The following is a 141,146-nucleotide window of genomic DNA, read 5'->3' as shown; positions in this document are numbered from 1 at the left end:
GTTCTCTCCTTTAAAAGTCTGAACTCAGCTTGGAGATGAAATCTGCTCAAGATGATAAATGGATACCATGCAAAGCTTGTCTTACACACGTCTTTAAATATTTTACTTACTGCTCATCAATCTTCCCCATCTATGCAGCATTCTTAACTACTTTGCAGTGAGAAATCCGAGCCCTCCGGGGATTTTGGGAAGCAAAATACATTCCCAATCTCCTCAATGCTCTGATGACAGGAAATATGGAAATGTTAAATGGAGAGTGGTGCTAAAGCAGAGAGATGCTCCAGACAACTTTGCTATTGCCAGACTGAGGCGTGGGGCAAAGCTGGACCCAGGGGTCAGGGGCAAATCCACACAGTGCATTTTGGACCTTGTGGGTCCCAATATTCCCAATTTCACTGGCAACAACTCAGAACCACAAATCAAGTCTGAAACACTGCACAGGGCAGGCTCCACAGCTGAGCAGGTGAATAACATCACTGGTCATGAACAGCACAAAAGGACTCTTCCCATTAGCACAGAGAAAAACCAGAAGTTTGGCAAGTGACAACACCTGAGGTGTGTTTTTATTCAGAGTTATTTCAAAACACAAATACTTCAATCAATAATCACTCACCTCCCATTCAATACCCCAGTAATCCCCTTTTGTCCAGCATAATGCCTAGACACAATTTTATTGACCCAGCAGTATTCTCCCAGGACACACCATTCTTTGACTGCTAATGACCAGGTGGGTACATTTCTCCCTGCAGCCAAGTATTTATCAGGCAAAAGGAAAATATGGGATTCATCGATGCATAAAACATTGCAGATAAATAATAATGAAAGACCTATGCATCATTATTGTCAATGTGCTGAGATTTGCTGAATGCACAGAGGCTGGGGGGGAAAGAAAAAAAAAATCAAAAGTCTTCATCTGTGAAACCAAATATTGGGGCAAAAGCTCACTCAGGGGCTAAAGGGACTCTTCCACCAAGACCAGACTGTTAGCACTGGAAGATAGACAGCCTGATCTTGTGTCCAAAAATGCAACATCACCACATGCCCCAAAAGAAATGCTCTAAACCATCTCACAATGGATATAAAATGTATATTGAGTTGGGGGAAAAATGATGGGATTTAATAAATTAAAGAATTTTTTTTAGTATTTCACAAGCTGAATGAGTAGAAGAGAACTGGATACGTTAATTCATATCAATTATTTTCCATATGAAATATTAATATGCTGGACAGCAATCAAAAGTCATGAACTAAACAAAATAAAAGCCTGCAATGAAATGAACTGGAACACTGTGAAAAACAGGAAAAATAAGCAGGGAGGAAACAGTTGTCGTTCTCAAATCACTCAAATATAGATCTTATTTATAAAGAATAATGGTGCATCCAGAATGGTTATTTCCTTAAAATAACCTATATAAAGTACTAAAGGAGAGGCACATAATACATGGCACTGTTGCAGCTCTGTCAGGTCACCATTCCCTTTTTAAGGTGTTATACTGCTTGAGCTTCTGCTGGGAATTCTCCCTAATAAATTTCCTTTATATGTCACTTTTCAGGGCTGACATTTGAGGGATGCTATGGAAAGAGCTGGAAATCCTGTGGAACAGCTCCATGGAGCTGTAACCCTCAGCAGTCAGGAGCAGCTCCCAGGGAGATCCCCACTCACAGAGCAGTGGTTTTGGTGCTGGATAGGAGTCAGGGAGACTCAGGAGCCATTGGGACACGAATGAGCTCCAGGTTCAGATGCTCCTGAGCTCTGGGAAACCACTCTTGGAGCAGGGAGGTTCTAGCACAATCTGCATGCAGCATCTCCACCCCACTCGTGGGAGGACAGAGGGGGAAAAGCCACCCTGTGAAACACCAGGCCAAGCCCCTGTGAGCCAGTGCTGTGCTGAGTAAACTGGAAGAAGTGCTCTCAAATCCAGCCTTGCACAGCTCACAGAGCAGCCTGGTCCAGCCCAGCAGCACATTCTGCATTTTACCATTTTACCCAGCTCCTGTTGCTCAAACTCAGGGAAAACTAACATCTGCCTGTGAATTCATTCCTCTGGCAGAGCCTGCTAAGTGCCCAGATGCCCTTCTCCATTTCCCTCACCCTTGCAGGAGACAAACTCCATTCAAGGCAAGTAACAAAGAAAGCTCATTTCCTTTGAACTTATTTACAAGTTTTACCATTAAACTTGCCCACATTATGCAGGCAGCTTGCAATCTTGCCTAATTCTCTGACTTTAATTATATAATTGAACAACCTAAAAACTCATTTTTTCCAGGAAACATTAAACATTACCATCTTAATGAAATTCTTAATGAAAGCGTCCTCCCTGCATGCAAATGACTGGCACTAGATTTGCTTATCACACTGATAGACAAAAGGACAAATGCCCTTCCTTTTGTCAATCATCAGGAGTGACAGCCTTTCCCAAGGACACTCCTCCTCCACGGATGGATAAGGCTGACACAATCACAGGCAGGAGGAAGGCATCATCACAGGGAAGGGTGAGGAAGCAGCCAGGGAAGGTCAGTAAGAGGGAATAAACCAACAACAGATACAAAGTCAAGCAAACTTTTTTCCTTAAGCTCAGCTGAGTTCTGAGGTATCAAATTCACAGGCAATCCCTGACAAGGGGAGAGAATGATGAGGAGGACTGCATCTTAGAAGGCTAATGAATTACTTTATTATACTATATTAATCTATATTATATTACATTATATTACATTAAATATAAACTGAATCTGCCAAGCACTCAACTCTGCACACACAGCACAGAATCTCCTGACTGTCCCAACAGTCCTGACACACACACACAACTGGCCCTGACAGGCCAAGGAAACAAAACACCATCACTTTGGGTTAACAATCTCCAGATTGCATTCTACTTTTGCACAGACACAGGCACAGCAATGGGATAAGAATATTCTTGGGAAGAATTGTGCCTTGCTTTTCTCTGTGGGGAGAAATGTGGCGACACAGAGGGGCTCTGCACCAGCTGAGCTGTGACACACAGGGGCAAAGAGCTGGAGAGGTGGGTCAGGGGTCTCAGCAGGGTCCTGTTGCAGCCATGTACTGCCCAGAAGGAAAAAACTGTGGGGCATTTTAGACACCTGACTGTTACAACCTGTTTCAAGAGACCTGGCTCAGCCTTGCCCACCTCAAACACCCTCCTTGTGTTGCCTTTGCTTCAGGGAGACTCTTGGCTCCAGCTCCACAGCTGCAGACATGGTACACTCACCAAAACCCAAGAAACAGCCTGGGAAGGAGTCCTGTCAGTGTCATGGCTGTGCTGGGCACTCCTGTCCTTCCCCCTGCAGCTGGACATGCCCATCATGTCCCAGCACAGATGGGTGCTGCTGGATCAAGCAGCAGCTGTACTGCAAGGACCCAAGATATCTGCAGGGGTGAAACCTCCAGGAAAAGCTGCAAGAGAGCAGGGGAAAATAGAAACCAGCACTGAACTCCCATTGCCTCTCACCTCACCCACCAACTTGCCAGTCCTTGGTACCAAACCAGCTGCAGAGAGGAGCATCTGTCCCCCACCAAGGGTGTCCAGGTACCTTTTTGGAACCAGGTCCTGTTTTAGTCCCTGGCTGCTCTCCACAGCAGACTTTTGAGGCACTGGCCCAACCATCACAAATGTGATTTACAGGCTGCAGCACTGTTTTCCCAAAGCAGACCCATTCTGCTCCCACCCAGCCTTTTCTTGCAGGGTATTTTTACACAGCCAAGTTCCTGTGCAGCACCAAGCTCTACCCAGCTGAAGAAATTTTTGTCATGAATATTTCGCATGCATCCTCTCCTTCACTGTCACTTTGTGACCTCCAGCTCTTGTTTTTGATACCAGTTCAAAGACACCACAAATGTCTTTCATTTTTATTCCCATCAAAAACACGTGTAGTTCAAAGACACGACCTTGGTGTCTGCTTCTGCAAACAACACTGGCCTCAGTGCTACACCAAAATCCATGTACCTGAATCAGCTTGCTCCTGCCTCTCCTAAATCTAATTCTTTCTAAATCTAATTCTCATAGATAAAGAGCAGAATACTTTTATTCAATAAGCATTAATTAGTTCTTTTTTTCTCCTCTCCCCTGCTTCACTGCACTTACAGCGTCCTCCCCCTTTGGCCTACAGGTACACCTCACCCTGCTGCAGCTCCCAGATTGTCCTGATGATTTATTGATAGTAAAACTCAAGCCCCAGGTGCCTTTCCCAATTTACACTCAGATCTGCAATTATGTGGTAGGTGGTCATAGCAAACTTCAAAATAAACAGAGATAGATGTGATGAGTAATTGAGAGGGAAAGAAGGAAAGAGCAAAGAGGTGTCAGTGTCCTGGCACTACCCTAACCAGAAGGTCTGGGAGGGAATATTGCAAGAGTTAAAGATCCAGCAGAGCTTTGGAGATGGGGATCTGAGCCTGACCCCTGTGTGGCCTCCACTAAGGGCATTCTGCTGCTGTCAGCTGAATGTCTGACAGTTTTAAAGACATTAGGGCAAAATGGTCTTTTCCATTTCAAGTCTAAAATATAGAAATATTTTTGAGTCAGCTACAAATATCTGACAAGTAAATTGCTTGGTATGATTAGGAGATTAAAGAATTAATTTTACTTGGGTCATGCATCTAATCCAGGTGAATTTCTTATGCTGGTTTGAAGAAAATGGTTAGGGAGCCTTGATTTGACAAGCTCCCATCACCAGTCTTGATTTTCCAGCTAAAAAAAAAATCTGCCAAGTTCTCCCCAAAGTAGGAAAGAAATTCTGTTTTCTAGCTCTCTATCCTTCCTTAAAGTGCTACAGCCCTGCCAGCACGAGAACATTATCTGTGTCCAGAGCAGAAATGCTTTTTCAAGCTCTGATAGACAAAGAGGTTCCTGATTCAATGACAGCTCATGATCCTAAAGAACAACAGGAACAACCTAAACCACAATTAACAGTCTTGGTGCTCAAACTGAAAGCAACTGATATATTTGTCCAGTAGAGTAAGAAAACATCCAGAAAGCACAGGTGATTAAAACATGGCCACTGAGGCCCAAATCAACTCATTAAAAAAAATAAATGGGAGCAATTCCATTGGTCTCAGTGGGAATTCAACCCAGTGTACAGCTTATAAAGCACTTTCACCAAGTGCCCTTCTTTCAAGGCTCTTTACAGCAGAGGTGCATCATTATTTGCTATGCCCTGGTCTGGTTTGTTTTTCACTCTGTGATTCATTCCAGTCTCTGAGAGTATTCCCTAGCTGTGCATTTTTGTCCCTGGCATTGTTTTCTGCCCTTAGCATCCTAAGTTCTATAAATAATTGGTGAGGAATACAGAAGGGACTCATCCAGCCCCAGATCCATGCCCCCAGCCTTATGTCAGTGTAGCTCCAGCTGTTTGTCTCCCAGGAATTCCATCACCTTTCTGCTCACAGGCCCAACCTTCCTGACAGCCCATCCTCTCTGCAGGAGCTGAGCTCCATGCTCCCACATGGAAGCATGGAAGATTTCCATTTAGCCTCCACAACAGCCATTTGCACATGGCAGCATGAATTCTAAAACAGGGGTCCCCAAAAATCTACCTTTTCAGGCTATCAAATCTAGAACAACATTGAAATCCTATCTTACTCTGATATAAAATCTGGCTCTTTATTCATCCCAATAGAAAGCCCTCTTGGTTTTTCACTACCTGTGTCATGGTAGCATTTGTGATGACAAAAAGCAACTCAACATGCTCAAATCACACATGCTTGGACATATGAGCCCAAAACCAGAACTCTAGCCCATTTGCTACACAGACTTCTGTCTGACTCGCTTTTCTCTGTCACCTTTTGTCTTTCCTCCCTATTCTTCTCCACATTTTCCCTTTCCTTTCCTCCCTATTCTCTCTATTTGTTAAAGAAGAAACAATTTTTGCCTTTTCAAGCAGGAAATCTGCAGTGACAGGGTGGGAAGGGACCCCTCAGCAGTGGGAAGGGGCAGACAGCCAAGTGCCTTGGAGATGCACCAGAAGTGCTGACTCTGCTCCTGAACAACAGGAGCAGCCTCCTGGTCCTGCTCCATGGCTCAGCCCAGCAAGGATGCCCTTTCCAAAGGAGGGATATTGATTGCAAGGAACCATCCCACCACCACCTCCTGGGCAGGAGGTCACTACAAAACTTCCCCTCCTCTCGCTCACATCCATCTTGTTGACTCTTGTGGAGATTCTGCAGATTACAGCAGAGCAACTGAATTATTCCAGCTAATGAGAACGTAATGTTTCATCACCAGCTTCCACAGTCACTTAAATCTATCCTTATCCAATTAATTTTGCAAAACAAAAAGCAACTAGGCAAATAAACTCCACAATGTGACAGCTGTAGTTTCATGAGTTACTCTCTTGGTCTGTTTGCTGACCGAACAGTAAGGGGGCCAAAGAGAAAAGGATGAAGAAATTGCCCTATAAATTATTTACTTTAAACCAGTGCAAAATTTGAGGGCAAAAAACCCCACAAGTAGAATCACTTTAGCTCTGTAAAAGTGTCACCACTGCCATCCTGCTATTGGAAGGCACAGAGGCTTGTGAGTGGCCAATGAAACAGAGCTGAGACAGCCAGAGCCCATCTCAGAAAAGCAAAATTAAACAACATTAGCAATGACCCATTTCCTCACTCAGCAGGGGCCAGCTGAGCTAATCTGGCACTGGAGGAAACATGCTGAGGGTTTTCCCACACAGAGATTGCTCTCTGCCAACACTTCCACTAATCCACCTTGCCCCAAAATGGTTGACCATTTCTGTTTAAAGAAATAAGTGGGGATTAAGAGGAGGAAGCCTGAAATCCAACTGTATTGAAATTAAATTGGCAGGGAAGGAGAACTGCTGAGAAAGAGGGATTTGCTCTGGAAAGAGACACAGAGCTGCTGTGGGATGGGGGGGTGTACAGAGGGTGTAGCTGTCACACCCCACTGATGCCCTCACTAGCACAGGGGGGATGTTCATTTCTGGGGGTTTACAGTTGGTTTTTTCCTTTTTTTAAACACAAAAATGAATTCTCTGCCTGTTGACCTCCAAGGAAACAAGCTCAAACAACTTCAGCCACGCAGACAGACCTTTCACTTGTGCTGCAGGTAAATGCTTTCACTTGTGCTGCAGGTAAATGCTTTCACTTAAACTGCAGTGACAGCAATGTGGGACTCTATGACCTTAAAGGTCTTTTCCAACCTAAACGATTTTATGATTCTGTGACAGCTGCTTCAAGTGTCTGCTCCCATCTTCTCCCCCTCCCCACACTTTCACTTACTTTGCCTATATCTACAGGCATTTGTATCCTCTCTGATACCAGTTCCATTTGCCCACTTTTTCCCCCTTAAAATAAAAAAAAGAAGGCAGCCCCATCAGCTGATGCCTCTGGCAGAGATCTTTGACTGCAATCAGAGCAATCCTCATTTATTCCAGCTGAGGATCTGACCCCAGGACTTCCAGTGCTCGAGCTGTAATAGAAGTAGAATCAGACCAGGCCATTACACGTTTGGGAGAAGTCCAAGACACTTTCAGGTGCTGCAGAAAGCAGTGCCAGCAATTCTGCAATTTGTAAGGATTTTTTCCCCCCCCTCTGAATCAGAGATGATCAGTGTGATGGGTAGGGCACACAGAGATCTCATCCAGGCACTCTTTTGATTATCAAGCATGCCAAGATCTGCCACAAGGTTTAGTTGTAGGTTGAGGAGTCCAGGAACATGCACCACCACATTTGACAATTCAAGGCTTACTTACATTCCTGTTTTTTATTTTCAGCCCAAAAAGCAAGAGAGACCCCATAAGGCAGACAGTCTGGTATGATATTGCTGCAAGGGCCATGATCCTCAATATGTGCCACTTCTGGCAAACAGAGCCATCTTCACATCCAAATTAGGACCATTTATTTAAATTTGAGAGGATGCTCAAGCTACACAAAAACCCAATCAAAGCAGACAACTGACACAAGAGATTGGTCACATTTTACACCCAAGCATGCAAAGAGAAATGGATTTTTATTCTCCCTTTCTTCCTTCAGATTGAACACTTTTTTTGTGGTTTTTCCTACATCTCCACAGGAAAGACAGCCCAAGATGAGACAAAGGACAGACACCAGACACTACCAGGTCATATCTCGAACCACCACATTTTCAACAAGAATGTGTAGCAGTTACATTCAAGACCCTAAAGGGATGCCTTCCTCAGTACACATGGTCCACTCCACAGATTGTACAAATCTTTGGGGATAATAATGGGATAATAATTCCCCAGATCTTCTCCAGTTATGCCTGGATAAGGGACAGGGCACATTCTGCTAAACCCGGAATACTAAAACAGAACTACCAGTTCCTCTCTACCTAACCACTCTCACTAAACAGGCCACTACTATTTGCTTAATAAAGTGTTTTTCAAGACAAGCCAAGAGCACCACAGGGTGAAGGCGACACAAAACCCACCCTCAGCCCAAGAGCAGCATCAATATGTCACTGCACACATGGAGCAGCAAAGAGCCTGACCCTGCACACACCAACAGCAGCTCCTCCTTGCAGGAGGAGAGCTCATCCAAAGCCTGGCAAATACAATTAACAGGTGAGGAAAGACACATCCAAGAACAAACATGTTTGTTTGTACAGCTATTTTTGCACTAGGATGAGGCACTCTGGCACCATTTGCCATGCCCTCCATTTCTGTCTCTCTAGCACTCTGCCAGTCTCCCAGGAAGGCCAAGATTAAGAATATGGCTCTTTTTCTAAGCAATCTCATTCATTTCTTGGTTTGTCTTTCTCTACTAATGTCTTGAGTTAACTAATTGAATTCAAGTGGCTTAATTGAAACATCTTGGGTTAACTAATTGAATTCAAGTTGAGACATGTTAAGTGCAGTGCCTGCTTCTGATGCAGCAGGAAGGGGAAAAACCCCAAATAGTGAGTGTCAAAGCCCTCTGCATTTGCTGGCAGCATTTTTTTTTAACTTTGACATGGATTAGCATCATCAGAACAGTATTATGGAGCCTATTCCAATTTCTAGGCAAGAACAAGCAAGAAGATATTCCTTTTGTACAACAACATTTCTGTAAATTTTGTTTAGCTTGCGTGGGATACAGTTAATTACAGTAATCTATCAAACTGGCACAAGGTAGTATTCACATATAAAGTTTTTCCTGCAGTCAGAATCCTTAGTTTTATATGAGACTGGTTTGTGCTAATTGAATTTTCACTTGGGTAGATAAAATCTTTAACAACTCTGGAATAACTAAGTGCTCTTTGTTCAATGATGTGGATCAGAATGATTTACAGCACCTTTCACATAATCATGCTAATTTTGCTTTCATATGATTAATTAAAACAATACGTTCTTTCTTTGTAAAATAGAATTAGTGCACCCAAGGAGACAGGTTTTATTGCAAACTTCTTTTTCTGGTAATAAAAGCAATTTTCACACATCACCTTTTTGGCAAAGCTAAATAAACACGCTTAAGTGGGCAAGGAAACTGCAGCTGAGGCCAGATCCCTCAGTGGGGAGGGATTTGCAGATTGTACCAGGCATGGTCCAGCCCCAGAGCTTGGCCAACAGGAAGATTTTGGGACCTCCAGGCCAAAGCCCCTTGCCACTGCCAGCTTCCTGTAGCCCATCTCTGTCTCATCTAGAGCCAAACTGAAGGACACTCCAGAAACTCAATGGATGATGTTGGTGGTGGAGCTCTGGATCCAGCACATCCCTCTGGACCAGGAGGGTCCAGGCTGAGTCTGCCCCAAGGGGGAGGTGGGAGGGAATTACACAGGGCATTGCTCTGTGTGCTGGGTGCCAGCTCCACGCTGTCCCCTCCTGTGCCTTGGCAGGATTGTTTAGCTCTCCTTGAGGTAGATCCTGATGAGATACCCCAGATAATGAGAACTGTTAGAGGAAAATGGTGAAGTGGATCCCATGGGGGGCTCTGGAGGGGAGGCAGGTGCTCTGGCTGGTGGCAAAAAGTGAAGAGGGAACCTCAAGAGCTGTTCTGATGGCACCAAAGGGGCAATTGTGCAAGCTGAGCCATGAAAATGTAGATTCACAGACATCATTACAATTGATAGCAACCATGTGGATGGCTAAAATCCCCACCCAGAGCACTCAGTATTTACCCCCAAGGGCTCCCTCCTGCCTTATTTCACTACAAGTCTGGATCAAAGCTGGACCAGAAAGGTTACACAACCCAAAGTTTCAAACACACCAAGGTATCACAGCTCTGGCTACATGCCTGGGTCTGAGTGTTCTTTACTGCATGAAACACTGAAGGAAATCATATGGTGCTGGGTTTCATAAACCAATTTAAAAAATTCACAAGTTTATTTTCATCTGTCAATCCAAAATCTCAAGTCACTTTGCCTGAAGCATCCACATGTACCAGCAAAGAGAAACCCCTCAACTGTCAAATGTCACATTGCAAGTGGTTAACCCACCAACCAGTGAAACCTGCAGAGGCATAAATACAAGGAGAGTGAAGATCAGTCAAGGTAATCATTTGTGTGGGGAAAAAAAAAAAAATCAACACTGGACAGATCAAAATAGAATATAACCAGTACTTGAATCTAATCCCAATGCTAAAACATGCTGGGCAGAAAACAGAATATCTTTAGGAAAGCAACTGTGAAAAATTTAAGCACCAAATAGAGACAGCCCATCAGCAGGTAAAGGAACTCTAGAAATCAATCAAGTTCAGGACAAGCTGAGTGTAGATAAACAAGCACATCCACTGGTGCAAGGAAAAATGAGCACACCCAGAGCCCAGAAAAACCAGCCTGTCAGAAAGAGCAGCTGATATGGACACTGAAATGGAGATTCTTAACCCCAGCCCTGACTCCTGGAAAAGACTGATGCAGAACAAGCCAGGAAAAAGAAATAAAAGGAAAAGTTTTTGCATCCATGTTTTTCTGTCCCTATCAAAGAGTTTCCAAGGGCTGTCTGATTAAAGGGCCTTCACTATCTCCACATCTCAGGTTGCTTTCTGCAGCAGGGTGAATGGTTATTGGGAAAATTCCTGCTGCTGCAAACAACTCCTCGTGCACACAAACATCTGCAGGGCAGGGGACGAGCAAAGCAGCAAACTGCATGTGACAGGCCACTTACTGCCCTTCATGGCCATGCTCAGGATGCAGTTTGACTACAGCCCTGCCAGGCTCTAATTTAGATGTCATGACTACTTCTCCTCAGTGCCTGGTGCACAAAGAGGAGCCCTGGCTCGTTCCTGGTCTCCACCTCTCTGTGCTCCCTGCAGCTTGTGGACACAGCAGCTGTGGCAGCCAAGGGAGCTGCCCTGTGCTCATGTACCTCCAGTGCCGCTGTACAAAATAAAAATTCCATCTGGAAAGGCAAGGAGGGAACAGACTGATGGGCTGCTCCTGGCTCTGGACACCCCCAGTGGACAGACAGCATGGTCAGTCTGTCCATCCTCTCTCTGCATCCATCAGTCCTGTTGGAGCCCGGGCAGCTGCACTTTGCTGCCACCTCCCCTGGTGATTGGCATTTCCTGCTTCTGGAAAATTAATTTGATGACTGAATTAAAGTAATAATTGTTTCAGTTACAAATATGGTCTCTGAGTGCATTTGACTTTGGGCACGTTTCTCTTGGGAGGTGCCAGGGAGATCCAGTTGCATTACTCATGGAATCTGGGCTAATTTAATTACTTTTTGATGGAAAGTGCATGATTTTGCAGACAGTGGCTGTCTGCAGGGCCACACACAGTTGCTGATATCTTTTCACTTTCCTCTGTGATGCAAGAGATGATAAAAGGCCCAATTAATAAAGTCACCTTGAGAAGGAGACCTTCTGTTAATGGGAGAGTCAGAAGTGATTCAGCATTTGGGAAAATTCTGATTTCCCTATTTCCATCCTATCAAACACTCACAATATGCCTCTTGAAAACAACTGAAAGCTAAGGGAGTCCATATGTCCACACTTTTCCAAAGCCTTCCAAAGCAAGGTAACAATTAGAAGCCTACTTATAAATGGCATCCTGAATTTGTGCCCTTTCCCTCTCTCACCTCCAGTTCCATGTGCTCCCCCTGGACCCTGCCAGCCCCACACAGGGGTTCTCATCCCATGTCAAAAATTTGGGGACTTGAGTGCTGACAATGCAGAAATAGCACCAGAGAAAATGTCAATAAGCAGTTGTTTCAAAAGTCTCCTGTGCTGTTTAGACAAATAAATCCCATTTTCCACTCATCCCCAGGCAAGGGAAGAGTCAGAGACCTCCACCCAAGAGCACCACTTGTGCTTCTTTTGCTGCCACCAGCATCCACAGCAGCCTCAAACTCCTTGCTGGGGCTTCTAGCAAGCTCCTAGGGAAGGCTGCTCCTCTCCACTCTCTGCCTTAAATTCCCCATGGAAAAGGGAAAATATTTTTATTTCTTGCCCTTCATCTTGGCTGCCCAGATCAATTCTCCCTACAGGTGCAACCAGTGCTCACTGTAAGTACACACAGAATCCAGTGCTGCAAAAGGAGCAGGGCTCTGATTTCACAGGGATTGAGATGTCAGCATGAAACCAGCAAAATGAAACTGAGCCAGTCAGCATTTCATGGTAAGTGCCCTGTCAGCAGGCAGAAGAGAGGGGGAGAGTATCAACTCATCCCCACAGCTCACAGGAAACCCTGACTGGCACCTCAGCCTGCAGAGCATGAAACACAATCCTGGAGCTGCACCTTGGAATTTGAGATTTACTCTCAAGGGCAAAGTGTTTGAGTTCTGCTGAAGCATGCCCAGCCCTAAACAGCATGGAGAATAAGGAGCATCAGCTCAGCTGCTTTCTCCAGAAAAGATGCACAAGATCTAGGTCATCATCTGCCAGCAGTGAGCAGGAACCTTCCCCAGAGAACATTAGCCAGAGCAGGAGGAGGAAGCTCAGAAGTGAAGGTAGAATGGTTTTGCAAAAAATGAGGAGGTAAGAAAAAGCTCTCCAGAGCTCTGATCATCCTACAGATGAAGAAAATGGTGGATTTTAGTGGCACTGTGAGATGCTGAGTGGTCTTAACCCCACTCCTAAAGGTGGATCATTTTCTATCATAACTTACAAAACTATTATTTCCATTTAAATATCTATTCTACAGGGGACAAACCACAATTTGTAAGGTTTTATCCCTCAAACTCTCTCAAAGCACTGAAGAAAGGAGCAGACAGAAAGCAAATGGCACACACAGAACCATGCCCATGCCTTGGAAACTCAGGTGTCCTCTCCTGAGGCCCTGTGATCTGCCAAGGACTGCACACACATCAGCAGAGGGAGTTGAGGATATGTTTTCTGTTTTGCAAATCAAAGCAGATTTCCCTGAGAAATTGATCTTTTTTGAACAAATATTTCTTTTAGGATGGGGCACGTTGGAACTGCAGCTTGACTTTACAACACGGCTGTGGACTAAGCAGACTTTTACTGAAGAAAAGAAGTTATGGACATAGTTAGGAAAGAATTAAAAGATTATTATCAGAATAGTTAGGCATTAAAGAGAGAGATTGCCTGGCATGGAAAACGCTGTGGAGCTGCAGATTTCAGTGCATGGTGATGAGCACAGCCATGGGCAGAGACACAGACCCTGTTTAAAAGGTGAGTGTCCCTTTTCCCAGTGACTCAGTCTCCAGTCTCTTCTCTGCAGTGACAGCTGTGGTTTGCACCTCTGGCAGGTTGCAGCAAGGGCACATCCAGTTTAGTCCAACCTCTGGCTCCTGCTCCCTGAATTTCATCACACAGACCAACCACTTTCATGCCCTGTCATAGGGACCTCCAGCAGGTTCCATAGGTCCTGTGCACCACCCATTCTCAGCCCCATTGCTCCAAAAATGTGTACTTTGATCAAAGTCCTAGGGTTTGATGACAAAAGAAGGTTTGGCTTTTCTCCCAGCCTGATGCAGACAGGTCAGAGATTCATGCTACACCTATGCAGATGATGGTAAGGGTTTTGTACCTTTAAAAACAAATTAATCAGACATTTCCAGGAGCTGCAGTTCTTCAGAAAAGCATCAGGCAAGGACTTAAAATTAAAATGGCAGAAGCAGCAATGGTTATGTGCACCCAAAACACATCCACAATGGTGAGGAGGGATCTTCCTCACCCTCAGGCCTTGGGAAAAATCATCCAGTCCCTGCAGTTTTCCAAAGCAACAAGGTTTTATTTACCTAAAAGAGATGTATCCAGACTTTGATGAGCTCTTGCTGCTTTTTAATCTATCACTCAGGGAGCTGCTCTGGCAGGGAGCATTTGACACTGAGTGAGAGGCAGCAGTGCCTGGCACAGCCTGACTTGCCTGTGCTCACAGAGGCTGTGTTTGAGCATCCATCAGGTGTGCTGTGCACACAGCCCAGCCAGACTCTGCTCTCTGGCAAGTTTGGCAGACATCACAGCACTGTCTCTCACTCAGAGTGTTTTTTTCTTCTCTCACTACACAGATGAAGGAGGAACTCAAGGAGACAGTCATCCTTCCTTCTCACACCACTTTTGCACTTCACAGTAACAGCATTGCTGAGATCTACAAAGTCTCCATCTTTTTCTTGCTCTGAACGTGGTAGGATGCAGCAATTTCATTCCACCTTTAATAACACACTAACTGGCATTTAATTTTTAATGCTAGCTTAAAACCCAGGAGGTTGCTGGGCTTTACAGGTGAAATCAATCTCCTCTTGGGTCATTTAGAGAGTTCAGGAGTCCAACACCACTGCTGCCAACTAATCCCTTCCTCTCACAAACACCCTTTGAATTTTGCTGGGCTGAAGGCAGGGGTAAGGCCAGGCTCCTGGGGTACTGCAGGGGCCATAAACCAGCAGGAATTAAAGCAGGATATCCATGCCAGGTTGCTGAGCCCATTTCCTGGCCAGTGCACTTTGGTGGCCCACAACACATCTTGAACAGAGCTTGCTGCTGTCCCTTTCTTGGACTTTGCAGCCCTCAGGATGACCTGCAGTCTGGTTTGATCCTACCTGCAAAGGCTGTCTTGTCTAAGAAGGAAAAAAAAAAAAAATCTAATATAAAGGAATAGATAAGAACATATTCCTGCAGAGATGAGTCCCTGAGGTTTTAGTGTTTCTTGCTCTACCAGCAAGTTCAGCAGACTTGTGACATGGTCCATACCACCAGTGGTTTAAAACCTGCTGTAGAGAACAGACTGCTTTTTCTACTCTTTGGATTTTCTAAAGGGAAAGATCAAGAGACTAGAATGGAAGAGGGGAGGGGGGAAATGCCACAAATAGGATCAGTTCCAAGAATATCAGCTACTTGTCAGCTCTGCAAAATAGCTGTTAATTTATAGAGGAGAAGCGTGCAGGTTCTCTCAGAGCCATATGTCAAAGCTTTCTCACTATGATACCTGGCTTTATTTGGCCTTCATGGTTTGGACCAAAATGGATTTCTCTGGTTCTGGATAAACTGCACAAGGGTGATGAACACTCTGATTTATGGCTGCAAGTGCTTAAAACGCCTCCCACTAAATTTGTAGTGACCTTATCACACTATTAAAACCTGAAGCAAATAAGTGCACTGAGTAAAGGTTAACAACACCTCCAATAAAACAAACAGCAAACAGAGGGGATGGGAGATTCTCAATCCCATCAGCAGCAAAACCCAGAGAAAGAAATTGCTGGATGCCCTGGCAGCACCAGGGAAGGAGGCAGAGGATGCAGAGCCATGCAGAGATAAGGAATGTGGTTTAACACCTCAGCCCAGCAGCCCACTGAGCACACAGCTTTGCTGTGACAGGTTTTCACCTCAGGGGGCCCCTGGATCAGGATCATAATGAGCCCAGGCCGGGCAAACAGCAGCACAGAGGCTCCCAGGGCTCCCTCTGCGCACAGAGCCTGCGCGGAGCATCAAAGCACAAAAACCACTGGAGAGGACAGAGCAGGGACTGCTCAGCAATGGCTCTGCAGCCATAAGAAAATCATTCTGAGGGAAAAAAGAAAAAGCTTTATACTGTGGTCTGAACAGAGTCATCACCAAATCTATCTCACAGTCTTAATCAAGAGCTGAGTATTTTCCCTATAGTAATTGGTTTAGGTTTATTTTCTAAAAGACCATGCCCAGGTCATGCCTTCTATTGTCTCTGACAAAGATTTATTAGTTAGCAGGTACCTAAATAAAATTACTGTCAGGAAATAGAGGAGCACTTGAAGGTGAACAAATGCAGACACTGACCCAGAGAAAGAAAAAGAAACTTTTAAGCTGCTGAATTGAACAGATTCTTTACAGGTTTGTAGAGGGAGATAGTCTCATCTCCAGGTGCTTCTTGTTACAATGGTAACAATAAAGTTTTCTGCAACTCAGAGCATCAGAACACACCTTGCCCACATCAGAACTCTAATAAAAACAAAATTTATGGAGGGGAAAACCATTTTTCATTACAGATCCTTAAAAAAGGTGTTTAAAGCCCTCAAGACAAAAGAAGCCATGGGGGAAGAACCAATTTCTTAATGAAACCTGAAGCAGATTTTTTTCCATTTGGCTTCTGCAGTTAGAAATTGTTTTTTATTCCAAAATAAATACTCATTTCCCATTTCATGTAAGTGCAAAGTTCTGAAAGTTTCTTTCCATACATTAAACTGTTTGAATACAACATTTAGTACTCCCAACCTCATTTTCTCTCTGATACACCAGCAAAGGTGAGCCAGGTCATTAGAATCTCCTTCCATTTAATTCCAACAGCAGTTGTGATCATAAATTCATTATTTTCATAATTGCTCCATTATAATTTAGTAATAGATTCACATTAATTTCAAAAGTCCTACTATGAGGCATTATCCAAGCAAAATAAGAAACAATTAAAAATAAGTTTATCTAACCTCCTATTTAGAAGGCATTATCCAAACAAAACAAGTAATACATGGCATGAAATTTATCTAACACCCTATTAAAAATTATAACTTTGAGGCTAAAGAAAATATTGCACACAAAAGCACACAAGATAATTGACTTTTTCTGCTGTGCTCTTGAAGCAAGAGCTGATAGCCAGTCCTAGCTCCAGACCAGACATGCTGTGCAGCCACAGACTCACACCCCCAGCAGCCCACCCAAAACCCCCTCTCATCCAGGCTGTCTCACCCTCCCCAGTAATTTTCCTTTAGGTGGCATCATCTTATTGCAGGGGTTCCACACTCTTGTCTCTTTATCACAAAAGTTCCATACCTTTTTGGGGTTTCTCATGGGCATCTCCTCAGAGCACTGACTCCTTCTTCACAAAGCAGCAACTGGCCCCAACTCCCTTCCCAAGCAGCCACCCCACTCTTCTATAGCATCTTCTTCTCATTGCTTACACCTGTGGCCTGTTCCTAATCTTTGATAATTGGCCCAGCTGCAACCCCTTAGGGGGAAGATTACTTTCTACACTATCTTTATTTTCTCATGTTCTACCCTCCTACATTTAGGAATTCAGAGATTTATGACACCAGTAAGAAACTCACTTTTGCCAGGACTCCTTGGGAAGATTCCTCCTGCAGCCTTCAAGTCTCCAGGTTAAGAAATTCCTGCTCTGGAGCTGCGGGGAAGCTCCATGGGTGGTGTTTGCTCCTGCCAGCCCCAGTGGGTATCTACAGCCTCACCTGGGCAGCCCCACACCCCCAGAGTCCCCACCAACAGCTGTGGAGAGAAGCTCTGAGCACTCAACCACAAACCCTTTTCACCTGGTTTCACCTGGGTCACTCACTCAGGAGCAGAGTATTTCAAGAAGAAAATACTCTTAAAGCCACCTGATGCTCCTCCTGCTTTGTCCAGTGTTCCTGCACCCTCCTTGCAGAAAGCACAGATTATTGTTTGTCCCCTAAGGCTCCCAGATCTTTGTCTCACCACCTACTACCTTGAACCATAAACTGCTTTATTGTTTGCCACTTCAGGGAGCACCACATAGCTGAGCCCTGCCTTGGGCTGCTCTTTTCAATGTCCCTCCATTGGGTTGTAGCCACTTTTAATTTAAAACCCTCTTTTTTTTTTGTTTGTTTTTTGGTGTTTTGGTTTTTTTTTTGTTTTGTTTTGTTTTTAAGCATGTGTTGAGCTGTTCTTGCTGGAGAGATGCATTTTCTCAGCAGTAATGGAATTGTATTGTTGCAAAGCCTTCTGTGTAACACATGGTAACCTTAACATGTTTCTGTATGTCTCAATAACTAGGTCGTGTTCAGCATTAAGAAAAAATGCTGCAGATCAGATTGCTGCCTGCCATGCCCCACAAGAGGAGCTCACAGCATCATTTTATGTGATTAACTTGATCTCAGTGTCCAGTTTTGCATTTGAGGATCTATGTCTTTGGTCAGAAATATATTAGAGCAAACACTTAACTCCACCCATCAGTTATCTCCTGTCTCAGCCTTCCTGAAATGAGTCATTAGCTGCATTTCATCTCTTCAGTTCCAAAATCCTCAAATTCAGCTGCAGAAATGGAACCCCTTTGATCTTAGATTGCCACTAATTCATAATTGATAACCCAGTCTGGAAGGAAAGGAAAAATTCGTCCCCATTAGTTGTTCCACTTAATCTGTTCTGGTGCTTCAATTATGCAAAACCCAACTCTCAGGGCCTGACTGCTTTCCAAAATGTGAGTCAATGGAGGGAAGAGAAAAACCCAGATTGAATTATTCCAGCTGTAAATCTTTGTAATAGCATAGATGTCACGAGAGCAATACTCAACACTGAACAATTCTGTTTGTTTTCCAAGCTGCTCCTTTGTAGAATTCCCAAGGCATCCATAAATGGCTCCAGAGAGCTCAGTGGAGGACTCAGGACTTGCTTCTCCCTCACTTACATTTTTTTGGTCAGGCCATTAGGCTGTGAGCTGCAATGACCCTTTCTGGCCCAAGGCACTAAAAGCCTTGCAGTAATACATGAGCTGGTGAGTGAGTAAGCCAGGAAGAATAATTAACACAAGTCATTATGCTCTTTATTTTGTGGAAGAGAAGCTGTCACTTCTTTCTGAAGACCTTTGAATTAGAAATGTTCAGAATATGAGCACCGTGAAGAAAACAGCAGTTCAGACATCACTGGGCCAAAGTGTGTTTTTGTACTGGGAGACTGACAGAAGCAGGACTACACAGCAGGGAACTCAGCTGAAAAGGCACAGATGCCTGCAGCACCTCATGAATAACCAGAAATCAAAGACAGGGATGTGTCTGTACCTGTGTTCTGTCACCCAGCAGGTTGCTGGGCTTAAAGAAGAATCTCTGGGCTTGCATTTCTCTCAGACAAAACTGTACAACCATGCAGCAAACTCTCAGGAATCAGGAGAAATTAAAGCCTGCAATTGCACAGGTGCTGCTCAGGATCAGGAGGATCACCTGTTCAGGACATTTTGGTTCCAGAGTTCTCCAGAATTCACCCACATTAGCAAAAAAAAAGAAAAAAATTATTTTGGTTTTCTGCTGGCTTGTGTCAAGTGACTGATGGACCTCATGCTTTAGGAAGATGAGAACTCCAGGTGGGAGCTTTCCTGGAGTAGGGCCAGGATAAAATCTCTTTTCTGGAAGGCATCACAGCTTTTCTTTTTCAGGCACTTACAGGATCTCCCCTCTTCCTGACACTCATTTTCTATGAACTTCAATCCCTTCCACACTTGTCCTCAAACCTGGTGAGCAGCTCCTGACACTGCTGGGAAGCCTGGGAGATTTCAGGTATGAAGGCAAGAGCTTCTTTCCTGGAGTAAACTGTGCCAAAGAAAAACACAATTATTTTGCAGCAGAAATTCACATCTGTTCTTTTTTCTTATGCACAGTGAGTTTCCTACAGTGGCAGAGTAAAGTCAAAGGCTTAAGGCAAATGGAGGGAACATCTTCACATTGCATTTATTGCCAGAATGTGTCAAAGCCATCACATAAACCTCCTTGCATTTTCTGGTACATTTTAAGGGCTAAGCTATTAACCTCTTACAAGAATAAATCTATCGAGTTCTCCAGGCTTCCCTTGCTCTGTTATTACTTCCAAGTCTAAATCCTTTTGGTACTTGGAAATTGAGGGGTACCCTGTGCCTTTTACAAGCAGACAGATGCCACTTGTCCTCACAGAGCATCCCCTTCTCCCTCTTCCTTTGTCATGTGCTGCAGCACACCTGCTGTTACCCTTGCACTCCTGGTATTCTCATTGCCACCCAAATTGCCTCTTATTTCTCAAGAGAAATACATGCCTCAGCCTTACACAAGTCTGCAAGAGCAGGAGACTCTCAGCTGGCATCCTTGGGCAGTGCAGACCCTTCCCCAGCCCTGTCCTGCAGGGGACAGAGCTCTGGCTTTGCTGGGACACTCTGGGGACCCTGGCCAGCAGCACTGGGACCGTTGATCCAGGGCCACTTCTTGCCTTGCATTTTGCTTCTCCTGCTGCATGTTTTCCTGTTGTTTTTATTTTTCACAGACACCTGGCAAAAGAAAAACAACCCTGCACCTCGCAGACATTTTAATAATTCATATTCAACTTCAGTCACTGGAAGTTTAATAAACAGGTTCTTATTAGAATACAATCGCTTCTTCTAAAAGCAGGCAGTTTTTAGGAATGAAATCACAATAATTACCTGAAAGAATATGTATGAATAACAAACATTCAGTCCTCCTGTTTTCATTGTCTTGTTCATTTCCATGAAAGACTTCCCCACTCTGTTCCCCTTGCCTCTGTTTCAGCAAAGACTTTGCTTTTAATTGGACTGAATATTCAGCTGGGTTCAAGCCCAAATTTTTATGTAGAAAAGCTACTCATAGCAACCAGCTCATCCTGGAATCCATTAAAAATAACAAGAGGGATTGGAATGAGATTATTTCAAGAACTCTCTTGCATTCACAGGAAAACAGATTTATTGCTCTTGCAGAGAAGCTCTCCCAGGCAAGGGAGATGCAGGTGATAACACTGAGTCCTCTTGGTTTTTCCTCTTGTCCACAAAGCAAAACCATGAGGATTTCTGAGCTAATTTCACCCCTGAAAACCAGCTTGCCATGCCCTGAGAGCCTGTTATCAGCACTGCCTGTTCCTGCAGCCTCCTTCCTTCAGCCCTCCCTCAGGGTGCACTGCAGGTCCCTGTGAAATTCCACCTGGCACTGAATGGAATCAATGGAGAATATTGCACAAAACCCAAAATTAACCAGATACTGCCATAAAAAACGCCTGCAAGAGCCAGGAAAGCAGGTTGAAAAGCTGACTGACACCCTCAGAGCAGGGAAGGCCAGCAGCCTCAGCATTGTGCTGCAACAGGGGGTGAGCCCATCCTGACCACCCACCCTTGGCCCAGTCACCCTCTCACGGGGCTCCAGTGAAATTTGGGCTCACAAATAAATTTGGGCTCACAGCATGTTGCCCTAAGAGCAGAGCACAGTGCCAAATTGCAGCCTGCCACCTCAGCTGCCACCTCTCTGGGAGGATGCAGGCTGTGTTTTCATTCCAGGGGAGGTTTTTTTAATTTCTCTCAGTTAAAAAATAGCTATTTTCATAAAAAGCATCTTTCCTGCCCTCCCACTCACAGCAAGAAAATGAAAAGTGATCCAGAGACTTTAGGTTTCTCCTTCTAGCTCCTGACAGGAGAAATTTTCAGGAAGAAAAAGAAACCCTGCTTTAACAAGATAATTAATTGTTTGGGGGGACATGTGTTGTGGAACTCTTGAATGGAAGAGAACACGGGGGTAGGAAAATTTTGACTTTCTCAACGGGGAAAAATAATACCTTTGTAGATCAGACACACACACACCCTGAGGCTGTGGCTGAATTTTTGAAGGGCAAGTCCTCAACTAAGACTTTGCTCACTGGCTGCCCTGCAGTGACCTCATGCAGCAGCCCCTGCAGGAGCCTTGAAGTCACCATCTGCAAAGGCAGGGGCTTGGATGCACACTGAACTCCAGGGCTACAAACACAGGGCAGCTGAAGGAGCAGCATGTTCTCCCGTGTCAGGTAACACATGGCCTTTCATGCTGCTCTTCAAAGCAGAACATCTTCCTTTGGAGCACAGGCAGCTCCAGCTTAGGGCTCTGGGGAAAGGTTTGTGATGGAGGAGCCCTGATTAGAAGCCAAATGAAACAGGGTGAATTTGTGGAGGTTTTAAGAACAAGTTTTATTGACTGCCATTCACCCTAAAGTGCTGAAAGTCTGCTGATCCCAAAGGTCTGGGCTGCCAAACAAAAGTCACAGGAGCCAAGGAGGTTTTCTTTGAAGCCTTGCTTCCAGTTGCTCACAACTTGCATTCCTCAAATGAAATGAGCTGCAGTTTGGCTCTCTGTAGATAAAGGTCTCACATTTGCACCATTCCCAAAGAGCTCCCAGGGCTCAGACATTGCTCTGCACCATGCAGGTTCCTGCAGGAGTAATCCCTGCAAAGCACAGTGAAAGGTGAAGGTGAAAGGCACTAAGTCCCACACTTTCCTGCAGATCCCACATCTCAAGTCTGTTAGGATTTTTTCTCTAAGAGCAAACTAAAATGAACTGAACATTAGTGTGGCTTGGTTCTGTAGCAGATCTTTAGCTGATATAAATTAACAGAGCTTTGACCCATATTCCTAATTCACACTTCCCGCCAACCCAGGAACGGGGAGTGAAACACACTCAGGAGGAATGCAGTTAACAACAAGGTCAAGGACTCATCTTTCACCTTCCTTTTGATAACCCTCATGCCAAAACCAGAAGAGGAAAAAGGCATTTATTTCATTGTCCTGCAGTTCATTCACTCTGTGTTTTTTAAGAGCCTGTAACTTTGTGTTTTCTGCCAACTCATTTTCCCTGGTGCACTGGCAGAGAAGCACACTGAGCAAACACAAAAATCCCAAAAATACTGACCATGTTTGGATCTAACCTACTTTGGGAATCTGGGATGCAGAGGAAGTTGAACTGGCTACCCAGTTCCAGCTGTTTAAGAGTGCCCTGGCTTCTTTTAAAGCTTATTTATGTACAGATCAAACAAACAGACTTCCAAGCACTTTCATTTAACTTTGATGCCAAACTTTGATGTCTTCACCATTTACAGTAATCATTTTTATGTGCATTTAATATTATTTTTTTAGTCCAAAACACTACACATAAAAAGACCAACTTCATTTAAAATATGCAGCATTTTTGCTACTTGAAAACTCTGCATTTTTAATTTGTTTCTTATCAGCAGAGTACTTCTGGGGCAAGGAGAACATCAAGTTTTCAATGCCTTTCAGTTGATTTAAATTAATACTTTAAGTTTTTATTCAAAAGAGCTGACTGATAGAAGGGTGCTGACATTTTTTTCACACTCTTTCTCTGGCATGTGTTATGTGCAAAGTAATAGTTATTTCTTAAATGTTTGGTGCTTTATTCCATGATGAGTACCCAGAAGATAACATTTCCACACAGTTTAATGCACTTGGATCACTGCTCAAATGGCCAGGCTGGGTAGGAAAGGGTCCCAGTGTCTCAAGGTTAAGATTTGTATCTTAATATATCAAACATTTATTTTAGAGGCAAACACTACCTTTGTGTGCTTGGAAGCCCCATCCCCTCAAAACAACAAAGCAGGGAAGTGTTTCCCTCTTTGGTTCTGTGTCTTTGCTGAGCTCTTTTCCAAAAACATAGAAAGCCAGAAAGATAAGAGTGAAACTTTTAATCAAAAGGGGCCTGAATGATTTCTATTGCATTTAATAACCACTTCATCACTGTCTCTGCACAAAAGGGCTGTGTTGGATTCCATAGCTGACAGGAGTGGTGAGGCAGAGGACAGTCTTCAATTGGGAAGCTGCACCTCTCTCCTTTTAAAATCAGTGCAGGAGGAGTATCTGAAGTCACCTTTTCACTGCTGAGTGCTTCCCCTTTAGCCCAGGTAGCTCAGAGGCTGGAGAAATCTGGTACCTGCAGGATGGAGCTCAGACAGCAGTCACTGGGATGCAAACTCAGACTATTCCTGCTAGAGCTACCACAGTCACAGACAGGATCTAGAAATGCCTGGAAAATGGGGAGAACTTAGAGGAGGAACAGTAATCACACAGCCAAGTCCCACACAGCACAGGCTACTGCAGTATCAGCAGCACATTTTTACAGAATGAAAATATTATTGCCGTTATCCATGAGGGCAAAGTACAGGGCAGAAAGTTTTTCTCTCTAGGGCAGATGGAGGACGAGGAGAGCAGTGAGAAGAAATCATGAGTAAAATAATTGGCTGCCTGCATTGCACAGTTGCCACAAAATGTTTATGCTGTCAGTGCCATGAGGGTATTGACTTGCCAAAGTCACAGTTGTGCCAAGGAACTGTCAACCACAGGGGCTGCTGTTGCTTTTCACCTTGTGGGTGTATGAAGCACCCCTGGCTCATCACCCCCATTGCTCTGCTTTCCCAAGAACCATATCAGAAAGATTTATTATCAGCCTCCTCCTGAAACCTAGGATTTTGGCCCCTGTGATTGCTATCAGGAACAAACATAACATCTGAGAATATCTCTGAAAAATAAAGATAGGATGCTGTGTGATAAAGGATCTGAATTAAGTTTGTTGGAGGTTTTTTTTTTTTAAGTGAGTAATAAGTTGGAAGCTTCTGTGTCAGAGAACAAAAGACCTGTTGTTTTTCCCTACTGTAGATAGAAAGAAATGTTAATATCTTACATTCAGGCAAAATGATACTGAGTTAATTCCAGGAGTGTGCTGGAGTGGGGCAGAAATGTCACTTTATTAAAGCAGTATTTTGCTTTTCCACCTCATTTTCCAACTAACTTCAACAAAACACAACTTGAAGAAGGAATGATGCCTTTGTTTTTTATCAAAGCAGACAGATGTAAAAAAGAACTCCTAAGATACCCAGAAGTGGTTAACTGAGCACAGGGAATCATTGCAAAAATTCCATCAGGAAGCCTCCCTTATCAGCAAGAAATCACATTAAAGAAGGGCATGCTCTGGGAAGGAAAGCCATGCACCACACAGCAACTTACTCATACATTACATGTGTAAAGAAAGCTTCTGAGAGCACCATCCTGAGAGCAGCTGCAGCTCCCTGCAAGTCCCTGCTGCTCTGGGGTGGTGAGCACACTCAGCACACAGCAGGCTTCACCTCTCATGGCAATCTCAGCCCAAAGCCAAACTGTTCCATGAATAAAATCCCTGCATACTAGATCAGGACATGAGAAGATTGCCCGTGTTGCTGAGAGATTATCAAGTGAATAAATCTAGCATGTGATAGATAAAACAAATATCCATTAAAAATACAAATCTCTCAACACTACGAAGAGAAATGCATTCCCAGCACAGACTCTGAAAGCCTTCAAAAAGACAGGCATATCCAGCATCAGACCAGATGGAGAAGATGAACAATAATTGCTTTCCAAGCATCCATCCCCACAAAAGCAGTGAGTACAGGCCCCCTAAAGAGACAGATAATAAGAGCAAAAGAAAAATGAAGAATATCTGTGAAACACCTTGGACTTGATGAGAACAGCTGGGAATTTCTGCTATGAAGTGTGACATACAGAGACAAATGCAGACACCTCTGGATACTCAGCCAATAGTTGAGTTGGTATCGCCTTGATCTCAGAAATTTCCACTGACTTTTGGAGGTAAGAGAGGTGTAACTGCACCAGACTTCTGATTCTTGCTCTTGACTCCAGTCAGCCCCAAGTAAATCCCAGTTTCAAATTATTTTGCTCCTTTCCTTCGCTGACTTTGGAATCCACCTTCCCCTCCTAAGGGCACCTCAGTTCTGGTTGTTTCACACTCAAATTTCTCTAGCTACACCTTGGTCTAGAAAATGAAAATTGTCTTGCCACATTCACCTGTCAAGAGAGAGGGCAGCAGCACAAGCATAATTAAATAATTATTTAAATAATAATTATTAATTATTTAATCAGCCACTTGTGGGGGTTTCTGGGCTGGTGCCAGCTCTCCCTTCAGTTTTTGGACAAACACAGTGTGAGGGGAAGGACTCCTGTGCACTCTCCCAGGCTGTTCCATTACACCTGATTTATAGCATGGCACTACTTGTTCTAGCCCATAACCTTGAGCTTGTAAAATACACAGGGGAAAATTTACTAACTACTGAGTTCATCTTAATGCACTGTTGGGAATCTTAAGGGGGGGAAAAAGAAGGGAAGGGGTTGGGCATCTAGAGGAGCTGGTTTTGAACAGCAATCCTGTACTGGCCCAGTTCAGTGCATCTCACTCTGCTTCCATTTAAATAAAGTTTTAATTTACACAGCCAGCATCCAGTAAGGACCCATGTTTATCTTGCTCTGAAGGTGATAATCAATAGGAGAGTTGTAGACACATTTCCCAGCTTATTAGCTGTGCACATGGATGGAGTTTCCCACAACAGCATGTACAAATGCCTTTACTCCACTCTTAGCTGGCATCAGAGTTTGATTAATAACAGAAGACAGAAAACTGGTTTGCAACTTTTCTATTAGGATAGAAAATTGTCACCCACATAGCAGACAAATTCCTAGCAGTAAAGGAGTGTAAACAGCACAGCACTGGGAGCTGGATCATGGGTGCCACAGGTCCTTTACCACCCAGCCCCTGATGGCTGCACTGCTGTGCAATACACAAAGGCACCACCCACACATCCAGAAGTTATTCACATGCTCTGCCCCACATTTTGTCATTGTTTTCAAGTGTAGACTTTTAGGTTAATTTCCTCGGCTAATACTCCTGAGGTGAAAGTCTAATTTGCCCAAGAATGTCTAATTTCTCCTTGGCTCGTTCCCTTCAATGGCAGCCTGCCCTCTGTACTAATGTACAACTTCCTTGAGACAAGCAGAGAGTGTTGGTGTTACAGAGTAAATACAAAATGAGCTCTGCATTCACTGACTATTCCCAAGAGATATCTTGCTCCTTACTTCAGTCTAAGTACTCAAAAGTCAGTCCCTGAAACTTTCTCTTCAAGTTATTTTTACCATGTAAGGCTCCAGCAAACAGCAACTTGTGTGATTATTTCTGCCATTACAGTCTCTTACTTTGTTCAGCTTTTAATTATTTTAAATTACATGGCTGAAGTACTGCTGGATAGATGTCATTCAGCAATAAAGGCTTGTTCTTTGAAGAGCCTGAACTAGGGGCCTTTTCAGCAGGATTGTAGCTCATATGCTGGGGAATGTCACACTCAGCTTCTGTGGTTCACTGAGGACATTAGGAGTAACCTTATTTCTATTCAAAGCAGAATTGTGTTTGCAAATTACTTTTCAGCCTCCCAGCAGTGGATTCTCATAGGGACTGGCAGGAAGCAGTGACTCCTATTGCTCCTTCACTCCAGTGACTGAAGGATTTCCCAAGTGACAGCACAGGAGTGTCACACAGCTCCAGCTTGTGCCAACAGGGAATCACAGGATTTGTACTGCACAACCTTGGCCAAACCAAGTTCACAGCAGGTACAGCAACACAGCTGAAGCACTGGGCACAGCTGTCACCTGTGTCACTGAACACACCCGTGTCACTGAACACACCTGTGTCACTGAACACAGCTGTCACTGAACACACCTGTGTCACTGAACACACTTGTGTCACTGAACACACCTGTGTCACTGAATACACCTGTCACCTGTGTCACTGAACACACCTGTGTCACTGAACACACCTGTGTCACTGAACACAGCTGTCACCTGTGTCACTGAACACACCTGTGTCACTGAACACACCTGTGTCACTGAATACACCTGTCACCTGTGTCACTGAACACACCTGTGTCACTGAACACACCTGTCACCTGTGTCACTGAATACACCTGTCACCTGTGTCACTGAACTCACCTGTCACTGCCCAGGTACCAGCTGAGCCCTAATGCAACCCAGCTCACCACAGCAGCTCCCAGCACACACCTGGCCAGAACCAGCAGTGCCCAACTGTCCAGTCACTGACTCTCACACTCTCATTTATCTTCCATGTTTAAAAAGGATGATGATCATTTTATAACTACAATCATGAGCCTTTCTTACTCTACCTTTGATGAACCACCTCATTAACAACTGCCCAGAAGTCTTAAAAAGGAAAAAACAAACAACCACACACATCCATAAAGATATCAGGCTGCCTGACTAAAGTACTTCTACCTTCTCACTGGATACTTCAAAATGTTTATGAACAAGCCCAACAGCAGGTTTACAAGTTTCTCCTCAGTTAAATCTCACATTGCTCTCTTCAGATTTCCCTGAAGCCTCACACCTTCTCCTGTACTTGCTCCTTCTGCTGTTTCTGTACCAGCAGCACAAACACCCACCATGGTGAGTTTACAGTGCCCCCAGATGTTTCTCATGAAATCAGCACCAAGTTGAGGCCTCACTGCCTCCTCATCCCTTCTGGTGACAGTTCATTTTAAAACATTCCTTTATAATAAATGATCTGCTAAAGGCTTATTGCAGTTAGCATGGAATTTTGTGTCTGAATCTGTAGCAAACACCTAACTGAGGTGCAGATGTACTGTAATTACCATGAAAGCATAGTAGAATCAAACCTCTAAAATTTATAAATATACAATTATATGTAGTACTTGTCAGTATAAGGCTGTGTCACTACAACTTACTGAACTGGAAAAGGTTCAGTTCCCAGCATTCTGATGGATCTACCACAGAAACCACTCCAGACATTCTCAGCACCTACCAGGGAAAGGCAGGGACCAAGGCAGCTCCTCACCTCACCCCATCTCCCACCACTCCTGGCACAGACACAGCTGTGGAGCTTCCTTAGCCTGCACCATAAATATCAGCTCTGGGTTATGCATGTTTAAGACAGCAGAAAATGCTACCAAGGCACAGAAGAATACTAAAAACATGCCAAAAATGAGTTTTCCCACTTACTGTCTTGAGGAAGAACACAAGAAGCAACAACCTTGCTTTTTAACTGAAAAAATTTTAAAGCCCAGATCTGTTTGTTCAAAGGACTTTCAGGGCCACCAGAAAATCATAAAGGAGCTGGAAAATAAATCTTCTCACTTCTCTCTCTGTCTGTGGATTCATAACCAAAGTAATGATATCTCTAAGGATACAGCCTTCTCTGGAGGTCCAGAAAGGATCTGAAGCAAAACCTACAGCATGCAGAAGAAATAGGTACTGGAATAAAATACCTAGAAGCCAGGTTTTAGATATTTACATGTGTCTAGGTGTAATATATATGAATGCTTATTAAACTTGGATTATTTTGCAATTCTTTAGTCTTCTCCCAGATCAGTGATCCCCCAAAAGATTATAAAAAATTCAAATTTGCCACAACTTGTAAGAGATTCACTGTGACAGAGGAGTGTAAGGGCAGCTGGCAGAGCCCAGCACAGCTGTTTATCACAGTACAACAGAAACAGTTCTTCAAACACACATCAGGGACTGCAGAGATAGAGAGTTTTATCAGAACACACCTTTCAGGCAAGTTACTAAATCGTGGCTTTACAGCAAGAAATGTGTTTGAAAGAGCACTGCAGAGTTCCAGATTGCAAATAGGCCCCCATTAAAGGTACTGAGCTCTCAATGTGCTTCTAAACATCATGAAACCCTTTCTTTGGTAGCCAAAAGAAATCACTCTGTACCAGCCTTTGTCAAGACAATAAAAAAAATTGTTTCCTTACAGGAACTTTGCCTTTCCCATCAGCCAATACTGATCAAAGTAAACACATGTAAGAAAAGCTACCATGAGTTGTTGCAGTAAAAAGAGCCAAATGAGGTAAGCAAGCTATCTCCCACTCCAGTGTTACCAGAATGGAAAAGAAAGGTCTAAATATCAGACATTTACATGTACAAGCAGCTGCTCATTCTGTTTTTATGCTGATGGTCATCAATTGTGACCATCTTGATGTGAAAATTTGACTTGAGTGAAATGAGATTCCCCCTATCAATCTCAGTCCTCTTCTCTTCAAAGAAGTAATGATAAAAATGGGATTGTTATCAGAGATCTGAAAGCCTGATTTGTATATGCAACAAGCCATTCCATACAAAATCCATGGAGTGTTTCACTTTTCTCCATGTTACAAAAGCAATTTGTTTCCAGACAATGCAGAATTATGCACCAAAAAAAAGCTTTTCTCCATATTTTGCCTATTACCCACAATGAATTTCCAGAGAGAACAGCCTGAACTCCATGCCTGTATCAGATTATTAATGCCACGGGCAAAATCCAAAAGAGTTTGACCATTCTGGAAGTTTTCACTGCCACTTCCTCTCTGACAAACTAAATACTGCCACCTACTGACTGCCAGAGCCTGAACTTCCAAGGATTTTTTTATTTCCCTCTCCCAGACACAATTCCCAAGACACACAATGAAGGCTGTCACAGCCCAGATAAGCCAAAAATTAATGTCTGATATTCTGAGATATTATTGTTACTTAGTTTTGTCCACTGTTACTTGTTTACTTCCAATGTTGTAACTACTTTAAGATGTCAAATTTTAGTTTGAGGTTTGATCTTGCAGCATGACTGTCAAGCACACAGTTTTTCAGCAGAAGCCTCACCATACATAGCAGAGACACCAAGCTGTATAACAGCACCATATGTTTTAGATTTGACAGTCCAAAGTCGAGCTTGAATGCTGTGGTCCAAGTAACTGAGAACAAGTAACATCTGCTGCTCCAAGATTTTTCCATACCCTTACCTTGACAAATAAGGAAAAACCCATGATTTTTCTCACATCATCCAGCAGCACCAAAGATATAACTAAACCATGCCTTTAATTATTCCTTTACACAATTGCTCAACATGAGACACCTATACAGCCACTGAAGTGTGTCACAGTGTGTGAACCAGGGTTCTGTTTCTCAGCTGCTGCACGTATTCCTTTGCTTGGTCAAAGCCAGTCCTTGGTGGCTCTGGGGGAGGAGGAGGACCTTCCACCAGCTTCACAAAGTAGTGGCACCTGCTGATTTTCATCATGCCAAACATGCCCTTGCCGTGGCACCGCAGGCGCTTCACGTAACGGCCCCTGCCCGTCTGCGACTCCGCTGAGGAAACAGGACAGGGAGAGAAGATGGCTCAGTCGAGCACAAGCTGCTGCAGCTGCAATAAAACACCTCTCTTGCCAGGGGATTTCTCATGGCTGCTTCTAGGAAGTTAATTCTACTTGGGATTCTCCCCTCCATCTCTCTTCTGTTACATTTAGCAGATCGCTGCTACAGAGGAACCTGTGAGCTGCATTAACGCTCTTCAGGAGCACCAAAAAGGGGAATTTAGAAAGCAGGCACACAAAGATAAATATGTGCTGAAGGACAAGTCACACTGAGCACTTACTAGATTATACAGCTCTTCTGGAGGTGGTATTCATTTCACTGCCTTTCAGTAGTTTGTCTCATGAATTCCTGTGAAGTCTTACAGACTTCATTTTCCCTCCTTTCTGCCTTTATTGCATTCATCACAGGCATTTTCATTATCTGCACATCCAGTCCTGCACTACAGCTCAGCCTTCTTGTGGCAGAGGCCTGGAAGTCTCCAAAGAATTCTAATCAAATCTCTCTACAGTCCAGGTGACTTTAAGCTTATGAGGTCAGTTGAGTAAAATTTATCCCCTATGAGACAAATGGGAATTTTTTCTATGGGCCTCAAAACACCTAAGAGCAAACATTTCACTAACATTTTCTAGGCTAAAAAGCACTTTAGTTATTATCCTGCAAACATCTACATACAAGTCTTTTTATTAAGAAGTTTACTGTCATTACCCCTTTACTTTTATACTGTGTCTGGAAGTTTAACTTTGATTCTGCAAATCAAATTGTACCAGCCCCAGACAAAGCTTCCAGCATCTCTGACTGGCAACATTAAAAACTAGAAACTGCTTGCAGAAATTCCATTCTCAGATGGATATATCCATCTTAAAAATGCTGCAAACATGTGCCTTTCATGTTTTGGTAAAGTTAAGTTTAGCAGGAACTGTCCTCTATTCACTTCTGGTGATTTCAAGCATCAAAATCTTATTAAATATAACACAGTTTCACAGGGTAGGATAGAGTAGGATGACATTTTTCTAATGCACTAAATTAAAAAAAATGTACCTATGTGTAAGTTTGATTTGAATTCCACATTGTGCTTTCTTACTGCCATTTCCTGTGCTTCTAACAGAACCTGTAACAAAAGGTAAAGAAATTGAAATACTGAGGAATTTAAGCAATGCTATTTCTTATCTCTAGATAACATGAAAGAAAATGCAAGTTTAAGTCAGTTATAGAAAAAGTATTTTATAAAGATAAAAACTGCTAAAAGACAAGCATCTTTTACATAAGGATGTTCCTTGCATAGAATGAAAAAGCCTCAGGACAATTTTATTACATTTTTGGGGAGGAGAGGGAGTGGAAAAGATGGTTTCCACCAGCATTTGTCAGCCTTCCCTCCACAGACCTTTGTGTAATTAGACGTCTGGCTAGAAATAAATTCCAAGGTAGGCAAAATGAACTTGGTCCATTCAATCTTTTCAGCTAATACAGGACATTTCTTTGCCATAATTATACTAGAAGTCAACACTTTAGCCAAGAAAATGAGTAATTTGAGAACCCAAACTACCACAGTGTATTCAGAGCTTTTGTGCCTTTACAGAACTCAGTCCTCTCCTCAATAATGTCCCTCATCTCTTACAGTTTAAGAACCAGAGCACACAGATGTAGCAGCCATTAGTGACCAGGATTCTGCACCTTTCACCATGAACTTAACACCAAGCACTGCTGGAGAGCACACCCACATGGAATTTATCACCATGCCGAGTTAGAACAGCCAGCAAAAGTGACCCCAACATATTCATAAGTCACAACATTACATGACTGTAACAAAAATATGTTGTTAGAATGTGCTCCCAACAGGCTTACTTGAAACACAAAAACCCACAGAAGCAGAAATACCTCCAAACTTCTGGTGACAGGTATTGATTTTAAAGTTTTCTGGAAAGCATGAGTGTTAAAGAATACTGATATTTACCTCTTTGATCACCTTTGCTCCCTTTTTGTCACTGAATTCCAGCTGAGCAAGAGCCTGATCAATGGACATTCCTTTTATCTGCAATCAAAGTGTTCAAATTAACTTCTGCATTTACAAGTATTTCCTTTCTCTTATTCAGAAGACAACATTTAAATTATACTGCTATGATAAAAACAAAAATATTGTCATTTCCTTAATTACCATTTCTTCAATGTAATACCTTACAGCTAAACCAAACTAAAGGCATTCCTCTCCAGATCCATGCTCACCCCCAGGACTCTGCTATAAATATGCTGATTAAACTGTGATTAAATGAGGCTCTTAAGACAAATAGAGCAATTAAATTTTGCATTCTCTCAAGTACAGTACAAAGTACTCTTTGCTTACCAGTTTTGCCAGATACCACATCTTATCTTTGCTGTATTTTATTTCTCTCCGACAGTGATATATTTCCTAGGGGCAAAAAAAAAAAAAGAAGTTAAAGGATGAGTAATTTTGCTGTGAAAACAGGAATGGAGCATCCATGTCTGCTCCACAATCTATGTTCTTACTAGGAATAAAATAAGAATGTCTCTGCCTACTATGAGAAGAGCACATAGCTTTGACATTTGAAACTGAAAGCACTAAAAAAAGATGCTGGCACACAGGAAATTTAAATTTAATCTAATGACAGTTTATAAGCAGAAGGCCCTGAGAAGGATAATCAGAAGGTTTATCACCATCTTTTCCTCTCATTCTCCCCACTTTAGAAGCAAAGATTGACATGCCCATTCAGCCTTAAAAATATTACCCTGCTGTCAACTCCACTTACTGGGAGAGCAAATAAACAATATCACCAGAATGAACTTAATTAGCCCTGGAGAAGTGAAGAGGGTTTCAAGTTTGGCACAAAGAGCTGCCTCCACAGACCCATTTTACATTACTGCTAACAGGGACCAGCACCAGCTGGTAGAATCTAACATCAATACAAATTTGAAAGAGATGGAACTCTTGATAAACAGGGAAAACACTGATTTAATAAACAAGTCTGTCAATAGCTGCATTTTCACACACACTGCACCAGTCAGCACAGCCCACAGCAGGGATTTCTGTGTGCTAGGCCACAATGAAAAAGTGTTCACAAAAGCAATCAATAAATGCTCATGGCCCACAGAATACATGCCTAAAAAACCCCATTTCTTTTCAGATGTAAATACTTTTACTTTGCTGAGCTGGGTGTCTAACAGAAGCCACAATACATCAACTCCTAATGAAGAAAAATAAGAACAATGGAATTACAGAATATCAGCTCTTGACAGTATAACTTCTACCTCCTTGTAGTTCAGAAACTTCTACAAACAGAGGATGGGCCCCTTGCAGCTTGAACCACACACTGAGTAAGTGAGCAGCCCCCAGTAACTCAAGGCTCCAATATAATTTAGAGATGGAAAGAATTCCAAGTGATACCAACTTCTACAATACAGCCAAAAACTGAATAAAATCCTAAAAAATGAGCAAACAAGCTTTCAAACTAATGCCTTGTGCAGTCACCCTGTGCAGACAGTGACAACCTGTTCAGAAATTGCTAAACATTCTCAGGTTAGGACATGCTCAGGTGCATCCTTACAGCTGGTCTGCGAGGCTCTCCAGGCAGCTGGGGAGGGTAAACAATCCTGTTCTTCTTCTCCCACTTCCCAATCTTCTGCAGGGATGTGCTGGTGTGGATGCAGGACAGAGGAAAAAGGCTCCCAGATGGCAGCCACCTGCAAGACAAGACCTCAGCCTCAGCTGCTGAACACAAGAGTGCTTTGTCCTTGCCCAGTTTATCTGGAAAATTGTGAACTTGCTGTCTCAAAAAAGAGAACCAGCACATTTGTACACTCAAAAAACCAAACTATTGAATCCTTTGTAGTTTATGCTGAAAGGGCTTTTTAACTCAGCAAGACTCAAGCTTCTTAAAGCAAACCATGAATGTTGGCATGGGATTCCACATGAAGTGTCCTCAGACTGTCACACAAAGTCACAGCCACCTCTGTTCTGATGCTCTTGTGGGGTTCAGGACTCACACAAACCATTTGTACCTTTACCAAGGTACTTTCTATATTTATTTCTTTTACCAACAACACATTTAGCAGTGAAATTTTCTAGCTTTTCAAGGGGCTGAGTATCTCAGAGCATTAAAGGCTTATAAACATTGGGAAATTTGAAAAGAGAGGTGTTCTAAACCAGTCCCAAAACACAATCAAGTCAATCTAAAACCCAGACAGCTGACAGCAATAAAATCAATTTTCAGGCAGTTTGCTCAGCTCAGATTCTGAAAAACCAAGCTGGTTAAAGCAGCAGTGGGCAGCCACTGGTGACTACAAGAAACAGATAAGTTCAAGACCAAATACTGTGAGTTTCCCTGAGCCTTGAATGTCTTTGTGTGTGTGGCCAACCTGTGCAAAGCATCTTAAAAACAACAGCAAACAGCCAAAGAGGCATTGTACACCACTGCTCACAATAATATGTGAGCAGGAAATCAGCATAACACACATATTTCAATGCCATGGAATATTTTTGCAGGTATTTGCAGGGGCACAGCTGGCAGTTCCAGTGCTCCTACAGCACAACTGTGGGATTCCTCCAGAATGAGGGGAAACTTCAGCAAGTAAGGACAGCAGTGACTGGGGAGGGACACCTCTATCATGGCACAAGCTCTGAATACACAGAAAGACACCACAGGGGCAGAGAGTGAGCTGTGTCCACAGCTCCAGGGTGGGTGAGATGGCCAAGCCAGGGCAGCCCAGAGCCCAGCCCCAGGTGCCCAAGAGGGCAATGCCTGTCCCACTGCCCGGGGCAGGGGTGACAGGGCCAGACTCACCTCTCTGGCCGTGCCCAGCTGAGGAGACCCCGTGCCCAGGCAGCACCTGAAGGGAGGGGAAGGGAAAGTGAGGGAGGCATGAACAGAATGGTAAAATCACAGCATGGTTTGGGTTGGAAGGGACCCTCGCCATGGCCAGGACACCTTCCACTGTCCCAGGCTGCTCCTAGCCCCATCCAGCCCAGCCTTGGACACTTCCAGGGATCCAGGTGCAGTCACAGCTTCCCTGAGTAACTGTGCTAGGGCCTCACCACCCTCACAGGGAAGAATTTCTTCATAATACCTAATCTAAACATACTCGCTGCCAGTTTGAAGCCCCCTCATCCTGTCACTCGGCTTGCAAACACTCTCACTCCATCACTCCTGGACGCTCCCTTCCGACACTGGAAGGATACAACTTGTCACCCCGAGGCCTCTCTTCTCCAGGCTGACCAACCCCAATTCTCCCAGCCTTTCCTCACACGAGAGCTGCTCCGTCCCTGCGATTAACCCGGTGTCCTCCTCTCCAGCGAGCCCCTCCCAAAGCAGCGCCGCGTCCCCTCAGCCTCACCCGCGCTCAGCGCCCAGCGCGCCGCCATCTTCCCGGCCGCGCTTTGCGGCAGCGCCCCGGGCGGGCGCACGGGCAGGGGCGCGGTTTGCGACACTTTGCGGCGGAGTGCGCGGCGCTCGGCGGCAACGCCCGCAGCACGTGGGGCGGCGCGGGGGGACCCGGGGCGATGGCGGAGACGGGAGCGGCGATAGGGACAGGAACGGGGATGGGGGTGCGGGCGCTGCCCGCCTCCCCCAACTGGTACAGCAGCCGCTGCAGCGATGTCAGCAGTGACGGCCGCCTCTTCGGCTTCGCGGCGAGGCACCGCGTCTGCCTGCTGGATGTCGCCGCCGCCGCGCCCACGTTTTACGGTACCGGCACAGCCTTCCCTGTGCGGGGGCTGCGGGGTGGGACTGGCACAGCCTTCCCTGACCTCGCACCGTGCAGGGGCTGCGGGGTCTCCCCGCACCGGGAGCCCCGGCAGGGCACGGGGGTTGCGGGGGGCTCGGGGGCTCCGGGCGGTCCTGGGAGGGCTCGGGGGGCTCCGGGCGGCCCTGGGAGGGCTTGGGGGGTTCCGGGCGGTCCTGGGAGGGTTCGGGGGGCTCCGGGCGGTCCTGGCAGGGCTCGGGGGGCTCCGGGCGGCCCTGGGAGGGCTCGGGGGGCTCCGGGCGGTCCTGGCAGGGCTCGGGGGGCTCCGGGCTGCCGTGACGGTCGCTCGCTGTCGCGGCAGGGGAGCTGATCGGGCACACGGACCGGATCTCCGCGTTCGCCTTCTGCCACTGCCCCGGGCACGGCGGACTCTGCGCCAGCAGCTCGGATGATGGAAGCGTCAAAATCTGGGACAGCGGGACGCTGTCGCCGGTGCTGGAGTACAGCCTGCACCAGGTGGGACACGGGACAGGGACTCGCGGGTGTTTCAGGGCTCACACACAAAGCAGGCGAGGCTGCTTAGCCCAAAAGTGAATTTCAGACCCGTTGTGGTTAATCCTGTTTGTGCCCCCGGGCGCTCTTTGTGCGCAGCGCTGTTCGTCACCGTAATGAGCTGCTGCTTCACCCAGCTCGTCTAAAATGATCTCAGCAAATTGTTGTGGCCACAGGATAGAATAAATGTGTATTTAAAGAGTTAGTGCGGCTCAGGAGTGCCCATTAGCAGCTCCATCCATCTTTTAAAGCCTGAAAGAACTGGGGCACCCAAGGACAAACCACAGTGCTGCTCTCAGATGATTTCCTGCCTGTTACTCCGTGTTAGGTGGCAGTAAAACAGCTCTAAACCTCTCCAATGCTCTTTCTTCAGAATCCCATCTCAGCACTGCACTGGTCCCCTCTTGTGAAAGATCTGATTGTGACTGGTGATGAGAAAGGTGTCATTGTTTGTTACTGGCACAACAGAAATGACAGCCAGCAGTTCTTCCCAGAGCCCAGGACAGTGTTCTGCCTCACCTGTTCTCCTCATCATGAAAACCTGGTGGCCATTGGGTAAATGCTCATTATTTAATGTTTTGTTTTCCTTATGTTTTGTTTTCCACTCTTCTTCTGCAAGAATTTAATTGTGTGGTTTTGCTACATGGTTGAAACATAAATTCTGAGAGATCTTGGTGGCTGTTCTTTTAGTTTTGGAGTAAACAAATTAGAAATAACATTTAGATTTGATAAACCTGCAAAAGCAAAGAAATCTGTAAAAGTGTAATGGTCCAGCCTGGCTTCTCTGTAATAGGGTGATAGTAACCCTGGAAAGAGCTTGTAAATCACCTTGGATATTATTCCACAAGCATCCAAGAATCCCTTCATTAATTTAAATCTCTGCTTTCAGCTACAAGGATGGCATGGTGGTGATAATTGATATCAGCAGGAAGAGAGAAGTCGTGCACCGGCTGAGAGGCCACGAGGATGAAATCCATGGTCTGGCCTGGTGCCCTGTGCCTGGGGAGGAAAGGTTACCTGCTTGGCAGGATGAGCTCCAGGGTAGGTGAACATGATTAACAACTTGTGGAGTAATTTTTAGTTCATGTAAATGTCCTTCTAGAGGTCTGAATTTTTTACAGAAGGTTAGTAATTAGCTAAGCAACTGATAAGTTCAACAAAATCTGTTCTGATACAAATCAGTATAATTTTCAGCTCATTTTTTATGAAGCTTTGATTTTTAAAGCATAATAACATGACTTCAATGGTGTTCAGCAGCTCCTTCAGAAGAGGGCAAGGTTCCAAATGGGGAGCTGACACAGGACACAGCCACAAGGAAAGGTTGTTACCTGGCCTCTGGAAGCAAGGATCAAACCATACGAATATGGAGCTGTACCAGAGGCAGGAGTAAGTAAGAGATAAACAATAACAAGGTGTGGAATAACTCCTGAATTGCAGATTGCCTTTGTGTGCTGAAAGCATGGGGAATGTAATTAAAGCTGCAGAATCACAGGACTGCCCTGTTTGTCTAGGTTTGAAAAGACAGGTGTCCTCTAAGGAAGGCAGGAGCCTCGCTTGAAACAGAAAATGCAAAGCCCCTCCCTCCGAATTATAATTTTGAAATTATGGGGCTCTCAGGCAAAGATATGGGAGTAGGAATAACAGCTCTTTGATAGGAAAAAAATAAAAATGCAGTAATACCAAACAACACTGACAGGGTCAGAATAGGACCTGATACCCTGTGGGTCAGGGTGGTGGCACAGTCCCATTAAATGGTGGCTGCAGCCCTCCTGCAGTGACAGGTGTGATTCTTTTGGAGCAGTGATCCTGTACAAGGGGGGAGTTTTGTTCTGAAGGTCCAGGGGTGGTGGAGATGGGCCTGGTCTTCCTCGGAATCCTGTGGGAAAGGCAGGCAGTGATCTTCCAAACCTCAGATTCTGTCCAGGTAGGAATGCTTGGCTCCTCCCCCTGGGCAGAGCTCCTCCCAGTGGGATGATGGAATTTTATCAGCCATGCAGGGACACTCAGTGGCCCATTAACAGAAGATATTTCCCAGAGGGAGGATTGGGTGTGGAAGAGATAAAGAAAACTGCCCAGTTAACAGAGGATAACTGTCCCACCTCTAACAGATGGTGATAGAATACGCACTCAGCCACATGAGTGCATTTGATGCACAATTGATGCAGAGTGCACAATTCTTGCATTTCCACCCTAAGACACTGAGAATTTGCTTGGGTGAGGTGCAGTGATGGCTCCTGGTCCTGCAGGTGTGATGACTCTGAAGCTGCCACCCACCAAGAGGAGAGGAGGGGCCGTGGACCCGGCGGTCAAGGAGCGCATCTGGCTGACGGTGCACTGGCCTGCTGGCCACCCCTCAGACATCCTGTCCAGTGCCTTTGGGTAAGTGGGACACCCAGCAGCAGCTGCAGAGCCTTTTGTTCCTGCTGAAGGAAGTGCTGAGTAGAAAAGACCCCCCCCCTTCTTCCCTCCTTTCCAGTGTTACAGGAGAAAACAGGCCAAGAGTTAGAGTTCAGACTTTGAGAAAGTCACTGTTTGTCCCATAATTTGTCCAATAATCTGAGTATTGACTGCTAATAGCACTAATTGTGGTTTTGCCCATCTACTGGGACGAAATGGAAGTTTTCAGGTGGAGTTTGGGTGTGTGGCTTTTTACAGGTGTCTGCAGAATCTATTACTCCTGTAGACTTGCAGTATATTTGTCATATAGTCTGTATAGACCTGTGTTGTTTTTCTGAAGTGAAAAATTTAAATAAATTTCAATTTTGCAGAGGAGAACTGCTCCTTTGGAATTTGACCCAGCCTGGCAAACGCAAGTGGACTCTTCTGGGATCTTCAGAAGGACAAAACCACTCCCGAATTGTGTTCAATCTCAGCTCTGTGAAGCACCAAGACAGAGAGCTCCTTTTTTCCATTTCAATGGACAGAGATGTAAGAATCATTTAAAAATTAGCATAGGAATGCTTCTACAATGCACTTTGACTGAGTGAGACAAACCCTTCTGGGGCCACGGTTTTTCTCTTGAAATGGGTTTATTTTAGCATTTTATAGCATCACTTCCTACCATTTGTTCTGAGCACAGGTTTTGTTTGTTTCTGTTAGTTTATAAGCTCGGTCTCTTACCATGGTGGAGTGAATGCTTATGACATTCTGGACTTGAATAGTAAGCATTTAATGAAAGGTGTTTTCCTCTATATTTCACTTTTTAAAAGCCTGGTTTTCCTTCTTAAAATCATTTAATTGTAGAAACTAATGCATCTATTTTTTATAGGTCTTTTTTTCAATCTTTGGTCTTTTACAGGCAGCAGAGTGTCTCCTATATTGAAACTTGGAGAGAAACTTAGTAAAATATATTCATTATGTCCATTCCAGTCTTGCAGCTCCTGTAGCCCTGTCTGTGACATGGAATCCATGGGTGCAGATCACATCCTGCCAAGCCTTTGATTCTTCATTTCACTTCTGCTTTGTTTTCCCTTGTCCTGTCAATCACTCTGTATTTAACCATTCCTTGTCCCTCAAATATTCTTCAGGTGAAATGCTGGGATCTGTCCACTCTGGATTGCAGCTGGACCATGCCCTCCCTTGGGGGGTTTGTCTACAGCCTTGCCTTCTCCCCCGTGGACACGGGCTGCCTCGCCATCGGGGTCGGGGACAGCATGATCCGAGTCTGGAATACCCTGTCCATCAACAACACTTATGATGTTAAAACCTTCTGGCAAAGCATAAAGTCCAAGGTTACAGCAGTAAGTGTTGGATTCCTTTCCCCCCCCCGCCCCCTTATCCTTTTCACTCAATTTTTTTCAAGTATATTTTTCTTTCTCTTGCCCTCTGAAGGTTTGTCCCATCTAAAATGACATAAAGCCATGTTGTTCATTTTATACTCAATTCTTTCTGTGTACAATACATTTTAGAATCTGGCAAGAAGTTTTTAGACCTATTTACAATCCTAGAAGCTTGCATTTATATCTAGTGGAAATAAGCTGAAGTCCAGCTGGCTGTTATGTTACTTTTTCACTTTTATCCTCCTACCTTGCTTCACCCATGGTTGCCCTTACTCTGCTAGGAAGTTTGACAGATACAAAAAGCCAATACAACCAACAGAGGTGTCTTCCCTTGGGGTTTAACCACTGGTTGGTCAAAAGCTACTGCCTGGCAAAATAGTTGGCAGCTCTTTCTGTTTTGTAATGCAGCTATCAAATAGCATTTTAATGATTTTACTCCCTTGCATCTTATCCCATCTGGAAGGGGGAAAACCTTTGATACTCAGAGCAGAGTGGTCAAATCAAGAGGCTGTGGTTGGAAGGGTGTGTATAAGGTCCTTGCTCATCAGTTTCAGCATTTTCCTTTTGTTTGTTATTTAGCAATAAAGAGTTTGTAACTTAGGTCATTTTGTGTCTCTTTATATTTTTCTTGCAGTTATCCTGGCATCCAACTAAGGAAGGCTCCTTGGCTTTTGGAACAGATGATGGAAAAGTTGGCATATTTGACACCTTGTCCAGCAGGTGAAAAAGTAGCTTTCAAATTCATTAGTGTCAGATCTGCTGGTGTGTTAACACTCAGGGCTGGTGTGGTCTTTCCTGAGGGATACCTTTGCTGTTAGATGAGTAAGATTAAATGCAAATTAGTCAAACAGGTGGATTTTCAGTACATTTTTCATTTGCATCATGTCTGTGAGCTTCTAAGGTGAACTTGCTTTAAGGAAAACTTGAAATGGCATGACCAGAGATCACCTGTGGGAGGACATCACTGCAGGAAGACTTTACCCAGAAAGGCATTTTCAGGGAAGGAAGAGCAGCAGGGAGGGGAAGGTCACCAGGACCTTCCTGTTTTGTAATTATGTTACAATTCTAGTAGTGTCCTACAGGAGATGTTAAAGAAAGCTTGGTTGAGCCATGGCTTTAGAATGTTAAAGCACCTGGTTTCTCAAGTATGTTGCTTTGATTTTATCTTCTTTTAATTTCCATTTGCTGAAATCTGATTCCCCCTGCTTCCTTATCTCCCTGCCCAGCGCTAAGAACAAGCCACCTCAGATCTCCAGCACTTACCACAAGAAGACAGTGTACACATTAGCCTGGGGTCCTCCCACTCCTCCTCTGATTTCTGGTGAGTCTTCCAGCACCGTGTGACAAAGCAGAATGTCCATGCAGAGCACCCAGATGCCAGGAAGCTGCTATTCCCTCCCTTCTTAGGAGAGGAGCCCCATTTGCTTGGTGGCAATCCTTTGGAGCAGCTAAGAATGTGTTCTGTTTGAGGAATTTTAACAGTTTTAACAGCAAGGCTACAAACTCTGGTCGTTTGTGAATTCTGGTACCTCCAGCAAATAGGTTTGAGTAGTGCCCCACACCTCTGGGCTTGCTTCAGGCTGTTCCAGGCCAGGAACTTCACAGGCTTCCTGCAGCAATTGCATCAAACCAAATACAGGTTCCAGAGTTTCTGCCTTTTGAGCTTTAGCCCTTTTTACACAACTTGGATTTTTTTTTTTCTTTTAAGGACCAAAATTTAAAGGGAATTTTATTGTTTTTGGTGCTATGAATGATCTGTTGGTAGAAATGAGAGCTCCTTTTAGAGGGTTGTACTTGTGAGAATTTCCTGCTGCTGGACCACAGGCAATTGAAGGATCTATATTGCTTTTTGAAATAATGCTTTGATTTATAGTGGGAGAGATTAGTTCTGTGAAGAGTGATGAAGAACAGGGTGTAATTAGCTCTTTTTCTCTGTTGGATAGGAGAAGAAAGCGAACAGCCCTCTGTAACTTTATATAGTTGTGCTGGAGAAGGAATTGTTTTTCAACACAATCCCTGGAAGCTTAATGGAGAAGCAAATGACATCAACAGAGTCATCAGAGACACCAATTCAATCAAAGTGAGTATGAATTTGAGGGGTTTTATGGATTCATAGTAATCACATCAGAGTTTCCATGGCCTTGTAGTTCTAAGTTTCTGATTTTGCCTTTTCGATGTATCTGTAGCAAAAAATTTGAACCCCTCAGTCTCCAGGGATGAAGGTCAGTGACACTGACTCCAACTATTTAAAGAGTTTATATATTTGTGTCTGAAGAGGGTGGCTGGTATTTTTTTCTCCTGGTGTCAAGATGGCACATCTTTTTCTGGCATCAGTTGCTTAGTCTTCTACACTGTGATTTACTTGGGAAAGATAAATGGGGGGTAGGGTTTGGGTTTAAAACTGTGTGTGGCAAAACAAGTTTTTCATTAAAAGCATTCATGATTTTGCAGGAGGCTGTTGCCATTTATACTGCAGCCAGTGCAAGAGTGGCTGGTGATCACTGAGTATCTTCAAGTGTGATCAGTCATTTCTTAGTTGAAAGTATGAAATAAGTGAAGTATGAAATAAGTTGGGCTGGATCTTCTGTTCTTTCAAGTCAGCTGGAGTCAGTCCAGGGGTATTGATTTGTATCAGCTGGGTTTTGGCTTCTTCCTTGAGTTAAGACTCTGGAGGGGTTAAGAGAGTAATGTTAGAGGCATTGAAATGATAATATTTAGGCATCTGAGTTGTAAATTGTAAGTAGCTTTTGTCTGAATTCAAATGAATAGGGATAATTAAATGTAAACTTTGGCTTCTTTTGAAGTGTGAAAGAATTTGCATGCAATGTCTGGTGCTTTCCAAGGAGTGTAAGGATATGAAACATCAATGTCCCACTGGAATCCAGACAAAACTTCAAAATATTTCTCAGAACTAAACAACAATAAAAACCGATCATTGGTTCTTGCATCAGTAATTTCAATCTTAATTGCTCAGGTTTATGTCACTGCTACAAAAGCAGTGGACACTTTCACGACTCTTCATTTTGCAGACTAATTGCAGCTCTGTCCAGTTGCCAGCTTTGCTCTGTGGAATGTATGTGAGAGAGATTTAAGAGGTTTTGGCAATAATTGTGTCTTCTTTCTGCAGCACAAGCTGCCTGCACGGACAGAGGTCAGCTGGAAACCAGATGGCAAACTCCTGGCTCTTGGCAATGAGGATGGGTATGTCCCACTTGTGGGTTCAGGTGCTGTCTGCTGATCTTGACTTCAGTCACTGTGATGAAGCAAAAATACTTTTTGTTGCCCTGGTTTGTCTCTATTCTTTCCCTGCTGATGTATTTGAATAATGATAATATAGAATTCCCTGCTGTTACAGCTGCTCTTGGCATGGAGGATCGTCATTATCACATTAAATTCTATTTCAAGGATCCACTCATGGTAGAAATGCACTTTTGGTGATCAGTGAAAGCAGGGTTTGAGTTAACTCCAGAAAGCACAAACTCAGTTACTCTTAATTCACCTGCTCCAATTCTGCTCGTGCAAGACAACAAAAAAGTCCCATTTTCACCAGCTACTGAAATTCTTACACTGTTGTTCTTATGTTTCAGCTCAATTGAAATATTTCAGGCACCAAACTTGAAGTTGCTCTGCACAATCCAGCAGCATCACAAACTGATCAATGCCATTCGTTGGCACCACGAGCACGGGACCCAGCCAGAGCTGAGTTATTTGATAGCTTCAGGCTCCATCAATGCCACCATTTATGTGCATAATCTGAAGAGTGTTGTAGGTAACAGTTTGCAGATTATATTCCAAATCTTGGCATCTTTTTTTTTTTTGCTTGTTTATTTCTGTTTTGTCTTTCTGGCTGTCCTCAATAATTTTTCTTTCTTCTTTCAGAGAACTCTTCAGAAAATCCTTTGACAATAACGGAGCCTTTTCGAACTCTGGCTGGGCACACAGCTAAAATCACAAGTCTTTCTTGGAGTCCCCACCACGAGGGAAGATTGGTGTCTGCTTGCTATGATGGCACTGCACAGGTATTGTCCAAAGCACCTTAGAATTGTATTTCAATCATCCATTCCACAGCTGATCAAAGAGCAAAACTTGTTTTTGTGAGATAAACTACTGAAGTACTGCAAGTTTACCTTTGCTAACCATCTGCTGGTTCTGGATACCTCATATGCAGATTATGTTGTGATTTGTGAATTGATTTGTAAGTCCTGTCATTAAGGTTTTCACATTAGCATTTTTGGATCCTTAGAAAAGAAAAATGTTGTGCAGTTGTATCAGTGCAAACCTATTTGCATGTTGGTGTTTGAAATACCCCCGCAAAATCCCAAAAGACAAGTTCCTACTTGTGCAAATCATGAGAAAATCAGAGTATTAGGTGCAGAAGTGACTTTGAGTAATTGCATTTCTTTCTTGTTGCCCAGGTGTGGGATGTGATGAAGGAGGAGCCACTCTGCAACTACCGAGGGCACCAGGGCCGCCTGCTGAGTGTGCAGTGGTCCCCAGTGGAGCCAGACTGTGTTTACACAGGAGCTGATGATTTCTCTGTTCACAAATGGCACATCTCCAAGCAGGAGCACACACGGCCTCCTCAGGGTGAGTGTATTCAAACAGAAGAGCTTCCCTGAGGGTGATGTTGGAGCTGAGAATTGGGGAGTTGTCGTGTTGAATTCCAAATCTGCCTCTTCCTCTTCAGGAATAAACTGTATCTGGGTTTAAATTGAGTGTCCTTATTTGGAAACTAAATGTTGATCCTGAGATATGGGCAGTTAATACACTCAATTTTGCACTTTTTAATTTTGCACCTTTTGCACCTAGGCAAAAAGAGTATAGAATTAGAGAAGAAAAGAAGTATACAGCCAAAAGTCAAAGCCAAGAAGAAGAAAAAGCCTGTAGGCAAGAGTCCAGGCAAGCAGGATGCAAATGATGCCATGAATGGAGATGAGAGCATGAAGGAAATGCTGCTGGAGGAAAATGGAGTGTCAGACCATGAAGGAGAAAAAGAAGCTCAGGAGGCAGAGCTGGCTGATAAAGTCTCTGTGACTGGTAATAATCAAATCCTCTTAGTTCAATGTTTCCCAGACTGCTCAGCCCTCAGAGCATCACCAGGTTTTATTTTCATGCAGATTTTGTCATTGTTTGGTTTTATTGAAATTGTCCACTTGAAGGAAAAAGGCTCTAGAATGCCTTTAATAATTTTCTGAACTAGTCTGGGACTTAACTGTCTTTAGATAACAAAATTCTGGCCTCATGGACAGAGTTACTGTATTTGCCTTGAAACAATGTCATTTTTGATCAGCATTGATAAATCTTATAATACTGATGGATTTTCACTGGTGTCTCTTGACACCTCATTTAGTCTTCTGACAGTTCTCTGTTTTCTTGATATTTCCTTTCCCTAAAATGCTGTTAAATTCTATGGCAAAGCAAAGCTTGGTTTCTGCCTTATTTCAAAACTAATGTAACAGAATGTGAATATGTGAATTATTCTGTGTGCATTCATTGCTTTTCCTTTTCTTTAATCACAGTGTCCAGGGATACATCTTCATCTGCATGTGACTATTCTTCATTCAGCTTGCCAAAGCCTTCTGTGACCCAGAAAGCTGCTCCTGTGAAAAAGGATCCACCTAAAGAGAAATCAAGTCAGTATGTTTCAGGGATTTTTAACAGTCCTGTACCAAGGCAGAGTTCCCCATTCTGGACTTGTTTGACTGCAGCTTCCCTTCCTAATGTGACACCAGATTAATGCCAGAGAAAGAAAAGGGTCCTTCTGGAATAATTTGAGGGGTTCTGCTGGAACTGCAGCAGCAGTGTCTAAAATTGTCTGATTTTTCAGCTCCTGATGCCTCTCTGAAGAAGAGGAAGCCTCGTTCTATTCTGCCCTTCAGCACATTAATGGATCACAGATCAAAAGAAGAATTGCATCAGGACTGCTTGAGGCTGGCTGCATGCCTGAAAACTAAAGGTATCAGTATAAAATTCAAAATACTTAAAGGGTAGGTGCTCTCAAAATCAAGTGTTCAGGGACTTGACTTCAACCACAGCACATTTTTAAAAATCATCACCTTTATCAAAGGGAATGACTTGGTGTGATATCAAACTTAGATCTGAGTGTTGACCAGCAAATTATTAAATCTACTGTACAGGAAAGAAAGTAGAAGACAGAATTATTTGCCAGCATTTGAGTGCTACAGTGACTTAGCACGTTCCTGTTCCCAGCTTTGTGTTAAATCCTAAATATTCATTCTTCTTATCTGGTTTAGATACTAATGAAGATGTGTCCCCTGACCTCAAGGATTGCATCCACCTGGGGCTGTTCACAGACAGGGATTCTCTGCACAAGATGATTGATATGGAAGGTAAGTGGCATAAAGAATATGTCCACTGTAACTGGTATATTCAAGTAGAAAACAAATTGGGAAAAATGCTTGAGTTTTCTTTCCTGTGGATTACAGTCTAGGATTAAGAATGAAGCTCTGTGAGAAGAATATACATCTTTTTCCCAGATAATTTTACATCTTTCAGATGCAAACCTGCCTTATCTTGAGCTTGAATGATTTCCCTTTTGCCAAGCTATTTTTCTGTGACAAATGATGCTGTTGCCCTCATCCTGATGGGAAATGTGTTTGCTTCCAACAGGAAAGCACCACTTGGAGAATGGGCATGCAGAGCTCTTCCAGCAGCTCATGCTGTGGAAAGGAGACATGAAGGGTGTCCTCCAGGCAGCTGCTGAGAGGGGGCAGCTCACAGACCAGCTGGTAGCCATGGCACCCATGGGTAGGTTTGCTCTAGCACCACATGAACTGCTGGGATTGGCTGCCAAAGGTCCCCTCATTCTGGTGGTTCTGGACAGAAACTCAGGAATTAGTCCTTTGTGATATGATTAGCAGTCCTTACAGCTTGCTGCTGGTTTAAATGTGCTTTTAAGTTACTTTACTGGCAGTGAATATTCAAGCCTTAGTTTTACCCTGCTTCATTGACTTGTGTTAGGATGGTTAAGAAATAGAAGCTAACCTGAGGCAGAGAGGTACATATTGAGAAACCCAGTGATGGTACCACCCAGGAATTCTTCCAGTCATAAAACTGCCTCCAATGGTGTTGCCTTCTCTTTTGCAGTTGGATACCAGGCCTGGGTTTGGACAGTGGAAGCCTTTGCCAAGCAGCTGTGTTTTCAGGAGCAATATGTGAAGGCTGCCTCCCATCTCCTGTCCATCCATAAAGTCTATGAGGCTATTGAGCTCCTGAAAGTGAACAATTTTTACAGGTTGCTGTATATTTATGTTTAGCACTTTATCTGGGTTTTTTTTGTGGGGTAGATTGAGCATTTTGGTTCACTCTTTGCACACAGATTAACTTTTCTGTCTGGTTTCCCTTGTGTGCATTAGGGAAGCAATTGTAATGGCCAAGGCCAGGCTGAGACCAGAAGATCCAGTTCTGAAGGAGCTCTACACCAGCTGGGCAGCTCTGCTGGAGAAAGATGGCCATTATTCCATGGCTGCCAAATGGTCAGTGCTACTGGGGGGAAGACAGAATTGGTTCCATGCCCCAAACAAAGAAGGTTCTTGGTTTTGTATCAGTTGAAATCTGTTAACTGGTCTGGTCGTTGGTTGTCTGAGGTGCTTTCTGAGCCTGATCTCACAAAATTTCCTCTCATGTAGGTGGGAAGAGGAGCTCCAGAGAGCAGTTTAGAGCAGAAAGTCTAAATGGCATATTGCAATAAAGCCATCTCTTTCCACTGGAAGTTTTTGAAAATGAGTTTAGCAAGACTAAGATTAGGTTGTCTACAAAAAGGCTGTGTGAGATTTCCAACCTTTCCACTGGAAACATGCAGTGCAGCAGTTCATCTTGATTTTCTTGAAGCCTTAGCTAATACCCTGGTCATTGGGGTATCCTGCTCCAGCTGGAGTGTTTTAACTCTGTGACTACCAAAATTACTAACACCTCTTGAAATCTTTTGGCTGGAGTAGTGTCCTCTGCTTGATGCTGATTTCAGTTCTGGCATTTTTTGGGTCTCTCACTTGTGAAAGGATTTGAATGAAACCCAGAGAAATGCAGTAGGGACAAACAGCTGTATATAACCCTTGTCTCCTGAATCTGTTTAGTTTTACTGCTCATCCAAGCCATGTGTGGCATGCAGACCACCAGAGATTTCAGTCCACACTTTTAGGCTGTGTGACTTCCCCTTTGTGGCTTTGCATCAGATTCTTCACCATATGTCTGTAGTAAACTTTGATAAGAAAAAGTGATGAGAGCTTTGAGAACCTGTGGAAAATCCAGGGTCATCTTCATTTGTATATTTGTGCTACTGTGTTACAATACAACTTAAAAACTATTTTAGTACCAATCAACTTGTTTTGCTCTTATCTTTTTCAGTTATTTGGGAGCTTCCTCACCCTATGATGCAGTTAAAGTGTTGTCAAAAAAGGGGGATGTGGCATCTCTTAAAACTGCTGCTGAGCTTGCTCTGATATCTGGGGAGGAGGAGTTGTCAGCAACTTTGTCTTTGAGATGTGCCCAAGACCTGCTGTTATCCAGGAACTGGGTGGGAGCTCAGGAAGTCCTTCAGCAGCATAAAACTTTATTTGTGAGTCTGGTCCTTTCCTTTCCACCTTCTTCAGTGTTGTCTCTCTACAGATTAACATAACTTGGCACCAGTTCTCATTTTTTAATAGTCTGCAGTTGGTCCTTTGGGCTGGTTTTGCCTCAAAATATTTTTCTAGGAGTATATTGGAATGGCCCTATGGAATGCTCATGGTGAGGAGGCATGTAGACTCTGTGCTTGCTGTTGTATGGGAGGTTGTAGAGAAAAGTGGGATTCTTGTAATACTGATCATGAAAAGGAAGAAGTGAAGTATTTGCTATTTATATTAAAGGAACAAATGAGCCAACTGCAAGTCCAGCTGCTGGAGGCTTAGATTTGAAATTTGAAATGTTTTTGTGGACTGAGAAGCAGGTGGCTACCTTGGCTTGAGGTTTCCTTCTGACTTCCCTTAGGCTCTGTCACCAAGAAGCTGCTACCAGATATGATGTTCTGAAGTCACTCTACCTGCTGTGGTCAGCAAGGGATTGTTTTTATGGTTGCAACAGCTCAGTGCTTTTTTTTTCCCTCCTTGTTAAAGGGACAGAGACTGGTTTTCTGCCTGAATGAGCTGCTCTGCAGCTGCCTCAGTGAGAGGAATCCCTGTGAGAGAAAGAGCCCTGTGCCCCCCTGTTACCACAGCTGGGAGCTGAACAGAGAGGCCCCATTTCTGGACATGGTGACACAAGTGTGGCAGAACGTGCTGGGCATGGACACCACTGAAAAAGCAACCTGTGCACAGGAGCAGCTTGGCAGGATTGAGCATCCTCCTTCAACCAGCAACGCACACCCAAAGCAGGTAAATGGATTTTGATCTGTGCAGGCACAAATCCTTACTTGGGGATGGGCAGTAAACCCAGCCACTGTGTGGTGTTGCAGCAGCCATTCCCAGGGAACTGATGTCTGCACCCTGCTGCAGGATGGGGTTTTAGTCTGGGAGAGGGATGATCAGCTGCTGGGACAGCTTTGTGTAGCACCAGTTTGTTTCTGTGCAGGGTAAGAGCTGACGTAGCTCTGAGGGGTTAGAATCAGCACTGAGGTCACTGAGATGTGCTGGATGGAAGTGACTGACAGAACTGAGTAGTCTCAGCAGTGATTCTGTTAGGGGAGGAAGGGCTGCTTGTTGTCAAATTAGTTTGCAAGGTCTCTCCATAGGCTGGTGCTCCTGCAGCTCTTCTCTGTGACCACAGTGAGTCACTGCTCCCCCTTCTCATCTGTTTGCTAAGACACAGGCAAGCACAGTGGCTGATTTTACAGCTCCAGGTGATGTAGAAATGCTCTATCACCTGCATGAAGGAGACTGTAAATTGCATTGTCACTAAAATTGCTTTTGGTCAAGTCATGTGCTTCTGGGCTCTTCTACAATTGTCATAAGTTCACACTTTGCAGTAAAACTGTTAACTGTGCTCTCTGGTGCTTCCTTTAGGTGCTTTTCCATATCTCTCATGACCTGGCCCTTGCAGCCCTGAGCTGTCACTTGGGTATGTGGGATGAGGCAGTGAAAAGTATTCTTGGGGCTGTGACTCGCAGTTTTGATGCTGGGAATTTCACTCTGATGCAGGAGATTTGCAGTATCATCCTTCCTGAGGGTGAGTCTCTCCTTGTGTCTCTTCTGGCACTGACAGGGCTCTTTCCTACCAGCACAGCTGTGTCCATTTATGTTCCAAAATAATGTTTGGAAGCAGCAAGACATAGGCATATCTGTGGAAACTTGTGGAATTTGGCTAGTGCAAAGGCCACTGGGCAATGAAAATGCCTGACTGTGGAAGGAAGCTCAGCTGTGTCACCTGGTGGGAGTGATGTAGGAAACTGAGTGAATTCTCTTCTGTGAGGGAGATATTGGAATGCTGTGTTCATTTCATAGCAACACATACTTCAACTTGTCCTCTATTCTTTGTAGGTTATGCAGTGCATTTATGTTGTGGCTTGTGATTATGTGACTCTTGTGTTTTGCAGCTTGAGACCAAGGAAGTTTGCTGGAGCTGATGAGAGCATTTTATCTAGAACAGAGTAATTTGTTCACAAAGATGCCAAAGATGTTTTTACTTTCATAGTTTGTGCACTGCTCTGCCAGCATCTGAGTAGATCCCTGATTTGGGTTTCCAGGCTTTCCTGGTTCATTTACCAGATCATTGCCTTTGGAAAGTTCCATGAACTATTTGTAATCCTTTTCTCATTATTAGGCTGTGATGACCTGAGAGACAAACTGGACAGCACAAATTCTCAGAGCATGGATGCCTGCAAGAGTCTGGAGGGCTTTGTGGCTTACAGACAGCTCTATGACCTGTGGTGGAACTCACCCAAAGACCCCCTTGGCCTGCAGAAGGCTGTGTTGGGTCCCAGTGAGCAGACAGCTCTTGAGAAGAGCTGTGTTTCAGGTGACCCAGCCCCTGAGGATATGGTTCAGCCTGCAGCTGAGATGGGTGAAAACCTCTGCAGTACAACTGAAGTTTCCAAGTGTGAGACACAGAGTGACTCAAGAACTGATTCAGTTGATGTGGCAGACAGACAGTCAGCACTGAAGGGTTGCCAAGTGCTCCTTTCAGAAGAGATGGCTGCCTTGCAGAACACCCAGAGGGACATAGCTGAGGTCCAGGAGACTTTAGCAGAGATGATCCGCCAGCATCAGCAGCAGAGGAACAATCTCCAGGAAAACACAAATGGAAACAGCCAGGGAAGCAACCTGGAACAGAGTTCAGAGACTGAATCAGACAAACCATGCTCTGACAGCAACCAGATGAATTGGTAAGACTCAGCACAGGAATGAGTGTGTTGAAAAGTTGCTTTTTTGTGTGTTTGTGCAGGAAATTCCTTGCTTTGCCTAGACTGCCTCTAATCTCCAGCCCATCACCCAGGAACACTTGAATACACAGCTCAGAAATCTTGCATTTCCCCTGGGCTGAACCACCCCATGCATAAGCTCAGTGCAGCTGAGCAGTTTTGTGATGCCTGAGGTGTTGTTACAGTGAATAAACAGGGTAGCTTGAAAAAGGGAGGATAACGAAAAGGCTGAGCATGATCTAATAGTTCTGGTTTTTTGTTGAACATTGGTTTGGGACTTTGGCAAGAATGAGGTAGAGCATAAAACAGTCAACCAGTTCTCTCCTGTGCTCCTTGTCCAGGAGGGAGGCTGCACAGTCACCTAACAAAAGAGTTACTCATGACACCTGCTCTTCTCTTGACAGCAAAGATGAAGCAAAGCAACCAGTTACACTCCCTGAGCTCACAAAGCAGCTTCTGAAAGCAAAGCAGAAATTAGCTGAATTCCCAGACAATTTAAAGGTAAGTTTTCAGAAGAGCCATTGCAGTTCTGAAAAAAGTCATTCTGTAAGGGCAGCATTATCACAGAATCCCTTTCACACAGAAAGGAACAGTGACATTCCTTGTGATCCTGTGGCAGTTTTGAGAGAGAACTGACACATGGCAGCAGGGTGGTGTTTTTCTTTCAATTATTATTTTCCCCATGCAATTGGAAACCAAGGATAAAACTTCTGTGGGGGGAACTCAATGAGATATCCTGTATGGATCATCCCATGCATTTTAAGAATAATCCCTTGCTACTCATGTATGAAAAGAATTTATAAACAGTGAAATCAAAAATTTAAACTATAAAATAGCCTATATAGATTAGGAACTGTAGAAAGTATACATAACACATTCAAAAACATGTAACCATGGTGATTGAGCAAGAGAGGGCAAACCTGGATAAATGTGAAGAGAAAATGCATCTGACTCCTGGCTGACTGTTCTGAAAAGGCTACAATGCAGTGTCTTTAGAGAGCTGCCTGATTATGTTGAACTCTGTAATATAAACTGTAGACATCACCTTGTGGTCCTTTTTTTGCAGGTCTTCCCATTCCCTGACGTGCTGGAGTGCTGCCTGGTGCTCCTTCACCTGGGATCCCAGTGTCCTCCTAAGCTGCAGGAACAGGCTCTGGCTCTCCTGAGGAAACACAGTGGTGCTGGTGTTTACAAAAAGGCTGGCAGGAGATTCTTGACATGACATTTGAGACCAAAGTGTCTTCCTTGAGCTGCCTCCAGCTACTGAACACTAAGGCTGCTCTTTCTTCAAGTGAAGGCTTCTTTTGATGGCTGTGGCTGTTACTGATACAAAATGTCAGGTTTATACACATCCACTTTTGCTCATCCACTGATACTTATTTAAGGAGACTGTTAGAAAACTGAAAAGCAGTAGTGAACTGTAATAACTGATTTTTGTATAGTTTTTTTTTATTTGTTGGACACTATGCTATTGAAAGCTCTTGCAGTTTATATGCAAGAGAAAGTTTTGAGCAGCTGTGTAGTCTTTCAGCAGAGGAGGAAGAGCTGCCCTCAGGAAAATCAATGGTTTCTGTAAGCAAACTGACCCTTAGGCCAGTATTGTTCTTAAAAGCTTTGTGAGTTTATTTTCTCTCCTTTAAATAAAGTCTTCTATCACCATGAATTGGTATTTAATTTGATGTATAGAAATAAGTTCTCTAGAATGGTGCTATTCTAGAAAGTACCAAAACCAGTCTTGGATTTTGCACTCTTGAACATGCAGTATTTTGACCAGTCTTACAGCTTACTTAAAGGCTTTGTCTGTCTTGTTAGAAAAAGTAACTTCTATGAAGAGCACAAGGGTGCATAAGCCTTAGTGAACACAGCATCTGTCTTAGTCATTTTTAGAAGCAAGGTTTTTTAAATGCAGCAAAAAAAGTTGATGGGGAAAGTGTGCATCATGAATGGAGAAAGTTTCAAGGACAGTAAAGATCACTGTTTAAGAATTAAAACGAGGAGTGATGGATTTTTAGATCAAAAGCTGTTCCAGATTCTTCCAGCCAAAATGCAAACTTAATCCTGACAGATTTCCTGCTTCAAGCTGAGTAAAGCCTCAGAACAACTTTAAGAGCAGCAGGTGAAAGCCAGGGGTTAGACTGAAACAAGATCACTGATTAAACACATCTACAGAGGAAGTGTTGCCACCAATTTCAATTTGCTAAATTCCTTACAAAGCACCTGAAAACCAGGCGGGGGAGCCAGTGCTTCACCAAACTGCCTTCTGCACTCAGAGCCACTGGAGTTTAGATGAACAGAAAACTTCACACACAAGTCTGTCCTTTTAAGTGGCCACTCTGCAGCGTAGGAATACTGCACCAGAGTGAGCTGTGCTGAGAGAGCAGCAGGGAGAGAACCAGCTCTGCCAGAGCTCTTCAGCTCAGCTCTCCTCAGCTACTGTACAAGAAGCTCCAAAGACATTTCACTAAATGGTAAAGGAAACAAACTTCAGCATCTTCAGGCATGTATCTCCCAAATTCAGATTCCAAAGCCTCAACTGTGGCAATTCTAGTGCTTGATGGAAAATCCAAAACAAAGCCTGGTTTAAAAAAATTTATTTTACAAAAAATAAAAACTAGTCTTTACAAACATTTCAAATACCAGCTCTAAACCTCAACTCTTTAATATTGGATTAAGCTTGTTCAAAATGCCAGACAAAGTCTTAAAAATTTTTAAGTTTGAGATGTCCAAAAGGGTTTGTTCTTTTAAGAAATGTCATTACAGAGCTGTTAAAAAAATACTATAGAATGTTTTTCAAAGTCAGAATCCCAAGTTCTTCATCCTCTTAACTACTTTTCAGGCGTTTATAATGAAAAAGACCCAGAAACTCAGGAAAAAAAACAGAAACTCTGTTTTACCTGTTAAGCACATTGTAAAATTAGGGGCTGGAGAAGCAGGGGGGAGAAGAGGAACAAATATTTGTCCATGCTGACCTAGTTGTGTTGCATGAGATGAATAAAACTTGTAGGTTTAAGTCAAAGAAAACTGAAGTCATAGTATTGGTCCAATCCCCTGTCAAAGGTGAACTTTTGGGCCTCTGAATGTATTTCCAGAACAGTTCCTTAATACCCATAAGAACAAAGCTGAGGCTTAGCATGGGTCAAAGCAGAGAATTAGAAACTAAGGACTGCTGATCAAATCAGCTCCATTAATCTCCATTCCCTCTGTTGTTAAAGCAAATCTCTGAATATTTTTAGCTGCAAGGATCATTTTTAATGTCATCTGTTCCCAAACCTCTGCAGTGATCAAAGGGAGCAATTTCCAGAGACAGATAAAATAAGCCACACATGAGGTGAAGCTGTCACCCTCACAACATGCAGAAGTTTTAAAATAAGCTTTATAAAACACAAATTGCAAATTTGCGTGGGTGTCTGTGTCCATTTTCACTGCATTTCCCAACCCTCAGCTCTACCCAATATTCTACAGGTAAATCTTCCTTGCAGATTCTGTACAGTAAAAAGAGGAAAAAACCAGAGGTATACACAGTAGATTCTGTCCTTTGCCCTTGGTATTAAAAATATAGCAAACCACAAATGCTGGCATTAGGAAATCAGTCAACTCTTCTGGGTTTCAAAGGAAAATGCAGCTCTTCAGCAAAACTGCAAGGCTTGGTGCAGCCTGTGTACTGGAGATGCTTTTTGTTTGAGACACTGTTTAGGGAAAATGGTTGAGGACAGCAGCTGCCAAAATGGTAAACATGTTCTGCTGAGGGGCACCGCTCATCACGGCTGCATGTTGTTGATAATGGCCAAAATGCTCATTTTCTCTTGGGCTGAGTCCACATCTTCATTTTGTTTCTGAGCCACTCCTGTGCCAAGGCCATACAGTCGTCCACAATACTTTGCATCATCAATTGTATCCTCAAAAAACAACTGCAGATTAAAAAAACAAAAAGAGAGAAACAGGTATTATTTAATTGTGCCTCTAAATCAGAAAACATCCAGTGTTAATTAACAGCTCATTTGAAATCAGCCACCTCCAAGATGGAGTGTACAAATTCAAATAAGCAATGAAAGGAGAGTAAACAGAACAAGTCTGTGCCAATATCATCCTGATAGTGTGAAGTGTGATGGCCACAAGGCTCAAAAATCCCAAACCAAAACAAACAACACGTTATCCATGTTGACATTTATGGACAGAAAGTGGAGAAGCAAGAACACTGCAGTACCTCTTTCATTCTGAAAAATGCCATTCCTGTGAGGAGAGAGTCTGATCCTGCCTGGTGTTGTCGTCCAATTCGCTGCAAATCCAGCTGGTCTGCCACTTCCTGAAGGCCACCCTGCAAAGAGAAGAGATTTTATTTTGGAAGATTCATCTCTTGCCAAAATTGCCACATTTCTCCAAAACACGAGGGCAAACAGGGTATGATGAACCAATGCAGATCTCAACAGTACCCACCCTCCAGCTGTGAGTGAAACCCAGTGGGAAATGGTGTTCAAGAGTGCACAAATAACTCTCCTCAAATTTAGGTGCCTTCTTTGTCTGTTGCAAATACTTGAAATAACTGTGGGTACATTCATAGGTTACACAAGCTGGGCCTTTCCCTCCCTTTACTCAAGGGTGTGATTCAGTAGATAAATTACCTTTCAACCCTCTTACCAGTTAAGCCATGGAGTATTTCATGTAAAAGAAATACCCTTGCATGGGAAACATAAATATGCTGAATTATAATTAGCCTCTGATAAACAAACCAGAAGGCTGTGGCAATGTCCCCTTTATAATAAACACATTGGTAAGTCTGAAACTGGGGAGGGCAGGATCCATTAGACACAAACTGTGTCTCAGGTGCTTCTGTGTCACTACTTTTATACACATTCCCATTTTAACACGATATATGCAGCAGTTCTGCCACTTGTATTCCTGTACATGCACAGTGTTGATACTCATCACCTGCTTGCTGGGGAGATAAAAGTACCTTGAGGTTTTTGCAGCTCTTCATTAAGTACTTCACATCATAGATAGATGGGAAGAAAAGGTTTAAGATATGGAAAAATTCATGTTCCTCTTCTGGTAACCTGGAGTCTGTCAACAACTTCACCATGTAGCCAAAGTCATAACCACTGAAAACAAAACCATAGAGAAAACCAGGTAAGCAGGCAGTACCTAAAACCCAAGGTACTGCACCTCCTTTTTCAACAGAATTTTACTTGCTGTGCGTTTCAAGCCTTAACATTTTGTGACATTCAAAAAACTCTAGATCTCAGCCAGAACTCATCCTGATTTTCTATGTCAATGCAGAACTTTGGGATGCTCCCCAAGTGCCCTCACTAGCCTTTTGTGGAGCAGCTAAGCCATTGGGAAGAATACACATTTCTTCCCAACTGTGTATATTTCTGTAGCTAAGGGCAATACAGAAAAGAAACCCTGCAAGTATCTGTTGAGACAGAAGGAGGTGATGGCAAGTCCTTTCATTTCTGATACCATGTTGGACCAGAGGCTTCCTGATCAAGTTGGTTGAGATGCTACAAGAAAGATATCTTAACCACACAGGTGGAAGTTCAGAGCACCACCAACATTGTAAGGAAGAAGAAACAAAATTCTCTACAATGCATTTACTAAGTGCAGAAATCACATTTCAACTTCTTCAAGAGGGAGAATGTAACAGCAAAAGGATTCACAGGCAGTCAGAAAGTCAGACCATGAAGTGTCCTTACTTCTTAAACTTGGCCTTCATATCCTGAAGCTTATTTTAAGAACTGCAGGACTGATAATTTCTCTCCTTAATATCTGTCAATCTCCATGGAAAATGCAGAGAATTAAGAAGGGTCAGTGAGCATCCTGGACCCACCTGTGGAAGGACAGCCATTTCACACTGTCACTGAGGACAACCCCCGACGTCATGAGCAACTCAGCAAAGTGCAGGGTGTCAATCCCTTCCTCTTCATGCTTCTGGAACTGCAGCCCAGAGCTGGCAAGGAGGTCTATGGAATCCTGAGAGTACATGTCTTCCCTGAAGGAAAAAGAAAAAGCAAGTTTGCACTCAGGGTGCTGCCAAGACAAGCTCATTTTAGAAAAATTCTCCCCACACTATGTCAAGAATCGGACTAAGCAGTAGGAAGGATACTTCTGGGTTCCAGTTTGTCCCTCTAGAAAATTCAAACTGGCTCAGTTTCAATACCCCTACTGCAGCCTCCTACAGCTGTAACAAGCTATTCTGTGATCGTAACTAGTCAACACTTCCATTGCTTGTGCAAATTCCAAAGATTCCAGCTCCATAACTGACTGTTTTGAACAATGTCCCTTCTGCAAGGCGAAGGGAAGCACCACAGATGAAGCCCAGAGGAAAGGGGAGTTCCCCCAAACAGGAAGATGTGCAGCTCTAAAGCACTGACCATCATTCCTGTCTACATTTTTCCTTTTCACTCCACAGCATGCACCACCTTATCAGCACCTCCACTTCCATCTCTGGGAGTACACAGAATTGCATCATCCTTGACTCAGGAAGCAGGACAAGAATGATGTGCTTGGTGGAGAGCTGAGCAGGAACCTGACTTCTTTACTGGTTTGTGTCCTTTGAGGGGGAGGAAACACATAGAGCCAAGTTCTACCAATATGATAACTCATTTAAATGAAGTGATCACACAGCAAAAACCACTTCACTCTGATTTCAATAACTGTAAGAGGCTCACAAATTTATGGAGTAAATAGTGCAACTTTTGGGGTCAAGAACTGGGTGATCTGCACATAGTAGCTACAAATTCTTGTAATGCCTTCCAACAACAGTTTCATAAAAATAGATTGATTTCCTCTACATATGTGGTTTTGCCAGATAAACCCTTTCTTTATTTCCAGACAGCTCTAGTGGCAATTATGCTGAGTTGATCTTTATAATTACAGGGGAAGGGATAATGAAACTTGTTTCAGCTGCAACCCAGGATATTACAGTATGGAGGAGACAAGAACTGCCACACTCCATTTAACAAGATTCATTCTCCTGAACAGATGTGATGATTACACCAACATGCTTTTAGATCCCAGCTTATACTTAAGCATGGATTTGTAAAGAAGTCTTTTTCTTTTTGATGAGACCAGCACATCCATTTATTTTTAGCAGAAAGAGATGGAGTTTTACAAATATATATATATATATATATATATATATATATATATATATATATATATATATGAAGTTTCAAACATTGGTCCAGAATAAAAAGGCACACAAAATTATGAAGAGAAAATGTAATAAGGATAGAATTTTAGAATTCTAAATTTTAGAACTTAGACTCTGACCTCCAGATACACTGTTAACTCCTGGCACTCCAAAATAGGTTCCCACTAGTCAGTACTAGAATCTGGATCCTTATTGCTCAGAAGCAGCCAGCAATGATGAGCACATGGACACCAGTATTTGCCAAAGGAAAGCATCACCCCAGCAGAAGGAACAGGAAATTAATGCCAAGCCCAAAGACTCACGTGAGGTTGAATTTGAAGTTGAACTGCCAGGTGTTAATGCCAGAAGGATATTCCCCCTTCTCATTTGTGAAAGTCAGGCCCAGCTGGATGATTTTCAGCAGGTCGACGTTGCAGCGCAGGAGCTGGTACTGATAATCGATGGAGCTGCGGAATTCACCGATCGGCCTCACCACCACGCCCGGGAACTCCGTGTCCTGGCACACAGGGAAAACTGAGCTTCACCTTGGGTTCTGCCAGGAGTCATCATTAGCACTCTGTTAGGACAGCCCAGACAGTGAAAACCTTCACTGCTTCTGAGGAACACTCAGTGCCTACTTTAACAAAAACTACGGTCAGACAAACGCACCTCAGCAACAGCAGCCGACTGTTAGATGAAAAATCATCTTTTGGATGAAAAACTTCCTACTCAGGCAGAGACTGTGTGCTGTCACCAAATTGCTGAACACAAAACTGCCACACTGCTTCTACCCTCAGATTGGGTCACTGAGCTTCTACCGACTACACACAAAATCTTTCACAACAAACCCAGTGCTGTGCACCTGACACAATCTCTCCCTTGCCCAAGAGGTTTATCTGTCTACTCTTACAGCACAGTCACCCAAACAAATCCTAAGAACACTTTCAGTGAGACTGAAAAGAAGCAAAAAGTTCATTTCTCATTGACAAACGTTAACAAAAAAATCATATTCACTTCCACAGCTGAATTTGACACCAAAATCCCACACACTCTGCAAAGGCACCTGTCTTTTGCCACACTCTTAATGAGGACTCCTCAAAACTTGAGGTTCAGTGTTCCTAAGCAAAGCTGGCAGAACTTACAGTATCACAGCTAAAAGCAGTTCTTTATCTAACACACTGGGGTGCTGCCAAGCAGATTCAGACTTGTAAGAGCAGGAGGAGATTCCTCCCACCTGGGGGAGAGTATGCTCTTCTTAAATAAAGCGTTCTGAACATATTGTCTTATCTACAGCCAGAATATTTTTCTTCCCTAAGAATCAACATCTGCCCTAATTAGACAGGAGGCAGCCCAGCTGGCTAGCAGTCACTTGCAGGCCTTTTGACCTCCAGAGCCATGGCATCCTCTATAATCAAATGGAGAAAAACAATCAAAGGATTTAAACCCAATTGTGACTTGTTTCATTTTCCTGTTGCACAAACTAATACACTATGAATAGCTAAATACCAAATAAATTCAGGTTTTTAAGTTGGTCTCCCTCCTCCCCTTCTTTCAATCAATCCATACTCACCACTGCTTGTATTAAATTCTGGAAAGCTACCAACAGCTTTTTATTTTTTCACTTCTTCTAGTTCAGTTTGACTGGGGGTAGGGAGAAATCATTTCTCACCCAAGAATCAACTTATCCACAACCCCAAAAAATCCCTTGACTAAGGGAATTAGGTCAAGTATAAAACATTTACCATGGCAATGTAGCTGTAACTCAGGACAATCTCCCGAATTTTCCTCATCTCTTCCTCCAGGTTGTTGGCCCATACTTCACAGATAACCTGGCTGTTCTCTGCAAGGGCTGCTGGCATCTTGCAGGGACCAGAAAAAAGGCAGCTGATGCTGAACTCAAATGACCGTGCAGGATCACAAGCTGTGCAATCTTATCAGTGTGCTGCATTAAAGAGATAAATAATATATTTTAAGTGAAGGAAGAGTGACATGTGAAAAATGCTCTGTAGGAGTCAGTCACTTCCATTTTCACCTTGAAATAACCCATTTAAAGTTTACACCAAATTTTCTTGCTTTATCACTTTCTGTAAACATGCTGAATGAAATCTAGAGCATCTTTTCACAATATAAGAGCAGATGCACAACCAACAGTCCAGTTATTTATGTAAAGAATCATTATCCCTATCTTCCTTTTCCTGGCATAAGCTTTGACACTTTGGGCACAAGATGTACAGGCATTGAATCCTCATCTGTAACCCTCAACTATTTCTCCATCCCTGGAAGTGTTCAGGGCCAGGCTGGATGGAGCTCTGAGCTGGTCTAGTGGAAGGTGTCCCTGCCCACAGCAGGGGGGTGGAATGAGATGATCTTGAAGGTCCTCTCCAATCCAAACCCCTCTGTGATTCTGTGATGAAGACAATTGCTTAAACACAATAACAGAATGCATTTGAAAGAACACTCATTGGCAGGAGGTTTATGGGTATGAATATCTAAAGGAGGGTGCCAAGAAGATGGAGCCAGGCTCATCTTGGTGATGCCAGGACAAGAGACAATGGGCAGAGAGTGATGCACAGGAAGTTTCTCTTGAACATGAAGAACATGAGCAACAACTGTGCAGGGACTGGACACGGGAACAGGCTGCCCAGAGAGGTTTTGGAGTCTGCCTCAATGGAGATATTCCAGAACTGTCTGGACTCAATCCTGTGCCACACGCTCTGGGGTGGCCCTGCTTGGGCAGGGAGGTTGGACCAGTGACCCACTGAGGTGATCCCTTCTAACCCACTCTGGGATTCTGTCCTCTGATGTAACTGGGGCCACACTGCAGCGGGTGTTTCACTGGCACACCGGCAGTGTCAGCAGTGTCACAGCCCGGCTGAGCCCCCGGCCGGAGCCCCTTTCCCGCAGTAACACCGGCGAACCGCTCCCAGGCGTCTGCAGGAGGGCTCCGCCTCAGCCGGGCCGGGCCCTGTGCCACAGTTACCGGGAGCGCACCGCCACAGCCCAGCCCGGCCCGGGGGCACCTCAGGGCCCCCTCACAGCCCGTGGGCGGCCGGACGCGGCTCACCGCGGCCGAGGAACGGGAGGGCCGCTGTCCGCGCCGCCTCCCCCTTAACCCCAGCGGTAGCCCTGCACCCTCAGTGCCCGTCCCGCTGCCGGTGGCGCTGCCTGCCTGCCCGCCCGCCCCGCTCCCCGGTACCTCCCGGCAGCCGCGGCCGGGACGCGCCGCTCTCGCCCCGCGCAGCCGCGATAACTCCGAGTGGCCCCCGCCTCGAGGGGCGGCGCTTCCGGGTCTCGCGCCGCTTTGCCTCTCGCGAGAGAGAACGAGACATGGCGGAGCGGGCGGTGCGCGCGGTGGGGCGGGGCGCGGGAGGGGGGCGGGTACGTTACTGCGCGCGGCCGCGGTGCCCACACTGCGCATGCGCCTAACCCTGGCCGGCTCGTTTCTTCTCCTCCTGTCCCCCCCCCCCCCTCGCAATCTAATGGGCTCGGCCGGGGTCCCCGTGCTGCAAATGGCGGGCGAGTCCAAACTCCGCGGGAGGAGGGGGGGGGGGAGGGATGAGGGAGCTGGGTGTCTGCGCTCCTTGAGGGAAGCGTCGCCATAACACCCAGCGGGGCTGGGGTGGGCTTCCAGCATGGGGAGCCCCCAGCACCCCCATCCCTTGGGACACGGGCTGCGCCGGGCCCTGGCTGAGCGTCCCCGAAAGAAGCAGCGGCCGCCCCTCCCTCACCAAGGGGAGGTGAGGGGGTCCCCGGGTCGGGGTTGGGCCCGAGCCCCCCGGGGCTCCCAGGCCAGGGTGGGAACGGGGTGAGGGTGAGGGTTCCAAGGGCGATTTCCTAAAGCCCAGAGAGCAAACGCTGCTCTCCTGGCACGCCTTGCTCCTACGCTGTAGTGCCCATCAAGCTCATTAATGGAGCAAGATCTGCCTCTTCCTGCAGGGGCTTAGAAGTTATTTAAGTTCCTACTGCACCTGCCGACTTTTAGTCTGGCTTCTCCTGTTCCAGGAATGGAATTTAAGTTACGTTAGCAACAGAAGGTTGTAGCTGGTAAAGCAGCTACGGCTTGTGTAACGCGGCTGCCAACACTTGCTGTGCGGCTGATGCTGATGGCAGATCGGCAATTCATTTGGAAGCTCGTCTACTAATTAAACTTAGATAGTATTTCCTTCATTTTAGACTGCCATCCTTCAGGATGGGGTTGCGTCTGTTGTAAAATATGTATCTGCCTCTATAAATATATATGTTCTGGTACTGGATTGTCTGCCCACCATATGGGAGTCTTTCCCTGAATCTCGGCTACTTGCCCGGCATTTTGATCAAAGTATCTGCAAAAGCAGATATTGGTATCTTTCACGTCAGACACCGTTCAGTGTCTCAGGTTTAATGTTCATGCCTCAGCAGAAATGTTGCCTTTAGAAAAGAAGAGGGTTTTTCAAGTGTTGCTGTGTTGAATGACCTAGCATCGTAGTACATTCCCTTTATTGAGCATTATTTTGATTCAGAGTTTATCTTCAGGGATGATAGAGAGTTACTGTTTTGCCTTAGCTCTGCAGTCTCTGGTGTCGTGCAATTTATGCAACATGCAATATGCTACACTGCCAGAAAGTAATCACCTTTCTTCCTGTGGTCAGTTGAGTCTGGGGTTTTGTACAAGGAAAGCTGTGTTGTTACCAGATAAATTCAGCAGGCTGGATTACAGCACCCTGTAAATATAAGGTGAAATTTTTATTTCCCAAAAGAGTTCAGAGTCATTTTTCTTGCTCGTAAACCCAGTGCTTGAAGAGATGTTGAATCCAGGGGAAAAAGGAGGATGCATCTCCTCAGGCCACTGTAAATATCTGTGCCTTGGTACTGTAATAAAAATGTGTTGCAGGCAATAATCACCTGTGATAAATAACATTTGTAGCGTGTAAAAATTCCTCTGTAAAAAGAAAGCTGTTCAAGGATGTTTGTAAGCACCGGTGGGAAGAGCTGGAGACACATTTTGCTTGATGAGATCAGATTTTTTTTCAAAGATGACATGGCTAATAAAGATTCAGAATAGCTGGAACAGGCACGCTGCTCTTTAAAGAGTCCCATCATTTCTGTATTTGGAGGTTACCAAGGTTGCTTCCAGCTTCAGCACTCCAAAGGAAGTTTTGAAGAGTCCTCACATCTACACTGAGTGTAGAGCTGCATTATAAGGTGGAATAAAGGTATTTAACTCAATGTTTTCACTCTGGGCAGCTTGAGCTGCTTGTCCTGTTGTGCCTTTTCTTTAAAGCTTACAGCACCACAAGAAAACTTGTGGGAATCTGAAAGGTGAATTCATCCTTCTGTTGTTGCACAGGTGCTCCCAAAGCAGCCACTGCAGTGCTAGGAGGTGGCACACACGCCCAGGTGAGAAATCTGGTTCAGAATGCAGGGAATTAGGCAGGGGGTGAGGTGTGCCAAGTTCAGATTCCTCTTCAGGAACTATCAGTATGGCCTTGTCCAGTCCCTGAAAGATAATTCATAGATTTTTCCCCTGATGTTCCTCTCAAACAGTGAAACAACCAGTGACTATTACAAAAACTGTGGGGAGTGAACAAAGTTGTATTATGAAGTGTCTGATCAAAAATCTTATTTGCTCTGAAGAAATCAGACTTCTTGCATGGCTCAGCAAAGACTGCAGCAGCATTGGAGTGTCTGTGGTGGAGACACCAGCACAGGGCAGCCAGCAGGCAGAAGCAGCAGTTTGATCAGTGACAACCTGGGCTGGACACAAAATTGCAGCAGAAGATAAATGGCATTTACAACCCTATGACTAATGTGCTGAGCTGTCCCTATGGGTATGAATATTTCAGAGATCACCCATGCTGGAATTGAGCAGTGGTTCTAAAGGAACACTGAGGTTTGAAATTCACTCTTATCACCTACTATTGGCTGTTGGATGAACAGCCCTCCCCCTGCAAGCTCAAGTCAAAGATAGCTGAGGACATTCCTTATGGCACCCTCTCTTGAGATGCTCATTTCCACTTCCTCCTCTGCACGTGAGTGAATAGTTTGAAGGAATCACATTCCTCCCCGTTGAGCCTGCTCTCTGTGATAAATGCCAATTAGTATCAACAGTTAAGAATTACAACTTCTGTCCCTACCAGGGAATAATTGGAATTAAGCAAGAGAAAGTGAGGATGGAAACACTAACAGTGTTCAACGCTGATCACTCTTGCAGAGCTCTCTGCAGTTCCAGCTCTGCTGGCATGAGGTGTTACTGAGAAAGAGCATTTGTTGCTTCACCTGTGAAGGGCAAACAAGGCTAACTGTGAGGCAGAGGTGATATTCCCTGTTTTTCCTCCTGTGGGAGAATAAATCTGGAAAGTTATGATAGTAACACCCTCAGTTCCCAGAGCCTAGCTGGTAACAGGGCACTATTTATGGGCTAAGTAACAGATTGGGGCCACATTTGCATAAGAAAGATCGATGCTGCTGTAAATTGCATCTTGCTCTCTGCAATACCATAATTACACACTTTATGGTCTGTAAACATCATGTTTAAAGACAACTAAACCCAAGCACATGCTAACCTATGTGTGTCTTCACCTTACCCATGCAAGCAAAGCCTGTAACTGGTTGAGGGCACTGTGTAGCAACAGAGTTGGAGTAATTTTTAGACTTAGTACAACAACATGAAAACTGGACTGCTGTTTTTTTGCCAAATTCCACAGTAACCCTTATTGCTTTTAACAAATACACCTTGGACCGATTCAGTTGCACTACAGTAGCTATTTTGTGCTCCAACCATGAGTTAGTGAATTATAAAAACTACTTATCTTTGGGGTGTTGGTGGCTTTTTTGTTCTCAGGTACAACAATGAAAAAACTTAGAGAGATGCAGAGATGTATTCCACGTGCTTAACTGAGTAACAGCATGCACATACACACGGGGAACACTGCCAGCACTAACAGTGACATGGCACTGGCTTCACATGACTTGTCTGGGAGGGGACAGGCAGCTCCTGCTTGGAAACACACCCCCAGTGCCCTTGCCTAAACCCTCATAAAGCTTTGACAGCAGTAATGAAAAGTGAGGAGTTGAACTCTGGGCTCTGAATAGACACAAAGGACCTCTCCTAGGCTACCATCAGCAGGTGGTGAGCAAAGAACAGGCAGCCAGAGTTCAAGGGTGCTTGAAAAGATATGATGGAGACTTTGAGGAAGTCATTAAAAGGCAATGTCGTGTCTGTGTGAAGTCCATTGTCATCTTTTCTAGGAAGAGGGTTTCCCTTAAAATTGTGCAGTGCTTGGTAGGACATCAAACACCACGACTGGTCCTGTGTCTGTCCACACAGAGGGGCTGATATGCAGCTGTTCAGGTGACCAGGTAAGTGCTCCTGTGTTCTTTGTTCTTTGTGTTCTGTACTTTCATGGATGGTCACAGCCTTTGCTCTCCCAGGAGCAGTTTTCCACTGTCTGTGCTGTATAAAGGTTGATTCCAGTGAGGTAAGAGCTACACCAGAGGCTTCTGGAGGAGGGCACAAGGAATCCCAGGGAGCTGGGGTGGGTGGGCAGCCAGTCCATCACAGCAGATGGAGCTGTTCTGAGCTGTGCCTGCCATGCAGGTCTGGCGGGTGGGAGAAGGATGCAGTGCAGGGAAGGGGAACCTGTGCTGCCTCAGCTTGAGGCTGCCTGGGCACCAGAAGTATAAGAGAACAGCAGGCATGAATAATAATTCACATGTTTAAAAAATGGGAAAAATACAGCAGGGTTTTTTTTCAGATTATATTGAGTATTTTAAAACATAACTTAGACAAAATAGCTTTTTTTCAGTACCAGAAGTGGAAAATTCAGTGAAAACAAGATCTGTGATTTAATGAACAGTTTTTGGGCAAATGAAGTTATACATTGAAATAATAATATAAAAATGTATTAGAATTCTTATTTGACTACTGTATGTTTCCCCTTTAGTATCAAGAGACTGATTGGAAAAGCAATTACTTTTACTCCAGGGTTGAGAATTTGCCTTGGATAAAATCTGGTGTTAACTAATTCGAAATAACTGGAAGGGAACTTTTGTTTTAGGCAGTACTAGTTCTAGCTGATATTTGGAAATAGCTGCAGGCAGCTGAGAGCTTCAGTGGTTGATTTGGGGCTGTAAAATATGCCAACATGAGAGCAGTGCCAAGCAGCTGAATGGCTTTTTTGTTTGCTGAAACAGCCATGGTTACATGAATGGTTTTTTAATGTATTTGGTGTATTCTGAATCAGGAGGGACATTATACAATAAAAAAAGAGGAGGTAATGAGATGTTGGGGAAAACCTACTCTATCCAAATTTTTCTGGGTTTAATGTAAATAATGTAGAATTTTATCCTGAAAAGTGGCTTAATAAAGGCAGTGTTCTGAGACAGAGGGTAAGCAGATGTGGCAGCTCTGCTTTGAACTGGAAATCTTTGCCCAAGCCAGCCTTCTGTCATAAACTGATTATGTTAAAAAGAGTACTAGAAATGTGATTGTAATTTTAACTCTTTCCTAAATGCACAGAATATTTGACTCAATCAAGTAATAGCTCCTTCTCCTAAAAACTCAAAGCAGAGTCACATTTTCTACAGTGCTCTGCCCTGGAGCTCTTCACATGCAAGGATGTCAGCAGGTTTGAGTCAGCACTGCTGGATGGAGGAACCTCTGGAGCAGCAGCCTTCCAGCTCAGTGAGGTTCCCCTTTCACATCTGCCTCTCCTAATCTAATGTTGTCTGCTCCAAAGTCACCAGAGCAGAATAATCTCTTTAACCACAGAAAACTATGGCCAGCACTATTTACTTTACTGTCCCAGCAGAATAATTGGATATTGCTCTTCTCAGCTCCCTACTGGGTGGTTGTAATGATAGAGATGTGCACAGCTAAGAGCAAATAATAAGAGTTATAACCAAAAAAATTCCAAGTGGAAAAAACTTACAGTGAAGGTTGTCAAATACTGGAACTGATTTGCCAGAGAAGCTGTGAAATCTCCCTCTGTGCAGGCACTCAACTGCTCAAAGCTCTGAACAACCTGTTAAGAAATCTGGAATGGAGCAAAGCCTCAAAGGAATGGATTATTCAAGCCTGACATATTTCAAGCTTTAGTAGTGTTTCCTTGGAGGCAGTGGGCACACCTGCCCTGAGAGGACCTGTGTGACAAGATGGGCATGTAGTGGATGTTAGGTAACATATGTGATTAGAAGGTCTTTAAAAAATTAAGATAAGATCAATTTAAATTTGGCCTGTAGCATGTTATTTATGCTCTTCTCTTCAGGCTAGCAGGTTAGTTTTGGTTGTTTCTTATGGGTATTCTTCATCAGATATATCAGAGTTCAGCTGTATTTATCAATAAAGATGTGGTTGGCAAACAATATATGAGAGGAAAAGAAAACCCCTCAGACTGGCTGTGGTAGCTCACAAAGTGCAGCAGTGAGGAGCTCTGTGCTGGGGAAGGACAGGAAGCCCTGGGACACTGCAGGTTCCCCAACACATTCTCATTTGAAGCAATAGCACCTTAGGGCACCTCTCATGCTACCTTTTTGGGCCAAGGGAGACAAAGTGAACTTGGATCTGGTTACTGCTACCAAAACTTAGCATTTCCCATAGGAGTACATCCAGCCCTAGTGTTGAAATACAGGGTTGGGAGTTGGCCTGAGGGTTTCAAGTTTCAAATCCCTTTTTGCCTTGTTTTTCTTTTTTCCTCCTCAGAACTGTCTAACATCAGTTTCCCCACTAAAGTGTGTGGTATGGTGGGCTGGCCTTGCTCTTTTGTGTCTGTGAGTAAGCAGGAAGGAGGTGTCTAATTTTACTGTCTCATGCCCTTTGACCTGCATACTAATATGTAATGTAACAGAGATGGGAACAGCTGTAAATAAACAGAGTTGTATTTGTAAGAACATACCCAGAAGGCTATAATTTCAAATCTAAACCTCCTGACTAATACAGGATTTCTTCTTGACAGTTTATTCATCCTTTCTGAAACGCTGCAAGAAGAGTACTCCCAAGAGGCTTCCCTCCATCATCAAGGTAATAGAATATCATCTTCCTAATGAGTAATTTTCCAACTGTTTGTACCCTAGACAAGAATGTTTGAACCTTCTCTGTGCTTGCCTTTGTACTTTAGGTAACAGTTTGCCTGTGCTTGAATAGTCTGCTGAGTAGGAAAAGCAAAATAGATTAAGTTCTGCAATCCTCAGTAATCTGGCTGTCATGTTATTAAAAGTTTTGTGTTTGTTCTTAAAGACCATGTGAAACCAAGAAAATATTAAGGAATGTTTTGTTAACTTTTGCTAATTTTTATATTTGATGGTAAGACTGCAAAAATATAAAAACAGCTGTGCAATAATCCCTAGGACAGCAAGAACATGGCCTGGAATACAGAACCCTTCATGGCCATGGCCAGCAGTGAAGTCCCAGCAGCTACTCAGACCTTGGGTTTGATTTATTTTTTAAATTTCTTTTAACAAAGCCATTAACAAATGGTCAAGCCAGAGCCAGATGCAGGGAGATTCATTATGAGATGGCCACGTGCCCATTTAGGACTTTAACTCCCTAAGTGACCATAGCAAGCCTTGAAGCAAAGATTATTTTCTTACTCATCATGTTCTTAACCTGTAACTCAGAGTTTGATTGAAGACTGTGGGGCTCTATTGTGTTAACTCTCTGTGGCCCAAACTCACTTTGTTTTCCTCCCTGTTTGTTTAATTGCATGTTGTCATTATGGAAGAACATGTGTCCCACATTATCATTTCCTTACAGCCTGGGAAGGGCTGAAGTAGCTGCTGGGTGCTGCAGTGGATTCCCAGGCCAGATCAAGGGTGGAAGTCTGAGCACAACACACCAGTGACACAATCAAAAGCTTTGGTTTTGGCTGTTCTCCCATTTTTCCTTGTTATCCTTGCATCCCTGTTAATCTTCTGGGACATTACTAACTCCTCAAGAAATAAGGTTCTTTTTCTTGTCAAGAACTCAGCTTTGCTCCATGGCCAACACACAAAGGATGGAGCGGGGCAGGACATGGCACAGAGTTAATATTTTACACTTTTAGCACTAAACTGCAAGTGGAGATGATTTGCTGTAGTCTGCATCATATTCTGCCACTCTCCAGCTGGCCAAAGTTCATTTACTTGGATTATTTTTTTATTTCAGATGGAAACTGACTCTGGATATTCCTCCACAGCTGAGCTGCAGAAGCAGGTAAAGGCTCCAGCTCAGTTTTAAGGAAGCTCGTGCAGGTGCTTTGGAAGGCTGAATGTGTTGAATCACCTTCAAGAGAAGTGACAGACACATCCTCATTCCGAACATTTTTGCATAATTAGGAGCTCATCTCTTATCACTAAAGCAACACTTCCCCAGCATTTTTTCCCATCCAGTGGACTGCAGCTACAGCAGCAAGTGGGGAAGGAGCTGTTGTCTATGCTTGGGTGGCAAGAGCCCACCACAGTCCCCCAAAACCAGAAGCTGTGCCACCTCACTGGGCCTGGTCCTGCTAAACTCTTATGGCCAGCTGATGTGCCCCAGTCTCTTTACCTTGCCAGCAGCAACCCTGTTCTGCTCTTTGCCAACTTCTACAAGCACTTTAAGAGCAAGAACTCAAGCAATCCATGAATTAGTTTGGAAACTACTGTGCTGTAGCTGTTGGCATGAGGAGAAACAGGGTATTAAGCACTTGGACTTGATGAACAAGATTTGTTTTCTATGTAAACTTCTCTACTTCTACATCTCATATAATTATAGTGTGTGGGATTCATGTAATCACTTCATCATATGCTATAAAAACACAGCCTTAAAACAAGAGAGTTTCTAGCCAAAGGGCTGTTAAAATAGCTGAAGTGCTGAACTTCAGCTCCTCTCTGTCCTGTCTCAAAGCAGGACATGCACAGTGTCTGTGAGTATTAGGAGTTAAAAAGGTTTGAAACTCTTGAGCTAAGGGATGTTAAAGCAACTGAATCCTTATTTGGGCTAATTGGAAACTCTGACACTTGTAAGACAGAATTTTTGTTTGCTATGCTCTTCATCCCAGGAGAAAAAGGATTTATAGGATTTTTTAACAGATTAATGTTAAAAAGCTCAAAGCTTTCTATAACTTCTCTAACCTTTTTTTTTTTTCTAAAGAATATGTAAGTGATGGTCCAGGGTCTAAAGATTAAGAAAGTCTTACATCAGCATACATGGGGCATAACATGGATGCAACTGGAATTATGAAAGTGCTGAGAGAGCAGATCTGTGGTCCAGGGTCCAGAAGGCACCATCTGATGCTGGAGGAGAGGCTTTTGCCAGCCTGGCATTTGCACTTCAGTACCCCCAGTGATAACAGTGGCAGCTGATTGCACTGCTCTCATATCAACCCATAGGGTTCACAAATATCAAACTGTAGGGCAAGAGTCCTGTCAGTTCCTTCCTCCCTGTCTGCTTTTTCAATTTAAAAGAAAAAAGGAGGTGATAGGAGGAAAGGGTTGCTTGTTTGTTTTAGTAGTGAATGTTTCAGTGCTAAAGCAAAGCTCTGTCCTGGGACAAATAAATATTGCTTATAAGTCCTGGGCCACCTTTAATGTTCTGTAGCTGTTACAGAATCTAAAAGCCATGTAAAGAGGATTCCTTTATATTGCATTACCCTAAACCACCTGCATTTGGCATTTCTGAGAGCTGCCTCTCTTGTTTGTCCTCTCTGACAGGAGGTGAGCAGGACTGCAGCTATGAATCACACTGTGTTCACTCCAGTCTGTTTGTACAACACAACACCACAGTTAAAAAACAGGAAGGACAGAGGAATGAAGAAGCCAATAGCTGGTTATTACACTATTGCATTGATTAAAAAAAAAAATTACATTGCAGATAGATATAATTCATATTCACTCTTGAAAACCAAATTAATTGCACTCCAGAACCAGTTCCAACTTGGACTAATCTAAAAGACAGATTGTTAATTATAAATTTGTTGCATATAAACAACTTTGTTTCTAATATTTAAATATTCAGATATATTGACTACTGCTTTTTGAATATACTTATTCCTGTTAACCAGGTCATCTGAGCACAGCAGTTCTTGACTGCTGTGGGGAGAAAACACTGCATCCTTGGAGGGAGAAAATACTGAGGGAGGGAGGTGCTGGGATGGAGCACCATTCCTTATTGCTGGTGTCCCTTTCCCATGCTCTGAGTTATCCAGAAGCCTCTGGAGCTATAGCCCTCCAGGTACTGAGCAGTATGCCAAATAAAGAGGGATAAAAATCAGTGGTCCTTTCTCTCCCTTTGGTTATTCCAAAGAAATTCCACATCAGTCATGCACCAGATCTCTGTAAGCATGACAGATGGATGATTATATACAATATCCCACAACAGCTTTGTTATTGTGTTCTTCAGAGTGTGTGTGAAGCTAAACAGGCCGTCACAGGACTGCCTTCATCATTTCAAATACCAAAAATGCCAGGGCAGGACACAGCAGCACGTGCTCACTCCTGTTGCTTCTCACAGGGAAAGAAGCTCTCGGATGCCTTGAGGATCAGTGCCTATGTCTTCAGTACAGGCCTGCTCATGTTCACTGCCCTGGTGAACACTGCTTCCTGGTAAGAATGTTCAAACAAAGCAGCTTGAGGAGAAACTGTTCTGTGGAAAGGGGGGAAAGTGGATGAATAGATGGGCAACCAAGCGCTGTTATTCCCACAGGTTTATGCAGAATATAACTTTAGGCAATTTCTGGCAAACAGCGTGGTTGGAGTTCTATGACCATGTGGAGGGCGATGAGTGGACAATCTTCCTCGTTGGTGAGTTGTAACAATGCTTCTCACGAGAAATCATCCATGTATTACATATAAAAGGGAGACATGGACAAGCTTCCCAAACTCACTAATCCTCCACTGACAAGCACTGGCTTGGAAGGTACCCACAGGTGATGTGGTGCAGCTGTTCTGCTTTTGGGTGGGGTCACAATCAGGGTCCTGTACAGATTAAAAATCTGATCGTTTTGCTGCTACTGAAGTGGCTTCCCTGTGAAGACACTTTGCTCCTGTAAGAACTGAATAACTCAGTAGAACTAATTACTAAAAATGTAAGTAAATTGAGTGAATTCTACTCTTGCTGTAGTACTTAAAAAACTCTTTTCTGTGATTAGCAGCTGGTGAACAGAACTGGTAGGGACATTGCAAGGTTCTAGAGATCAAGTCAACCTCACCCTACTTGGATTTAAAAGCAACAGAGGCCTCCCAGCCACCTAGAAAAGCCTTTTCTTAGCTTCAGTTATGTCAGGTTTCAGCCTCTGAGATACTTATCTGCTCTAACCTCCTTCCCATTCTTTGATCTTACCTGGATGTCAGAATTTACCAATATTCTATTTTAAAGCATCTTTGGGCAGGGGACACACCCTTGGCACATCTGGGTCCCAGCAAGGCCCTCTGGGTGCTGTGCCAGTGTATTTTGTTTCTGATTTAGCCATAGTTCCCAATTCATTCACACATCTCTGCCCTTTCCTCATGCCACAGGGGCTGCATTGGTGCCTGCACTTGCTTTCTGGGGCTTCAATGGAATCCTTCTGGTGGCTGATATAACAGGAAAGCCAACTTTCATTACTCGCTATCGCATTCAGCTGGGCAAGAATGATCCTGTAAGTACTTCTCACTCTGCCTTTCCTGCTGGCTAAACACTTCCTGCACTCTCTTAGGCCAGGAATGGGGAGAAGAACCTGTTATGCTTTTCTCTTGCAACCAGGTAGGATTCCAGGGGGATCAAGTCAAGTCTTGTGTACCCACTGTAGGGAGGAAGGCAGATCCTGTTGTGAGGCTGCTGATTAGATCTGCATTGACTGCTTGTTAAAGAGCTGATCCCAAAACTAACTGCCTTAAAGCTTTTCATCCTTCCAACTAAAAATGCATTGCTTCTTTCTTAGTCTGAAGTCCTGACTTCTCTTTTGCAGGTGGACAGAAAGAAATTGTGGAAAGCCATCTACACAGCGCTGGGTAATCAGTTTTTTGTCTCCTTTCCCATGCTTGTGCCCATGTTCTACATCATGAAATGGTGGGAAAACACCTTCAGCAAGGAATTACCAACCTTCCAATGGTTTCTTGTGGAGCTAAGCATTTTTACTGTAGTAGAGGAAATTCTCTTCTATTATACACACAGGTGAGCTGAGCACAGGAACAGGTGCTTGATTTTCCTCCATGCCTTTAAGTTTATACTCATACCCTACAACAGCAATAATCCTCATCCCTCTGTTCCACTGATCTTGTATTTATATAGGAAATATACCCTCACAACATGAGGCCTTGGTGCAGCCAGTAAACAAAAATGGGTAGAATTTTAAAGGTGGAACAGCTTAAAAGCCAAGGGAGAAACAGAACAGGCAGTTTTTCACGAAGCATTCTTTGAAAAGAACAAGACTGACTATCCTGAAAGATAAAAATCTCAAGGGTCAGTGACTGATCTCTGTTCCCTTGCACAGCACCCACAAATCAGGGCCTGACTTCCAACACTGCAGGATTTCCAAACAATGATGCCTACATTTGAGGACAGAACTAAAGGAAGGAAGACAAAAGAAGCAAAAGCAAGCACAATACTCTCAGAAATCTGTGGGTTTCCCTTTAGGACAAATGCACCCATAAAATGTAAATGCATTTTTTTACCAAGGACCCATGGAACTGAAAATTCTGATTCTTTGACAGTTGCCAGTAGAAAAAGTCAAAACAGTGAAAGCATAAAGTGAGTCTTCCCCCATAGTTCTCCTAGATTTGAGTAAATAAGTAATTCAGGGACTTTGATTTATGGGATTTATCTGGCCTGAGTTTATCATAAGCCAGCAGACACATTAATTGAATAAGGGCTCAATACAAAGAGAGCAAAGGAAGCAAGGAATCCTACACTCTTATTGCCAGCTGCTCTGAAATCTTTATGTTAGAGGAGACACAAGCGAGTCTCCTGCAGAAATTCTGTGTTCTGTTACTCCTTTTTTGCAGAGCTCAAAACCTGCCTTTCTGTTTACTCTGCCTAGGCTTGTTCACCACCCAGTGCTGTATAAGCACATTCACAAGAAGCACCACGAGTGGACAGCCCCCATCGGCGTGGTCTCCATTTATGCTCACCCTATAGAGCACATAGTAAGTGGATTCTCCCATGGTCACCCTCCAGGTGCTGTGGGCAGTGTGATTCCCATGGCATCAGGTGCAGTGGTAAGAGAAGAGAAGAGAAGAGAATTTGCCCTTAGAGGCTTCTTCCCTAGGAAGAGGAAGCTCAGCTGCCCTGCCAAGAAGCTTGGCTCTAGGAGGGTTGCAGTAATTGTTTATACTGGACTCCAGCAGCTTTCAGAGCACAGATCCAAGGGCCTCCAGTAGATAAGGAACTGACTGGACAGGGCTTCCCATGAGCCCCAAGAGGACTGGGAGCACAGACAGTGCTTTCAGCAAGAGATATGACAGCCTGAATGATGGTGTGGACTTGGAAATCTGTCAGGATTTTTGTGGTGGTTGCTGGCATCAGTGTTTGCAAGGAGTGTATCCCAACACCCTTGCAGCTGAGACTTCTCAGGAAAACACATCCCACCTTCAAATATTCCACTTAAAAATTCAATCTCCTGTTACAAATAGTCCTGGGCTGCTCTGAGTGTCTCCCCAGCTGACAGTCTTTGGACAGCATAACGATTGAGGAGTCCAGCTGAGCTGTGCTGGTGCATGCAGCTGGGTCTGGGCAGCCAGAGCCATTTGTGCCACTGGCAGAACACAGTGAAGAGCTACAGCAGGGTTTGTCACATTGCTGTGTGTGTCTGCAGGCCATGCCCTTTCACAGTGAGGTTTCCCAAGGGCAGATTCAGCATTATTCCAAGGTGAAGCTGAAATTCACACCTCAGACTCCAGGGTGATTTACTGGGATCATGCTGTACTCACCCAGGCTTTGGAGTCATGTCTAACTTCTACTGCAGGCTTATGGAGTTTGGGCTATGACAATGCTTTGCAGTAGTAGAACTCTCTTATCTCTATTATTACTTTTATTAAATAATACTATTATCTCTATTATTCCTTCTTGGATGATAATGTAACTTTACTAAGGTGTTCGCAGAGAGATCTTCCCTTTACAGTGTTTGCACAAAACAAACCAGTGTGATGGATCACCAGGTGACAATTCAGCTCCTAGAGGAGAGTCTGCTTGTAGTGGACCCATTAATGAGGTACTTTCTTCTCATTTCCAGGTCTCCAACACTCTGCCTGTCATGACTGGCCCGATGATCATGGGATCTCACATTGTTTCAATCTCAGCATGGTTCTCCATAGCTCTTGTAACAACAAGCATTTCTCACTGTGGCTACCACCTGCCCCTCCTGCCATCTCCAGAGTTCCACGACTTCCACCACCTCAAGTATGTCTGGGCACTGCTCAGCTTTCCATTCTCCTGCCACTCACTCCACTGGCAGAGAAAGCTCCTTTCTGAGGGTCAAGTGGGTTTGCCTGACTCATGCTCCAGCAGAGCAGCTCTCCAGTTCACCTGAGAGCAGGCTGAGTGCTGCCAGTCCTTAGAGCAGTTAAACTGGGACTTCAAGGCATTCCAGCCCTGTTAAGGACAGTTCCCTGCAAGGTTCTTACTAGAAGTTCAGAATACACTTCATGTCATCTAAGCACAGAGCCAGGGCAAGTCACACAGGTAAAATAAGCGAGCCTGCCTGTCTGTCCCTCTCCCATACCCTGGGATCAGTAACACTGATCAGATTACACTTTGCCCAGACAATCACCATTAACCCTTCCTGACAGAGATTCTCAGCCTCCTGTGCTGGACAGAGAGCAGTTGCAGCAGACTGTTCAAGGATACATACCTGAGCAGTGGAGACACATTCCCATCTCCCAGTGTGCCCTACATTGAGACATGCTGCCCAGAAATGTCTGTCCTGCTGCAGAACCAGCCCAGGGGACAGTTCTGTCACCATATGCCGGGACAGGGATTGCTGCAGAGCTGAGACACTCTGGGTGAACAGCTGTGCCAGCTGGAGCACATCTGCCCCATAGCCCAGGACAGGTAGGTCTTGAGAGCACATGGGGCACAGTGACATGGGTGTCCAGTGCTCCCACAGCTCTGAGCTGCCCAGGAGAAGCAGCTGCTGCTCAGTGCCACCATTTCTGGGCAATGATGGCACCAGAGAGATGCTGCACAAGGTTCACCCAGGCTTTGACAGAGCTGCCAGGGAGACTGGTGCAGAAATCCCATGGTCAGATTATCAGGGCTCAGAAAGGAGTGGAGAGAAAGGGCAAAGTAACCTCAGCAACTTCCAGTGATGTTTATCTGTGTTTGGTTCTCAGGTTCAACCAGTGCTACGGAGTGCTGGGAGTGCTGGATTTTCTGCATGGCACGGACAAAATGTTCAGACAGACCAAAGCCTTTGAAAGACACAAGGTCCTGCTCAGCCTCACACCACTCTCTGAAAGCATCCCAGAGCCACCCAAGAAAGAGGAGTGAACCAGCCCAGCAGCTCTTGGCCAGCCTGGTGATGGAGCAGAGTGAGAGACAATGATTTATGCCAAATAGTATTTTAATCAGGAAACAAATTCTTGTCCACACATAACAGATCATGAAGCTGAAGTTAAATATGCTGCTTGGAAACGACTGCACTTTTGCTGACATTGTTTTCTATATATGACACGTATAAAAAAACCTGCTTTAGAAATCTGTTTTTAAATTTTAATTGTTTATCTGTTACTTGCACTGTCCCTTGGTTCCAGCTGCCTGTGTATGAGCCAGCTGTGTTCTGGGCCACATGGCTCAGAGTTGCCATTGGTCATTGGCCCACTGTCCCACAGCCCTACCTATGGAAACAAAGCCACTTCTCCTGCTCCTCTCCAGTCCCCACAACTGCACCAGGATGAACCCAGCCCAGTTACCTGGCCACAGTTCCCTGGGGAGGGCAAGTCAGCAGAACAGAAAACCCAGGCACCACTGTCTTTTGAGCTTTTTATTTTTATACATTTTTTTTGTATTAAAAAGGAAAAAGCATAATTACCACAAATTACAAAGGACTAAAGCATTACTAGAATAATGAATCACATCAGCCTAGAAAGCAGATACTCTGAATAATATTAATGTTATAATACAAGCTCTCATTCAAGTATTTTACATTTTTCTCTGTTCCTTTTATACGTGATGATGATCCTAGCACATGGGTCAAAGATTATGTACTATCGACAGAGATGGATCATGTACAGCAGGCCGTATTAACAAGATTTTCCTCCCAGGTGATACATGGTCTGTGATGAGTCATTTTAAGTTTGTCTCTACTATAAATGCAGCTGAAGAAGGTTGCACACACTCTCTAGTTTTGGGAAACAGAAGGCTGAGGTTGGACACACAGGGTTTGAGAAGGGCCAGCACATGGAACCATCACCCCTTTAGCTCCAGGCGAACGAGCAGAAGGCTGCACTCGCTGGGATGCAGCTCAGTGGGTGCCTCTGAGCCACACATCCCAAGGTTTCCAAGCCCAGTGGGACCAGGACAGGCTGGGGGGGGAAGACAGGGAGCAGGGCTGCACCAGGGAGGCTTGAGGGACCCAGTGGTGCCAAGCACCCCCTCCCAGGAGGGGCACCACTGGCACAAGCCACCCTGGCACAGGGCTGACACCTGGGGAGAGAGCAGGAGGGCAGCGTGGGGAGCTGGAGGGAGCCCAGCTGGCACCCAGGGCACCCCCTGCTCCTCTGGAGCTTCCCACCAAGGGGATGTGCTTGTCACAGATACATCGGTCCTATGTTCAAGTGTCTGCAGAAAGTGAAACTGTAAACTACTCCTGGAAATGCTGCCCTCCAGCCACCCACTCCACACCACCGAGATGAACGTTTGCTTAGAAAAAGGAAAGAAACTATTTCATCTGTTACCTGTATTGGAATCTTTAAAAAAAGTCAGTGAGGCATTTAACATTAAGTGTAACAACCCTCTCAGGAAGAGCCCAGCATCCATTCAAACAGTGACAAGTGACATAACCAGCCTCAGAGACAGGAGACAATAAGCATTGCAAACACAGCTTGCTACATTTACAGTTTTCCTTTTTTTTTTTTGTTTTCTTTTTTGTGTTTTTTTTCCTTTTGATAAAATAACTGGGAAGGCATTAACAGCTAGAAGGCCCCCTCTGCACTGCCACGTGGAACGTGGCAGGACACTGAGGTTAAACACATCACTTTGTTACAGTACAACAATCAGTCCCCAGCAGGTGCCAAAACTCAGGGACCCCACCGGCTACAGTGAGAAGGTGCCATCAGAGGTGCCAGGGGGGGCAGCAGAAGAGATGGACAGGCAAAACCAGAGCAGCAGCATCATTACTTTTTAATTTTTTTCCCAAATGAGCACGGCAAAGCAACAAAGCCTCCTCAAAAACACACCTTCCACCTCCACTCTGATCCCACACCACAGCTCTGTACCTGTTGCAGCCACCTGCATTCAGACAAGTTAACCTCGGCAAGGAGGAACTCCTGAGAAGAGGGGCAGGATGAGGAAGGCTCCCCTGACTCAGCCTCCCTCAGCCTTTCCAAAAGCAGCTGGGGCTCCCCCCAGGCTCTGCCAGTGGCTGGACACCAGCACCATGCGGCTCCATCAGCACTCACAGGAGCACGTGTGCAACCACTCAGTCCTCTAAAATTCAAAAAAGCACAACACATGGTGGAGGTGAGGCATTCAAACTAAAAGCAAGGCCTAACTCCCTCCTCTGCAGAAGGGCAGCAGCTTCCTCAAATGCAAACCCCCTCTGGACAGCTGTCCCTTTACCCAGTGGGGACATGAGCCTGGCTGTGGCCACTCGTGACCCAGCTGGGCACAGACCACACACACCCGGGGAGCTCCCTGCCCTCTGCTGCCCCCACCCTGGCACGGAGCAGGAGGGAACAGTTCTGTGCCCCCTTCCCTGCAGGAACACAGGGCTGAGCCAGCAGCAGCTGCCTCAGGCTGTCACATCCATCTTTGCTCTGTCCTGCCCACTGCTGTCCCATGACAGCAAAACAAGGCACGCGGTCCACAAACCTGGAGGGCACTGGGACCACTGGGATTGCTCTTCTGACCCACCTTCCCCTGGGTGCACACACCAGTGTGACAAACCACTGACTTGGCAGAGGAGGAAGGGAAAACACTTCCATGCCAAGACTAGATCCTCAGACTCAGAAATCTAAAATTACTTAAAATCAAAATTTTGGGAAATTCTCTGGGAAATGTCCTACCTCTTCTACAACCCAAGCAATTCCACAGTCTGCTCTACAAGCAACAACTCCATAGCAGCAGCTCATCCCTCCCCATTTCCTATGAATTTGTTGCTGAAATGCAGACAGTTGGCTTCAAGAGAGCCACGCACACACGCCAGTGAAAGGAGCACAGACACAGCAGCAAGGATCACCTGTGGCACATCCAGACCTGCCTCCACTTGCAAACAACCAGCAACACATCTACAATGTCCTTGATCGACTCTCCAGCCTCCTCCTCAAAAATCTGGGACAAACCACCTATAAATGGAACCTCAGAGATCTGACTCCAGCTCACAAGAGGGGAAATGCAGAGATAACAGTCACGGCCACAGCACTGTACAAGTGTTACTTTTGCCCATCTTGCCCAGTTCCCACCCCACAACCCCAGAGCACTGCTGCCATAACCGAGATGCACGGCCTTGGATGGGCTGGCCAGCTGCACTCAGGCCTGGGAGTGCTACCAGCTGCAGGGTGACATGGCAGGGCTGAACGGACCAGGGCAGGATCACAGCACCAGGGAACAGCCAAGCAGCAGCTCCCCAGCCTCTCAAACCCAGCTGTGCTTTCAATCCTAGCAGCAGTTTGTAAAGCCACTCCAGTCAGACCAGCCCACCTGCCCCCACAGGCAGGATCCTGGAGGCAGGGTCAGTTTGGGAAGGGATGGCCTCAGCCAGGGCCCCACAGCCCTGATGGACAGCCTGGCTGTGCTCCCCCCTTGCTCCCGCTCTCAGCTCCTGGCTGCTCCCACCCACCCACCTGCAGCCACAAAGGGACAGCCCTGGAGAGATGATGACTGCTCCCAGCTGAGAGACACAGCTCTGGATCTACTGGAGCCCTTGGGAAAACTGCTCAGTACCAGCTTGTGACTTTGCAGAAAGGGCAACACACTGAGCTGCACCCTTGGAGTGGTGCATCCACACTGCACACAGGAGCACAGCTCTGGAGCACAGGGATGGAGCCTGAGCCACAGCCAAGCCTGGTATCCCAGGGACCCAACAGAAGGAGCAGGGTGGCAGCAAGGCAAGCAGATCTGGCTGGAAAGGGACACAACTTTCCAGTGCTACCCCTGGAGCATCTCCAGAGATAGCACTGGGCATCTCTGAGATCTCACACCTGACACACGCCCCTCACAAAGGATCCAGCTCACAGCCAGAGTCCACCTGGTGCTGGGTAAGGATGAATCAAGTAAATGCCACAGCAGCTCTGCAGTCACTCCCTGCCTCAGCTGAGTAAGGAGCTACACGGTGTCATCTCAGCCCTTGGAAAAGCACAGGGGCTGTGCCCTGAGTGGGAGACTCCACGCAGGCGCTGCCACAACACAACACACAAGGAAACCCAGGCAAGAGCTCTCCTGTGCCAGGCAGGTCCCTGCTCACCCCTGCACAAATCCCACCAGCAGCCCTGAGCCAGTGGCTGCTGTGGGACAGCATTCCCAGGGCTGCCCCACTCCCTGTCAGGCACAGCAGAAGCAGCCCTCGCTCACAGCCAGGAGCAGTGCCCCCAGCTGCTGGGACAAGCTCCCTGCTCACCCCCAGCCACGCTGGAAGCACAGACAGGAGCAGAGGCACCTCCTGCCCAGGGAGGGCTGGGGGTGTGAGCAAGGCCATGACAGAACAGTCGCTGTGGTGGGAACAAGGCTGCCACGGCACCGACACAGAGGAGCAGAGTCCTGGATGTGACTGCCCTCAGCCCCTGCCCCAGGAGCCTCAGGCCTGGCAGGGAGGCTCCATGGCAGGGGAGGCCTCCGAGCGAGCTGCGGGGTCAGAGGAAAGGCCGCAGGGAAGATCAGCTCGGCAGCAATGCCGGGAGGAGTCTCTGGGCCTGGGGGAGCCAAGAGCCCAGCGCACCCCAGGGTGCAGGAAGCCAACAAGCCTCCCCGGTCCAGCTCCACCATAAGGCAACTTTTTTTTGTGTGTTTTTGGGGTTTTTTTGTTTGTTTTTTTTTTTCTTTTTTTTTCTTCAGTAATATTTCCAAGGAAGAAAGCAAAGGGAGATGTGTCTTTTTTTTAAAGAGTTTTTCTGTTGTTGTTTTAGAGGGGTTTGTGGGTCGGTTGTTTTTTTTTTTTTTATGTCATTTTTTTCCAAGGGAAAAGGAAGAGAAAAGCTCCTTCAGCAAAGTCCTGTCTTTGCAAGCGATGGGCATTCCTGGGGCAGCGGGTGCACCGTCCACACAGGCTCGAGTCCAGGTGCCTGCCAGCCTCCCAACCAGCCATCCTCGCAGGAAGGAGTCACAACGAGCCTATCCTCGGCAAAGGTCCTTTGGTTGACTTCCAAATTGTCCGTGACAGAAGGGAGAGGTGGACAGAGGGAGAGCCAGACCCTCGGGAAGATGAAGACGCTGGGGAGAAGGGAGCAGGAGAACGAGGAGGGCGATGCTCCTGGGCGGAGGCGGCGTTGGAGAGGCCCCGGCGCACGGGGAAGGAACGGGAGGCGCCAGCCGGGTCATGGAGGTCAGAGGCTCCGCAGCAGCATCGGCACACGCTGTGGCTTCGGTCCCCCACTGGGGGGAAACCTCGCTCCTCCGAGCTTCCTGAGCGGCTGCCCCGCCATCCATCCCAGGGGGACACACAGGGGACTCGTTGGGGCCACACAGAGCAGACTTGTTTTGGTAAATCCAGACGAACTTCTAGCAATAATTTAAAACTTGATATATATATATAATAATAAAAAAATCTCCCCTTTCCAACCCAGCCAGAACACATTTTTTTTTTTTGAAGAGACACTAAGACATGAGTGTGTGCACAGGAGGAGAGAGAAGGGAAAAAGGTTGGGTCTGCTGGGAGCGGGTCTGGCTCTGGTCAGGGTAGTAATAGCAAAATGGTGTTTTGGATGCAGATCGTCTTTGCTTTCCAGCCACAAGAGAAGAAAATCGTGTGCGTTGAAGTTTCTCCCAAGCAGCCTACTCCTGGGAACCCACCTTCCAGCTCCCTTCCTGTCCCACCCCCTCATGTCTGCCCTTCTCCGAGCCATTCCCCACCACCCCACCCTACCCCCGGCAGGAAGCTGCAGCCTCTCTACTTCCCCACTGTCTGCGACTCTGCAGCTGATGGGGCAGGGGATTGCTGGCTCAGGTTTTTGGCATCCTCTTGTGCAGGCTGGCTGGGTGAGGCGTGGGCTTGGCTGGATGGGCACTGGCTGACCGTTTTGCTGGAAGACTGGGATGGGTAGCGCTTCCTGCCATCTCCCCCTGACGTCGTAGGGTATCTCTTGTGTCCACCTTCCTCCCCCATGGGTGGCTGCAAGAGAAGCACCCCAGTATCAGCACAGCCTCCTCCAAATGCAGATCCTGATGCCTTCCTTTGGATCAGGAAACAGCCTTCCTGCAAGCCTCCAATTGCAGCTTCTCTCTCTCCCCGGCCCACACACATTCACCCCAAGCACTCAGCTTCCCTGTCCAAATTTCCTGCTGCCAGATTTGACAGAAAAACTGACTGACTTCCACAAAGTGACCACAATGGTGACAACTTGCTCTTAGTCACCTGCTTCTCACACAGAGGCACAGTCCAGAAGTTTGGGAGCCAAAGCTCCACACAATGCTGGCTCTACTCAAATCATCAAAGCTCCCTTTCCTCACCAGGGAGGACAGGCTCACCCAGCTCTGCTATCCCACGCTGCCTGCGTTTGCCACATTCCAATCCTGCAGTTTGCTCCCGGCCTGGCTGCAATGACTGGGAGTGACAGTAGGTGTCACTGCCCCCCCTCCTGCCACCACTTGGGGACCCCCAAAATCCTCCACCCTCAGAGGACAGCGTGGGGCAGGAATTGTATCTACTCACATCTACTCGGAAGTCCTCGAGGCGCTTGAACTTGCTGAGGTATTCTTGCAGTTTGCTGTTAATGTCCAGATTTTTGGCTTTGGAATATTTTAAGAAGGCCCAGAACTTTTCCAGCCCATAGAGCTGCCCTGGAGGAAAAAAAAACCCAAACAATCCAGATGTCAGCAGGACAAAAGCCAAACAAGACACCTTTCCCCCAAGCTTCCCCACAAACCCTACTGTCCTGCTGGTGGGGGCAGCCTAGGCAAGATGGAACACCTGGGGGGAAGCAACCTACATCAGTCCTGGGCAGCCCCACCTTGGGATGTCCCCAGGCTCAGCCCCTGCAGGGCTTTGAGAAATCCCACAGGAAATGGTGCCTGTACAGGAATGCTCTGGCAGAGCTGCAGCCCCCCACTGCCCTCTCCAAGCCCCAGCAATCTTCACGAAGGTGAACTCAACCCTCTCCTGTGAAATGAGCGACAGCACATCCCAGTCCCACAGCACTATGTGGCTTCCCCAAAATGATGAGAAGAGGCTGAGAGCACCACACAGCTGAGCTACCTCACTGCCAATCCCAGGGAAGCCAAAGGAGGCACCTACCAGCTTCGTAATCCTTGATGGTCTCTTCTTGGAAGTCCTTAAATATGTCTGGCCGGAATTTCTTCTCCAGCCCGTAGCTGTAGTATCTGAAAAGGCACTCCAGACCGTACCTGGGAAGGGAGCAGCACGTGCAGCTCAGACACCGCTGCACACAACACAGGGCAGCAGCAGGAGACTGAGAACAACCCCAGACCCACCTTCAAGCAAGGCAGAGGCACTGCCTGATTTGCTCCGAGCCCTGTAGAAGGCCAAACCCTTAAAAAAGGCCACTCCATCCCTCCTCTCTTACCTGTATCCCTCCTTCCCATCCTCCACAGCCAGTTGCTTGAACTCCTCATACATTTTCTTGTTGAAGTGATCTCGAGGAAGAAGGACCAGAACCGGAAAAGCGTGTTCATCTCCTGGGACTGACCAATGCCCAGTCGCTTTCGCTCTGTTTGGGGAAGAGGGGATGATTACAAAGCCAATCCTCCCCCAGGGAATCAGGGGCTCATGTGCAGGAGGGCCCTGTGGCATTGTGATGACAGCCAGCCCCAGCACTGGACACCATGAGCACAACCCATGCTCTCCAGAAACCCTTGGGGACATAGCAGCTGCCAGCAGGGCTGTCCTGTACGACCCTGTGTCCATCCCTGCCATGTTCCTGTCCCCAGCAGGGCAGAGCACACCCTGTCCCTCCCCTCAGGGCAGGGTCCCTACCATTAAGGCAGCGCCGCCGGTACTTGTGGTAGACGTGTTGTGTGAAGCCGTTCTCCTTGAGCAGCTCGTGGGAGGGATGCTGGAACTTGGGCAGGGACTGCGGGGTGCAGCCATAGCTCCCGACAGCCGGGGTCCCCTCCGAGGGGCTGGAGCTGAGGTGAGAGACTGCTGTCAGCACCCCTCCTTGACATCACCCAGGACAGAGGGGTCACACTCCACCCCACCTGTCTGTGGGTCCCACCCACACCTCGTCGCTATCCAGGGCTTGGGACAAGAGCCACGGAGCAGTGTACTAGGAAGGGGACCAATGTTTCTAATCAAGACACATCTTGCTACTCTCCAAGGCCACAGATTTCCCCCAAGTCTTTCCAGGAAGGGCAGGTTTGATCCCTGGATGCTGCTTTCCCCTTCCTTCCCACACTCCCTCCCTTTCCCATTTCTGCCTCCTCCACGATCCTGCAGGCCTGTCCCTGGTACCTGATGGAGGCAGTCCTGGGCCTGTGCTCCCTGGAGTCCATAACCCAGCCCACGTGGCACTCCATCGGAGGGTTTGAACTGTGCCTCGTCTTCCTCTTCCGCGGAGTCTGCAAGACACGGAGCATCACAAATGTCCTTCCTTCCCCCTCAGGCCCCAGCTGGGAGCCCCAGCTCCCGTCCCCCAGCCCAGCCTGGTCCCACCTTGGCATCTATCGTCCTGCCCTCCTTCACCACGGGGTAGAAGCGGGGCGTCTGCGTGGGGTCCTTGAGCTGCGGCGTGCGCGGCGTGCGCGGCGTGCGGGCGTTGCGGTAGTTGGGCGATTCTGGGACGGTCGTGGGCAAAGATCGGGCGATGGTGGAAGGCTCAGGGACTCCGAAGAGCTTGTTGGCCAAAGCGTCTGTAGGTACTGCAGGGAGAGACCCCCACCCCGTGTCAGCCTGGGCTCCAGGCACGGAGTCACTGCCAGCCAGCAGATGGAAGCAGCAGGGGCAGGAATGCAGGGACACATCCCAGCTCTCCCACACAGGCTGCCTGAAATCCAGTTTGGCCACAAAGCCCAAATCCGAGCTGCAGATGCAACGCTCCCCACAAGGTATCTGCTTCCTAGTGGTTAACAGCAGCAGCAAATCCCTGTCCCCAAGGACACAGCCCTGGTGTCACACAGGCAAACAAGGTCCAGCAGGCAGCTGCCTTCCAAGTACTCAGAGAGGGTCCAAGAGGAAAGCCAAATCCCAGGAACTACATCTGAGTCTGCCACAGTTTCCTCACTCCACTGGGACACCTCTGCTTTTGGGCTCCTCTTACAGAGCTCCACAGCATTCAGCTGGGAGCATTAATCTGGGAATGATGCAACTCAGAATATTCTGTGAACTAGATAATCCACTAGACCTGTGACCCCAGTTCCTCCTCCCCAACTGCTACCCAGCCTCCAAGAGCCTCTCAGCATGAGAAGCCTGCACAAATTTGGTCCCATCTATTCATGCCCCATCTCTTACCTTGCTGGAACCTGGGGGGACCAGGAGGGACTTCCTGGTTTGGATCCACGGGGGGCTCTGGGGTCAGGGTGTCAAACTGCTCCCTGCTGATCATATTCACCTTCTTGAAGTTCTCCACCTCTTGCTGCATTGGAGGAAAAAGATGGTGAAGAAACCACTCACCCCATCACAACCATGGCTCTGCCTGAGCAACAGCCACAACACTGGGCACTGAGGGCAGTCACAGGGCCTCGGTCCCCAGAGGGCACTGGCTGCACAGGGGAGATGCAGCAGACAGAAAACTGGCACTGCACAGGCCACATCTGAGCCATTGATGCTGCCAAGCTCTCAGAGATCCCAATTAGGTTCACTAACCAGCACCTGCTTCTCCCAGGATTTTACCAGCCAGGTGAGAGCCAGTGCAGTAAAGCTCAACATGAGCTCAATGACCCATTTTTGGCCAGGACCCCCTGCCACCCTCCTGTGTCCCTAGAGCACCCCTCCCCACATCCTCACAGCCACACTGGCAGCAGGGCACAGCGCTCCCATGGATCTGAAGGACCCACAGCCCAACACACTATCCCTGTCACCCCAGAGAGCAGCACTGCTTCAGCAATGGGCCAGGTATCAAACTTGGAAGCACAGAGCCCAGCTGGCAGCTCCAATAAGTCATCCCACCTCACAGCCATGACTTCTGTCACTGAATGAGTCTATGCAAGTCCCTGGAAGTGAGAGTCACCAAGCTGGGACCCCAACGTTTCAAAACAGCAGATGGGCTTTCTATAAAAAGCCCATGTCTATGCAAACTGACACCAAAATGGAGAAGAGCACAGGCCAAGTGCAGCCCAGCCACCTATGAATCTGTCCCAAACACACGAAGAATCCAACAGGCTGTGCCCAAAGCACAGGGCACTAAGGGCAGTGCAGAGACAGCCAGTTCCCCTCACAGATCTGGCACTGCAGCTGAGATCTGGCAGACAGCAGAACAATGGGCCCCATGTTCCAGGTCACCTCACTACTGGCACTTTGTTTACCTGGCTGTACCTCACGTCTGGTTACAGCGCTGTGTTTATCCCTGGAATGGCCAAACATGATGCAGGGAGCCAAGAATCCCAAACACTGCAAGAGGACTAATCCCAGTTTAGCTGTACCCCATGAACAGGCTGTAACCCACTGCACTGCCCTTTTCACACTGCTGCACACGAGGCTCCCCACAGCCACACGGATCCCTCCCATCCTCAGGCCAGCCACTCTCACCTTGATCTGCGAATACTCTGGCTCAAACTGCTCAGTCCACAGGTCCTGCTCATAGTAGTAAAGCCCATCATTGATCACCTTGGCCAGCTCTGAGCTCATTTTAGCCCTGGAGGTGTGGTTGCCAGTCCTGTCCCCACCGGGGTGGCGGCGCAGGTACGGGGGGGTCTGGGTCACGATGAGGATCTTGTTCACGTCGCGGTCGTCGATCTCGTAATCCGAGTCCTCGTCTGACCAGTCAGTGAAGGTGTTCTTGCGCCCGTCCATCTGCTCCATCTCCTCATCGAACAGGAAGTCGAGCTCCTCGGGTTCATCTTGGTCCTTTTGCTTCTGCTGCTGCGGTGTCTTTGACTCCTCTGGTTTCTGCAGGTCAGGGGGCAAGGGTGACACAGGGTAAAGACCACACGGTGACACAAGACCCAGCTCTTGCCCCTTGTTTCTTTACCCCAGCCCGTCTGGGGAGAACACTTCATTTACACCACTGAGGAGCAGCTCCAGAGGGGCTCAGATGGACACAGAAGAGACTGGGATATCACTCCCAACAGACCCTACTTGACTGAAGCCTGCCCATGTATGATCCAAGCCACCCCAGTAACTGGGAGACTCCCAGTCCAACAGCTCTACATCACTTACCTTGGGCCTGGCTGGGGAAGGTCGGGGTCTCTTCTTCACTTCAATCCATGTCTCTGAATCCAGGTCTGGCAGACTTGTGGACAGGCCCTTGGGCATTGTCTTCAGTTACTGACCTCCTCTGTTTTGGTGGGGACTGGGCTGGCAGGACGTGGGGAGCCTGGAGCAGATTCTGGAGCCAACAAGAGCCACAAACTGCTTTAGAGGGAGGGAGGGAACCCAGGGGGGTAGTTACAAAGTACGCAACCATTCTGGCAGCATGGCACAGCCTGCAGGACTAACTGGCCCACAGTGGCCACGGTTAACCAGCACAGTGCCCACAAGGGCATTTAACTGGGAATCTCCAGTTAAAGCTATGATGCCGGTGTGGCCACAGAGCTTTGCAGGTGACAGCTTCCCAGACGTACAAAGCCCTAAAGCAGGTGTTCTGCTGCTCTCTGGGAAACCTTCCAGAGAGAGTCTGGAGCCAGATCTTCTGTCAAAACTCTTATGGCAGCACCAAGATCCTTCACGTGGGCTCTCAGGCCCAGCCCTGGGCTCCTGCCAGCCCCCATGGGATGAGGTGACAAGAGCATGGGAAGCCCATGAAGGACAGAAGACCCTTCTGTAGCACTTTGGTGACAGCTCCACACCTGTTGCCCAATTTGTGCCCAGTATGTCCTCAGCCAACAAAGGCTGGATTCACAAGTGTCTTCTGCTCTGTCCAGCAGCTGTAGACTATTTCGAGGCACACCAAGAGACTTTCAGCAGGACTGCCTATCTCTGAATCCCTTCAGCCCTAACAGAGGACAGCAATACTCAGTCTCTCACACTACCCCATGCCTGGAGGCAGCAGCATTCTGGGAGTCCAAGGACACCAGCTCTCACCACCAAGCAGAAAGGCAATCGCAGAGCCCTGCCCTGGGAACATTCCTGACTCTCAGGTCTCAGTCATGGTGCAGTCCCAGCACAGCATCCCACACCTCCAGGCACATTCCCCCAGTGCTTACCAGTCTCTTTCTGGAAGCTCTGCCGGGGCACAAACTCAGGGCAATTGATGAACTGTGAGAAGTCTGTCTGTGTGTAGTCTGCCATAGGAGGGCCAGGCAGAGCCCATTTTTCTGGCTGCTCTTTTCTCCTGATCTTCTCATCCACGATTTCCACCACCTTGCTGTCCTTCAGAGCCTGGAACCAAGCAGTACTTTGTTAACTTAGGGCCTTGCTTTGGCATATTGAGGGGGTCAGCCCAAGCCATTCCTCCCTGGGAGGACTAACAGGGGGCAGGTGCAAGTCGAGAACAAGAGAAGGCTCCACTTGCACCTCATCCACAGTGAACAGGCATTACACAGGGGTGATGAGAGGCAGATCAAGGAGGAAAGGTCCCCTTTCCTTGCTCTCACCTTGATGATGAGGCTGATGTCAGTGGTGAGTGCCTGCACACGGTGGAAGCTGGCGATCAGCGTGATGGGCAGGAAACCCTCCGAGTCCATCTTGCGCCGCAGGAAGAAATCTCGCTCCAGGTTGTCCACACTGAAGTAATATTCTCTGCATGGACAACGTGTCAGTGAGAGGAAGCCCCAAACCACCATTCTCTGGGCACCCCCAAGGAAATAACCCACACACACACTGAGGGGAGCAAGCCTGGGGAGCCCAGACGCCAACACCTCAGCACAGTCAACACGTCAGCTCTAGCCCTTCCCATGGGATTGGCTGCACAGTCCCCACCACCCAACAAGGACAGGAGGTGGTGCTCACATCTGCCTCTTGATGTAGTCCTTGAGCAGCTCCTGGTCCACACTGTAGAGCTCAGCACTGCTGATGTTGTCAAAGTAGTAGGTGATGTTGCTGGCGTACTTCTGGGTGCGGGAGCCGTCCGAGCCCTCGAATTTCCGGTACCCATACTGGTAGTCAAAGTGCCCTGGGGGACACCAGGGTCAGCACAGAGCCCCTGGGGTCTGCCCTGCCAGATGGGGGTGGACTCCTGCACAAATACTTCCTTCTTCCTGAGGATCCCCTGGAAGCCCACATCCCTCATCCTCCTGCTCTCTACCTCTGCCACAGAACAGCCAGGAACCCTCTTACCCAAGGATAACTGGGCAGCCCAGCTGATGCACAAAGGCCCTACACTGAAGCTGCATCAGTGTTAGCACAGACACTGCTGAGTCAAATGTCAGGGCAATGCTCTCTCTCACCCAAGCCATGACTCCTGCTTGGCTCTCAAATGGCATAAAGCCTTCACAGACTATCAACATGCTTCAATTCCTGCTCACAGAGGTATTGCAACGGGCAGAAAACATAAAAAAGAGCTTAGTCTAAGTAGCAGGAAGACATCTGCTTTTATAAAAATACCAGTATGACTTATTTGCTTTGTTAACAGCAGCTCAACTTACCAGCTGCAATGACCTGCCAGAATATTGCCCAGTATCCCTGGAGTGCTCTGCCCTCCCCAGCCCACTTCAGAGCCCCAGATCTCTCAGGCACAGAGACACAGAGCTCTGCCTGCAGCATCACTCTCCCTGCAGTCACAAGAGCACACACACACACACACAATGCTCACCTCCTCTGCCACGGCCCCTGCCCCTGCCCCGGCCGCGGCCCCGGCCCCGGAAGGTTCCGCGCACGGCGCCTCCCTCGCTCTTCACGCTGGAGGTCTCGTCGTGGTCCTGCCAGCTGCGCTCGTGCTTGTTGTCAGGGTGCCAGCCTGCAGCAGGGGGAGGAGAGGCAGGAGGGGAGTGAGGCCATGACAGCACCTCCCCTCTGAATGCAGGACAGTTGTCCCCCGGGCACCAGGGCTTGCTGTGCCCCGTGGCCAGGCCAGGAGGGTCCCCAGCCCAAGCCCCACCTTTGAGCTCGCTGCGGTTGTTGGAGGGGTGCCTGTGCTGCTCGTTCTGCCGGTTGTTCCGAGAGGCTGTTTTGTCCCTGGGCACCTCTGACTTCATGTCTATCTGCAGAGGGACCCACTTGTGTTTGTTGCCTGCAAAAGGACAGGGTTTGGGTGTGACACAGGTTCAGAGTGTGGCTGCTTCCTCCCCCACAGCCCTCACACATAGAGGGGAGAAAGCAGCAGAGTCTTCTGGACAAACCCTGTGCCCTGACACCCCTCCAGGCCTCACTGGATGCAGAACAGCTCTGACCAGGACTCTGAGACATGGAGGGGCATGAGTCAGAACTTGCCTGTGGAAATTGTCACAGCACTTGTCCTTCCTCTGCCCCTTTCTGCCTGCCCAGGCTCAGGCCAGACTGAGCCCACGTGTCAACCACAGCTGATAGAACCCACAGTGAAGGACTGTTCTGTGCCACCATGGACACACGGGAAGGTAGGCTCCTGCCCTGCCCCTGCTTGGGCCCTGCTCCACCTGCTCCCACCAAAATGACTCCTGAAGCCTGCAAACACCTTTTCCCACAGCTGTCCCTGCACTGGGATCGTGTTCTGCAGCAAGGCCTCCAGAAAAAGCAGAGGATGCTTTCATCTTCCTGAGGGTTGGGAAGGGGAAGAGAAGCTGAGCCTGGAGGACTCTCCCCACCAGCTCCTGCCTTACCTTTCTTCTTCTGGGCTGACTTCTGGTTGTCATCATCACCATTCTTCTCCTCCCCAGACTCATCAGATTTGGTTTTCAGGCTCTCTTTGCCATCGCTCCCATCTCCCTTTTCCTGCTCTTTCATGTCTTTCTTGACAGGCAGTTTCCGAAGGGATGGTGCTTTGTGTGGCTGCTGGGGACACAGCAGGGCAGGAAAATGTGAGAGGTGGGAGTAGTGAGGAGCTGGAGGCAGCCCCCAGCTGTCCCAGCAGGAACAGGAAGACTTTGCCCTAGGCTGGGTGCATCCCTGCTCTGTACCTCCCAGAGCTGTCCTGTTCCTAGGGAAGGGCTCATGGCTGAGCAGGGCAAGGGCTCATTGAGACACCAAGATGGGCTGACAGAGAGACCTTGTGCTCATGGATGGGTTTGTCCTGTAAAGCACCAGATTGCCCCAGTGACAAAAGGGTGAGTGACCACCTTGCCCTGACACACAGCCAGGAGCTAGCAGAGCAGCACCCAAAAATAGAAAGGTTTCAATGACACCCATGTCCTCAGCAGGGAGGAAGGGCTGAGCCCCTTCAGCACACCAAACCCTTCTCATGCATTTTCAGTTCCTCCTGTGGAGCTCCTGACCTTGGCCCAGTCCCTTCCTGCACAGAGCAGGTCTGGGAGCTGGCCTACCTGCTCCAGCCAGCCCAGGGTTTAGACTGGGCTCCAGGTTCCCAGAATAGCACTGAGGGAGGGAGGGAGGCAGCCCTAAAAGGAAATCCCCTGCACACTATTCCTGGCTGCCTCTGCACTGACACTCAGCACCCCAAATGGCTCAGCCAGTGCTTCCAGAGGGATAGGGAGGTCTGCAAGGGCCTTATCCTGCCCATCACAATGGTTCTGTGTTCTCACCTGGACACTCTTGTGGGCTATTTCTCCAGGTGTTGGCCAATTTGTGGCATCACCAAAGTCACCAACCTGGTACCAAAGAGAAAGGTCCTGTTAGTGCACAAAGCTGCAGGTGTTCCCTGCAGCAGGGAAGAATGCTTTCCACCCACCACTGTCCCACAAAGAGCTGTCCCCAGGAGGCTGGAGGGGGACACCCACACTACACATACACAACCCCTCTCCCCTCCAAAGCAGGAACCCTGAGCTAATTCCAAATAGCTGCAGACAAGTTTATGTCCATCAGACATTGTAATGAGGCTGCCACCACTCCTGCAAGCTCCCAGCCTCTCACTAAATATTCTGCCCCAGCAGCAGCAGCATTTGGCAGCAATCTGCCCAGGGTAATTCACTCAATTACAGGCACCATCCCCTGCACAGGGAAAGCACTCAGCTTACAGCATTCTAAATACACCTGATGCAACTACATTCCACTGAAGAAGCTCTTCCAGCTAGTGGCAGCCACAGCCAGGCACAGCCCCAGTCAAGTGCCCAACTACAACCCCCATGTGCTGCCAACAAAGCAAGGGCATGGTCTCAGAGTGGCTGAGAAAACTCAAGCAGGTGAAGGAACTCCCTCATTCCAGTCACCCCATGGCCACACGGGGGAACATCAACTACTTCTCTGCTGAATAAATGACCTGCTCACTACCATCCTTTCTATGTCTTTCAGGTTTCAGAGGACCTGCAGGACAGAGGAAAGAAGTCAAACAGCTACCCAGGTACCAAAGGAATCATATTTGGGCACAGAAACTCCTCCTTGCCCTTGTGGGATTGTTATTTCTGAATTAGTTTGGAGTCAAAGGAATTTTTTATCCCTCAGGAGATCACATCTTTACATGCAGGTGCCATGCTCCTCTGCCCAGGAGGCAAATCTCCTGGGAAAACAATTCCAGTGCAGGGCCATGCCTGTTTCACAGAGAGGAGCACCATCCATCCCAGGGCCTGCCTTTCTCCAAAATGGAACAGAGAAGGAAAGTCCTATCAAGCTGCAGGTACATCTCTACTGGCTGCTGAGAGCCAACACCAACAGCCCCTGTCCCAGCTGTGCCCCAGAAGAAACTGTCCCTCCATCACCACTGATTCCCTGGAACAAATTGCCCTGGTTCCTCCAGAGGAGTGGCTTTGTCTGACATCAATTTCCCTGGTTCTCTGTGTGCCAGGGAGGAACAGACTGCACAAAGAAGGACAGAGCTGCAGACACACCACTGTCACACCCTGCCTACACCGCAGGGCTGGGCACAGGCTGAGCCCACAAGGAATTTGGGGTGTCCTCACAGCAGGGTGAGAGGTTTGCCACATCCAGGACTCCTCCAGGTGCCTCCCTGTTAGAGGAGAGGTGAGAAGGTCTCCCCTGACCTAGATGGGCAGAAAACCAGTCACAGCAGCATGCAAGACCCCTAAAATGCTGAAGAGGAGATGGAGTACAAGGACAGCACATCACCCTCTCCACAAGCAAGCTTGTGAAGGGAGGGGTCTGCTCTCCAGACCCTCGAGAGGCTCATGCAACACTGACACCTGCACCAGAAACTGGGAGCCAGTGAGAGGAGAGCAGGCACAGCCTTACCTTGCTTCCTTTCCTCTGTCTCGGGTTGGCAGCCCTCACCACTTTCGCTGGAGTTGTAAGTTCTGCAAGAGAAGGACAACAAAAGTGTTAAAACACAGCTGAGGGCTGTGAGTGGGAGTGTTGGCTCTGGAGAGAAGTGGGTAGGAAGCAAAGCAGCTCCCCCTTGAGCAAAGGAGGGCTAACAGGAAAAGGTAAACAGAAAACATAGCCAGCTCCTGACTCGAGTCTCAGAACTGCCCCGTTAAGATCAGAAAACTCCTGACCAATCCAGGTGGCCTGGAGATGGACTTTTAACCCCATGCTGCTGCAGGATGGCAGTCCCTGCCTTAGCTCTGCCCTCCCCAGCCAGGGAGGATGGGGGCAAGGAGCTCAGCTCATGCTGAAAAGCACCCACAGAACAGCAAGACAAACCTGCCCTTGAAAAGCCATTCCCATCACAGTGCCCTGATGCTCCCCAGAGAGCAGAGCAGGGCTCTGACAGACATGTGCAAAAGTCTGTAGCTGCTGAATCCTGCTACAGCTGAAAGTATTTAGGCACTGAAGCACCTCTGGGGTGTTTTAACACATCAGAGTGAGACTGTTGGGGTTCACACCACCACAGACCTCACAGCAAGTCAAGATCTCAACCTCACCATGGCCCATCTTGGCCCCAGCTCACACACCATCTCCTTACAAGCAGAAACAGGAATTCAGCTTGCTTTGGCCCCCAGGTCTGGCTGCAAGGTCTCTGATCAGGCTCACACAGAGACCAAGCAAGAGAGCAGCACAGCTCTGCCAGCACAAACCAGAGGGTTTGTGGGGTCTGCTCCAGGACACTGGTGCTCCACAAGGGGAGGAGAGCCCACTGGGTCCTGCCCCACAGGGCAGCCTGTGCCAGGTGCCAGGCTCCTGCAGAGAGGATTTCTGCTGACTCACTGGCTTTGTTCAGAAGAAAAGCAGCCCTGACTGGGGTAGGGTGAGGGTGGGAGGATCAGCACAGGCTATCAAGGGATGCCCCAGGAAACACCCTGAGTAGCCTATTCAGCTCTGCTCAAAGCTGCCTTTGATCTCCTTGCAAGGCTGGACAACTTTGCCTGGATGATCAAAACCGGTCCCCTTCTGAGCCTCCAAACCAGTGATTCATCCTGGCCTTGCTCAGAGCTGGAGGCTTTGAAGTGTCAATAAGGCAGAGTCAGACATGGCAGGACAGAGCCACGTGCACTCCACTTCCCCAATTCCTTTCTCTACGGCTCTTGCATGAGGATTTCATGTCCAGAAGAGTCCAAACTCTCAGCTGGATCCCTGAACCCTCCCCTTTTCCCCCAGGACCTCCCCAACCCACCTGCAGTGCCTCCCTTCATGAGCAGCAGCAGTCCCACGTGTCCCTCATTTATTCCATGTGCACTTCATTGAGAATCCTGGCTCCATGGCACAAAGCTTGCCACAGGGCTTTTAAACTTCCCTGCTAGTGTAGGAAGAGCCAGCACTTTCAAAACCGCCTCCAAAATCCTCCATTCAACGCCCACAGATGTCACCAACTAAATATAGCTTCAAAAGGCACCAGGAGCTACAGCACAAACCCAGAGACACAGAGCACCCCTGCCTGCTCCAACAGCACTGATGGGACCGGCACAGCCTGGTCAGGCTGATCTCTGGGGCTGGGGACAGCAGGGACAGCTCTCAGCCTGCAAGGATCCCACCCAGGTGCCTGCTCCCACCACAGCACAGCCCCAGTGTTCACAGCAACAGCACCCAGCCCTTTCCTGCAGCTGCTTCACCTCAGGAGCCCTCAAGGCCATAGATGTTCTTGTGCTTTTTTTTGGGAACCAGTCAAAGAGAGGGGCCTCACAAGCAGCACTGAAAGAGGAGCAAGGGGCACAGGCTGCAGGGGCAGGTGCCACAGACTCCATCACCTCTGCGGGGGAGGGAGGAGATTGTTTGAAACAAGTTCTGCAGCTTTCCTTATCTGCAAGATATGAACAGGGATCCCTTATCTCGCTGAGGTGCTGAGAAGACCAATTAGCATTTGCAGAGCACTGCAGAAGACAAAACACAAAGCAAAGGGCTGCAGTTCAGCAGGGAAGGAGGCTGTGGAGCATGGATGGAGCCCCAGCAATTCATGGTGGAGACCAAAGTAGGAGACCAAGAGGCTGTGACTGTGCTGGTGGACACGTGGCCAGACACAGCACTTGCTGAGCCAAGACCACAGCAAGCAGAGGCCATGCATGCCTGGCACCCTCCAGGGCACAGCAACATAACCAAGGGCACCAGCAGCACATCTTGTGGTCCCCAGCTGAAAAGAGCCCCTGCAGGAAAACCTCACTGCATCAGCCTGGGGAGTGAGAGCAAGTGAGTGCTGCTCATCCCAGGCAGGAGCTCAGCACAAGCACTGAGGGACACTGGATGCTGCCCTGGTTCACAGCCGAGCCTTTAAAGGCTGCTGGCAGATGTCTCAGACCTCTGGGTGTCTCACAACTCTCCTTTTGCATCTGTTTGGTGGCAGTAAGTAATTTCAGTTGCACTAGCAGTGCCTGACCACCTCCTGAAAAACAGGGCCTCTCTGTGTGAGGGGACAGACAAAACAGCTGCAGCAGGAGCCAGGGCTTAGTGGTGTGAGGCTGGCACGGGGACAGCGGGCAGGGAAGCAAGGAGCAGCTTTGCCTGCAGCCACAGAGCAGATGCTGGCACAACCAAGAACAGAGCAGCAGGTCTTGAGTTTTGATCTGCTGCCTGCAGCCAGAACCTGATCGTTTGTCCAGCCATGGGGTTGCCCAGCCACGAGGAGATTATTCCTCAGCAACCAAGGGGAGGGACAGGTGGGAGCACCCACAGCAGCCCCAGTGCTGCTGTCACAGCCAAACCCTTCCTGTGGCTGTGCCACAGCCAGAGCCCTCCCTGGCTTTGGACACTCACTCCCAGATGCACCTGAGTGCTTTTTCCTGCAGCCCACACCTGGCTGGGACACAGAGCCCTGGGGTGGGAGGCTTAGAGGGGCATCCAGGTGAGCAAATGCCTCTTATCCTTGCACAAGGACCAGAGAGCCAGAGTCACAGCAGATCCACAGCTAAATATCCCTCCACTCCACCAGGGACATTTAACACAGGATCACTGAACTCAGCCAAGGAGACATATCTACTAACTTATCTGGGAAAATGAAACCAAACACCCAGCAACTGGTTTTCTGCCTTTCCTTGCATCCAGTGGAATTTATAATGGAATTTTAGAGAAGGTACATGAAGAGAGGGAATAAATCTGCAGTGCTGGGCAGAGACCTGGCATTACTGGAGAAATACCTGTACCTATAGCAAGAATGCTGTAATGCCTGCTCCAGGTGTACCACTCATGTGCAATGCAGACAAGGGCTCCAGCAGCAGCCCAGGCTCCCCAGCAGGAATGCAGAGTCCTCATCTGTCTCAGTCCCTCTGGGAGCCTCTCAGGAACCCTCTGTGCCCCGAGGGTGCTGAGGGCACCTGGGCTGGTCACCTTTGCAGCAGGAGAGACACCAGAGACATGGTAGAAGATAAAGGGCCGACTCTTAGCAGGGGTTAATCCAAGGTTTTATTCAGGAGTCCCAAAGGAGCTCCTGCACCTCAGGGCCCTCCTGTCCCGAGCCCCGGGAGATGTGCCAAGGTTACATTTAAAGGGAGGTGGAAACCCAAAGTAGATAACATTTTACCAACCAATGAGTGACCCTAAGGGATGGGTACTGGGGGATGGACATTTAGGACAGCGTATGGGGCAAGGCTTGGGGGGCTGACCCCTGGCCAATCACTCGACAATCTGGACTGAAACTTCTGGATGGAAGGGATGGGATGCTGAGTGATTGACAAGAGAGCCAGGGTGGGGGTTTGGGGATGATCTCATCCAGGGAGAGGATAACACAGGTAAAGGGAGGGGGGTACAGTCCGGGATAAACCAATTGGGAAAAATATGGGGATACAAAACAAAACTACTTCAAAGTATTACAAAATATAAAAACGCTCTACAACACTCTGTCTCTGGCACACTGTCCCTGACACAGCACCCCCTCCCCCAGCAGCCAGGTCGACAGAAAGGAGCCATCCTGCTCCCTGCTCCACAGCCTGGCACCTTCCAGAAACTGCTGATAAAGGAGGTTCCAAGCCAAGAGCCCGGACTTTGTGCTGAAGAGGCTGAGGCAGGGGCGCATGCTCTGTGATGCAGCTCCTGATGGGGCTGCAGGAGCCAAACCAGTATCCCCAGTTTCCCCAGAGCCCTGGCAGGAGCTTGAGGGCTCTGTATGACACAGACAGCCACGTGCCCAGAGGTCCACCAAGATCCACTTCACTCTTCTGTCTCCACTCTCCACAGAACACTCTTGGCACATGTGAAGACTGTAAGTCATAACCAACACAACTGGACACCCGCTCTGGCATCGAGGTTTTTAGCTGAGAAAAGCAAGTGCAGCTTGGACAAGGGTGAGCTGAGAAAAATGTTAAAAAGTGTTTCTGCGTGGGATTATCTGTTTTCCCAGGAGATAGATAGCTCCTTCAGAGCCATTTTGTGAGGGCAGGAGAGTCCCTCCTGGGGTACTGACACACAGGAAAGTGGGGGTGAAACAGCACCAACCCGTCAAAGAAATTCCTCTAAGACAGACCCAGCAGGGAACCCACCACAGGCAGGCCTGCCAGGACCCCACTGTGGCTGCAGGAATTCCCTTCCTGGCCTAAAAGAATACCTAGGGAGCCAACAGCTCCAAAGGGGCATCCCCACCTTCCCAACATGGGTAACTCAGGCCACCAACCCTGTCCCTGTCCTTGCTCCCTGCTCAAGGAATCTCTCTCCCAGGGTGACCTGATGTGCACAGCAGCAGGGCCATGACACGGATATGGAGACTCCTGTGGCACTCATGCACTCAGTGCAGGACTCGCATTCTGAGGCTGCCCAAGCCATCCCAGGACACAGCTGGTGAGCTTCACGTCCACCAAGAGCACAGAGGGACATCTGCAGGACCAGTCCTGCAGGCCAGATGTGATCTGCAAGCCAACAACAGTCCCTGCTCCCACCAGCAGCCTGTCTCTTGCAGACCATGATAAAGCTCTTTTCTTTTTGAGTCCATCCCAAGAGGAGGCCCTGAAGTTACAGGCAGAGAAGCCTTGAGGGACAGGCAAACACTTTATGCTCCTTTTGTGGGTGCTGCACCCATTTCTGGATCAGCAAGAGGCTGTGGTGGGCAAGACACCCTTGCTGTAAAGGGGCTGGGAAGCACCAGCAGATGGGAGGGCACCTCAGCCTCCCCAGGGAGACACTGGCAGCACCCCTGTGAGCAGAGAGGTGCAGGTACCCCCAGAGACCAATCAGCAGATCCAGCCCTGCCCTGCCTCCCAAGGAGCTGCTCCCAGCACAGCCCCAGCCTTGTGCCAGAGCCGAGATGGGAAACACTTGGCGCTGCAGCTCCACACACGAGCGGAAAAGCCTGGGATTTATAGCACTGACTGCTTGGCATGCTCACATTTTGCTGAAGGCATCACAAGGCACACAAAGCCAGAAAGGTCCAGGACAGGCTCAGCCCACAGACTGCACCTCCTCTTGGTTTGCAATGTTTTACAGCTCTACCTCCCACCAAATCACAGTTGCAGCCGGAGGCACATGAGTGCATGGAGGGGGAAACAAAGGAGCACTGGATGGAGCTCTACAGCTTTAAATGAGATGTTAGCACAAGGACATCTTCCAGCACAAATGGGTTGGTGCCTCCACAACCCAGGGGCTCCCACCTGCTCCTGGGGACTGCAGAGAACCACAGTCAGCCCCACCACTCACAGCATGTGGTGTCACAGCTCCCAGGGCAGCATTTGGCCTTGCTTACAAAGGCAAGAGGAATATCTGCAACACCTCAGCAATAGCAGGAGTTTCCTGTACATGCAAGAAAAGCTGCAGAAGAATGGCCAAGGTCAGGACCAAGCAGAAGACTGGATCCTTAAGGTGGATGCCTGAGCAGGATTCAGGCTCGTAAAGCTCGTGGGAAGCCTGCTCAGCTGGAGCAGGAGATAAGCTGCAAGTACCATGGCTCAAAGCCTTCCAAGCAATTTTCCACAGCTCCTCAGCAGAAGCTCCACTGTACAAGCCCTACTGTAACAGCAAAGGAAGCAAGGAGCTGCCTACACCTCTCTGCAATGTAAGCTCTGCAACTGCTGCAAAGATCACTCTCTAAAAATAACTTCAAAAAGGGCATCTGACAGCTCCATGGAGAGCATGAGAACACTCCCACCTGGGTGTCCTAGGCAGCTTCAGGAGCTCAGGAGTTTGCCCTGGAAAAGTGCAGGGAGGGAAGCTGGGGCACAGGCAGGTAGAGCCAGGACAGCACTGTCACAGGCTGAGTGTGGGCATCTGAGTTATAATCCCAGCTCTCTGAGCCCTCACATCCCTCAGCTGATAGTCCTGAAAGCCCCGGAAGAGGAGGAGCAGCTCAGGACATGTGCAGAGCCCATCTCTGCTGACAGCACAAACGGGCAGCACAGATCCTCACAGGGAGCAGGGCCTTCAGTGAGAACACAGCAGAGCTGAGGAACAGCACTGCTCCTTTAACCACACAAAGCTGCTACAAGCTCTACACACATGCATTATCTGCAGGGTCTGACATTTATTTCCAGAGCAAAGGAGGGGCAGGAAGGGTCTGGACTCACCAAAAATGCACGATCATCTTCACTGCAGCCTCTCAGTCCCAGACAGAAACGCTTCAACCTGTGACCAGCTACACTGGAGGAGCAGGTCAGGAAACGCCAACAAGCATTTCTAACATTAACACTGTCACTGAGGGCAGCCTGGATTCTTCCTGGCACAGACAGCTACTATTAAAGGTAGAGAATGAACTCCCTCTTAAGGGCGAGTGACATCTTTCCACTGCCTTTCAAAGCAAACTCTTCCCTGAAGAGGATTTCTAGGAAACTCCTGACACACAATCCATGCTCACAGCCCTGCACACGATCCCTGAGATGCCAGGCACACACAGAATGAGACTGCACATGAACCACCTCCCACCTGGTTTTCTACATTAAAAAAAAGAATCCTAAACTAAAGATTCTCTCCAGGGGAAACCAATGGTTCCCAGAAACCAAGGAGCATGGCACAGGGGACACAGCCAAGGTCACCCAGCTGACCAGACTTCAGAAACTGTCAAAATGAGGAAGCTGGGCTGACTCAGGCCCCCACAGCTGCTGAGCCACCCTGGTGTCTCTGAGCAGGGATAAGGTACCCACCAGCTCTGCAGGAGAGGCTACTCCAGCACCAGTGCCTGACCCAGTACACCTGGTGCAGGTATCTCCAGCTGCAAGAGCACGTCAGCAGCAATTCCTCTGCCAGCGTGGAAGGCAGAAAAGCCTTCAAGGACACCTGTGAACACTCTGTCAGGTTAAATGGTTCAGGGACAGGGGCTGGGAGAGCTGGCAGTGCTGCAGGGAAAACACTGTGTCAGTCTGAGCCCCTGAGAAAAGGCACGAGTTGATCCAGCTGCTGCTCTGGGCACGAGGCACAGCAAGGACACCCCAGTGCTAGGACAGGAGGCCACCTGAGGCAAGGCTGCAGCAGCCCAGGGTGTGCAAGTGAGCCAAATCATGGAGGAGATGGAGGGTCAGGCCTTCACACAAGCCAGCTCAGAGACCAGCTGATAGTTCATGACCTAAAAACTAAAATCAGTGGTGGGGAGAGGGAGGGTTAACATGAACAGGAACTACAGAACAGCACGGGCAGACACCAGGCAGGACTCACAACTCCTTACAAAACAATTAAAAAAAAACAACCCAGCCCACTCACCTTTGGGAACAACTGATTTGCAAATTAAAAGGGGGTGTCCACCCTCCAGGAGGGATCCGGAGCAGTTTCCTCTGCTCCCGTTTACCTCTGCTGCACCGTTCTGCCTGTTCTGCCGGGCTCTAATGAAAAGCTAGTTAACAGTTAATTATTACCCATTCAGACACACGATCCCCTACTCTGACTGCCGGCTGGGAGGGATAAGACAGTCACGTGATGCAAAAATCCCGACCTTATGAAAGCACAGGCAACTATATTTAGTTGGAGAAACGATGACCTGGCGAGCCTGCTCCTCCCTGGGCCCCTGCAGAGGAGCCGACCTCCCACCTCCCAGGACCCTCCCTCCACTGGCACCAGGGAAGATCCTCATCCAGCAGGAGTTGTAATACTTAAATCAGGGACACCTGGCACGGGAGCAAGCCCTGTGTGCACATCCAGGCTATCCCGGGTGGAGCGGCCAGGCCAGCACACAGCCTAGGCTGAGGGACCCTCCCCATCCTCAGTGTCAGCAGCAAAAGCTGATAAGCACCAAGAGCAACAAACAGGGGCCTAGCCCAAGGTCCTGGACCTTATCTTGAAAGCTGGAGGCACACTGGGAACCTGACCAGTGTGACCAGCACAGGAGATGCATTCAGCAGCAACACTCCAGCTGCTGGCTTCTCCATGCCCAGGGCTGGTGATGCCCAGAGCTGCTGACAGGAGTTTGCCCTCTCTCCTCTCAGGGCTGGATGACCAAGACAGACACTGGTGTGCTGAGAACAGAGTGGGAGCCAAGGCAGCACCACTGTGCGGAGACATGGCCCTACAAAAAAGGCACAACAACAAAATCCAAGAGCATCACCTGCTCCCTCTCTCTGCAGTGAGAGAGCTACAAAGCAGAAGAAAAGCAAAAAGCCTGAGGAGCAGACATCATTAATCTCTTGACATCAGCACATCAGAAGGGTGCTCTCTGCCTGGATCCTGCTGTGGCCCATGAGACAGCACAGCTAGCAGTGCCCGTGGCATGAGCGAGAGGAGGTCACTGCATCCTGCTAAATTCCTGCTGACACCACCCCTTGAATGGCTGTCAGCCTCTTCTACAGCTGCATCTGGGGACTTGGAAGCTGACAGAACCCTTCCTAGGAAGCATCTGGTACGTCTCACTGTAAATATTTAACAACAAAAAGACAGGAATCGAGCGCCAAGCGCCTGCAGAGAGACCCTCCAGCTCCAGTTCACACTGTCTAGGAGGAGACTGAGCAGTTCCCAGTGTGCAGTGGAGGGGGAGAGGGGTTGTACAAGGCAAAAGTGTGAACTCTGCACAAAACATGCCTCTGGAAAATCTGTCATCTCAAAGAACAGAATGGGTTTCCAGAAAGGAGACTGTGATGTAATTCAAATAGCATCAGTCTGAGTTCCTCCCGCTGTGACTCCTGGACCTTCCTGCTACTCTGGCAGAGGCATCCCTGCAGGACCAGAGCGTCCCCTGAGCAGTGGCCATTTGCTAAATGACCACTTAACCTTGCCCTCAGCCTGCACAGCTGCAAACCTGCCTCCCTGACTGCACAGAAGAGACTGAGCATCAGCTCAGCTTGTGAGGTCAAGGAACACAAAGGCAGCAGAAATCCAGCTCCATCTCCTGGGGCAGGGGACAGTAACAGGGATTTGGTGATAGGAGCAGGTGCAGCAAGATTTCCCAGGAATTTAGGGATGTCATGCCTAGGTCTCCCAGTAAGCAAGGTGTCTCCATAAATGTGCTGAAGAAATATTACAGTCTCATAACCACCTGGATTAAACTGAGCTATGGGGGCTTTCTCCTGTTAGTGAATCCACAGCATTAAAATAATGACAAGGCACTCAAATATCCCTGTGATCTTTGAGAGCAAGCAGAAGGGCTTCTTTTTGTGCTACTTCAGGATTACTGCACCTCAGCTGACCTGATTTCAGGCATGCTTTTCCAAGCAGAAGATACACCATTCTCACTTGTGCCCCCACCTTAAGCAAGATGCAGAAACATTCCAAGTTTTTCTAAATAACTCTGATATAGCAACTTCCTTCTTGGGTTCACAGTCACATGAGTCCTGCTGCATAAACCACTCTCTCTAATAAAGCTAATTCCAGTGCTACAGGTGGCTGCTTCCCATGTCAATACAGAGCATAAAAGAGTGCAACACCCTAATCAGACTAAGTCTTCCCAAAGGAGTCAGGAATACCCAATTACAAAAGAGTGCAACATAGCAGTTTCCTAATTTAAAAATCCATCTCCCCTCCTTTTATTTCTAAAGGATTAAAAATCACTTCCTTGCAGTGGTAGTATCACCCTCATCTCTTTATGGAAAACTTCACAGAGTTTAATTCAAAGAGGCATTTATAAACTCAAGAAAGATATCTCAGACACTGCTGACAGTTCTACAAAATGATCAGGTCAGGGTGCAGCAGATGAAAAAAAGTCATCAGGAGTGGTGAAACCAAGACAGAGCATCACTTGCTGCTCTGTTGAACACTAGTGCATCCACAGCTGCACCCTGCAGTCAGCTCTGGTCTCTGGAATTCAACAAGGGCACAGGGCTGTTACAGCTGCTCAAAGAAAAGCAATTAAACCACCCAGAGGCAGCTCCTCCAGAGGTGAGACTAAAAAGGCTGGGATCCTGCACCATGGAGAGGAGGAGGGCTGGCTGCAGCATGCAGGAGGCCAGGAGGGCACAGGCACAGCACAGGAAGCTAGCAGGAGATCCACTTGAAGTGCCAGAAGTGTTCCCTTTCAGAGCAGGCAGCAGATTTCACACAGTAGCAAGTTCTGGGAGCTGAACAGCATCAGCTGCCTGGCAGAAGTTTGGTTTCAGAGTGAAGACATCCACAGACATCCAGCTGCAAATGTGCCCTCCCAGTCCTCCTCAGCAGCACAAGCAGGAATGTGAGAGTGCGTCCCTCGTTCCACCAAGCCCAACCCTGCATCTCTCAGGGGTGTTGAAGTCTCTCAGCTTTCCACATGAACTCCAGATCACATGGTTTGAAATGGCTCCTTCTGAAAAGCACCCTACAGCTGCCAAATCCTGGCTGTGGGTTGTGGGAGAGGAAAGCACTGAGGCACTGCTGTGCCAGACAGAAGGAAAGTGAGGCCTCTCTTCAGCAACTGCTTTATTTGCAAACACTGTTAGGTAACTGGGACGCAAACACTGCTGTGCTTCCACCTCCATAGTGCTCCCACGTGACACGGGGATGATCCGGGCCGAGGATCCAGGCTGAGGGCAGGCTGCCACCAGCATCCCATGCTAACAAGCAGGAACATGCTCTGGGGCACACCACAGCTACTGTGCCTACAAAATGGCTGAATTTTGGCTCAGGCACCCCACCTATGCAATTCCCAATCCTGATACTGCGACTCAGCATCTTCCAGCACTCTGCTAAACCATCTCCTTGGGAGAGGACCAACAGACTTCTCACCCAGAGGGGAAACCAGCCATACAAACACACCTGGCTAAAGCTTAAAAAACAGATCCCCGATAAATGTGTGGGAGTTCTGGTGACCAGAGTAAATCAACTCATTCAACAACCTCAGCAATGAAAAGGAGGTGAGGGAGTCAAACCCAACAGCCTCAGGAATGCACAACAGCTCTGGTGGCAGGAGCAGTGCCACTCTGCCTTTGCCTGCTGCCCTCACCCTTCACTGTGTTTTGAGATACCACAGCTTCCAGATAAGCTTAGTGCATGGAAAGAAAAAGCATGGCACCAAATTTAAGGCTTTTCTGGAGAAAGGTATGAGAAAGACTGCACAATGTCTGTGCAACTACCATTTAGAGGAATCCTGTTTAAGCTTTAACTTATCTCCTAAAAACCAGACAGAATTGTAAAAAAGGCCCCAAGCTCTGTAGGTAATGTTTTCTGCAATACTGCTGACATGTAACAAACACTTTCTGAAGCACTATCATCTGCTGCAGACACACACTCATGCCCCACCCTGGAGGCAGCTGTGCAAGGTCCCCAACCAGCTGGAGGAGAGAATGCAGTAGTGCCAAGCAAAGGACATCTCTGAGTTCACAGCACAGGCAGGCAAACCCCAACGCCCGAAGAAGACAGATCTTCATCAAGGTGGAGAAAAGCCTCCTACAGACTCAACAGATGGGAATATATCCTTGCTCTTCAAAACCCTAATATAGCTGGCTAGAGCTCTGGAAACACATCCACAACTTCCATCCCTCTGTTCAGTTCAGCAAGTTCAATTACAGGGCTTCCAGTGTCACACCAGACCACTCTAAACCAGTGAGTTATTTTCCCTGAAATCAGCTTTAAGACATCAGAGCTGATTTCCATACTTCCAATGCCTCCACCATCAACAGTGATTTACCCTCACACCATCCATAAACTGGAGAAATGGGATCCCTGCAAAGCCAAAGATGCACAAAGGGACATGCCTGGGGTGACACAAGGCCAGGTCAGGCACTGACTTCCATTCCCAGGTTCTTTGCTATGGCACATCCCCACATGGCACTACAGCTCTGAAACAACAGGCTCTCACTGGCTGATCCTGGTATCACTGGTTAAAACACAAACCTTTCCTTCATCTTGGCACTTCCACAACATCAGCCTGGATGAGGAGCAATTTTTTTTCCTGGCAATTTGGGAAAGGCAGGAACTGAGATCATCCAGTGTTTGCTTCTGAAAACTACATTATTTTCCTGATTTGAAAACTCCATCCAGAGCAACCTCGCTCTCCCAGTAAGCTGCACCCACCACTGGGGCCAGGAAGCTTTTTCTTTGCACTGATGGCAACACAGTGAGCAACTTGGTTGTCCTTAACAGCAATACTCAACAGCAACACACAGACTACAAGTCAAAGGGGAGGTCTGTGTCTTCCCAAAGTACTGCAAATTCAAATATATATCCTCAGGTTCACAGACACATCCACCTGTATACAGGTAACATATAAACAACAACAATCTTGAGTTACATTTGCATCTTGACACATCAGTGTTTTCAATTATGTGTGATGAGCAAGACCTACAAGTTCCCAAACTCCTTCACCCTGGACATCCAAATTTGCTATGCTACAATGCATGGAAGGAAAGAACCTTCAGCTGTTTAGTCATCACTACCTGAAAGCATAAAAGATGTCACTGCTATACAGGAATGACCAAATATTAGAGGTTTGTTTAGGAAGTTCTTTTGCTTCGGTTTTTGGGTGGGGCTTTTTTGGGGTTTTGTTTGTGGTTTGGTTTTGGGTTTTTTTTACATTAATATCCACTGCATATTCCAGACTGTACGTGGCATGTACCAGTCTTCTAAGTTTGGTGAGTGCTGACTCTGAAGGAAGAGAAGTACAGGGAAGGCAAGGGAGAAGGAAGTTTGAAGAGCTCCATTTTTATTTAATACATACCAGACTGGCCATCAGCTGGAAATATATCTGTAAAAGAAAAAAAAAAAAAGAGATCAGTATTGGTTGCAGCTGGAGTGCAAATCATATTTAAAAGGTCTCCTCTCTCGATTTGTTTGCTTTAGCTAAACAGAGGAAGTATTTTCTTAGTATCTCAAGTTAAACATCAATCCAGCTTGGAACCCACCTCAATTCAACCACTTGTTGAGAGAAAGATTTTGAAGGAGTCTGTGTTTACCCGAATGCACTGCTCTCATAAATAACCTTCTGCATTGGCTTCTAGCAGACAGCAGTGAGCAATAAAAAAGGTTGTTGAGATGTACAAAGATCCACACAATGAGCTACTTGGTGGCAGCCCACACTCCCCCTGAGAAGCAACATCAGATGGAAATCTACAGAGAACATCTAACAGGGAATACAGATAGAAGCCAAGGCAAAAGCCAAGTGAGCATTCTTCTGGTTGTCCTTGGCTCTGCAGCCACGAGGGACATCAGCAGCTGTGCCTGGCTCTAACACAGCACCTACACCAGACACAGATCTCCATCAGCAAATGGACACCCAGGGCCTTGGCACAACACCCATCACACCAGGAGAACCCTTCCCTTTCCCAGCTCAGGAGTCTCTGGCAGCAGGCACAGGCCACTGCACAGGACAGATGGAGTCTGGGGGGCTCAGACCCCAAAACAGATTATTCAACCTCCCCAGCCCCCCAGGCTCTTTCCAGTTAGAGGTACAGGCCCTTCTCTTGGAGGGCCTTAGGTATTGCTGGGAAGATGTGTATTTAAGTAGCTGGAAGGACCAGACATTTAAGGAGCACACAGGACAATGTGTGTGGAAAACCCCTGTTGATAAGGCTTCCCCAGAAGATATGAAAACAGTACTTTTGAGAGAGCAATACATCATGTTTTCTTCAAGGATCCTGGAAGAGGAGAGGGAAGGAAGGCTGCCAGCAAGGCAAGGTCCTCCTGGGACAGGGGCAGGCCCCTGGCTTCTGCTTATCAGCTACCCAAAACACACATACAGCTGGAAAGTCACAAGAGTTGCAGCAAGGACTACCCCTCAGGCAGGGCAATGCTCTCTGGCCTGGGCTCAGCTCATGCAGAAGCAGCAAAAACACTCCTCTGTCAAAATAACTTCTATTTCTTTTCCTTTGACTTGCACCGTGTTCAAAGCACTTTCAGGCAGGGATGCCTTCATCCCATATAGGAACAGGAAGAGCCAAGCAGAGTAAAAATACCCAGAAGTTAAATCAAGACTCTCTCTACCATTATTACACAGTTATGGTCTGTGGCCATTTGAAGGCATGGTATTAAGGACTGCCCTGCACATCCAGAACTGTCTCCAAGCACCAGTTTTAATCCTTTGCAAGTTGCATGTTCTACTGCAATCCTCCACCAGCCCAAATGTCCCAAATGCATTTAAATATCTTGTATTTCTGTATGGTCACTGAGGAGTTCGGGCTTCTACATCAGCAAGCTGAAACACCCTGTAGTTCATAGAATCGTTAAGGTTTGAAAAGAGCTTTAAGATCTCAAACAAGATAGAATTTATTTCCCTACTTGGGCTTCTCTGCAAAGGAACAAGGTGGTAACACTGGTATGCCACCTGTTTGGATCAGCTGTACCAGATGCTACCAAAACCCAAAATAAATAACAGCACCACAATGGTTGATAAAATAAATTCCTTTGTGCCAGCCAGGAATTTAGCAAAGCCAGGCTTTGGCTAATGTTCCCCTTGCTGTACCCTGAGGGGTGCAGTTCTCCACTGCATTCCTGCTAGGCTGTCCCACCAACTCCTCATCAGACACACCACAGCAGAAGCAGCCATTCACAACAGGTCCAGGCTCTAGACACCACAAATGCCACCAAATCAGGCACAGCTGCAGGTGACCCCTCAGCACCATCTCCTATCAGACGTGTCACCACCACAACCCCAAACTCACATTGCCCCAAGGTCTCAGCTCACTGCTGTATTCCCCACTACCCTGTCCTGCTCTAGATGTGCAGGAAGGCTCTCCTGGCTCCTCCTGAGCTCAGCCACAACTCTAGAGCAGCTCTGTCACTACATTTACTAGAAAAGCAGTGACTCAACTCAGTGGCTGAGGTCAGAAAGCAGAAAGCAAGGACCACATGTGATGGCCAAGGACAGGTACAGCTCACAGTCACCTCAAGAGGCTTCCCAGGGCAACTCCTGTCAAGGAAAGACACTGGCATCCAGTGCTCAGCCCCCTTGTCTGGGAGAGGCTGACCTTGTCCAACTCATCACACCTATGATTAACACAGATTTGACTCCAAGCTCTTCAGAGCACACTGAGAACACTGGGCTTGCAGGCAGCTTTCCCCAGAGCTGAGAACAAGTACAGAGCAGTCTGTAGGACTTGCTTTGAAAAACGGGGCTGCTGAGAGGACACATCTGAGGCAGAGCTGGTCAGGGACCAGCAGGCACAACGACCCTTTGGGACACCTTTTTCCCTGTCAAGCACAAGTGACTTAAATTAAAAATTAGCCTGCCAATTAAGGACAGCACCTCAGGTGCCCAAGATAAGTCTAAATCAGGCAGTGCCTTCTTTTCCCAAGAAAGCCATTGTGGGGAAGCAGGCAGAAACATATGTGGCCAGCAGGTAAACCCCTGGGCTGCTCTCCAAGGAGCCCATCTCATACTCAGCAGGGCTGAGGCTGCCTGTCCAGGCCAGCTCCCTTCCCAGCCCTCCCAAGGCTAAAACTCAAACACCAACAACTGAGGCACAGGGACAGGTTTGGTGTCAGACTTTGGTGCTCAAAGTCTCAACACAGAAAGGTGAAGCCAGCAAGCCAGCCCCACCAATTCCTCCCACCACACACACACACCTGCTATGTTCCAAGGCACCCTGATGTCAGGAATCCCAACACTGGCCAGAGGCTGCAGGACAATGCTTCACAGCAGCTTTCCACCATCCTGTCAGCCACCTGCTCAGCAGCAGGCAATCCCTACATGGGACCCCTGCCTGTAGAACACCCTCCCAGCCATGCCCAGCCTGCCTCTCCAGGCAGCCCAGTGGGAAGGAGCAAGAAACAACAGTATCTCAATGCAAATGAGCAGACCCACGAGATTTGGACCCTACAGTCTCACACTTCCTCCGCCCCTCACCATTCTCCATGTAGCCTACAAAATCTCAACAGAAAAACACATTCTGTGAATCCTCCTGTTATCAGCAAAGCAGGGTGGAGGATGAAGTGAGGAGGAGGAGGTCAGGGGTGTGCATGGCCGCTGGCTGGATGCTGGGACAGGCAAGGAGCATCCCTTTCAGGACCACCAAGTGAGGGTGCAGATGTGGTGCAGGGGTGCTTGCTCTGAGCACCAATACCCAGAGTTGCTGCACACAGCCCAGGAGATAATATAAATTGAGGGCAGTTGTCCTTATTTTAGGTGGTGCTGGGGGTGGATCTCAATTTCAATTTTTGCCTGATGGTATTTTTACACAAAGGAGAAGACTGTATGCTAAAATGGGGCATTTAGAGAGAAATGCTGATGCATCCACACACATACCCCCTTCCCCAGGGGCTATCTGGCTACTGCTGCTATTCAGGTATCTGGGACAGGTCCAAGAAAGTCACTCCATTTATGAGCCCCCATCTCCCCTCCACTGCTCTCTGAGGAAACGCACACCAAGCACGCTCACAGTGCTGAACCCGAACACCCGCACAGCAAGCCTGTCTTCTCCCTGCTGAGGAGCTACAGCTGGGAAAGGACTTCCACCACCCAGTGCCTGTCCCCAGCCCCCCTTTTCCAGCAGGGACACTGCTGCCTCCCTGCAGGGCCCGGGAGGCAGCGGCTGAAGAGCAGCTCATTATCCCTGACGCAAGAGAAACGCTGACTCGTTATTACAGCAACCTGCAGCCATAACTGCCGAGGGGCTGCGGCCACAGGCTGAGTGCCAGCAGGAACCAGCTCCCTGCTGGCCCCCCACCTCCCATTATTACCCTTCTGCTCTCCCAACAACGGGGAAAAACCACCTCAGAGTGCTTTATGTCACCTGCCAGACAGCAAAGTGCACTGACTGTGGAGCACACTGGGTGAGGGCTGTGCACACATGGGTACGAGCACAGAAATGACAGCCAGCTCCTCCCAGTGGGACATGGGGCTCATCCACACTGCCACAGGAAGACACCAGCTGATTTGTTCTGGCTTTCGACCCGCGAAGTTGTAACCAAATCATCCTCCACGTTTTGCAGACAAAAGACTCGGGCGTCAGCAAAAAAAAAAATGACCTCTCCAAGGTCACAGGGGGACTCGCAGCAGGGACGTGACCAGAACTCGATCACGATGGCTCCAAAGCTGCAGGGCTGCACTGCCTGCCCAGGAGAGGGACTGGGCAGGGAAATGCTGGGGGATAGCAGGATCAATTGGTATCTCTCCTCCTAACCTGACCTGCTGCCCAGCAGGGACAATCCAGGCAGGAAAAAGGTCCAAATTACACAGTCCAGCATGTAGTGCAAAGAGACCAGAGCTGCTTGACTCTTTTCTCCAGCCCTATGCAACATTTCAGTTCAAATCACCTGGCTCCCCCTCGGAGGCCAAGGCAGTGCCTGCACAGGTTCCTGAGACAGTTACAGGACTCTTCAAAGGAACACTCAGCAGAGAAGGCGGTGAGGTCTCCTAGGGAAAAGCAGCAAAGCAAGAAACCCTAAACCCAAAGATTAGCATGGCCAATTTGATCCCTCCCAAGATCTTGTTTGCTTCCTGTTCCCCTCCTTTGTTACCTGCTGAGCAGGATTGGGGAGGGTCCACCTCTCAGTCACCCAGATCATTCCAGCCCTCTCCAGCTGCCAGGTCCACGCTAACACCTCCTATGCCTCTCAACTTACTGTAAGATATTTACCCCCTCAAAGAGAAGCTGAAGCATGAGACAGATGGATCAATCCTAACATGATGCTGGCTAGGTCCCAAGACCTGCTAAGGCCTGTGCAAGAGAAACAAAAAAAAATACCAAAGAGTTTAACCCAAATCACTTCCTCTGCAAAGGTACCCAGACCAGCAGTATCTGCTAAGGGGTTTTCTGTTCCCTGCCCAGAGGAAAGGTTAGATTCGTTCTCAGGCACCCCCATCACCTACACTGGCTCAAGAGCTGCAGCCAGTGTGAGCTCTGATATCAATTTCCCACAAACCACATGGAAAGAAATGCTTGAAATAGGTTTGCAGTGTATAAACAGCTGTGAGTTTGGTGAAGTTCAGCTGTGGTGCCCCTGCTATCTTCACGTACTTGAAAAGTAAATCACAGAGTTTCAAGAGGAACAACCCTGGGGAAAAAAAATCACTTATTCAGAGCATTATCTGGGACGAGTCCCTAACTCACTCCACACCACACACTAAATGAGTACCTCAGTGCTGATGGTTCAGTGTCCTCCAGATGGAAGAGAGCAGGGCAGACACCAGCTGGAGACAAAGACACCAGCAGGACCAGCACTGTGCCTGGCAAAAACACCTTTCAGAGATCCACATGGATGGAACAGGATCCAGGTCTCTTCTCCAAGCACCAGAGATGCCAAGGGGGTTCTGGGGAACCTGACCAGAAGAACAAGAGCTCTCCAAACAGACAGTCCTGCAAATCCACCACTCGCATATGCACAGGCACACAAGGAATAACTGGAAGGTCACAGGCTGTTGTTTCTCCCATCCACTTATCAGTGCTTGCACTGGAGAGAACAAACACTGGGTGTTCTCTCCCATTAACCCCCTCCCCTCCTCTCCAAAGTGGAGAAGCAGCGACATGCTGCTGCTCCAGAGCATGAGTCCCAACATTCCTGATCATGAACTCAACAAAGGGCTTCAGATTACTCTTCCCATGGAGCAGCTGGTGACCCATCTCTCTGCCTCACATCCTTTAATCACCACTAAGCCTGGAGTGATACCACTGGAGGCCCTTAGGCCTTCCAGGAGAGCAACCCTACATGATTCTGGTCCAAATGATCACAGTCACCCTCCCCAAACTGCTCTTTAAACCACTGGATACTGAACAGACACTAAAATTTCTGGCACAATCAAGCAAAATACACGTCTCAAAGGCTCTTGTTTAAATACAGGAGCCATTTTGGTGTGGCCTGGAAGCCAGCTGGATCCCACACTGTGGAAACTGATACAGGATGGTGTTTCCCTCTGATAGGGTTGTCACTCTCAGAGCTGCAACATACTTTTCTGCTTGCACATCAGGGACAGACCCAAACTCCAGAGAAGCTTTGCCCAAGGACAGCTCCATCTCCATACAAAGGAGAATCCATTAATGTACCCAGAAATCCATCATCTCCATGAAAGAGGATCCCACCCCACCTCCTCAAATGCATCAATATCATGGCAAAGCCCCACAACATCAGACAAGGATGCCATAAATTCTTATGAAAACCCCAGAAACTGAAAATTGCAAGGTTCTCTCCACCTTTGGGCTGCAGGCAGAAGGCTGAGCAGGAGGCTGTAAGATACACAAGGCAGTACAGTGAAGACAACATAATTAAATCTCTTCACTGAATTACAAATCATCAGATACGCAGTCTGAGGTGTTCCCTCCTTCTAGCCCAGGCTATCTGCTTGGTTTTAATCAAGCACAGCCATTCCAATCACCCTCCAAACTCCATGCTTGCTTGGTTCCACTCACTGCTGACAATTACATCAACTCAGATTTCACCTCCAATTGAAGCTAAAAGGGTTATCTTACTGCAATCTGCCATGTCTCCTCCAAATCATCTTCACAATTGTCCTTACAGGTTTAATTTTAAAATTTAAAACCGTGGCTCATTTACACCAAATTCCTCCCTGCAGAGTATGCAAACATCACATTCATCATTCCACAGTTCAAAAAAAACCCAAAAAAACAGCAACAGTGAGCTTTGTAGAGCTCACCTGAGAGTGGGAAACCAAAAGAAAAGTCCCCTTTTGGTTCAGTTCAGTGCAAGACCCTCTGCAGTGGCAGAGGATTTCTGAGCACTCAGAAGATGCAAGAGATCATTGCGGGTATTCCCTGGAGCTCTCAAGGCTGAGCTGGGAGTTGGGAAGTGGAATTCAGTATGATTACAGTGAAGTCTCATGCTTCATCACCTGAGCACATGGTGGAGACACCTCTGTGATTGGCTCTTCTCTCTTGCTGGGTGGAACCTGGTGCATAAATCCCATCACTCTTCTCTCTCAGTCACAGTAAAAACGTCCTGATTGCATTTTTGGGATGTGCTTCTCCACATTTCAGTATCAGCTGCTACAGACACATCATTTCTCAGCATCACACATAGTGGTGTCACTCCTTACACTTAATTCTTCATTCTGCTTTTCACTCGACTTCTCCCCTTCAGACAGCCTTGCAGCTGACCCGCCAACATGAGCCCACCTGGAGGTAACACAGCTAGGTAAAGTGCTTCAGTCACTCCTTTAGGTGACTCTCTGTGCTGAATAAAGCCAAGGAAATTGCTTTTTGTTATTGTGGTTGGCTTTGTTTTCAGTAGGCTCGTTCTGTGAGGTCAGGAGAGCTGACACAGACTTTTTACTACTTGGAAGTGTAACCTTTCCAGTTACAGCAAAGGCATAAAAATTGCAGAGAATCCTAAGGGTCCTGCAGGAATAAACTCAGTGCTTCTTTAGCAACATATAATAAAAAATAAAGGAAGATGTGACCTTGGAGAATCCAAAGAAATTAATTTCCTGTAGTTTAAGTGAAAGCTGGCTTATCAGACCTTATTTGAGGGTTGCTTATTAGCTGTGAGTTCTATTTTATTCTGCCACTAGCTTCATCATCTGCCAATGTGCAAACCAGATAGTTTGGTAGCTAAGACTTGGTAAAATAATCACTCATTCACATCACTGAAGCTACAAGCTTTCAAAAGCAGTCATAAAGAAAAACAAAATAAAAAAGGCTGTGTGATTTAGTGTAGAGGCTGAATACATATCAGAAATAATCTGCTTTAAAGAAAGTGCTCAGTATTTAGCAGCATACCCACCTCTGAGTTACCAGGCAGGTAAAACACCAATCTCCCCACGCACCTTTTCTCTTACTTTCCCACCCACAAAACTCTACCCTTTCCTCATTTTTGTGGTTCTTCCAATTTCATACTTGTTTCCCCACATATTTAGCCAGGAAAAAACTCACCTCTTCTCTCAGTTTTTTTCAGACTCCTTAAAAGCTACCTTATCCAGCCCTGAAAAACTCTGTGTTCTCTCCATGCATTCACACAGCAGGCGAGTCAAAGAAGTCAAATGAGTACCAGGAAAGGAGAAGCACCAAGAGCCCCCTGTGCCGGCTCCCTCCGGCGCAGCCGTGCCCTGCAGACTGCAGAGTCACTCTGCAGGAGCTGCACACGCCATGCTCAGCTGGAAAAACGTGCTCAGCACTGTGCCCAGGACAGGCTCTGCTGCCTCCCCTGAGCCGTGCCCCCGTATCTGAGCCAGGGAGAGCAGAGCACCCCCTGTCCCACCTGCTGGACCCCACCTCGGGCTCACACAGGCCCTCCTGGCCAGCTGGAAGGACACACAGCACATTTCTGTCCCCTGTCCAGCTTCCCAATCGTGCTTTAACTCCGTGTCAAGGACGTGTGAGGTTCACCAGCCCCAGCCGAGCCCCATTTCTCCCGATTGCCCCCCGGTTGCCAAAGTCACCAAGGGATCACTGACAGAGATAAAACGAGTGACACTGAGGAGCACCAGAGCTGTTTCTCCTCCAACATCTTCCTCATGGGGCAAGGATGCCTCTCCTGGGCCCCATCAGCAGCCAGGGCTGCTTTGGGGAGCGACTGGGAGTGGAGAGCAGCACCTGCTAGAGCAGCAGGTTGCAGACCTGCTCCCAGCCACTTCAAGGCGTGTCCAGCAGGAAGCAAATGCGCTACCCCAGGAGCACAGGGGAGGGCACGCTGTGCCCACCAGCACATTGCGAGTGTCACACGTACTCTGGAGGAACCAGAGAAACATCTTCTAGATCCAGAGAGCAAAGGGCATTTGTGTCACCTCTGAGTGTCACACAATCAGACTGAGCGGCATCACACCAACAACCATCCCCGCTGACCACTTCTAAGGGACATTAAGGTTTCCACCTGGTCTGCTGTGACAGAGCACCCAAGCCAGCCAGGGCCCCCATGGTCACCTCCAACACACCATCAGTCTGCAGCAGAGAACTCCAGCAAACCTTATAGTTTGTCACCACACAAAGGAACAAAAGACTCAAACCGACAAAGTAAAAATAAAATCACAACCACTGTAGAGCACTGAACCCAGCTGCGTGTTCCCATACAACCCTGAAATACAGGGAAGTGTCAAGGGAAGCTTCTGCTCCTAAGTCAGCTTTGCTCCAGAAGGACAGTGAAGGTAACTCACTGATAAAGCAGGTATTAGATGAGCCAATTCCCAGCCCTTCCTCCCCTCTCCTTGCATGTCTCAGCAGAACATCCCCCAGCACACGTAGTTTTAATGCTGCAGGAAGAGCTCTTGATGCTGGCAATACACACAGCGAGAGTCAGACCAAAGCAGGGCCAAATAACCTGCTAAGGATGGCTCCAGCAGCTCAACCAGCACCATCAGCCTGGTGCAAAACTGAAACCACCAGAGCCACAACACATCACACGCCAGTTTGCTCGGGAAAGGCAATCCACCCATGAAGCCCCCCAAACTTCAGTGGAAATGTGTGCTCTGATAGAGGAAAGTTCAATTAAGAGGATCTTCTGGGAGCCTCCAATTACAGGATGAGCCTCCCTTTAGATACATGTTGACACTTGACCACAGTTTCCACAACCTTTCCCAAAACCAAAAGTTTATCTTGCACAGCATTAGAATTGCTATCAGCAAACCTATTTCCACCAAATGGCTCGTGCCAGTTTTTGCTCCACAGCTGTGTGACATTCATGTGCACACCCACTTTTTTGTTTGCCAAGCAATCCAGGCCGACCCTGACCCAAAATTTTCCCCACACAGAAATCTGGTAATTGATTTATTCAAGGCCAAATTCAGCTGCCATTTGTTCTAGTCACCCATTAGCACTGCCTAAATACACAAGTAGCTCTAAGTTCCCCCAGCACTGCACTAACTTCTTTGAAGCCCTTCTTTTCCCTTTCCTCGAGTCATGCAGCTGCATCATTTGATACAAGATATTCAGATGAACCAATTATTTCAATGCAAGTAGGTAAGTCTCCCAGCTCCATTCAGACCTAAGGACCTGGACCTGCAGAATGAGCGGAACCAAAGCCTGGTTTCAAGTGAGAAAAGGAACAAATGCAGAGCTGGCCATGCCAGAGACCACAGAGTGGATCCAGAGATGCACCCAGAGCTTTAGCCAACGCCAGGAGACAGCTTCTTGGCCATGAAAAGCTCCACCTGAACAGCACTATCACCATGGGAGAGCTCTGCAGGTATCACCACAGTTGCATCACCTCTTTCCCCAAGCTCCCTGTGTACACAGCAAGCCAGGGATTTGTCAGAGCCAGCAGTGTGGGGACTCAGGCCCTTGGTAGGAAGTCAGCAAAGGCTTCAATGCTAAGATGACCAAAGGATAAGTAACATATTAAAGACCATAATGCAAATGCATATCACAGTTGGGAATGAACAAAGCTTCTCTGACCCAAGGCTAAGAGCGCCTGTATTAACTGTAGGGGTTAAAACATTCAGCCTGGTCTGAACAGCAAGCACAGCTTTCTACTAAAATGCCCATTCCTTATTCTGCCAAAGCAGCACAACCACAGAGATGGTGCTGGAGATTCATTACAGTCTCAAGTATGTAAAGAGCAACCTAACTCTATCCAAGTCTGCATTTGGCATTGCCCTGAAGATAATTTCACACTGTTCGAGCACAGTAAAAAGATCTGGTGTCATAATTTGGAAGGGAGAGCAGAGCATTGCAGCCCCAGTGCCCCCATTTCCAGTCCTGCTTTCTGGACTCGATTTGTCTTCAAATATGAACAAAGTCCTTCTGCTGCCCCAATCATGGTGGAAATCTCCATGGCACGACGAGCAATATAAAGTTTAAAAGAAGAGTTGTGAGGGTAAGGAGATGGCTGGAGAGAATCCTTCAGCAATGGCCGGGACCTAGAAATCTGGAACTGGAGGTCGCAGCAGAAGCAGGCACTGAAGCCCAGCAACCAGGGCCAGTGAGTCAGCTCCCAGGAGCTGCACTGCATTCCCCAGCCTTCTCTGCCCAAAACAAATAGTGCAGAACAGGGCAAAGGTCCAGCACAAAGCTGAAGGGCAAAGGTATGTGGGGGAGGGAAAACACTAAGCCTCACTTTTTTTTGGAGCAACAAGTTCCAGTTACCCTCATCATCCCCAAGAAGATGGGAAGAGTTACTCGAACCTGAGTTGTGGGATTGGAACAAAACAGGAGTTTGGAGAGGAAACTTGGGGCGGTGGTGGGGGCCTCCTGCTGTGATAGCAGCTCTGTTGCAACAGCCAGAAGAGCTCCACAACTACGTGCCACGACAGAGTGAGAATTGCCCAACACTTTGGAAATAGGTGTGTGCAGGACTACCAAGCTAGATACCTGAGCAAGCAGATGTGTCTACTCTGAACACGAAGAAATGCCAATGGTAAAACAAGCTTCCCATCCATCTTATCTCCTGTACTGGAGGCTGATTTCAAGGAAAGCCCTATGGGGACTTAGTCAGCAAGGGGTGAGATGCTAATGAACCTTCCCTTGCCTTCTCCTCAGCACCAGTAGCCAAGTCAGACTCTGCTGGGGCATAAAGCAACACGCACTCAACCACAGTCAGCTCACCCCTGGTGCTTGCTGCTAGCAACTAAGGTGTGCCTTCTGGAAAGTACTGCTTATCCACCCTGCACGTTTGCCAAACAGCATGCAGGAAGCTCTACTCAAGAAATCAAAGTACCTCCTGCATCTCCTCTAGGAAATACACCGCTTTCCCTGGCCAAGCACTTACAAGGAGAATTTTAAAAGTTAGCCCAGGCAAAGGCTGAGCGATTGCAGTGCCAGTCATTAAAACCTGCATGTTCTTACTTCCAAGATGTAAATGGCTTTAAAAATAAAGAAGTGCCAAGTGCCTTGATGCAACATTTCTTGAAATACATCCAGCAGGTTTTCAAAACGGGGTGCTGTTAACACCTGTCCTCACCAAGGCTTGCATCAGCATCAGCCCTGGTGCAGGGCACAGCGGAGGAGTACAACATGTTCCAGAAGGTCGAGCCGTTTTAACTGCAAGCCACACTGCTCATCTACAGAAGAACTGAAGAAAACACTTTGAATTTGGTTTATAGCCAGTAGTGCAAAGCTGGTTTTGCCAGAAAACGTTTCCTTCACTACCACAGACACACATACACTACCATCATGTGTCAGTCAGGCTGCTGGCTGCATTTATTTACATGATAAGAAGAGAACATGTAATAACGAGGGCATGGTCACACAGACCTTGCTACTAGATCATTAGAGAGTAAAAACGAGGCATCATTACAGCTCTGCAGCGTCCCTCACAAGCAGTCAGCAGTGTCAAGTACAAGCCTGGCCACATGGGACAGGACCACGTGTACCTTAGGACTCAAAGGATCCCCCCTCTCCTCTGACAGAAACACACACGAATAAAAAGGTAACCTGCATCTTGTCAAGAGACCATGAAAATCTTCTGGTGTGCTACTCCAGAAGAGCCTCAGCCTCCTCCACTCACAGCATCAGCAGTATCACTGGTGTCTAACTCGACCTAATGGCTGCCCCACTTACTGCCAAGCCATTGTGCTTTTGGGAGGTTAAGAAGCAAGGAGAGGCTTCACTTCAAGAGCCCTCCTTCCTGAAAAAGCAGAAAGCTTTGCTTGAACATCCTATTATATTACAGGCTTCACTGTCAACTTTGAGCATAAAAATGCTGCAGCAGGTAGGCAAGGCACAAGCTTCTAAAGGTAAATCCTAATCCATGAAAAAAACAACCCTGTTCTTCAGTCCCTGTGTCAGGCCCCAAATGCACTCAATTTGCCCAGCTGTGGCGTGTCAAACAGTTCAAAACAAGCTGGTGTTTTGACCACCTGGAGGTGGATTTGTTAAGCTCTTCCCTATCCATATTCCAACACAGACAGCAGAAACTTACCAAGATCTTGCAGGTGGCTGTTTTCCCTGAGCTCAATGCTTTTACTTTTATAAGCATCAATTCCAACACAGGCCATTACAGAATGCATGGACACCTAAGGAGATGGTCTTGTCCATTAAATCTGCTCTATAATTAATATAATCATTATAAAAAAATAAGGGCTTTCAAAGCCTGTAAAACAAGTCATAGAGGGATCCCTTTATCTTTACAGAGCTGTCTGCACTACGCTCTCTGGTCTCCTCACTACCTCTGGTGGATCAGGGCTGGACAAACATTTAGTATCTCCAGCACACAAGCACTGCACTGGGAACACTGCTGGATTGTGAGCAAAGGCTCTGTAAGCTCTGCTGAGAAACCAAAGACTTCCAGTAGTGACTTTCCAGAGTTCAGAAGCTCTCAATCCACTTCAAGTGTAGAAAAACAGTCGCTTTTCTTGGGTGATCCTCCTGGGGGTCACTACAACACTACAACTCAACAACTCGCCTCACCAGCTGATTCTTTCACACAAATTCACGCTCCAGATCTTTTTTGGTAAGTGCCTGCCAAAACAAATCCTCCACCCAATGAAATGAAGACACAACGTGAGCCTGCAAACTGTACAAGAAGGTACCAGGGTGCAGGGCTGCCAGGCAAGGTCAGCTGCCAGCCTGCCTCTCGTGGGAGCTCACCAGCCGTGTTTATTTTACACGTTTTCTCTTCTGCTAATGAACACGCAGCAAAAGAAACAATGGCCCAAGAGAGGCGAGCCAGGCAGCAGCACTGGGGGCACTGCTGGAACCAGTCGCTGCTGCCACGCGTCCCAGAACACACCACTAACAAATTCCATTTTTTAAACACCTTTGGGAATACAGAGACAACTGTGCTGGGCCCAAGGACAATTCTGAGTGTTGCAGCATTACTCCCTTACCCTACAACTGCGTGGACACGCATATGACACACCCTCACTCTTTCCCTCAAATAACCGTCCCAGGAGTTGCAAGGGGCCCCGCTTGTGTTGGGCAGCTGCCTCGTGGCTGCTGACTCTGACAAATCACACACCTTTGCAACCGATGAGGCTGGTAATGAATCTGGACACTCCTTACACAGGAGACTCAAACAGGAACACTCAGCCTTGCAATTTTGCATTTTTTGTTTTTTTTTTTTCCTCAGGATCGTTATTTCAGAAGGCATCACAATAGAGCGCAACCTTCACACAAAGGAGCGATGTGACCAGTTTCGTGTCATAACGCACGAGGCAAATGCAGACAGCGACGCTGTCCTGGATTTCCTTAAGCTTTGCTTATGTCCATGACTACAATGACAAACCACCAAACAATCCAAACACAGACTTCTACCTGGCACGATTAACTTGTCCTCTATACTTCCCATTAAGATGACAGCTTTCCAGGTGGAAATTGCAGAGCTGTCCATCTCCCAGAGATCAATAACTCTGATGAATCACCATGCTAGGTAGTAACAGTTCTTACAAAACACTGGCACGTACAGTAACTGGGGATCTGATGGCACATCTGGCAGCGTGATTTCAGAGCTAACAGAGACAGGTAGAAAAAGATTAGGTCTTTCCCAAACAAGACGCTTAGAGAAAACTTCCGTGCTTTTCTCCTACTCCTGATTCACTTAAGGCAGGTAGAGGAGCGCAACACCCATCCCGACAGGCGAGGAAATGGTGCTCTGCAGTTTCAGCCTTTGCTGACGACAGCAGCGGGTTACAAGCACGATTTGGACAGCGCAGCCCCTCCACTTCCCTTTTCGAGGACCCCCGTTCCCCAGCCGTGCCCCCAGCCCGGGGCAGCGACCGCGCCGGGCAGAGCCGCGCCGGCCTCGGCCCCCGGCCCCGCGGCCGCCATGAGTCGGCAGAGAAAGGCGGCGCGGCCTGCGCGGGGGAGCCGCGGCCGCGCACACGTGGGCAGCGCAGGCCGCGGCCCGGGGAAGGGCCCCCGCGGGGGCGACGGGGCCGCGCTCCCGGGGGAGCCGCACGCCGGGAACCGACCACGTTGCCGGCGGTGCTGCGGCGGAATGCCGGGAGCGGGAGGGGAGGGGGGGGCCGCGTGTCCGCCGCCGGGCCCCCGGCGCCCTCCGCTCGCCGCCGCATGGCCGGGCCGGGCCGCGCTGCCCTCCCCGCCTCGTGGCCGCGGCCGCCACCGCCGCTCGCCCCGCTCCCGGCGCGCCCCCCGCCCCGCCGCGGCCCCGCAGGCCGCGGGCGCGGCCCCACGCCGCGTGTGCCGCATGGCGCGGCCGCCCGGGGCGCGGTCGGCGGCGCAGCCGGCCCCCCCCGCCCCGCTCCCAGCGACCCCCGAGCACCCACCGGGAGGCGACTGCCCGTTCACGGCCGGCGCGTTCTTCGTCCAGGGGTTCACCTTGGGCGGCGGGGCCTCGATGAACTCCCGGCGCCCCGCGCCGCCCGCCTCGCCGCCGTCCTCCGCCTCGCCGCCGGCCCTCAGCAGGCTCTCCTTCTCCTGGTTGTTGCTCTCCTCCTTCTGCTGCTTGGCGCTGGGCGGCCTGGGCGCCGCCGGCCCGCCGTCGGGGCCCATGGGAGGCTCACCCTTCTCCCGGCCGCCGTCCTGCGGCGGCTTCAGCACCAGGGCGCGCTCCTCGGCGGGCAGCAGCGGGGCCGTGCCGGGCAGCAGCGCCTCCACCTGCGTCGCCATCTGCGCGCCCCCGAGCCCCGCCGGGAACCCCCCGACCCCGGTGCCGCCGCAATATGGAGCCGCGCGGGGACCACGCGACTGCCGCGGGGGCGCGCACCGCCCGCCCGTGCGCGCCGCCGGCGAGGGGAGGGGCGGCGCGGGGCGCGCCCCCGCGGGGCGGCCGGCGGCGCGCACGGGCCTGATGCAACGCCCGGCCGAGCCGGGGGGGCGGGAACGGGGGGGGTTTAAAGGGCACCGGCCCCTTCCCGACATCCCGGCCTCGGGAGGGAAGAGGCCGGATCGGGCTAGGGGTGCCGATCCCGGCTCGGACACTCCGGGAACGAAAGCACCGGTGGAGCCCCGGAGTGCCCGAGCCGGCTTTGACTGAGTGTCCCCGGCCGGCATCAGCCGGGAGCCGAGGGATTGGGATGTGCTCGGTAACCCACGCCTGGGGATAATGGGATAACGTGGTTGGAAAGTGCAGAAAGACACTCGGTGTGGGGCCTGGGGGATCACGGAGCCACAGAAACGCTCAGGTTGGGCCACCTGGTCCCAGCTCCCTGTGTAAACAGGGTTGTCCCGGAGCACATGGCACGGGATTGCATCCAGACCGTTCTTGAATATCTCCGGTGAGGCAGACCCCGCAGCCTCTCTCCTCTCTGTTCCAGTGTGGGTCACTGCACAGTAAAGTTCTTCCTTATATTCAGGTGGAGCTTCCTGTGCATTAATTTCTGCCATTGCCTGTGTCCTATTGCTCAGCACCACTGAGAAGAGCCCTGCTCCATGTGCTTGGCTCCCCCCTTTAGAGATTTTTACACATTAATGAGGGAGAGACCACCTCTCATCTATGCCCAGCAAAACCTTTGTTTGAGTAGGCTGAAATATTTAATTGATCTCTAGCTGATAGAATGTCACTTGCTCATCACCGTCATTAATATTCCTTGTATTTGTCCTCAATTTTTGCAGCCAGCAAGACAGCAACTGCAGACTGTGTGTGTATGTGCACATGAATTAGACACATTTAAAAGGCAACTTGCATTGCTGATACATATAGCACAACCTGCCTAATTCACAGCAGCCCTTACTTGATGCCTTTTTTATTCGGTGCAAGCCTCTCCCAGCCTCTTCCCTCATCACAGCGAGCACACCTCCCTGCTTCTGCCCGGAAAGGTTCATCTGGAAGTCCCGGCATGTCCTGCAGCCCCAGCGACACATCTATGCAATCCCTGCAGGAGACCCGTCAGCATGACAAGGCACTGAAGATGTAGCTGCCAGCTGCTGATGCGTGGAGAAGGATGAAAAGCTGATTTCACTGTTGGAAGGAAAGAAGAAAGTGAGAAACAAACATGAGCTCAGCACAACATTTGGAAGGGCAACAGCATCAGGGCAGATCCATAGAGGGAGTCCCAAGTTGTCGGGGATGCTCCACTGAAACCATCTCAGCTCTCTGTGTGCCCTGCTACCCAACCTCTTGGCTCAGAGAGTACCCTCCTGTGCCACAGCCTCAGGGATCACCAGCAGTTATCCCAAATCATTCAAGAATTTGGCCAGTAAAGTTCCATAAGGAAGTTTAACTCCAGAAGAGAGGTCTGCTGGCCTGGCTGGCTCTATAGTGAGCTGCAACAACCCAAGCCACATCCTGTGCTCCTGTGCCCAGTCCCTGACGTGCTGGGGGGTCCCTGCACTCCTCATGAGTGTGACCTGGGAGCTGCACAGCTCCCAGCCAGTCTCCCACCTATACCCTCTCCAGGAGCAGTCCTGGCATGGGGAGCACAGGTGGCTGCAGCCAGGGGACCTGCAGGCCAGTGGTGTCTCTCACCTGTCCCCCAGCCAGGGCGCAGGGTTCCAGCTCGGTCCCTTTGGGGCACTGCTCTGCTGCCACGTGAGCAGGAACGAGCCCGTGGTGGCCAAGAGCCAAACTGGCTCCAGAGCTGCCAGGCAGGAGAGAGTTGGGCAAATCTCACCCTCGTGCAGTGCCCAGCCAGGCCAAACCCCAGCAGGTTTTCAGAGTTAGAAAATAAATGCACTCTCAAGGTGGAGAGGGGGAAGTGTCCCTGCAAGCTTCTTGCATCAGCTGTAGGGAACATCACCTTGGCAGGTCAGCTCTCAAACACCCATCCTTCATGGGAAGGGAAGCTGGGGGTGTACAACCTCCATGCTGGCCAAGTCCAGCCAGCTCCATGTGCTCCACTCCTCCCTTGGTGTCCTCACCTCTGCTGGACCCTTCTTGCCCTGCTCTGCCCGGTGTCCACAGCACTTGGATATTCTGCTTCTCCCTCCAGAGGCTTGCTGAGAAGCAGCCAAGGAATCTCCCCATTTCTGCAGCACAATTCACTGGGAAGTAATCCATCTCTGCTTTCCCCAAATTCAACAACAGTGCCTGACTGGCATCCCCAATCCTGCTCCTCTGCCTCATTCCTCACCCCAGCTGTGTCCCTGTGCCTGCCCAGACCCCATCAAGCAGCTCCCTGTGCTGGCCCTGCTCAGGCTCTGAGGCAGCAGTCTCCAGGGAAACTCCTCTGCTGAGCAGTGATTTGGGCAGGAGCTCCCCACCTCCCTTGCTCCCTGTACAACAGCTTATTTATTTCTCCCCGGCTGAAGCGTGGCTTGCATATTTATCACAGAGAGCCGGCTGCTTTGGTGCTGGCCTGGAGGTTTAAAGATGCTTTGATGGTGGCCGTTAATGTCTCTGAGCATCTCTGGGTCTTGCTTGGCTGGAATATCCCCAGCTTCATTTCTGCTGGTCTGGCAAGCTCACCTAGGGGCCCAGCCTTCCCTTTGGGAACAGCTTTAGTTCAGTGGCCTGGAGCAAGGCCTGTGCATGGCGAGGAGCACAAAGCAGCCAATGTGACTGATTTGCTCCTTAACTTCACCATCCTGTTTGGCTGGGAGCTCAGCCCCTTTCTCAGGTTCCACTTGCCTAATTTTGTCCAGCGCTGTGGCCACGAGGGAGGGCACCGTTTAAAGGGTTTCCTCCAGTTTCACCTTTGCTCTAGTCTGGCCCTGGATGCTGATCAGTGTCTGCAGCACCCTCCTGGTCACACCTCCCTTCCCTGCATCCAGGGGCTGTGCAGACCTCGCAGGCAGCTCAGATTTGAAGTGTGCTTCCCAAGGGAATTCTCTTTCTTTCCCCGGCACCTCCAGACCAGTTTGCTTGCTGCCAGTGCTGGTCACGCTGTTCCCTGGTGAGATGCCCAAGCTTTACACGTGGATGGCAGAATATTAAGGCTCAGGCATCTTTAACGCCCTGCAAAAGAGGATTTTTCCAGGAAAGTCCAAGCTTCCTATCCTGAGTCATATGCTTTGACTTATTTATGTGGTTGTTATTGCTCTGTGAACCCTGCCAGGCAGAAACATTGTCAGGGACAATGCACACGAGGTTGGGCTGGCTTTCCTGCAGCAGCCCTGCAATGTTGCCCTCCAGCAAACCCAACTGCCCCCGAGGGGTTTCCTGCTCCCAATGGACTTGCAAATGAAGCCTGACCATCCAACTGCTGATGCCTGCAGGGAAAAGCTTTTCAAAGGACACCCAGAGCTCATTCCTGGAAGAGAAAGATCTTTGCTCTGAGCAGAGGGTGGTATGCTGGGGCAGAACCATTCTCAGGACTCTGGGCCAACAGTTACAACCCTCAAATTGAAATAGGAATTTTTAATTTCAGAAAACCTGATGGTTTCCCGCTGAAAAATACTCAGCTTGCCCTGAAGTTCTTCATCAGGATAATCTGACCCAATCTTTTTAGTCTGGGTGAGATTCTTTCCCACAAAACAGTGGAAGCCCAAGTTCCAGTCCCAATTTGCTGTGCCACTAGTGAGTGGGGCTGAGGGCAGGCTGCCAGCAAATCCCTGTGGCCCTGCCATGGCAAAGGCCTCCAACCAGCAGACACCTATTAGTTAGTGGCACATAGTGGCCATCACAAATACTTGAATACTTGAATCACTTGACTTGAATACCTTTAAAATTAAACACTCAAACCTTTTATTCTACTACTCAAAATATCCACATTTTGACCTGCTTTAGCTCAGAACCAGAAGAAAGTGCCCATTCCTGCAGGTTTCTGTCAGAGAGAACTCCAACATCCCCTTGTTTAACCCAGATTTTAGCCTCTCCTTGCCCATGTTTTTAACCCCAGAGCTCCCACCCCTGCTCTGGAGAGAGAGACCATGCACTGAAGCACAATGCACAGCCAGAGCAGCAAGCTCAGCTTCTCCACTTCTGCTGCCAGGCCACAGGACTGAGAACCCACTGAGAGCTCCCAGATAGTCCCATAGGCTTTTCCTGTCTGCAGCCATGTGATCCAGAGAGATGGAAGACACTCCCTGGCTCTGAGATTAATTCACTTGGACCCTTCCAGCAAAGCATATGAAGGATCAGCGTGAGGAGTGAGCGCATTCCCACCAATAAGTAATTTCCAACCTGAGTAATAAAACAGCAGACACTAACGAGTTCCATTACATCCCCATTAAAAAGTGCTTTCACTTAGCAGGGCTCCACAGCCCAGGGGCTGGGGCTGGGTGGTTTGGTGCTGTAGCCCAGCCAAAGGCACTGTGCTCTCAGGGCACTTGTGCCATGCATGGGGTAGGAACCAGCTCCCAAATCTGCCAGCCCCTCACTGCTCCCAGCCATGCTCTGCACACTGGGAAGTGGTGCTGCAGATGTGTTCATGTCTGGGAGTGCACCCCATGGATTTTCCTGGTGCTAGGAAGTTAGATTGAAATGTGAGCAAATATCCTGTAATTAAAATCTGAAGCCTGTTACGCAGCTTTGGCGTGTTTTTAATAACTGGGTTGGAGGGGGGGATATCTAATGATGCATAACTGCTTTTATCATCACAAATTTTCCCTCCAAAAGCCACAGTTCTTGTAGGATTCCCCCAAAGCCAGTAAATAATCTTGACTGCTTGAGAAAAATTCCCCATTTCCTAGTTATTGATGGCATGGGCTTTGGAAAGCAATACCTCCTCTAGAACACAATTTCTCACCTTGTATATTTTGCTGGAGATATATTAACCCGAGGTTTCTTATGTCCCCTAAACCACTTCCATTTCCAGGAGCTTGTGAAAACATGACATAAGGTGACCACTGAACATGATATTTTCTCTGAAGGATATTTACCCTCCATGCCACCCCTCTGCCATCAGGAATTTCAGCAGAAATATTTCAGACACTTCTACAAAGAGAAATGAGATATAAGAGCTCCACAATCCTTGCTCAAGATGCCTTAAGCTCCACATGCTTCAGATGAGATGTCCTGCATCCTTCCCAGGTCCCATCCACCCACAGCAGTGCCAGACTGACTCAGCCCACCCAAGGATGTGCCATTCCTCTGGAGAAACAAAGCATGCTGGCAATGTGCTGTGATTCCCAGGAATTTGTGTTTCCCTGCCATCAGCTCCTTGCACCAGCACTGGCCAGGGTCATACATCTTTCTGCCTTGTGCCTGATGTGCAGGGAGGCACCAGCCAGAGGCTTCTCCACAGAGCTCAATTAATTCAAGCACTGGCAGCTTGTGCAGGTGCCCTAAAAGCTCCCAAAGACTCAAGGTGAGAATCAATAAGATTGATGGGTGGAATTGCTGGGATATTTTCCTCTAAGCACCTAAGGATAATTAACAGCCAAAATGCTTGGAGTCAACCACCAAAGTTATGAAATACTAAATCAGAGGTAGCTCCCAGCAGCTTGGCTGGCTCCCTTTGCAGGTTGTACATTCACAATGAAGCCGTCAGCCACACATGGCCACAAATTCTCTCTTTTCTCCTGGGATTCTGCTCCTTCCAGTGGCTGGCAGTTATTTAAATATTGTTTTGCCCCTCTGCAGTCAAAGCAAGGCCCTGGGCTTTGCCATTCAAATCCTAGCCTGACCCACAGTACAAGGATATTGCTGCTGGGTGTTTCCCTGGCTGCTGGGATCTGTGTGTTGCACCAGGAGGTACAAATCCAACAGGTGCTGTTCTCCTCCTTGGATAGCCAGGGAACTGAGAAATTGTGAGAGGTTAAATATAAAATAATTTTGCTCTTTTGTGTGCAAGAGTTCAGATTTCTGCCCCCCTCCCCCCCCAGTTTTTGAGGGCACTGGACATCCTACCCCAATGCTTTCCTTCCCACTTTTGCAGCCACGTTGACTCTGGTGCCAGGCACAGCAGCCTGGACTCCAGCAGGCCTCATGGGGGTACCAGAGGAGGTGAAACCAGGCAGGAACCCCTTCAAGAGCCAGTCTGGAGTGGTGGGGCTGAGCTGCCTGGTCAGCTGTCCCACACAGAGTTCAGGTTTGCTCCTGTGACCCACAGCAGAGGGTCCGAGGGTCAGCACACAGCCACTGCCTGTCCAGCCAGTCCTGGCTGCCTGCCCTGAGCACCAGCCATCACACCATGAGTGACAAAGCACCCAGGAGGGTACAGCACATCTCTGTGTCCAAGATCTGCACTGTGCACTTAAGCAAAGGGGCTGGAGCAGGGGCAGCTCCATGCCTGACTGTACTTGACCCCAAGGCATGACTGAGTGATCCTCCTTTAACCTTGGGATGTGCTGTGTGGGCCTTTTGTGCTCCTGATTCTTCCTCCACTGCACAGGTGTCTGCTGCCATCCCTGCTTCCACTGCAGGGAAGGTTCAGTGCTGAACAGGTTTTCCTGCCTTTTCTCCCCAAGCTGTGACCTGGGAAGGCTCCATCCTGCCCAGATGCTCCCCCAGCAGCCAGCCCAGCTGTGCCATCCAGCACCCAGGCTGCATGGAGGGGACATGGGGAGCATCTCCTCCCCTCCCCTGTGCTCTGCCTCGAGCCAGGCCCTCTGCCTGTGACTCCCACTCAGCCTCACCAGCTTTGTGTTTGCTTTCCCAAATATTCTGCTGGTGCAAAGGAAACATCAGCCTGCTGAGCTGTGAGCTGAGCCACCTCCACCTCCGAGCTGAAGCCCATGAAGTGAGAGAGATGAGAACTTGGAAGCAAAGCGATGCCGAAGCCTAGAGCAACATACACCAGCGCTCCTCGCCTCCTTAGTGCCACCAAGTCAAGCTGGGGACAGTCCCCAGTAGCCAGGATGCTGGCATTGCCACTGCACCCACCACAGGCTCCTGATAGCACCCTGTCAGCAGCTGATCAGCGAGTCAGAGGTAAAAGGGCTTCAGCAAAGTGCAGTGCCAGCACCCAGCCATGGCCACCACTGTACAAGCAGGGCCCGTGGGACACAGGCAGGGGGATTAAGAGATCTGTGTCAGCAGTGGGCTGTGTACACAAACACGGCAGCTAAAAGGGCTCACGTTCATGCTTTGTCCCCAGGGAGGTCACTGGGGATGGGAAAGGGTCGTGGAGGGCTGGACATGCTGTGTCAGTCCTCTCAGCCAGGGGAGGAACAGGCTGGGGATGGCAGAGTGAGATTGGCCTCAGGCAAGGGGACTGTCCCCCAGCTCCCCTCCCTGCAGAGAGCTGGGCTGGGCATGGCAGATAATGCTGCAGTGCCTGGAAGGTTGCAGGGAACTCCCTGGCTCTGTAGTGGCCCTCAGGAGGGCTGGAGAACCTCGCCTGGTTCTGGAGATGGGAGCAAAGGAAAGGAATTGTTCCACCGGTGGTTTTAAAAAGTCAGCTCAGAGCTGTTGATGTAGGAAAGAGTCATCAAAGTCAGCAGCTGCAGTGGCATTCACCAGAGGGTCTCCAAGTAACCCCAGGACATAGCTTGTCTGCTTCCCCAGCTCCAGGGGACAAGCAAGACTATGGGATGCTCATGGACATGCTTCTGTAAAGCTTCCAGGAGGAACTCGAGTCCATAGACCATAGAAAAGCCCAGGCTTCAAGATACTGTACTTTATGACTTTATATATTTGCCCTTGCCTCTTCTGCCCCTGTACTTCCCAATGAGCAGCTGAATAAGCAGCAAGGGGAAAAGAGACCCACCCCAGGGACCTGAAACATCCTCTGTCTCCACCACTGTCAGGGGAAATCAACGTGGGATGAGAAGCTCAATTGCAAATCTGGGGACGCAGTGGCCATGTTCTGCATCAATGCATTCATTTTTACAATTATATCAAGCAATATTAATCATATCCAGTGATTGAAGACATCCTGGGGATGTTAGGTGATGGAGATTGATGGAGGAGTGACAATGACTGACCATGTTGGGTGAAAGAATCTCAGGCCAGAAGTGCAGAATTTGCAGGTGGATTTTGTTATATTTTGGCTGCCCAGTTTGGCAGATACAAGAGCTTTCCCTTGTCTGGTGAGAGGAACAGTGCTGACCTGTAACGGAGTCTGTCCTCCTGCCAGGCTCGTTATTAGACTTTGAAGTTCAATCATGAGCAAAACAAATGCAAAGTGAAGCCATGTGCAGTCAGAGCCAGCATTTCTCGCCTGTGTTTCAGTCTGTTCAATTTTCATGCTTTTCAGCTAACACTGTTTGTTCCTAAACATGTTTTCATCTGACAGCAAGCAAGGCCAGGACTTCAGAGTGGGAACAACAGGAGCCAGAGAGGAGTTTATCCTCTTCAGAGAGAGGCATCTTTCAGGTCCTCTCCATCCTCAGAAAAAGAACAAGGAGAAAAGCACATATTGTCCATCTCCACTCCAGCATGTTACTTAAGCTCCTGCTTTCCCAGTGAAGTCTTGCCTTTGTTTCAGTACAGCCAGCACAAGGTCAGCACAAAACCACCCCAAGGTGGTCTTTCCTGCTCTCCAGTAACCCTTGACAGCAATTTATATCCTAAAGCAAGATCACCCTGCACGTCTGCCCAGCACTACTCTTGAAAAGGGATTTTTTTTGAGCTTGCTTCCAGTCTACAGCCTTATCTTATTATTTTGTAATTCCTCTCCTAAAGATGCAAAACCAAGGCTCGTGCCAAACCAAAACATCCCTGCAGTTTATCTGAGCAGGGAGGAGCATGTGATGGTGGCCCAGAGCCTGGAGCAGGGCAGCAGCTGGAGCCTGGAGAGCAGCCAGGGATGGTTAATGCTGGTGGGCCAGGAGCCCTCCCCAGGACAGCATGACACAAAAACCACACTGATGGCTGTTTTGGACTTTTTCTCCTGCCTGGTGGGACTGGGACACCAGAGAGGGAGAACCCAGGGCAGTGTCCCTGCACACACATCTTTCCCTCCAAGCCTCTGCCAAACCCATCCCTGTTCCTCCTCCCAGCAGCTCCTGGGGTGGTTTTTCCCAAACACTCCCTCCAGCAGGCATGAGCCATCCTGCTCTGTGTGGCACTGCAGTTCTTGTGCCAGCCCTGGCTCTCTCTGCAGCTGTACTGTCTTAGCTGTTAATTTAATAATTAACTTTAGCAAGCCTCATTAAGGCACCTCCTGCCTTTCCCCACATGGCCATGCCGTGTTACAGCCACGATAATCCCGGCCAGGGCTGGGGCATGGAGCTGCTGCTGCTGGGCACACTGTCTGCATGATGTCTGTCTGTCCTCAAACACTGCCCTGCCCTCCCAGGGCTCTCCAGCCTCCCTCCCCACCCTCTCTGCAGGCCAAACACTTCCATCCTGTCCCCTTTCCAACAGGGGCCAGTGACAGAGGCAGTTGCTCTTTGGGATGGCACCATCTTTGCTCAGGGGAGTGGAAGGTGATTCCGTGGGGCTTCCCCAAGTTTGGGATGTTTTGCCTACTGAAGCTCTCTCCCTGCAACCCCTCTAGTGTCCTGCTCAGTTGTGTCCTAGCCCAAACACCAGGAAAACCCCCTGGAAATTGCAGTGAGGTTGGCTGCTTACATATAAACTTTTTCTAATGCACACACATTTAAACTTTTTCTTATGCACACACTGCATAACCATTTTTGTCCCATCCTGAAGGTCTGCTAGCTGCTGGAGGCCAATCCTGTCCATTCATCCCACTTCCATGGGACAGGACAGGCTTTGGAGGCAGCTCCTGGGCTGCACCTGTCCCAGGAGCAGCTGCTGCTGTTTGGGGGTTGCAGTGCCAGCTCCAGAGCAATCAGGATCCATCCTTCCCTGGAAAAACCAGTTCCCCAGGCAGCAGCAAATGTCACTTTCCCTTGGGCAGAGGCCAGGGAGCCTGTCCTGCTCAGCAGGGCCCTGCAGATAGGCAGGCTGCAGTGAACATGAAGAGGGGAGATAGCACAGCCAGGCTCTGAGCCCTGGGCCCTCGGAGAGGCCACAGGGATGGAGTGAGCCAGCAGGGCTTTGCCCATGATAAAAGCTTCAGCACCCCTGTGTGTAATCAGGAGAGGGCAGCCCCAGCCCTTAACAGCATCTCTGCAGAGCCAGGCTGGGTGGGGTGCCACAGGATGACAGTGCTGGAGATAACTCAGTGCCCCAGGAGACAGAGCTGGCAGGGGAGAGAGGGGCTGCCCTGGCAGGGGCATTTCCCACCATCCAGGTGCTGGGGCAGCCCAAGGAGCTGTGCAGCTGTGCTGGGCTGCCCTGCATGCTCAGGCCTCTGGGAACTGGCAGTGCCATTCTCGTGCCCTCTCCTCAGCCTGGGCCTCTGCAGTGCAGCTCCCCCATCCCTGCTTCCAGGGAGAGGAGATCCAGGGAGATATTTGGGGTTGGCTCAGCACCAAAGGTTGCAGATCCTCCACCACCAGCATCCCCAGCTGGTCCCGAACACCTCCTGTCCTGCTCAGAAGCACTTACAGGCTCAGAGGCTCTCTTCTTGCTTGCAGCAGGTTTCATGTTCCCCTGTGGCCAGACTTGGGCTTCCTAAAATCATGTGGCTCTAAATCAGGACCTGGTTCCAGCTTTGCAGCTCACACCCTGTCTCTGAGGGCAGCTTGACCCCATTCCTGTGCCCACCCTCCTGGCAGGAGCTGCTCCACCAGTCAGGGCTCTGTGCTCTCAAAGCAGACTATTTTTTCCTCTCCATGTTTTTAATTTAATTCCTTTTTTTTTTTTTTTTTGGCCAAGCAGGGTGTTAGAGGAGCATGGCAGTCTGGGGAGGATGCTCCCAGCTCCCTGCCAGGGGTTACAGTTTTTTCCCCCCACTATTTCTTTGAGGATGGCACAGCCCCAAGCCTCCATCCAGCTGATGGTGCAGCTCTGGGCACTTGCCAGCCCTGCCCTGTGACTCAACAAAACCACCTGAGCCTGTAAACAGGCACCCCAGAGCACCCCAAGAATGAAGGGGGATGTCCTTGGCCCCCTCCCAGCCCTGCCCTGGAGCCAGGTGCCAGGGGAGAGCTGTGGTTGGTGCCTTGGCAGATGGTAGGTGCCATGGAAAACCCACTGAAAACCTGTTTGTGGCCCCCACAGCCTTGTGCTGTGCTTTTTTCCCTGTTGTTTTCCTAGAGAGTATTTGGAGGTGAGAGGAGGTTCCCCCTCTCCCTGCTCCCTGGGGCTCTCTCTCGGGAGGCATTAGAAAATCCATGCACTGGGAACTGTTTATCCTTTCTGGAGGGATGAGACCCCGGGATGGTGCAGGCAGAGACGTGTTTGAAGCGTTGCTGTGCCCAGCAGGGCCCTGCAAAGGTCGTGGTGGAAGCTTTGGGGTGCTCGGGGATGGGGAGCACCGCAGATCCAGCTTGGATTTGCCTGCGTGCTTCCCCTTTCCTGCTGGGAGAGGAGCCAGGGCCGCGCACGGTCGGGAGAGAAGCTCCTCGCCCCGCGGGGAAACTCAGAAAGGAAGGAATTTGGAGGGAAACGCTTCTGCTGGCTCGTTCCAGGACGAACCTGGGAGTGGGGATGTCCGAGGATGAGGGGAACCCCGGGAGCGGGGATGTTCGGGAATGAGGGAGCCCCGGGATCGGGGAAGTCCCCCCAGGGAGCCCCGGGATCGGGGATGCCCAGGGATGAGGGAGCCCCGGGATCGGGGATGTCCAGGGATGAGGGAGCCCCGGGATCAGGGAAGTCCCCCTGGGAAGCCCCGGGATCGGGGAAGTCCGGGGATGAGGGAGCCCCGGGACCGGGGATGTCTCCCCGGGGATCCCCAGGATCGGGGAAGTCCCCCCAGGGATCTCCGGGATCGGGGATGCCCAGGGATGAGGGAGCCCCGGGATCGGGGATGCCCAGGGATGAGGGAGCCCCGGGAGCGGGGAAGTTCCCCCGGGAAGCCCCGGGATCGGGGATGTTCGGGAATGAGGGAGCCCCGGGATCGGGGATGCCCAAGGATGAGGGAGCCCCGGGATCGGGGATGTTCGGGAATGAGGGAGCCCCGGGATCGGGGATGCCCAGGGATGAGGGAGCCCCGGGAGCGGGGATGTTCGGGAATGAGGGAGCCCCGGGATCGGGGATGTCCCCCCAGGGAGCTCCGGGATCGGGGATGCCCAAGGATGAGGGAGCCCCGGGAGCGGGGATGTTCGGGAATGAGGGAGCCCCGGGAGCGGGGATGTTCGGGAATGAGGGAGCCCCGGGATCGGGGATGTCCCCCGGGGGATCCCCGGGATCGGAGCGCAGCCCCCGCTCGGCTCTGCTGCCATCTGCCGCCGGCCGCCCGGCCCGGGGGAGCCCCGAGCGCCGCTCCGCTCATCCCTTCCTCCGAAAGCCCTGGCAAACAGCCCTTCCCTCCTTCCAAAGGGAAACATTTGTCCTGCGGGAACAAAGGATTTGCTTGAAAAGTAGGTGCCCGGGGCAGGAAGGCAGAAAGGCTCCTCCTGCCTGGCTTCATCCCAGAAATACATCCCGGGAACACGTTGGGGTGTTTGTTTGCAGGTGTCCTCAGCAGAGTAGCGGTTGATACGCCCTGGCTCCGGCTGGGGCATCCCCGAGATAAGATCTGAGCTCGCAGAGCCGTGCCAGGGCGAGCAGCGGCGCTTCTGCAGGAGCCCGTGTGTGCAGAGACACGCAAACACCGCCTGTGCAATGAATTTCTATAACATCCAATTCCCCAAGGGTTCCCAAAAGAGGTGATTTTTTGTTTCTGTGTCCTCTGCTCTCGGGGCCAGTGTGAGCCAATTCCTTCCCCTCATTTCCCCAAATTTCAGCTCTGCACACAACACAGCTGCACCCTGGAGGGCTGGGTTGGCAGAAACCAGAGGTGGAAAAGCCCAGAGGTTCCGTGCTCTTTGCAAGTGTGGAGATAGTTCAAGGCAACAGTTCCCAAACCCCGCTGCTCCCTGCGGTGCCTTGCACTCCTCAGGGATGGGAGATCCAATTCCCACAAACAGCGAGAGCCCAGCTGGGAGGATGCGCTCAGGGCTGTGTTACCCCACCACACCCTTCGTCCAGAGCGCTGTCCCTGAGCCCCTTTGATCCCGCGGAGGCGGGAGCAGAGTCCCAGGAGCACCAAACACCTCCTGTCCCAGGGCCACCAAACACCTCCTGTCCCAGGGCCACCAAACATCTTCTGTCCCAGGGCCAGCAGCCGGACCCGGGGCTCCTGCGGCGGGGTCGGAGCTCTGCAGTCGGTTGCGCCGAGTGTCCAGGCGGTGGCACATGAGGACTGCGGCTCCTCCACTCGGGGATGGCCCATCCCGCCCTCCTGGGTCTCGCCCTGGGGATGCTGCTGGCCAGGTGGCGGCCACGGTGAGCACGGGAATCCTGCATTGATCCTTTCCGTTTTTAGCGCTATAGATGCTCAGGGAGATGCAGACAGGCTGGGATAACCGTCTTGGCCGTCAGCTCCCGTCCCCAGCGGGTCTGGCACTGCCCTGTGCTGCTCTGCAGAGCTCTCCCCGCGGATCCTGCCTCCCCACCACCCCCCGAGTGGGGATGCACGGCGGGATGCAGCTGCTGCCAGCCCACCTGTGCCCGCTGTGCCAGGGAGCTGCCCCCATCCTGCCCAGCACAGCACTCTGGTCTCTTCCATGGCCAGCAAGGATGAGCTGGCAGGATCGTGTTCCAGGTGAGGCAGGGCATTCACCAGGTCTCCAGGGGTACGGCCAGCACTGGGCAGCTGCCTGAAAACACGCCCAGGTGGCAGTGCCAGGGTGGCAGCACACATCCTCCTGCTGGGCTGGGCACTCCCTTCCTGCCTGCCGTGAGGGTTCATGGGGGGCTTCCTGACAAAGACAGGAATATGGATCACAACTGTTCAACCTGGAGCATCCATGCCTGGCTGCCTCCCACGGGTCATTTCCTCTTCTAAGGAAACTGTTACAGCTGCAAAAAGAGGATCTTTCCCCTTAAAAATCTCTTGATCTTTCCTCTTAATATCAAACTGCTCTGCTTGCTCAGGGACCACTCAGCAGGCAGAAGGATGTTACAGCTGCTCTTGGGTATGTTCAGCAAGGCATCACAGCATTAGCTGTGCTCTCTAGCTGAAGCATTCATCCAGCTCCCAGGGCGACCGTCTCTCTTCTCTGAGGTCCTGGTGGTGATCAGTCATCCGGGGGAAAGTGTGTGGCACAGAGCCACGTGTGGATGCTGGCACTGCCCAGGTGGAACATCTCCCTGCTGCCAGCCTGCACTGGCTGTGATCCAGCACTTGGCACTGGAGGGGAAGGGCAGGGCTGGGGGGCAGGACATGCAGAAAAGAATGGGGACAGCACAGGTAGGAAGTTTATAATCACGTTGGATTGTGGGGTTTGAGCCAGATACTGCCTCTGGTGGTAAGTGCAAAAAGCTTCCAAAAGATCATCAACAATGAGCATTAGCCCATGGGATGGGAACTGTGTGGGGGGAAGCCCTGTGATGCCAGGGACATGCTCCGGTGCCGGGGAAGCCTGTCCCTTGCATCCCTGCACAGCAAGCCTGTCCCCTTGCATCCCTGCACAGCAAACCTGTCCCCTTGCATCCCTGCACAGCAAGCCTGTCCCCTTGCATCCCTGCACAGCAAACCTGTCCCCTTCATCCCTGCACAGCAAGCCTGTCCCCTTCATCCCTGCACAGCAAACCTGTCCCTTGCATCCCTGCACAGCAAACCTGTCCCCTTCATCCCTGCACAGCAAGCCTGTCCCCTTGCATCCCTGCACAGCAAACCTGTCCCCTTCATCCCTGCACAGCAAGCCTGTCCCCTTGCATCCCTGCACAGCAAACCTGTCCCTTGCATCCCTGCACAGCAAACCTGTCCCTTGCATCCTTGCACAGCAAGCCTGTCCCTTGCATCCCTGCACAGCAAACCTGTCCCCTTCATCACTGCACAGCAAGCCTGTCCCCTTCATCCCTGCACAGCAAACCTGTCCCTTGCATCCCTGCACAGCAAACCTGTCCCCTTGCATCCCTGCACAGCAAACCTGTCCCTTGCATTCCTGCACAGCAAACCTGTCCCTTGCATCCCTGCACAGCAAACCTGTCCCCTTCATCCCTGCACAGCAAACCTGTCCCTTGCATCCCTGCACAGCAAACCTGTCCCCTTCATCACTGCACAGCAAGCCTGTCCCCTTCATCCCTGCACAGCAAACCTGTCCCTTGCATCCCTGCACAGCAAACCTGTCCCTTGCATCCCTGCACAGCAAACCTGTCCCCTTGCATCCCTGCACAGCAAACCTGTCCCTTGCATTCCTGCACAGCAAACCTGTCCCTTGCATCCCTGCACAGCAAACCTGTCCCCTTCATCCCTGCACAGCAAACCTGTCCCTTGCATCCCTGCACAGCAAACCTGTCCCTTGCATTCCTGCACAGCAAACCTGTCCCTTGCATCCCTGCACAGCAAACCTGTCCCCTTCATCACTGCACAGCAAACCTGTCCCTTGCATCCCTGCACAGCAAACCTGTCCCCTTGCATCCCTGCACAGCAAACCTGTCCCCTTGCATCCCTGCACAGCAAGGAGTGCATCCTGTCCCTGCCTGGGCAGGATGGGCGGCTGGGCAGCCGCATTGGCACAGCTGATGGCCGATTCCCGACCTGTGCCATGGCCATGGCATGAGCCATCCCCTCTCTCTCTGCACACACAGTGCTGCCAAGTGGCCACGGGCTCCGGGGGTGCGGTAGCCCAGGAGGGCAGCCCGGGGGAGGGTGATGGGCACGAGTGGAGCCCCAGCAGGCTGAGGGCTGCATGGAGCGTCCCGTGGCGATCCGGGAGGATCCAGATCTCAGGTCTCGTCCGACTCCAGGGGTCTCCGAGGGCTGCCCGTGATTAACGGCGGGGCTGCGCTCGCATGAGCCGCGCGGCCGCTGCGTTTGATGTATGGAGCAGGAGGCGGCGAGGGATTTTCCTGCCCTTCTGGGGTTAATCCTTCCCTGCCTATCGCAGCCCTTTGATTGCAAAGCCCTGCAGATAAACCTCCTTAGTCACCAGCAGACTGCAGGCACCGGCCGAAAGGACGCGGGAGCTGGGGAGGTGCCGTGTTTGGAAGCTCCTGTGGAGTGCTGGTGCTCCCTGCAGCCTGCGAGAGGGGAGGAAAGTGCTTTCCTTTAGATTAATCTTGATTAATTCTGCTGATTTAACCAGAGATCTAAAGTAACATGAAAAGAGCCACAAAGCCCCAAACGAGCAGCGCTCCCCACCCTCCCTGTTTGAAGGAAACATTTCCGAAGTCGGAGCGCTCCAACAAATCAGGAACACACCCGCGAACATGCGGTTTGGGATAGGCAGTGGCCGCACCACTCTGTCCCTAGCCCCAGCCAGCTTTCATCACGCACAGGCAGCCATAAAAGCCGGCCTAGAACAAGCAGGGTTGTTTTTGCAGGAGTGGTCGAGTTTTGGATTTTAATAAGTCTCAGCTTCCACATAATTTTTCTCTTTAAAATGCTAAAAGGCACCAGCCCAAAACAAGGCTTAGAAAATAGCTTGAAAATTCCTGTAAAATAGCTTGTGAGTGTCTGAATGCCGCCGAGCTTTGCTCTCCTGGGCTTAGAAATGCCACCTCCAGAGAGGGAGGGAGGGCTTGGGGAGATCTCACTGGGCTCTGTCCCACTGCAGAGCAGGAGATGCTGAGGGGACGTTGGGTGGCCCAGGCTGTGCTGTGACAGAGGGATGAATGGTTTGGGTCAAAACTGTCCAGCCAGTCAGGAGACACAGCTGCTGGAATGGGGACAGCAGGCATGCAGGACAAGGATATCCTTGGTGCATGATGCCAAGGTGTGTCCCCTGCCTGAGAATTAAAGCCCTTCTAAGCCCCACACCTGCACCTGACTGCTCTGCCACAGCCTTGTCCAGCTTGGTTTTAAAACACCCATGACATAACCTGGCCCAGGCTTGACTGTACTACAGTGACTGAATCATTTGTCTTAATATCTGACCTCTGAGCTGTCTCATTGCCAATTCAGTGGATTACATTTTGTCCCAACTTCAGCAGACCCTGAGATCAATTGATCACCATTGTCTCAGAGGTCCTGGGAGATTTTATCATGTCCCTCTCCATTTCCAGCTTTCTAGAGAAAACAAAACCCACCTCTTTGGTCAGGTTGTGCAATCCACTTTGTCATTCCTGCTGCTGCACTGACTCCCCTGAGCATCTGCATCCCTCCCTGAGCTGGCAGCCCAGAGCTCTTGGGGGTTCACTTTGATCCCTGTTCAAAGCAGGGGCCCTAATGCCCTGAGGACCACCCCAGTTCACTTGCTTTGCCCACATACTCGAGTGCACACATGAGCTGAAGCCAAATGAGGCTCCTCAGCCCTTCAAGCTGAGGGGCTGAGGTTGAAGTTGAGCCGGGACGTTCCCCTGCATCACATCTGGAACTGGAGGGACCAAGCTGCCCACATGCTCCAGGCTGAAGGGGTCTCAGACCCTCCCCACCAAGTGCACACTCACATCTGCATGAACATCTGGACACCCAGAACCATGTGCTGCCTGTCCAGCTTTTCAGCCAAGGATTC

At 48.4% G+C, this 141,146-nt stretch overlaps 5 protein-coding genes across 9 annotated transcripts; 2 read left to right on the top strand and 3 right to left on the bottom strand.

The window, feature by feature from the left end:
* Positions 1–29,176: 29,176 nt before the first annotated feature.
* MRPL22 (mitochondrial ribosomal protein L22) lies at positions 29,177–36,256 on the bottom strand (the record flags this gene model as incomplete). The annotated part of the gene is made up of 7 exons (XM_036391996.2): positions 29,177–30,780; positions 31,825–31,894; positions 32,738–32,815; positions 33,125–33,190; positions 34,344–34,479; positions 35,580–35,625; positions 36,130–36,256. Coding segments are annotated over 7 exons (735 nt in total), but the record flags the coding sequence as incomplete, so codon positions are not given.
* A 29-nt stretch (positions 36,257–36,285) lies between these two features.
* On the top strand, positions 36,286–53,821 carry GEMIN5 (gem nuclear organelle associated protein 5). Of its 2 annotated transcripts, none has more exons than XM_036391778.1 (28): positions 36,286–36,479; positions 36,839–36,993; positions 37,403–37,584; positions 37,919–38,070; positions 38,287–38,415; positions 39,276–39,408; positions 39,798–39,957; positions 40,557–40,769; positions 41,443–41,528; positions 42,035–42,129; positions 42,752–42,888; positions 43,936–44,009; positions 44,396–44,577; positions 44,688–44,827; positions 45,224–45,395; positions 45,618–45,845; positions 46,328–46,441; positions 46,636–46,764; positions 47,063–47,158; positions 47,439–47,576; positions 47,916–48,063; positions 48,185–48,304; positions 49,173–49,383; positions 49,919–50,176; positions 50,804–50,966; positions 51,561–52,122; positions 52,563–52,659; positions 53,225–53,821. In XM_036391778.1, the coding sequence occupies exons 1-28, from the start codon at positions 36,296–36,298 to the stop codon at positions 53,378–53,380; spliced, it is 4,614 nt and encodes a 1,537-aa protein (XP_036247671.1). In that variant the 5' UTR covers positions 36,286–36,295; the 3' UTR covers positions 53,381–53,821. The 2 variants fall into 2 exon arrangements, with proteins under 2 accessions (XP_036247671.1, XP_036247670.1); XM_036391777.1 differs by having other exon boundaries at positions 38,284–38,415.
* A 911-nt stretch (positions 53,822–54,732) lies between these two features.
* On the bottom strand, positions 54,733–62,564 carry CNOT8 (CCR4-NOT transcription complex subunit 8). Its single transcript, XM_036392014.1, has 7 exons — positions 62,484–62,564; positions 61,030–61,229; positions 59,611–59,804; positions 57,983–58,144; positions 57,110–57,254; positions 56,363–56,473; positions 54,733–56,066 (listed from the first exon to the last, which is right to left on the bottom strand). The coding sequence occupies exons 2-7, from the start codon at positions 61,144–61,146 to the stop codon at positions 55,917–55,919; spliced, it is 879 nt and encodes a 292-aa protein (XP_036247907.1). The 5' UTR covers positions 61,147–61,229; positions 62,484–62,564; the 3' UTR covers positions 54,733–55,916.
* Positions 62,565–62,878: 314 nt separating this feature from the next.
* Positions 62,879–78,463, top strand: FAXDC2 (fatty acid hydroxylase domain containing 2). Of its 4 annotated transcripts, XM_036391487.1 has the most exons (12): positions 62,879–63,024; positions 64,614–64,663; positions 66,515–66,625; positions 69,220–69,284; positions 70,407–70,454; positions 72,732–72,823; positions 72,924–73,021; positions 73,736–73,857; positions 74,167–74,372; positions 75,238–75,343; positions 76,429–76,595; positions 77,528–78,463. In XM_036391487.1, the coding sequence occupies exons 5-12, from the start codon at positions 70,407–70,409 to the stop codon at positions 77,682–77,684; spliced, it is 996 nt and encodes a 331-aa protein (XP_036247380.1). In that variant the 5' UTR covers positions 62,879–63,024; positions 64,614–64,663; positions 66,515–66,625; positions 69,220–69,284; the 3' UTR covers positions 77,685–78,463. The 4 variants fall into 4 exon arrangements, with proteins under 4 accessions (XP_036247380.1, XP_036247379.1, XP_036247381.1 ...); XM_036391486.1 differs by lacking the exon at positions 64,614–64,663; XM_036391488.1 differs by lacking the exons at positions 62,879–63,024; positions 64,614–64,663 and adding an exon at positions 63,062–64,479.
* Positions 78,163–123,630, bottom strand: LARP1 (La ribonucleoprotein 1, translational regulator). The gene is given in 22 exon segments (XM_036391870.2): positions 78,163–83,676; positions 84,217–84,344; positions 84,799–84,908; positions 85,088–85,163; positions 85,166–85,231; positions 85,498–85,649; positions 85,975–86,081; positions 86,176–86,381; positions 86,971–87,094; positions 88,207–88,566; positions 88,837–88,940; positions 88,943–89,005; positions 89,823–89,997; positions 90,213–90,357; positions 90,568–90,730; positions 91,370–91,513; positions 91,655–91,786; positions 92,352–92,523; positions 93,231–93,296; positions 94,831–94,892; positions 107,927–107,953; positions 123,251–123,630. Coding segments are annotated over 22 exon segments (3,147 nt in total). The 5' UTR covers positions 123,594–123,630; the 3' UTR covers positions 78,163–83,454.
* Between the last annotated feature and the right edge of the window lie 17,516 nt (positions 123,631–141,146).

Source organism: Molothrus ater, chromosome 15 (assembly GCF_012460135.2).
Source record: "Molothrus ater isolate BHLD 08-10-18 breed brown headed cowbird chromosome 15, BPBGC_Mater_1.1, whole genome shotgun sequence".
NCBI classification, from domain to species: Eukaryota; Metazoa; Chordata; class Aves; order Passeriformes; family Icteridae; genus Molothrus; species Molothrus ater.
Note: the sequence above shows the minus strand (reverse complement) of the source record. Positions and strands in the feature narration are given on the sequence as shown.

Bases quoted from the DNA above. Each gene is read 5' to 3' on its own strand.
- GEMIN5 (XM_036391777.1), top strand. From the start codon at position 36,296: ATGGCGGAGACGGGAGCGGCGATAGGGACAGGAACGGGGATGGGGGTG. The intron at 44,828-45,223 runs GTATTGTCCAAA...CTTGTTGCCCAG, and splicing joins GCTATGATGGCACTGCACAG to GTGTGGGATGTGATGAAGGA. The intron at 48,305-49,172 runs GTCAGTGCTACT...TATCTTTTTCAG, and splicing joins TATTCCATGGCTGCCAAATG to TTATTTGGGAGCTTCCTCAC.
- CNOT8 (XM_036392014.1), bottom strand. From the start codon at position 61,146: ATGCCAGCAGCCCTTGCAGAGAACAGCCAGGTTATCTGTGAAGTATGG. The intron at 58,145-59,610 runs GTGAGTCTTTGG...TTTTTCCTTCAG, and splicing joins AACTTCAAATTCAACCTCAC to GGAAGACATGTACTCTCAGG. The intron at 56,067-56,362 runs GTACTGCAGTGT...TTTAATCTGCAG, and splicing joins CATTTTTCAGAATGAAAGAG to TTGTTTTTTGAGGATACAAT.
- FAXDC2 (XM_036391485.1), top strand. From the start codon at position 72,573: ATGATTATATACAATATCCCACAACAGCTTTGTTATTGTGTTCTTCAG. The intron at 72,824-72,923 runs GTAAGAATGTTC...TTATTCCCACAG, and splicing joins CTGGTGAACACTGCTTCCTG to GTTTATGCAGAATATAACTT. The intron at 75,344-76,428 runs GTAAGTGGATTC...TCTCATTTCCAG, and splicing joins CTCACCCTATAGAGCACATA to GTCTCCAACACTCTGCCTGT.